The sequence below is a fragment of the Meles meles genome, chromosome 19 (assembly GCF_922984935.1).
Source record: "Meles meles chromosome 19, mMelMel3.1 paternal haplotype, whole genome shotgun sequence".
Classification (NCBI taxonomy): Eukaryota; Metazoa; Chordata; class Mammalia; order Carnivora; family Mustelidae; genus Meles; species Meles meles.
In genome coordinates, this window is record NC_060084.1 from 47048084 (window position 1) to 47186642 (window position 138559).

At 55.4% G+C, this 138559-nt stretch overlaps 3 protein-coding genes across 13 annotated transcripts; 2 read left to right on the forward strand and 1 right to left on the reverse strand.

Annotated features, from left to right (window-relative positions):
* Positions 1–10434: 10434 nt before the first annotated feature.
* On the forward strand, positions 10435–70661 carry POU2F2 (POU class 2 homeobox 2). Of its 10 annotated transcripts, none has more exons than XM_045989197.1 (16): positions 10435–10495; positions 42243–42308; positions 42411–42445; positions 42588–42644; positions 45665–45847; positions 46087–46365; positions 60583–60688; positions 60782–60873; positions 62387–62500; positions 62741–62882; positions 62971–63119; positions 63199–63375; positions 64630–64696; positions 65879–66080; positions 66219–66292; positions 66546–70661. In XM_045989197.1, the coding sequence occupies exons 2-16, from the start codon at positions 42251–42253 to the stop codon at positions 66875–66877; spliced, it is 2067 nt and encodes a 688-aa protein (XP_045845153.1). In that variant the 5' UTR covers positions 10435–10495; positions 42243–42250; the 3' UTR covers positions 66878–70661. The 10 variants fall into 10 exon arrangements, with proteins under 10 accessions (XP_045845153.1, XP_045845151.1, XP_045845154.1 ...); XM_045989195.1 differs by lacking the exon at positions 10435–10495 and adding an exon at positions 34874–34943; XM_045989198.1 differs by lacking the exons at positions 10435–10495; positions 46087–46365 and adding an exon at positions 34874–34943 and having other exon boundaries at positions 62339–62500.
* Positions 70662–76441: 5780 nt separating this feature from the next.
* On the reverse strand, positions 76442–81983 carry ZNF574 (zinc finger protein 574). Its single transcript, XM_045987611.1, has 2 exons — positions 81823–81983; positions 76442–79425 (listed from the first exon to the last, which is right to left on the reverse strand). Exon 2 carries the CDS (start codon positions 79403–79405, stop codon positions 76715–76717), a length of 2691 nt encoding a protein of 896 aa, XP_045843567.1. The 5' UTR covers positions 79406–79425; positions 81823–81983; the 3' UTR covers positions 76442–76714.
* Positions 81984–86593: 4610 nt separating this feature from the next.
* Positions 86594–137064, forward strand: GRIK5 (glutamate ionotropic receptor kainate type subunit 5). 2 transcript variants are annotated; one of them, XM_045987609.1, is made up of 20 exons: positions 86594–86856; positions 90217–90345; positions 90669–90833; positions 93108–93205; positions 93308–93473; positions 95313–95491; positions 96807–96860; positions 96962–97123; positions 98641–98793; positions 99156–99260; positions 99368–99475; positions 105841–106044; positions 118066–118182; positions 118377–118486; positions 118837–119010; positions 129152–129317; positions 130089–130314; positions 132162–132290; positions 132386–132507; positions 135855–137064. In XM_045987609.1, the coding sequence occupies exons 2-20, from the start codon at positions 90267–90269 to the stop codon at positions 136281–136283; spliced, it is 2946 nt and encodes a 981-aa protein (XP_045843565.1). In that variant the 5' UTR covers positions 86594–86856; positions 90217–90266; the 3' UTR covers positions 136284–137064. The 2 variants fall into 2 exon arrangements, with proteins under 2 accessions (XP_045843565.1, XP_045843566.1); XM_045987610.1 differs by having other exon boundaries at positions 118069–118182; positions 135855–137063.
* The last annotated feature ends 1495 nt before the right edge of the window (positions 137065–138559 follow it).

The window sequence follows — 138559 nt, forward strand, 5'->3', positions numbered from 1 at the left end:
CTCGCCTCGGTGGGGAAAGGGCCGGGGCGGGCTCTGCCGCAGCAGGGTGGCTTTCCCAGCCTGACTTCGCCTTGCATCCTGCCTGGCCTGTGGCTTTTGGGGTCTTTGTACATGTGTGCACACTTGCTGGCTCGTGGATGTGTGTCTGTACATGCGCGCGCTTCTCTGAGACGGTCAGGGCGCGTCTACCTCCGTGGGACTTTGTGTCTCCGGAACTCATGGTGTGCGCCTGTGTCTGCACCTCTGTGTGTACACCCACTCGCACGTGTACGTGCGCACCCACAAAGTGTCCGGGCCCCTTTCTCGTTGGGCCCCGTGCGCCTTTGTGTTCAAGGGCGCGTGCGTTGGTTGAGTGCGTCGGGACCTCGCATTGTGCGATGCTCTGCACTCTTGTGGGCTTGTATTTTTTTGGCTTTGGGATGAAGGGTAGGTGAGGAAGAGAGGCTGTGGGTCTGGCTCTGGGCTTCCTGCTCTCTGTGCATCTGGTGGCTCACGAGGCCGTCTTTGTGCATCCGTTTGAGCCTCTGTCTGGGTCTGGGCGGGCGTGGGCTCGTGTGCTTGCCTGCTTCAGAGTTGGAATATCTGTGTCCACGACAGCATCTCCCACTGAGCATGGCTGTGGGTGGGGTGGGCCAGACCAGGGTGAGGGGGGCATCTCCCTGAATCTCATCCTCCCTCTGGAGGTGATCACGCACAACCCACCCTGGGCCTGGACTGGGACCCAGCAGCACGGCACAGTGCGGACCACCCCTCCTCCTCCTTCTCCCCCCCATGACCTTTGAGCACAGCAGCCCCAAATACATATTTATCAGAGGGGCTGTGGGGACCAGCCCCTCCCCCACCACTCCCCTCAGGGCCCAGCCTGCCTGGCTGCGGAGAAATTAACCTTGTGACACAGGAGCTCGCCGACACCCCGGCCCCCTCCCCATCCGCACCGCACACATGAGCGTGGATGGGTGTGAGGGAGAGAGATAGAGAATAGGTACTCGTCCAGACTGGGGAGGCAGCAGCTGCCAGGGGAAGAGAGACACACAGGTATTCAAACGTCCATGTCAACCCTGACACACACACACACAACACGCATACACACACATTCTCTCTCTCTCTCCAAACCACAGAGGCTACAGAAGTCTTGAATGGACACACACGCAAATTTCGAAGTCGCTGCACATGCAGACAGAGGCGGTGGTGCTGAGACAGCACATGCTTAGATTCTCAGACACGTGCTGGCCGTGTACACCTGTGGGTCCCGGGACTCCAGGTGTGGAGACCCTTGGCCAGAGATTCTCTTAGAAAACGCATAGGTACTAAAGCCCGCAGATCCACGCAGACATCTGTGCGACTCTCTCCGGAGACACTGAAATGGACACGCTAGATTGGAAAAGAGGAGGCGCACACACACAGGTAGGAGAGCCCAGACGTCCGTGCAGGCACGTATGTACCAAGACACCACAGGGCAAGACATACCCAAACACCAGGGTGCCTCCCCCACAGAGGGTTGTTTTTTTTTTTCCCCCAACGTGAATACCAGAACATGGCGGCATCCTGGCCCTCATGCCCGTGGGTGCCTGTAGGCCATGTTCAGAGGTCCCACGGGGAAGCCAGTCATGGTGAGTGGAAGGGTCATGTTCTTCTGAGTTCTAGGAATAAACATCCCCCACTTTAGTCTCATCCCCTTCGAGCTAAATGAAAATGGGTAGAGGCTGAGGTCCGAAAATATTCATGGAGTGGATCCTCTCATCGAGCAGGAACTGAGCCCTCCATGGGCCAGTCCCTGTCTTAGGAGCTGGGAAACAATGATTTACAAGACAGACATGGGCCTTGCTCTCCAAGAGCTCTGAGCCAACAGGATGGGCACTGATCGGACCTCAGTGTATAGTTAGTTATAAACGGTGATGACATCTGGGAAGGAAAGAAACAAGAGGCTATGGGAGGGGTCATGGGAGAGCCTGGTTTAGATTGGTGGGTCAGGGGGAACACCTCTGAGGAAGTGACATTTAAGCTGAGCATTGGACACAACACACAGATTCTAAACGTACCCATGCATCCCTTCTGAAACTCGCCAAGACCACACAGGCATAAACAATGCAGGACACAGATCCTGCCCCGCCTCCCCCCCCACACTCCACTGTGCCTCATTCCCCCTCTAGAAAACTTCTCTGGTGGGAAATGGGCTCTGCCCTAGTGGTTAGGGCCCCAGATGTCTGGGCTCAGAGAGAGGCACACAGAACATGCTGGCGCCATGCTGAGCGGGAGGCCAAGTTCTCTGGGAGGGTCTGGAGACTTTGCAGGAAGAGGTGACATGGGGAAGGGTTTCCTCTAGGGTCTAGAGGAAAAGGGGAGGCGGAAGGCTTTCCAAATGGAGGCATTCCCTGGCACTAACACAGAGGCATGAGCCAGTGTGGGGATTAGCAGTGTGGGGATTAGCAGGGGTGTGCAGAGAGGGGGCAGCAACCAGGCTTGGTTTTACTAGGAAGATCTGTAGGAAAGACCGCAGGATGTGAGCGGGGAACTAAGTCAGGGATCCCTAGGAGGATCCCCCGGTGTGGAGGAGGGATGGGAGAAGGATAACAAGACCTGGAAGGAGGGACCTCCGGCCCTTCCTAGCCACTCTGGGATCCCTGGACAAGGGTTGGCCAGGGAAGGGACACAGACCATCTTCCCCTTGCTCCCAGCCCCATCTTTTGACCTCTGGGCAGAGTTGAACGGCCTACAACTTCTCCCACATGGAGATCGGAGATCGGCTGGGGGCTGGAGGTCAGGGGTTGCAGTCCCCTTTAGTGACTGCCCGTAGGCTGCTGTTTTCTGAGGTCTCCTGTGGCCAGGCCTGAGCTGCATGCCAGGACACGTGGCTGAGCCAGACCCTTCCCTGCTCCAGGGGAGTCCCCAGTCCCCTGACAAAGTCCTGTCAGGACGCCACAGGTTTATTGAAAGCTTCTTGAGCTGTTCTTAGAGAGTGAATGGGTCAGAAGGCCCCAAAGGGTATATGGCCAAAGGGTGAGGATGGAGCTTGGTCTTTGAAAATGAGACCAACTCTCACCTGCCACAGCGAGAAAGCTTGGCATCCCCTTTCCCCACTTGGAACATCTTCCTAGATGTTTCTAGCCTAGAAGTCCCATACGAGCTGGTGCCCGCCTGCCTATTCAATTTCCACTCCTTTCTTTTTTCTTTTTACCCCCCACATTATTATCATTCTTTTTATTCATTTGCTCATTTATTTGAGATGGCAAGAGTGAGAGAGGAAGAGAGAGCACAAGCGGGGGATGGGGGAAAAGGAAGAGGAAGAGAGAAAAGCAAGCTCTCCAGTGAGCAGGGAGCCTGACACAGGTCTTGATTCCAAGACCCTGGGATCATGACCTGAGCTGAAGGCAGATGCTTAACTGGCTGAGCCACCCAGGTGCCCCTCTACTTCTTTCTTCTTGCCTTGGGGAGCTCAGGCCACTCTGGCGTTCTTGGTGTTCCTCAAACATACCAACACTGGTCCTGCCTCAGGGCCTTTACCCCTGCTATTTCCCTTGCCAGGAGAGCTCTGATACCACACTTTATTTGGGCTGTTTCTCAAAACCTGCCTTCCTGCACAGGCCTTTCTTGACCTCTCAGTCCACAGAAACATTCTCTTGTAATCTGCGCCTTCACCTGCTTTATTTTCCTTCTTAGCTCTTAGGGATGAATTCTTGTCTGTTGTGTCTCCCCCTCCACTAGAAGGTCAGTGCTGTGAGGGCGGGACTTTGTCTTGTTCGAAAGTGTATCCCCAGTCCTAGAATGGTGCCTAGCTCAGTGGATGCTTGTTGGAAGATAAGGAGCAAGTCCCCTGTCATCCTAGTCACCTGGTATTATGCATGGTAGAGGTGGACGTCTGCTGTGCTGGGGAAGGGTGGAAGGAACTCACCTTCCCGGGGTGGGGGTGGAGTGGGTAGGTGCTGCCCCTGACTGCCTGAACCCCAAAGCAGCCAGGCTCTAGACCTGCCCCCCTCCCCGGGGCCTGTACTCTCAACTCTCTCCCTCCCCATGTTCTGCACACCCCAGCCAACTCATCCTTGTCCGCATCTTCTCATCTGCTCACCCCCACCCTCCAGCTGCCTCCCTTCTTCCTCTCCATCCAGCACTCACCCGGGGGCCCCCCTCATAGCCATGGGGGAGGGGACTCCAGACTGGGGGTGGGTGTCCACACACCCTGCTTCCAGCCCCATCCCGGCTGGGCCAGGCCGAGGGCAAATCACATCACGCTTTTTAAGCCTCAACTTTCCTCCTCGGCAAAATAAGGTTTTTGTAGGGATGAAGAGTGAGCGCGCGCGTGTGATGATGGTACTAATAATAGCTGCTATTTATCGAGTACCTGCCAGGTGTTAGGCATTGTGCTAGGTGCTTTGAACTCTTTTTTCATTAGAAAAAACGGAGGGGGAAAAAAAAAACCCTGAGCGTGGCGTGTCCCCAGAGTGTCAGGCCCTGTGCACGGTGCTGGGATTCACAAAGGTGAACAGAACCCAGTGTGCACCCACATACACACACATGCCCGAAGTGCCACACTGGTCAGGCGGCGGGGGCTTGTGCTCCTGGAACTCGGGCCCCTCGAAGCATAAGCCCCCCCAGGGATAATCCGGAGGCCACTGAGGCAGCAAGTCTCAGAAGAGAGACCAGCCCCAGCCATCCCTAATTCCCCTTTCCTAACCTCGCGGGAGCTCCCATTGTTCCAATCTGGACTGCAGGGCCTCGAATGGGGTCTGGCCTGGAACTGGCCTCGAGAAACGCTTACTGAATGAATGAGTGAACGAACAAAGGAACGTATTTAAGCAGGTGCCTTCACTGAATTTGCTCACCCCAAGAGACGGTGCCAGGACACACCTTTTCCCTTCCCCTCCTCCCTCCCATCCCCTTCCACCCCCTGCACCCCGCTCACACATGTCAGTTGTGGCTGGTCATCCCATTGTCATTTCCACCACTCCCTTGCCCCCTGCTGAGTTGGATATAAGCCTGGTCTTGTTGACTTCTCATACTAACATTGTGAGACAGATGTCATTGTTACTGTTATTGTATGTTGGAGGGAACCAAGGCTCAGAGAGGTGAAGTGACTTGCCCAGGGTCACACAGCGAGGCAGGGGCCGAGCTCTTCTGCCGCATAGAAGACAATGGTCTCTTGAGAGCCCTCTGGTCTCCATGAACATTTGCTCTTTGGTCCCAGCTCCGTGACTTTGGGAAAGTTCTTTACCCGCTCTGGGCTGCAGCTTCCCCTCTAGCTGGCCCTCCTGTCTATAAGCCCTTGACCAGTTTCTGAAGAGGGCACAGGGCACAGAATTTGGCTTGGGCCTACCCTGCCTTCTTTGATAGAGGAGAAAGTTAGAAGAACAAGTGCTTCTCTGCTCAGGAGGCTGTAGATTCTTTCACCTTTCGGGGGACGCTGGACTCTGTTGGGCCTGGAGACTGTGGGGACATAAGACCAGCCTGGCCAGGAGAGGGAAGAAGGCCAGAGAAACAGTGCTCACTGGGAACCCACTGAGCACCGGGCCTCAGTTCTGCCAATGCAGCATTCATTAGCCCCACTTTTTTTTTTTTTTAAGATTTTATTTATTTGACAGAGATCACAAGTAGGCAGAGAGGCAGGCAGAGAGAGAGAGGGAAGCAGGCTCCCCACTGAGCAGAGAGCCCAATGCGGGGCTCGATCCCAGGATCCTGGGATCATGACCTGAGCCGAAGGCAGAGGCTTTAACTCACTGAGCCACCCAGGCGCCACCCCCAATTTTAAAAAAATAAATCTTTTTCTTTTTTTTTCTTTAAAGATCTTATTTTATTTATTTATTTGACAGAGAGAGATAGCGAGAGAAGGAACACAAGCAGGGGGAGTGTGAGAGGGAGAAGCAGGCTTCCCACTGAGCAGGGAGCCTGATGCGGGGTCCTATCCTAGGACCCTGGGATCACGACCTGAGCAGAAGGCAGACACTTAACCGACTGAGCCACCCAGGCACCCAGCCCCACTTTTTGCAATTACAGATGTTAACTGGTGTGATACATGCTCATTGTGGAAAAAAGAGAAAATGCAGATATTTAGAGAGTGGAGGGGAAAATCCACCATGATAATCAAGTCATAAGAGAAAAAATTAACTTCTCGGTACCTGTCTTTCTGGATTGCTTTTTCCTCAAACAGGAGTATCCCTATGAGTTTACCCAAAGAACTTATTAAAATTCAGGTGCCTGGGCTCAAACTCAGAATTCTGACTTCTAAACCTTTTACTTTGGGGGAGGGGGAGAGCGTATGTGTGTTTGTTTCATACACATGAGATCGCAGGCAACCTACCAGTTTATAACTTGCCTTTCTCTTCCTAACAATGGGCTATGAGCCTCGATCCCTTATCAATGGATTTATTTTGAGCATGTTTTCTACAAGCCTAGGGTCCTCTGCTCTGTGGCAGCTGTATTGGGGTTTATCGTTCCGGTCCCCAATCATAGGACATCTGGGTTGTTTCCTGGCATTCCCTATTATAATTATCCCCAGTTAACAGGTGGGGACATTGAGGCTTGGAGAAATCCCTCCCATGGATGAAAAGCTAAGGCACCATCCAAGGGGAGCTGAGGGTGGCCTGGGTGCTGGGGCTGGTTTCCAGCCTCACTCTGGGTGGGGCTGAGGGGCCATGAGTGAAGGGAGAAGCTTGGGTGGAAGCCCCCAGACTGAAGACATGGGAGCCATCAGAGGGGAGGTGGTGGGGGCGGTTGGGGAGGAGACCACCCTCTTCCAGGCCCGTAGACCCAGCACGCTGCCGCCTCGGGCTCCCCCCAGCCCTTGCACTCCTCCCGCCCTGAGCCCACTTGCTGTCTGCTCCATCTTTGCCGGCTTATCAATAGGTTAAGTGGTCAGGTCAGCGATATTGACCATTTGATTAGGACCTTGTCAGATCAATCCCTGGCTCATCTCATGGGCCTCCTCCCCTGCCCACACGCCCCCGCCCTGTTCCTCCACGCCAGGGAGCAGGTGGCGGCAGAAGCTTCTGCCCTCCCCTATGCAGCGCCCCAGGACCCGGAGCCCTTTTGCAAGTTCAGAGAAGGTGAGAGCCAGCCTTGGCCTTGCCACCTCCCATTGTGGTCCTGCCAGGTCCGGAGCCCAGAGTGCCATCTCCGGTTCTGCCTCTGCCTTGCTTCCCCCACCCTGTGGGAGCCCCTCCAGGTCCTCAGTCTCGGTGCTTGGCTCCTGCGCCCTCTGCTTACATCAAATTCTCTTGTCGACCATCACGAGATCTTGTTTGCTTTGTGCCCCGTGTCTCTCAGAGTCCAGGCAGATGGAGCTGCTCCTTCCTGGCTGTGTGACCTTGGGCAAGGCACTTCACCTCTCTGAGCCTCCACCTCCTCGTGTGTTATCTTGGGGATGATCATCACCCAACGGGTCGTGAGGATTCTGTGAGATCACGTCCACAGAGCAGCTAAGCATGCCCAGAGGCCTGGCCTGTAGCTAGCGCTCTGGGAACACCAGCCGTCCTCCCTGAGGGCCACCCAGCTGAGCCCATGCGTGTTTGTGGGGGGCAGTGGCCCTGCCCGTCGGTCCCTTGGTGGGAGTGTAGGTAGGGCAGTGTGTGTGGGGGGCCACACCCTGTACTGGGTGATGCTGGGGAGCCCCGAGGAGCCAGGCCCAAGCCTACCCTTCCAGAACTCACCCTCAGGCAGGAGGGTGGCAGCCCACCCCGGCACCAGGACACACAAACTTTGATGCTGTTTCTGAGGAGAGCTGGGCACTTTCTCTCCTTCTCTGGGCCAATAGCAGAACTCTCCCCTTCTCTGTGGCCTGGCTAGCTACAAGGAATACAGGAGTCAGAGAATTCGGGATTCAAGGCCCAGTTCCTCCGCAAGGCAGGCCAGCTGCTTCCCCTCCCTGCCCCTCAGAGTCCCCATCTGTGAAATGGGGAGAAGGCATCCTTTAAAGAGCTCCTGCCATCTTCCAGTCCCCAGGCACTGCTGGGCAGGCGGCTGCCAGCTCCCACAAGGCCATCCGCCTGCTGCATAGGGGAGATGGTATTTACTGGGGAGAGACATCTGTCAGAGGACATATGGGGGTATGGGGGCTGGGAGATGAGATGAGGAGGATGGGACAGGGCTAGTGCTCCCCACAGGCCTTGGGGATTGCTGCTGAGGGTGGCAGTGTGCGGAGGGGAGAGCCGGCGGGGGGCGCTGCCCCGGGGAAGACCCCAGCCCTCGGGCACTGTCTGACTCGGGGCTCCTCAGAGGCCCAGGGATTCCCCCGCCCGCCCGCCATCACTTACACCAATATTGACGGTTAATGCCGTGTCGCCACCGTGTTCAACACTCAGCGCGGCTAATTGTTTTGACTGGGAATCGGCAAGGCGATTAAACGCCATCGATTTTGCCCTGCGCGCTGCATCGATTTTTAAATTTCCTATTGATCCCGGCCCTAAATCTCCTTAACCAAGACCTCACCGTGGAGATGACAGCCGCTGATTAGCTCTGGGCAGGGGTGGGGGGGTGGGGGGGTAGGGGGGAGCAGCTCTTGAATGGGGAGAAACTCCAGCTCCTCCCCCCACCCCAGCAGGGAACAGGGGTACTGGTCCCCTCCCAGCCCTGAAGATGGAGGCCCCGGTAGAGAGAAGGGGAGTGAGGGGGTGTAGTGGGGTGGACCCCTTTTTTTCTTTCTCCTTTGGGCTTTTCTCTGGTCTCTGCCTGTGGCTCCCTCCACTCCTGTCTGTCTACGTCTCCCCATTTGTTCTCTTCTCTTTCCTATCCATCTCTCCGTCTGTCCATCCGTCCATCATCCATCTACTGTCTCAGTCCATTTTTTCTCTTTCTCTTCTGTCCTTCTCAACTCCTATCCAGCCTCCTCCACTAATTCTTTGTGTCCTTGGCTGGTCCTGGGCCTCAGTCTCCCCATCTGTGCCAACATATGGCCACGAGATAGGAAAGTCATGTGCCAAACTTCCAGGTCTGTGGCCATCCTGCCTGTCGCCCTGTGGTCTCCCCTCTTGGGAGAGCACCCTCAGTGCAACGAAGGTGTGAGACAGCTGTGGGCTCCCCAGCTTCGTTAGCTCCTTTCACGGGGGTGCTTGTCACTGTGAACTTATCAGCACCCTCCCGGTGGGAGGGGTCTCCCTGACATCCTGTCTCCTCTGGGAAGTCTCTCCCTAGCCTACCGTCCCTGCTCCTTCTGCAAGCAGGGGCAAAGGTGATCTCTGTGTGGGTTCCTTTTCCAGGAAGACCATATTCCCAGAAGGCAGGAAGCCAGGTTTCAGGAGGAGGCACACGACCTTAACTCTCTAACCAGCTCCACAGGTCCCCAGGAAAGTCAGATCTCCTCTGAGCCTTGTCTGCTGCATCTGTAAAGTGGGGCTGATACCAGCTGTCACTCTGCCTCCCTGCAGGGCTGCAGGGAGGCTCAGCAAACACTCTCTGGGGACAGGTCTCCCCATGTCCTCCCTGTCCTCTCCATCTTCTGCACAGCACGCAGAGAGACCTCCCCAAAGACGAAGAGGAGTGTGTCCCCCCCAGCTGCTTGGCCCAGAGCCTGTGGGGTATGGTTCCTGCTGTCTCATCTTTCCCGCTTCCTCCTTGTCCCCTGGGCAGGTGGAGGCCGGACATGCTCTTCCTTTCCACCCTCTGCCTGACTAAAGTTTATTTGTCAGCTGGGCTTGGCTTGGGGGTGGCACCCTCCTTAGGTCTTCCCTGACCTCCCCTGAGAGTTCCGCAGCACCCTCTGCTCACCCCAGCGTGTTGACGTTGGGTCTTTATTTTGCTTCCCCCCACAAATTGGCTGTGAGTCCTTGGGCAGAGAGGGCAGGGGCCTTGTCCAATGCACCTCTGTACCTCCATACTTGGTCCAGAGCTCAGGTCAGACACGCCTCAATATCTGCTGATTAACCCAGCGAATAAATGAATGAACAAATATACAAGTCAAAAAAATATCATCTTTTCTGGACATTTATCTTCATCTCTTGCAGCACACAGGTACCCAATAATGAGTAACTCTTTCAGACGTCTTTCTCATCTGCTCCTCCCAGCCGTCCTTTGAGATACAGAGTTTGTGAGTTAGTTAATCCCTCCGTCCATCCACCCATTCACTCCTCACCCATCATTGACTGTGGAGCTCCCTGTGTTTTGCAGGGCCATCTGCCAAGGGCTAACGCTATAAAAGACACAGTCCCTGCCCTTCAAGGAGACACTGTAAGACACAGTCCCTGCCCTCCACCTGATTGGAGAAACAGATGTTCAACAAGGCAGGCAGTGGGATGCCCATTTATGAGATGGGTACACTGAGGCTCAGAGCCCAGAAATGACCACTGAGGGCAACAAGTGGCTGGCAGGTCCTGAGTCCACATTTGCCGATTTGTGCCTCCTGATGGTGTGACAGGAGCAGAGACCCTCTTCTGGAAGACTGCCTCATCCTGCCCGAGTAGAGACGCTTTGCAGATTCCCTGGGAGGCTGACTCTCTTCTCCTCTCTTTCCAGGTTCTCGACTGGACCGGGTTGGTGGCCTGAATGTATTAGCTTCGCTGCGTTTGCCCAAGAGGTAAGGGCCACGGCCTCAGAGCTCTGTTTACTGCTGCGCTCCGGGTCCTGTTCCCTCTCCGAAGCCCCTGCTTTCCCATCCTCTTCCCGGGGCCGCACCCCAGGAGAGCTGCCCTCCCTTGCTCTACTCTGTCCTCCACGGGGTTAGTCTGCTTTTCGTCTTCAGCCTCTGTGTGCCCTGTGGCTTTCTGGCCACACTGGTGGTTCTGGGTGCAGGTGACCGTGAGGGTTTCCACCAACAAGTGTCATGCTCAGTCAGAGAGAGGTGGGTGACTTGGTGGCTCAGATCACAGGCCGGGGGCAGACACACCTGTGTCTGAACCACTTTCCTTTCCCTTCTTCGCTCTCAGTGACTTGGGAGACTCGGAGCCTCTGTTTACAATGACAGAACCTGCCTAAGCACCATCCTGAGGCCGGAAGGCTAGTGAGGCAGTTGGTAACAGCTCCAGAGCCGGATGGCATGAGCTCTGCCTTGTGCCAGCGGTGTGATCCTCAGTTTCCCCACTTATCAAAGGAGGGTGATAACAGCACCCACCACACAGGATGGGAGGATGAAAGAAGTTACTCCACGGGAGCATGTGCCTCTAGAAGCAGGAGCTTGACAGACAGATGGAAGACCCCCCCTGAGCGAGTGAGGATTGGTGAGGCCCCCTCCTCGGAGCCCACTGAGACTCCTGAATGGAAGCAGGAGTTCTCCAGCTGCTCAGCTCAGAAGGAAACAAGGGCTCCGGGCACGGGCTCCGATGTTTGCTGCACTCAGCTCGTTGAGGCCCTGGCGGTGAGCATCTGGAGAGGGCTGCTCCGGGGCGGGGCCCCCCACCCCCACTCTGTGATGCCACCTCTGGTCCTCTCAGACCAGCTTAACCCACAGACCTCAGGACTGTTGGGGTTCAGGACAATTCTGGCTCCCCGGAGAAGGCACACGTCCTGGATGCAGATCCCTCCATTCCTTATGAGTTAGAACAGGGTCCCCAGATGGGTGTCAGGGGGTCTGAGGAGGCCCCTGGCTGCCCTCATAGGCATCCCACCTGGGCATCCTCGCTGTAGCGGGGGTCCCAGACTCACTTTAAGACACAGATGGAAGTCGTAGCTCAGGCTTTACAACCTGCTGGAGCGGGGACCGCGGTGGGCTCCACGATGCTTTGGGGCGGAAGCCTGCTCTTCAGCCCCACTCGCTGTCTCCCGCAGAGATGCAGACGCCCCTTGCCAGATTTTCCAGTTTTCCAAAAGAAACCAGAAAGCCAGAATTTCGTGTGAAGTCTCCCAATCTTTAAACTTCGGCTACTTAACAAAATTTCAAAAATGTCCTCGTGGCCCAAACCACAGAGTTTTGAGTAATCTTTGGCCCACAGATTTCTAGTCGTGCAGGAATTAGTACAGACTTCGTCCTGGGAAAACACATCCCCACATCTCCGCAGTTGTGCTTCAACTCCGGATCTCCACGGACTCCTGCTGCCCATCCATGGACCTGGTTCTGACTGGAAAGGAAGGGAAGGGTCTGAGTACAGGCTCTGTGCCTTCTCCGGGGAGCCAGAATTGCAGCTTTCCCAGGAACACTCGCGTCCCCTGATGCTCTTGACGTTGAAAAGAGGGTCAAGGAGGGGCTGAGTCGCTAGAACACGTGACCCTTAATCTCAGGGTCACGAGTGCAAGTCCCACATTGGGCCTGGAGCCTACTTAGAATAAAATGAAAATAAAAACAAGAGGGTCAAGGAGCTTCCTGGTTGCAGAATTTGTTTGGGGGCTAGAGGCTGGCTTTTTGAGGAATGCCTGAAAGTCCGGCTAAAATAAGAGGCTGTTAAAGGAATTACATTTCAGAGTTGGTGGAGGTTGCAGTCAAGCCTCTGGTATTAGCTCTTTGTGTTCAAACAGGTATTTGTTAAGTATCCAAGGTCTCACGGACATATGCCTGACAGATTTGGTGACAGGTGCCAAGGGCTGTTGCAACCTCATGAGGAAACTGAGACTTACTGGGCCATCTCTGTGCCAGGGCTTACCTAGTCTGGGCATTTGGCAATAATCCTCAGTGCAAGCCTGTGGGGCAGACGGTAGTCCCCTGCTGCCAGAAAAGAACATTGAGGCGCAGAGAGCGGTGGCGGCAAGTGACCTCAGGCGAGTAAGCGGTAGAGGTAGATTTTGTGTTCGGGTCTGCCTGACCTGTGGACCCTCTGTCTGACCTCACAGAATACACCACAGTGACTGGAATCTCCTCAGGGTGGCCAATCCTGGGATCCTTGTTGCTTGGTTGGGCAGGTGGGGAGGGACGTGCTTTGGGGAAAACCTCTGAAGTCTTCCTGGGTGCCCGCTCTGATAAATTTAGCAACGGCGGGGCTGGATAACACTGGGGCTACTTGTGGTTTTTTTCGATAGCACCTAGAGACAAATGTAATAACAGGAGATGTTTGGCTGATGGGAGTCTGTGAGTGGGCCCTGAAGGCCGTCACCAAAATATCTGTGTGGTTCACATGAAAGTTCGCCAGCCCCGCCCCCTGCCAGGGAGACATGTTTGAAGGAGGCCACGCTCTCTTAGGTATATAATTTCGTCACAAAACAACAACTACAACAAACATTGGCCCCACCCCCCACTGTCTTTCCCTTGGAGCTGCACTTGGAAGTGAGTGTTTCTGCGTGGCCTCCTCAGTGCCGGGACCTCCTCCAGCCCTGGAGGTGCTGGTCATCCTCTGTGCCCACGGGGCTCCCTCCCCTCCTCTTTGCCTCCCTCAGCTCTCCATCTAAGGCTCCCTGACCACCCCCTCCCCACTGCAAGGCTGCATTGGCCCCCATTCCTGCTCCCTGAGTGCTGTTACCTCTGTTACCATATCTGATCATATATTGTGTGTGTAACTCCCCCCTCCCCCGGCCATAAGCTGTGGACACCCAGTCCCTGGCATAGTGTAAATGCTCAATAAGGATTTGCTGAAAGAATAAATAAGTGAGCACACGGACACATAAACCCACATCCATCCATTTATTCCATTTTTTGGAGGTTTCTAGTGTGCCAGGCCTTGTGACTCGGGGCGGCAGACCCCTGTAGCCTTTGAGGGGCCCCAGGCTGGTGGGCAGTCGGGCATAAACACTACCACCTCGGACCCACAGGTCTGCCAGGCGCTGGGTCGGGAGAGAGCGCCATGTGACTGACCTGCCTCGGGGGCCTCAGGCAGTCTTTGAGAGGAGGAGGCGGTGAGTGGGCTCCTGAAGGATTAGGAGAAGCCGAGGTGTAAGTTACTGGTCCAGGATGGGTCAGTACTGGGGACCGTGGATTCTGGCCTGGCCAGCTACTGTTCATTGGGCATCCGAGGCCCTCCCAGTGCTGGGCAGGAAGCAGGTGTATTCCTACCTTGTCTCCTTCCATCCTTCCACAGAGCGACGTGGTGGCCTTGAGTGTGGAGGCCCTGGAGTCTCACAGGTGGCTCAGACACCAGCACTCAGGCGTGCCTGGGGCCCCCCTGCACACCCCAAGGGGGAGTCTGGATTGCCTCAGACACACGAGATCAGCCGGGGATGACAGGCTTCTCTTGCCGGGTCTGGTGAGGGGGCTCGAGAGAACCCAGGGCTGCTTAAGAGGCAGGGACATGGAGCCACAAGGTGGTTGCCTCCTCCAGGATGTGACAGTATGGGTGCGGCAGCAGGATGCCGCAGGATGCCCCAGGAGCCGAAATGCAGGCCTGGGTGGCATTGCAGATGTTCTGCAGACCAGAACCAAGAAGTCAGTAGGTGGGGTCGGGAGTTTGTTTGGATGCTCCAGGCCCAGTTAGCCACTGTGTCCTTGTGGAGGGGTCTTGCCAGCTCACAGGCTGCAGGAATTGGGTGGGTGCTGGGTGGGGCGGAAGGAGGTGCAGTATGGGGGCGGCTCCCTGGCCATGGGCGGGGCCCCATGGTGGGGGCGGGGCGAGTGGTCCAGAGGGCAGCTTCACATCTCAGCTCCTCAGCGTGTGTATGCCTTAGGCCCCTAGGCGTACTGGTAGGATGCTCCGAGGTGTTACAAGATCGCTTAATCCCTTTGGCTGCCTTTGCTGTCAGTAGGTGGGTGGAGAGAGCTGTCACCCACCCAGGACTGGGAGTGTTTGTCAGCCTCGGGGTGGGGCGAACGGATGTGGAGGAGGTGCAAATGGCCATTGACTGGCGGCAGCTTCAGGGACTGCTGGGTTCCAAGCATCCCAGTCCCCGAGCAAGTGAAGGCCCAAGTCCCCACCGTCCTGGTGGGCTTGGAGCCCCAGGGGCCGAGGGCAGGCACTAGGCTCTAACTCCACATAGGGGGCTGGTAGACAGAGGGCAGGCCACAGTCTGACCCTACGTAGCTTTAGCAAAGTTCCTGCGAGTCATGATGAGCGCTCCCAGCCCACCCCCTGGCATTGTCCAGCTCACATTGTCTCTGCTTCTGGCTTCCTTCCTCTCATCTTCCTCATCCTGGGGCTCCACCCCTGTCCCCTTCTTTTTTTCTTTGCTTGGTTTCATCCGGGTAGCTGCTTCTCCACGGTGCCCCGCTCCCTCCTTGATCTGAGCCTGGGTCTCTTTCCAGTCCTGTGAGTAGGGTTTGTACAGGTCCACATCTAGCTTTCTGTCTCCAGAGAGAGCCACACAGAGTTGTAGACCTGGCAGGGATGGCGGGGGGGGGGGGGGGGGCGCGGGGGGGGGGGCGGTGAGGAAGAGAGAAGGAAAAACGGTGCTTGAGGGAAAAACAAGAAAGGAGGTGCCCTCCTCTCGCCCAGCCTCACACCCCAGGACAGCTTCTGAGAACTGGCATACGGCATCTGCCCACCTCTGGGGGCATGTGTGGACAGGAGGGCCAGAGGGGTCACCTGAGAAAGGGAGAGAGAGACCGGGAGACTCAGGGAGCACCTGCAACAGAGAAATGCCTGGAGAGGGGGAGCAGCTGAGGAGAGCAGACAAAGAGACCAGGAAATAGCAAAAAGTCAGCCAGGAGAGCAGAGCAAGGGGCTCAGAGACAGTCAGAAAGAGTGTGCAGATGAGGGCGCAAAAGTAAGCTGCTAGGGGTGAGGGCCCCTGGCCTGGGGGCACATCGGGGGATAGTGGGAGGCACATCCTACACCTGGTGCCTGGGGTCCCACCCCTCACCAGGCTGAGGTGGGACAGAGTATAAGCAACTTGCACTTGGCCAGGGTCCCTCGTGGCCCCTGGTGTGCATGTCTTGTAGGTGGAAGGAGAGACTGCAGGGACTGTAGGAGGGAGGTACTTCACCCCACCACCAACCACCCCCCCACCCACCCTGCCTCGTGATCAGGAGCCCAGTCTGCTCCCACCACTCCCTATCTGTCCGTCCAGCCCCCTGCCTTGGCTCACAGGGGCCTGGAGGACCATGGGCCCCTAAGGCTTGGGCACCCCTGATGGGGCCGGGCCAGGGTCGGGGGTGGGCGCAGAGCCCGGGAAGAAAACTGCAATAGTGTGTGTGTGTGCACGCGCACACGTGTGTGTGTGTGTGTTTGTGTGAGAGCGGAAGCGCACACGCACGCAAGAGGAGAAACCACTTTGCACTAGGCCTCCCTTAGCTCCTCTCTAGCATCAAGGCCTCAGTGTCTCCCGTGTTCCCAACTTCCCTCCACCTCCAGCTGCCCGGCTCTCCGTCTCTCCTCTCTCGGTAGCTGTCTCTGCCTTTCTGTCTCACTCTCCCAGTCTGTCCCGCTCTCCTATGGCAATCTTTCTGTGTCCCTCTGTGCATCGCTCCTGTCTCCCCCGCCCCTCAGTCCTCTGCGTCTCTGGCCCCCATCCTCGCTTAAACAGCACGGTTCCATCTGTGCCGTGCCCGTGCTCTCTCTGTCTGTCTGGTCCCTGTGTCTGTGTGTCTCCCCACCGCCCCATTCGCCCTTCCTCTGCTCCTTTTCTCCTCCGTCGCCTCCTGTGTCTGGGTCTCTTCCAGTCTCTTTCATCCTCGGTCTCTCCCGTCCCTGTCTCTCTGGGTCTCTGGCTGTCCATCCCTGCCTCTGTGTGTGTGTCTCTCACTCCCCCTCCCTCCCCCCTTTTTTCTGTTTCTAACACCCACACTCACATCCTACCTCAGGAGTAATTGCTTTTGTCTGGGTTGGACTGGACTTGTGGTGGGGGGAAGGCGGGGGGAGCGGGTGGCGCTGGGGGGGTTGGGAGGGACGGAGGTCGCTTGGTGGAGTCGAGGTGGCGTCCACCAGAGCAGGGGGTGCTGAGGAGCAGAGGTCCGGTGCCCAAGTGGGGAGGGGGCGGGGGCCCTGGGCCCGTCCTGGCAGGGATCGGGGGCCTCCAGCAGGGAAGGGGAGGCAGCTGGCCCTCACATGTGGATTTGGAGGCGAGGTAGCTGTAGCGATAGATGGGCCAGTCAGCCGTCTCTGCTGCCTCGCCACCCTCCTCCACTCGGAGACCCCCCCCCCAACACTGTCAGATGCACCAAGTCACCATGACACACACAGGACACACCCAGAGCCTCCAGCCCACTCGTGGAAAAACACCCGGCCCTCGGCACACGGGGACACGTGGCATCACGTAGACACACAGAAGGCACACCGGGTCCCCGGCTCTCAGGAAGAAAGAGGCTCTGATCCCACGCGGAGGTGACCACACCTACCACTACCCACAGACACAGGCACAGGAGCCACACACACGTGGACACCGGGGGACTCGCTCCACGATCCCCCCGCTCTCACAGAAACATCCCCGCTCGGACACACGCGGGCGGCGGCTCGCACACGCAGATTTCCAGGAACGTCAGAACACACGACCAGCACGTTCCATGGGCGCAGGAGGTCACTGAGGGGCTCCTGGGGATACACGCACAGCCCCCCGAGGGTTCAGACAGTTCTGCGTGCACACATTCAGACCTTCGAGGATGCACAGGGTTACAGAAGCGCACACATGTACGCAGAGCCCCGCGTCTGCAGGGACACACCGACACACTCGTGGTCACACAGACATGACTCAGTAGCTGAGACACGCGGGGACACACAGTCCTGGAGTTCCACAGCAGAGCTTCAGGACTCAAAGACACACGGCCACCCAGGTTCATAGGAGACACACGCACACCCTAGGCATATGGCAACTCGGACACCGCAGCGTGTCCCTGGAGCCTCCTGCTGGAAGCCTTGCAACACCATCCCCCACCACCCCTGCTACACACACACACACACACACACACACACACACACACACACACACGTGCGGGCCAGGCCCTGGGGCGAGGCCAGGGCAACGTCTGCCCACAGACACCCAAGGATGGGGCGGCCAGGGGCTCTGTGGTTGGGCAGCAGGCTGCCTGGGGGTGGCCCCAGTGCTCTGGGCACCCACTCACCGTACCTTACTCTGCACATCCCCGGGCCTTCCCCTGCTCCCCTCCAGGTACCCCTTCCCACCTCCCAGAGGCCCATCCCTCTCATACCCTCAAAGGGCCCCATTTCCCTGAGCTGCTCCCAACTGAGGGGATGCCTGCTTTCTTCCAGGGGGACTGTCCCTCAGTTTGTCGTACCCCCCTTACCTTATCAGTGTGACCCCCATCCCCATCTGCTTCCCTGCCCACTCCCATACTCACCCCTCTCCTGGCTGTCCAAGCTCTCAGCCTCCCTAAGCTCTCCTGCTGTGTGTGTGGGGGTGGTTGGTGGCCGGTGGGGGGGCTTGGCCCTCAGAGGCCTGGGTAAGGGGGACATGGGGGGTGGGGGACCTGGGTGCGGCTCTGAGAAAGGGAAGGAAGGCAAGCGGGGAGAGAGGGAGAGGCAGAGGCAGAGGCAGGCAGCCAGCCAGCCGGCTTTATATCCCTGCCGTATTGATCTACCATGTCACAGCCCCGGTCGATAGCCAGCCGAGAAAGAGAGGGAGAGAAGGGAGGGGAGGTTTGGGGGAGGGCAGCGGGACCCCTATAGTCCTTGGCCCATCTGGGGCCTCCTTGGCGGGCTGTGGGGCCATGTTCCAGCCAGCCCACCCCCCCAAAAAGAGGCCTGCCATATCCTTCCCCACCTCCCCTTGGCTGCGGCCCTCTCCCTGAGAACCACCTTGATAGAAGAATTTAAGCACTAAGAATTTAAGCTCTAATCTTTCTGCCTGGGGCAGCTCTTCCTCTCTTGTGGGCATGGGGTTTGGGGGGAGTGGAGGGGTGGGTGGGGGTGCTCAGAGGTGTTCACTGCCTTGGCGTCCCTCTGCCCTCCACAGTCGGGCTGGGCAGCCGGGAGGCTTTGAGGCAGTGTTGGGTTGGGCCAGGGATGGACAGGAATTTGAATCAACCTCCTTTGCTGTGTGTTGGTGGGCAGGAGAAAGAACCTCTCTGAATGTCCTCTTCCCCAGCCACTGATAGCTGGGCACTCAGGAAGGCCCCATCCATGTTGGTTTCCTGCCCTTTCTGACTTGAAGTTCCACCCCAAAGTTGTGTCAGGCCAGTGCTGGAAACACGCCACGCTTAAAATTTCTTTCTCCTCATCCCCCTTCTTTCTCAGACAAGAGAGAAGAAAACTCAGCCTCTTCCCCTTCTCCCTCTTTCCTCTTGGTAGAACTTTCTACTACCTGCCCCCAACCTACGTCTCCCCAGAACTGGGCAGGGAAGGGAGGGATGTCTCCTTAGGTAGGTCCAGAGAAAATGGAGAGGCTCCAGACAGCACTGAGAGCCCTGGGGCTGTGCGTCCATCCTCCATCCCAGCCCTGCCTCGATCTCCCCTCTCTGGGCCTCAGTTTCCCCCCTGTCCCCATCTAACCCTGCCCAAGCTTGAGGGTGGCTCTGGCATCTGCAGGGATTCATACAGAAGGGAGGCAGGGCCATGCGGAGGGTGAGACCAAGGCCAGAGGGGTGCCTGCCTCCCCTCCCTCCTCAGGGGCTGCCTGGGTCCCAGGTGCGTCCCCCCAGCCCCCAACTCCCCGGAGCTCCGGTTCTTTGTCTGTCCAGATCCTCCTCCCCTCCCAGCCCAGCCCAGCCTCCCCGAGAGGTTGAGGAATCACCTTAGCCTTGACCCGAGGGGGAGGGCAGAGGAGGGGCAGGGAAGCCCCACCCCCACCTCCTGCCCGTGGCCATCCCCACAGTCCTTCTCCTCCCTGCTTCCCTGAGTACCAGGCCACCCCCACCCAGCGTAGGCCGCTGTTCCCTTTGTTAGGAAGGGGGAGGGGAAAGAGCTGAGCTGAGGGGACGTGGCCTGACCCCCGACCTCTCCCCTTCCCTCCTCCCATCTAGGTCCCCAGGGGCTCAGAGCCCCCTTGACGGACAGTTCTGACCATCAGCCAAATGGCTCTGGGAGTGAGCAGGGGGCCAGGTAGGGGGGAGGGGAGGAAGGCCCAGCCAGGGCCCTGAGCCCACCAGAGGGGGGGGTGTTTCAATGGGTGGAGGGAGACCCTTTAGATGAATGGCAGGGGAGATAGGCACCCACGGAGGCAGGCTCTGGGGGGAGACTGATTGAACTGGGGGATGTGGAGGCAAAGTGGGCCTCAGCCCAGAGCCAACAGCTCTGGGTGCCCTGTGGGTAGGGGCCTGGCCTGGGCAGACACCCCCACCCTGCCCCCACGCGGCCTTCGGCATTGGGAGTACAGCGAGTTTTTAAAAAAAATTAAAAGAAAAAAAATAACAGGAGCAGGAGAAGCTGGGGGAAAAATATATATAAGAAAAAATATAATAAGAACTAAGCGGTGGCTGCAGGAGAGAGAAAGGGCAGGAGGCGGGGAGGGGGGTACAGGGGGGAGGGCAGCTCGGGCCCTGGTCGCTGCGGAGGCCCGGCCGCCGGCCTCTGCGCTGAGCCCTCCGCGTCCCCCCTGCCGGCCCCCTCCAGCCCCGATCGATCCAGTTTCTTGGCAATAAAGCATTTTTATTGTCAGCTGCCCTGAATGCCAAATGTGAGCCTGGTCCTGCTCCCCCTTCAACCCACTTCCTTACCACCCCTCCCCCAGCCCTTCTCCACCCCCACCCCGCTGCCCCCCACCGCAGAACCAGCATCGTCCATCACCAAGACCCCCTCCTCTTCCTCCTCATCTGTGTCAGCCGCAGTCCAGTACATCCTTGATAATCCGCCCGCCCCCTCCCCATCTAGGCTGCCGGGCTCCCCGCCTGAACCCCAAACCTGCTGGGGAGCAGAAAGGTGGGCTGTGGATGAGTTGTCTGGGGGGGCACGGGGACGGACAGGACAGTGTCAGGGTGGGCAGGCAGGGAGATGATGGCCACAGGTTGAGGGAGGTGTGGACTGAAGTCAGGAGAGCAGCGCAGGGGATAAGAACAGGTGGGGAAAGGCAGACTCCAGCCCCTGCGCTGGCCACAGTCCTCCAGGGGCTGCACCTCCCCCTCCATGTAGCACTTGGGCCCCTGCTGGGGGAACAGGGGCTTGGACACCCCTCCCAGCCCCATTATGTGCGGGTGTCGGGGAAGCACTTTACAGAAGGCCCCAGAGCCCCACCCTGGCTTGCTCTTGCTCCCCGCTTTCTGTTCTCCCTTCCTCTTTGTCTCTCTTTGCTTCTTTCTGTCTCTGTCTCTGTGTGACTCTGACTGTACCGGGGATGCCTGCACCCCCATACCCTTGTCCGTTTTCCTTGCAGCGTTCCTGGTCGTTCTTTCCCTGCGCCCTGTTTCTGCGTCCTACTACCTGTCTTTCCCTCCCCTCTCTCCTACCCTGCCTGCCCCCACATCCCTCATCTCGCTACCCATCTTCCTTGGTTTGTCCCCTCCACCCTCTCTGTTCCCTCAAAGTGAAAAACAGAGGCCCAGGCCCTTGCAACGTCAGGTCAGCAGGAAGTACAGAGAGAAGATCCCAAACCTCACTTCTCTTTTCCTGGGGTGTCAGGGTCTAGACCCTGCGGCAATAGAGCCGGAGAACTGGGGGTTGGGTCCCACAGATGTGCCATGGGGCTTTGCTCCTGTCATTGCCTGCCCTGCCCCTCGTTTTTCCGGTTTTCCCCTTCCTGTGGGGACGGGCATGACTGGGGCCTTGAGAATCTGGAGTTCTCACAGGTTCCCGGGGAGGCTGTGGGGCAGGGTCGTACTGACGACGGGCATGGTCACCTCTCCATCCAGATGTCCTAATCCATGCTGCCGACCTGTCCTCTCCCCTTCTCCTGGCGGCTGGGAAGGGGAAGCCGGAGAAAAGCCCAGGATGCCAAGACTTCTCCCTTGGGTTGTGTGAACTGATCAGAGTCATGCTTTAGGGAGTCGTGTAGGGCATGGGTTCGGGACCCCAGATCCCACTCCCATCGTCAGCCCCGAGGACCATGTCACTTGTTCCGAGCTCAGTGTCTGCCATATGCACGGGGTTCAAGAGGTATGTGTGGAGTGGGTAAGCAACCAAGGAAGGAAGGAGGAGCCTGAGCAATGGTTGGGGGTGGGGAGCGGGAAGAGAAAGAGTGGGGGCTGGAGCTGGGTGATGGAGCTGGGCTGGGGCAAGGGCTGGTGATGGAGCAGGGAAGAGCAGAGGGATTCCGACATCTCTAGGTTGGACTGACGGGAAGTTGACAGATAGTGGGGTACTCGGGAAAGGGAGGATTCCAGGATGAACCCCAGTCTTCTTTCCAAGCTGCCGTCCTTCCTCTAGGGACTCAGTGACCCTGCAGGCAACAAATCCATGCATTGGTGCAGCATTCCCGTCTCCTCCCCCTCAGGCCTCACGCTCCCTGGCTTGTGAAGGGGAGGAAGGAGCTGTGTATCTGTGACCCGCCCCCCCCCCCCCCCCCCGGCAGGTGGGAAGAGACAGTTTGTATTAGAAATGTGGTGCATAGACACATGTACTGACCCCATGTCCCATGCTAGCTTGCTCCTAAAACACCCCTTACTTTTCACCGTTGGGAAATGTTTCGTATGGTCTTCAGATGATAAATTTCTAATTGGTAAAAGGCCTTCCGAGCAAAAGAAAGATCCCTGTGGGCTCTGTGTGTGTGTGTGTGGCCAGGGGCAGGGAGCGGCCTGAGGTGGGGCTGGGCTGGACCCTGGCGTGGAGATGAGGTTGGCGGGTGAGATTCTGGTGGGGGCCCTGGAGACCTGGAAGAAGGTGAGGGGTGTGGAAGCAGGGGGGTGGAGAGAAGGGCCGGAGATGGAGGATCCCTCTCTCCCCGCCCCCAGCTGGTTGGAGACGATCCCCCCACCCCCCCGGACAGGGGTCACTCTTCGGATCCCAAGATGTGTCAAGGCTTTCCACTGCCCCCCTTGACAGCTGGGTGCAGACCTGGGAGTCCCTGTTCTCTCTGGCTTCGGGGGCCCCTCCTTTAAGAGGTCCTCTCTGATGGGGCCTCTTCCCACGGCTTTCTCATCATTCCCCCAACCTGCCCCCAAGACTTCACTCATGTTTCTCCCTCGTGTCCGAGAATAACGTCCTACAGCTGCTCATAGCTCCTTACTTTGGGCTAAGTGGTCAACTTTAGCACAGGCTAAGGCTCTGGTGGCGGGCACACTCATCATTCCTGCTTTGCAGATGGGATACTGAGACTTAGGGGAGGGGAGTGGCTTGCCCAAGGTCACCAGCCAGCGAGTGGCAGAACTGGGGTGAGACAGCCATTCAGGCCCAAGCGACTGTGGTTGGCCCTTTCCACTGCAGAGCCCACTGCAAGAGGTCAAGTTCTGCGGGAGATGCGCGGGAGACGAGACTGCCTCTGTGTGCTGGATTCAAATCCCGGCTCTTCCACACACTTACTGAATGGGCAGGTGGTTTCCCCTCTCTGAGTCTCAGCTTCCTCCTCTGGGCCCTAACCACCATCTCATAGAAGTCAATGAACGAGGAAATGTAAAATGTCTGGCAGTTAAGGTTACTTGACAAATGGCCGTGCCCTTCTCTCTTGCTCTTCTCTGAATGTGGCCAGTCTAGGTCCCAGCTCTTTCAAGCTTTTATATTTGAAGAACATCTTTTTTTCCCCAAAGCACCGCCAATATTCATTTCTGTTTGGAGCCTCCCCACTGTCCTAGAAGGGAGGAATTATGATCTGGATTTTATAGAGCTGGAAACTGAGGCTCAGAAGACTCAAGTCCTAGCTCAGCTGCTTGTCCCCATAAAGGATCCGTGTGACTGACTCTCAAGCCCTTTCTAGGTGTTAGGCCCTGTGTTGGGCATCGGAGATAAAGCAGTGAACAAAACCGACACAGTCTACTTTCATGGAGTTGACAGACCAAAGTGGATGTGGATCTTTAAGCATAAATATCAATGAAATGCAAAATCGGAAATTGTAATAAATTACTCCAAAGAAGAGACAATTATAGGGAGCCAGCAGAGACCAGGCAAGACATTTAAGCAGAACCTTGAAAGAAGAATAGGACTTAACTAGACAAAGAATCTTCCAGGCAGAGGGAATAGCGCATGCAAAGGGCCTGGGGTGCAAAAAGTTTGGTTTGAGGAACAGAAAGGAGGCAGTGTGATTGGAGTGGGGTGGGTAAAGGGGAGAATGGTAGAGGAAGAGATGAGAGGTGCAGGCAGGAACCAGATCACATAGGACCTTGTGGCCTGGGTTAAGAGGTTTGGGTTCCAATGCGGGAAAGTCCCTAAAGTCTTAAGCAAGGGAGAGATGGCCTGATTAAGTTTTAGAAAGAACTTCTTGGGGTGCCAGGGCAAGAGACTATGGGGGTCATGCATGGCAGCAGGAAGACTTGTAGGGAGGAAGCTGGAGGTGGTGCCAGGCTGCGGTTGTAGAGGAATCCGAGGGGGCTTTGGGGATAGTGCTCATAACGAGGCTTCAAGTAGCGCAGCTGACAATCCAAGGTCACATGGCTGGCCAGGCGGAGTGAGGGTCTGACCCTGCACACACCCAAGCCTTTCCTCTCACCAGGACAGAGGCTGCTTTTTCTCTAGGAGGCCAGGGGCAAGCTCTGGGAGGCAGAATCCTGGGTTGCATATTTAGTAATGTTTTCTACACAAACCTCAAAGTGCCTGCTGTTTTTGGTATGGAGGAGAAGTTCACTGCAGGACAGAGGTCCTGCATGGAGGTGTATCCTTGAAGTATCCTTAGGATACTTCATGGAGGAGGCGAGCTCTGACCAAGCGGGTCCACGGGGCGAGTCGGTCTGCAGGTGTTTGCTCTCCTCACAGCTGGCCTTGCTGTGTGAACTTGGAGAATGTACCAGGGCCCCCGGGACACTGTTCAGTGTGCACGCCAGCTTCGCTGTGATTCGGGGAGGCAACCGACACAAAAGCTCTTAGCGAATGGCTCCTATTGGCAGGAGGCCATAGCTGGGACAGGGACAGGAGGCCTGTGGATGTCTCAGATGGCACGCCTAGGCCCAAGCCAAAGGGAAGAGGTGGGCAAGGGCCTGGGGAGAGAACCCTGGGGAGAAGAAGAGCAGGTGGATGGCGACATGGACTTTAGAGTCCAACTGCCTGGACGCCAACCCTGGTTCCATCTGTGTCAGCCCAGGCAAATGATTCAACCTTGCAGAGCATCAGTTTCATCATCTGTTAAAATGGGCATGTTCATAATGGTTCTCTTATAGAAACACTCAGTGAGAATATTCAGTGAGAAAATGCGTGGAAAATGTTTCTCACCAGTGGGTGCAGGGTGCTTCCTTTAACCATCTGAAGCAGAGCTCTGGATTCCTTGTCTCTGAGCTTCTCTAGGAACTCGTCCCATCTCAGTAAATGGTTGTCACACCAAAACCCTACACATGTACCTTGATCCTTCACTTTCCTTCAAGTGTCCAGAGCTCATGGTTTGTTTCCACTGTGGCAGGGACTGTCCCATGTGATGGTGGCCAACCTCATTCCATCAGGCTAAATGCCTCTGAATAAATGTCTACGGGCACCTCCTGCAGGCAGGGCCCTCTGTGGTTGCTGTTCAGAGGCCACACAGTTCCGGGAGAGGCTCAGAGAGGTTGGGTGGCTTGCTTGAAGTCACACAGCAAGGAAGCAAGGACTCAGCAAGCTTCATAGAGGCTGAGAAAACCCTGGGACCACTTCTACTTTTTGAGCTTCCCAGTATGCTGAGAATAAAGAAACACCAAAATGGACTTATCAGCTTGTGCTCTCAACAACAACAAAATGCCAAATAACTAACATTTGCCAGGTCATGTATTACATTATCTGATTTAGTAAAACGGAACTCTTAGTGTCCCCCAGGTGGTGTGGTCTGGCAGGGGCACCCAACTGTAAAGTCAAAAAAGGGAGTTCTTGTTCAATGAGACCCTTCGTGACTGGTATTGCTGGGCCAAGGGACACCCCTGCCCGTGCTTCACTGAACACCGCCACTGGGACCTGACCTTACCACCTATTATGTGACTCCAAAGTGGACACCTTTTCCGCTATGCTAGTTGCTTTGACAGAAATGCAGGGAGCATGCCTCAGGGTAAGGCGAGCTGGGCTTTCAAATCGCCCTGCCCCTTCCTGGTCTGGGCAAGTCCCTGTCCAACTGTGGCTCACTTCAGCCTGCTCCTCTGGAAAGAGGGGAAAGGAACAGCACCTGCTTTATTGGCTCACTGGGAAGATGCCAAGAAATGATGCAAGGAGAACACAGAGCACATGCCTGCACGAGCAGGTGCTGGCTGGCTGCTCTTACTGCTCAGGGTAGCAGCGGACAGCCAGGGGGCCCGGGTCATGGCGGTTTGAGAACCACTGAGGACGTGCTCTGTATCCTCAGCTCCTGGCACAGGGTCTGGCACTGTGGGTCCTCCGTGAAGGTGTAGATTTGAATTGCACAGAAGAGACTTTGGGCCAGGCAGAGCAGAGCCTGGGGGCACTAGGGACGACAGGGGAGATCAGTGGAGGACCTGGCCTTTGATTTCTTCTCCACCCCCATCTGCTTCCTTGGGGGGCCAGCCAGGCACTCCCATTAGCTCCCTTTTGCATGTGTGGTGGTCAGCGTCCCTTAGCTTATTCTAAGTAAATAGCTACCGAGTGCCTCCTATGTAGCAGACACTGGGGACATAGCGTGAACAAGTCAGGCAGGAGTCAGAGCGATTATTTTCATGGTTTCAATCTGAATGTTGAGTGGTGGGTTCACGTGAACATATTATTTAAAATGAATAAAATAAGCAAATAAATAATGGCAGGGGGTTTGCCCAGGCAACAAAGGGAGTGTGTAGTGAACTGAGGCTTATGATTAATGCAATTTGGAGCAGCAGAGCCCCTTTTAAAAAGCAAGATAAAACCGAGCAGGACAGACAGGCTCCCTGTCCTCCTGGCATGGACATTCTGGTGTAGGGAAGCAGATTATAAACAAGCACATAACCTTTGAAAACTTGAACGTTAGGCAGTGAGAAGTGCTGGGAGAGGATAGAAAGGAGGAGAGGAAAGGCTTACATGAGGCGGGATGGCCAAGACCTCTCTGTGTCGAGGACATGTAAGTGGAATCCGGGAATGAGTGAGGGAAGGTACCACGGAACATCTGGGGAAAGGTGGCACCAGGCAGGGGGAGAGCACAAGCAAAGGTCCTGAGGCATGGCAGAGGCATGATGGGAGGTGATGTGGTAGAGGGATGCTGGGGTTGGGTCACATGGCAGGGTTGAACAGTAGCTGGTTAAGATAAGGAGGCTCGAAGCTTGCATAGTTATCTGGTCAGCTCCCAGGCTTGGGCCGTTAGTACCCTGGACAGCGGCTGGTCCCTGGGAGCACTGGCAGCTATGGGGCGCACCCTACTGAACAAGGACTTGTGTGAATGTCTGCTTCTGTGCAGTGAATTAGGGCTGGGTGGGGAGCAGATGATACTACGTTGTATATGAGCTGGCCCTGCCCACAGGAAGCACAGTCATGTGGATGCGTCATAAACGTACAGCTTAATCAGTCTTTATTAACCGAACATCTGCGCAGTCACCACTTGTTCGGGATCAAGAAGCTCCCCCCCTGCCCAGCTTTCAGCAGCCTCCACCCCCACGTGGCCCTTCTCCAACAACACCCCCCACCCCTCCTGGAAGCAACCACTGTCCTCACTTTTGGAATAACCGTTTCTTCACTATTCCTTTGTAGTTAGCCACCCATGTCTCATTTAATGTATTCTTAATTTTTAAAAAATATTTTATTTATTTGACAGACTTGCAGAGGGAGCACAAGTAGGCAGGGAGGCAGGCAGAGGGAGAGGGAGAAGCAGGCTCTCTGCTGAGCAGGGAGCCCAATGTGGGGTTCGAACCCAGGACCCTGGGATCATGACCCAAGCCAAAGGCAGCCATTTAACTGAGCGACCCAGGCGCCCCTAATGTATTCTGATTTTAATTTTAAAAATGAATATAGTCAGATTATAAAGACCAAAACCATAACAGAAAAGGTTGAAAACCCTCTGCTTCCCCAGTCTGGTCCCCTCACCAAAGGTAGCTGTCACTAGTCAGTGACCCTCAGACCTTTCTCTCTGCATTTGTGGCTACCTGTGCACCCACAGAAAATGTATGGCAATGTTTGTAGATGTTTAACGTAAATGATATTAAATTGGATAAGTCTTTCTGCAGCTTGCTTTCTCACTCAGCAGCGGCTTGGAGAACTTTCCGGGTCCACATCTAGGTCTGTCTCATTGTCTTTCACAACCACATGCCGAGGAGGAATATACTACAATTTACTCAGCCTCTGTCCTGTTGGTGGCGTCCGGGTTGTTGCCGATTTTCCTCTTTTAAACCTTGATGTGACGAACACTTTATGAATTTGCTGAAGTTCTCGTGCATGGTTGCTAGTATTACATTTAAGATTGATGATGTTCCTGTCAGCCCATGATAGTGCCCCCATTTCACAGAGGTGGAGCCTGAGGCTCAGAGAGATGAATTCACTTGCCCAGGGTCACACAACAAGTGAATGGAGGAACCAGTTTGCAAATCCTCATACGGCTGACTCCTAACCCAGTGCTTATCTACACTGTACAGATAATTACGGTCTGCAGGGCTGGCGCCCTAATACAACGAACATTCCTGGAGTCCTGCCTGCCTGCCTGCAGGCCCAGTGCTGGGCTCTGAAGCTACAGTAACAGATCGGATCAGGCTCTGCCCTGCCCTCAAGCCCTGCCCTGTGGGGCAGCCTCAATGGGGAACAACTGCAATACAGGGCCATTGGTACTAAAGCCCAGAATGCTGCCTGGACATGGGAAGACGAGGTCATTTACTATTCATCGGGCCTCTGGCGGAGGAGTCAGGGAAGGCTTCCAGGGAGGGGAGATTTGAGCCGAGACTGACAAAGGAAGGCCAGGCACATAGGGGAATCCAAAGTGTTGACCAGTGGAAGCAGGGAAGCTCTGAGGGCAAAATGGCTGCACAGGTCGGCAGAGGTCCACACCCACTTGGGCTTGGAGAGCCAGCCTTGGACTTCATTCTGTGGGCTCTGGGAGCCCAGAAGGGTTTATTCATTCAACAGAGAGGGCTGGAACACTTGCTGTGTGCCAGGTACTATTTTAGGGGCTGGGAACACCACAGTGAACAAAATGAAAAAAAAAAAAGACACCTGCTTTCAGAGAGCTTCCATTTCAGAGGGGAAACCAGATAAACAAGCTGCCAATAGTTGAATTCCAGAGAGCACTACAAGGAAAATGAAACCGGGTGATGGTGTGGAGAGGGTCTAAGGGAGGGCCTCTTGGAGGAGGCAGCCTTTGACATGAGTTCTCAAGGAAAAGAGGAATGTGAAGAGATGGGAACAGCATTCTAAGGGAGGGCTCAGCAAGGACAAAGGCCCCGTGGTGAGAACGACTTCCTCCAGTGTGGCTGATGTGTAGTGCTCTCCGTGGGGAGAGATGAAGCCCTGCAGGGCCCAGGCTGTGATGGTGCAGGGACTGAGATTGTCCCAGAGGCCGAGCAGGGTTACTGGAGAGCCTCTGGACCAAGGACGGTGGCCCTTGTGCTTCAGCCTTTGGACAGCTCCCTACCCGCCTCTGGGAGGCAGCCTCGAGCCAACAGTCTTGCTTGAGAAGTGGGAAGTCTGGCCTGGGTTGGTGTGGACAGTATAGGGCTGAGTGCCGGCTCCTGGGCCAAGGGCGGTGCCTTGTCAGGGGAAGGCCCATGGCCAGGCACCTGCTGCTTTTGCTTCCTTGGAGGCCCTGGTGGGTTTGGGTTGATAGATACCAAGAGGACCTACAATGGGAGAGGCGCATACAAGCCAGGAGGAGGAACAGTGAGCTCAGCATGACAGTTTGGGCACAGGCTTTGGGGTCAGAGAGCCTGTGGGTGTGCCCCAGATTAGCTGTGACCTTGTCCCTCACTTTCCCTCATTTCTTTAAAATGGGGATAACAAAAGTCCTTAATAAAAGGTGAGGAGTCAGTGGAGCCCTGAGTACCCACAGCCAGGTCCTCCTGAGTGTAGGTCTGCTATACAGGTCTCTCTCTCCCTGTGTTTGTCCTATAGCTCGTGGATCCCTCAGACTGTCTTGCCCATTCTTGTTTCATTCAAGCACAGACTGTTAGAGTTGGAAGAAGCTCTAACTTCCTAGAGGCAGGGAAACTGAGGCCCAGAGCAGGCAAGGGGCTGCCCTAGGTCACCAAATGGCCAGATCAGAATGGGGATCTGCTTGGTCTCGTGACTTTTGTCTTCTTGAAGTCCTATCACAGTGCTTCTCGATCTCTTCTTACTTGAGGTGAACTCTTGGGGGATTCTGGCAGGTTTTGGGGAAATGGTGTCACGGGCTTGAGGGTGGAACAGCAAGGAGTGCTATGTTCATGTGAATTTATTAAGCATCTGCTGGCTTCCTGGTCCATAGATCTCGCTGCTTCTGGCACACTTCTTCCTGATCTTGCCCCCAGCACTGACCTGGGCGTCTGCTTTCCTTCCCACTGTCCATCGGTAATGGTCTCGGTATTTACCCAGTCATGTGCCCAGTCGTCCACCTGCAGGCCCACTAGCGTCCTGTAGAATCTGGCGTGAACACGGACTCTCATGGCCCCAACCTCCCTGTCATCTCAGCCATTGTCCCAGTCTTCTCTATGCTCATCCTGCCTCCAGATTCCGCGCACCAGCCTGTCCTCACACCATGGATCTCTCTTACACACACTGTCCAAGCTCAAGAGTCTTCCACCTGAAACGTCAAATCCAGCCTCAAGGCATGTATGGTGCCCTGCCCAGATCTTTCTCATCCCAGCCTGAGGCCTCCCTTATCTTCAACCTTTCAAAGGCAGAAAAGGTACTTCTGCCTTCCTGGGCTTCATTCTTGACTCGTCCCCCAACCCACCCCACCTCCAGCAAATCACGCAATCCTATTGGGTCTACTCTGGAAATTGCTTCTAGGGACACCACCACTGCCAGCACTCTGGTCCCAGCCATCATCCCCTTCATCTCACGTGGACACCACCCATTTCCTCCTGACTGACCTCCCTCACACTCTGGCCCTTCAGTCTGGCCTCCCACAGCAGCCCGAATCGTCCACAGAAACGTTCACAGAAACATGTCACTTCTCTGCTGAAGACCCTCTGGGTGGCATCCCACTGTGCTTACATTAAAATCCAAAATGTTTGCCAGGCCTGCAAGACCCTGGGGCCTGGCTCGGCTTCTCCACCTTGTCTCCTCTATCTGCCTTGACTGCCCTGTACCAAGCCACACGTGCCTCCCTTCCCACCTCTTCCGTTCCCATTGTTGGCAGTGGGCTTCCCCACATTCTCTGCCTCATGAAGGCCAGACTTCTTTGTAAATACCACCTCTTCACAAGCCTTCCATACCGCACCGGTCTCTGTCTTCCATCAGATTCTCAGGCACATTTCAGCCCAGCTCATCTCTAGGTCCTCAGTCTCCAGCCCAGGGTTTGGCACCAAGGGACATGGAGGAAACACTTGAATTGAAGGACATAGAAGGGTTGGCCTACCTTTAGCCAGGAGCTGATGAGTCAGAGGGAGTCGACTGCATTGTTGAAAATCAGGACTAAGGGCTGTACGAGTGGGGTTGCGGGCCATGAAGGGACTTGGTGTTCCTGGGCGGGCTTCCTGCTGTCCACTGGAGGATGGGGAACATTCCAAAGCTCGAAGGAGGCCCATGGTGCAGGAGAGAGAGCAAGCTATGCGGAGGACAGGTCTGGGTTTGAATCCTGACTCCACCATTCACATGCTGTGTGACGTGGGGCAAGTGACTTCACCTCTCTGAGCTCCAATTCATCAGTAAAATGGGCGATGATCATAGACCTTGCTTTCTCAGATTGTCATGAGAACTAGAAATACTGTATTGGCTCAACTAGCACAGAGCAGACAGTGCTGCTCCTGCTGCTTTTGGTGGTGTTGGTGGTGATGATGATGATGGTGAAGAAGAAATATATTTTTATTTGGATGCTGGGTGCGCCGAAGCAGATCATGGGGTGGTTGCAGTTTAACCTTGACTTAGGGCCACTGGAGAAGTGTTTTGAGGGCAGGGCGGAGGGTGAAGCAGGTGTGTAAACAGGAAATGAAGGCTCAAGCCCAGAAACTGGGCAGGTGGGGGAAGAGGTGGGCAAGCAGTCCCCAGAGTAGGCCGAGGCTAGCTTTGGTTTGAGAGTATCTGAGGCCCACAGGAGGACCACCTTGCAGCAGGACTAGCCAGACCGCTCTCTGTCTCTGTGTCTGTCTGCCACTTCTCATCCTGTTTTCCTATGTGTTTGGGTCCCTCGGCCCATTTTCCCTGACCCCCTCTCCCCTCCAGAGCCTGCCCAGTCTATTCTCTTCTAAAGGCCCATGAGTTGAGATGAAGAGGAAGGTTGGTATCGGTGAATCACCAGTTCTCCTCCTGGGCCGGCTGTTGACTCAGTGTGGCCTGTATCCCTGACTCTGGCCAAGCTGGGGGTCTGAGGGGCCTCTCTGAGCTCACACACGCACAGCCCTACAGATGAGGAAGCACTTGCGGAGAAAGACCCCTTGGGTCCCCACGCAGAGCAGGGACATGTTGGGGGGCTGAGTGGAGAGATTGCCAGAGACAGTGGGAATCCCGAGAGAAGTCAGGGAACCAAGCCACAGAGAGGGTCCCCAGGGGCAACAGAGAGGAAGAGGCCATGGCTGGGGGCCCCGAGGGGTGAAGAATCCCGCTCTGCTATCCCCGGTGGGCTGGCTGCTCCCCCCCCCCACTCCCCGCCGGGCCCCCGGGGGACCTCGCTCTAATAATGTATTTGATCGACTCGCCGGCCGCGTACAAGCGATTATTGTCTTGTCGGGAGTCAAACGTATCGATCCGGTGAGAAATATGAGCAGAGCAATGGGGCCCGCGTGTCAGTTACCAGCCCCGCTGGCCCTGGGGAGCCCCCTACGTCTCCTTTAATTACCGCTCAGCCCTGAGCCCAGCCTGGCCTCCCCTGTACTGCCTCCCTCCCAGGCTCCCCACACCTGAGCGGCCCCCCACTGCTCCCCAGCTCCCATGTCCTACCTGCCTTGCTCAACATGGCTTGAGACCTCTTCTCTGGCTGAGAGGGCACTATCCGCCCTGCCTGGGCCTCCCATTCCTGGCTGCCAGGCCTTCCCCACCCAGCGGCCCCAAAGTCTGGCCCTCTGTTCTTTCCCAGCAGGAAGACATCTCAGGCCCATTCTTCTTCTGCTCCCTGACTCCAGCTCAGGGACTCTGTCAGCCTGGGAGGCAAGAGGTATGGGGTGATTTTATCCCTTGGGGGAGCGCTTGAGGCCCTCCCTGGCTCCCCCACTCAGCTACAGGCCTGGGAGGGCAGCGCCAGAAATGGGTGGCGCTTCCCTTCGTTCTCATCCTAAGGGGCTGACACCCAGTCATGTGCAAAAGCAGGAACCTGACATGGATGACATTGACTATGTCCACAGTGGATCATGACGGTGGCTTGGTAGGGTTCTGGCCCCCCGTGATGTCCTTATGACCCTCATTTCCATGCCTCTCAAGATGTAAATCCGAAATCAGAACAGACCCTACAGCATCAAGACAAGACTCCAGTACTCATGGCCACCAGCCAGACTGCCATCCGGAAGGCCCTCATGTACAGAAACCCTGCATCTGAAAGAGACGGGGTTGGGCCAGGAGCGGGGAGGTCTGAGTTGAAGGTGTGGTGGGTGGCTTGATGCTGTGTGGTCTCTGGATCTCCTGGGTGAAACAGCTGTTGGGATATGGGATGCTGTGGAGTGTAGGTGGCTGGGAACTGTCCCCTCTGTGTGCAGATGTAAAAGCCCTTGGCCATCCCCAGTGAGTGGGCGGGCTGGCCTGCCTGCCTGGGTGTGTCTGGGTGCACTGGGTCCAGAAGGAAGGGCACTCATGAAGGGTCTGCCTGTGTGTTCTGTCCTGCCCGAGTGTGCACGGGTGTGAGCGTGGGCACACATGGCCAGGAGGTGTGCCTGGGCACACACGTGTAGATGTGCTCTTGGGCCCACGTGAGGGAGCAGAGGGATTTCTGTACACAGGAGTCACGGATGGTGGGTAGGGAGGGCTGATATTGGACCCTGGGCTCATAGACGAGGGTTCTCTTGTGTCTGAGTGTGCACACGTGTGTGTGTGTGAAGTGTTGGGGCCCATGTGTGTAAATGCTTGAGTGTATGTGTCTGTTTGGGTGAGTCCAGACGTCTGTGTGCGCGCGTGTGGTTTGGGGGGGTCCCTCAGCGTGGGCGCGGCGAGTCCTGCGGGACCTAGGAAGGGCGGCGGACTGTGTGGAGGCGCCAGGTGGCCTGGCAGCCTCGGACCGAGCGCGGGCAGGAGGAAGAGGGCAGTGGACTCCGCCGCGCCTTTGTCTACACCGCGGTGCGCTGGGAGTCCTGCGCCTTTGTGTGACCCTCGCAGGTGTGCGCGCGGGGGCGGGGGGGGGGGCGGGGAGGGGAGCGGAGGGAGGGGCTTCCTCCTCCGCAGACGGCCCCGCCCTCCGGCCTTTTGGCTGATCGCTGCCGCCCTCTGGCGGGCGCGGTGGGAAATGCTGGGCCGGGAGCGCAATTCTGAGAATGACCGGCGGGCAGTCAGGGGACGCTGGGCTCCCCTCACCTGAACCGGCTCGGCCGTCCGCATTTGCCCCCTGGCAGACGTCTTGCCATTCTGGGCCAAGGCCCTGCCCCGTCGCCCTCACTGCCACTGCCCCCGGGCACTGATTCTTCTCAATGGATGGATGCCTCACCTGCAAACAGGTGCATGGCTGGGTACCTCCCCTCTCACAGCCTTGCAGGATACCCAGCACAAACGTCTTCCCCCGCTGTGCTTCTTGGCTTCATCGCTTCTTGGCTCTGGGCCTTCAGGAAGGCACCTCAGCTGTCTTGGCCCTCAGTCTTTTGGTCTATAAAATGGCACAAATAGTGATCAGTATAAGAGTTGGTGCCTGTCAAGTGCGCCTGTCAAGCCTGACATTGGGAAAGCTCCCCCAAAATTTCCAGCCAGTGTTTAGTGTTGTTGTTGTTAGGGGCCCACCCTCTTTCCCAGGCCCACATGCCCTGTTCCAGATGTGTTGGCCTTGGAGGAGGCAGCTGGAGGGAGGGCTCGGGTAGCTGGGGCAGGCGTGTCCCAGACACTCAGCTGGAGGACTCAGCCCCTCCAGCCTGGTGATCCTGCGCCCCCATTTCCCCAACACACACATGATTGGGGTCCGCAGCCTCCTGAGGTGGGCCTTTGGGCCAGAGTATTTTCCCTTCTGAAGGGGGCGGACCCTGTGGTTTCCTCCCTGGGTGACTTCCGGCTGAGAGGGCTTGGCCCCCAGAGAGGGCGGGGAGATGACACAGTTGTTCCCCCAGCCCTGCGGGGCGGGCAGCATGGTTCACTCCAGCATGGGGGCTCCAGGTAAGGGGCCTGGGGCCAGCGCCTGCTGCCTGCCCTGCCCTTCCTCCTTAGTCGTCTCTTCTTATTTTCTTTCACTCTGTACCTCACCAGCAACCCCTTTCCCACCCTGGGTCCCCACCCTTAGCTTCTCTTTCCCCTTCCCTTCCACTCCAAACACCTGGGGGCTTCTGATCTCCCTCCTCATCTGTGCTGCCATGTTCTGAGGGCTGTGTTGGGGGGGAGGACGATGGAGCCCCGTGTTGGTAGCAGGCTCTTATATGGAGGATCAGCGAGTGGACTTCTTGGTGGGGGGGCTGCTAAGGGGTGGGAACATTAAGTTGCAGGACTTTTCAGTGCGTGTGAGTTTCTGTGCGTGTGTAGGTGACTTGTAGTTCTGAGTCCCCCGAGTATGCCTGTCATGGGTCTGTGCATGCGGGGCTCTTGTGTGTGGCATTGTGGGCTCGCCTTGGCAATGATCTCTTGGCGCACTGCCACACTTCATTTGTCTCCAATGTCACCTCCTCAGGGAGGCCTTCCCTCACCTCCTTGTCTGAACTGGCAACCAGTCCCACCATTCTCAGTCCCCTTGCCCCTGCTTTGTCTTTCCTTTACGGCATTTATCACCGCCTGGAAATTTATTATATGTCAGCGGACCAAGTGGATGTTGGGTGCCAGGCACCGTACAACATGATTTGTTATTTGTTGGCTCATTTGATAAAATGTGTCTCTCTCTGCATAATGGTAGTCATCTCCCAGCAGTGCTGATGGGACAGTTAAATAAGGTAATGTGTGTAGATGCTTAACACAGTGCCTGGAACACAGCAAGCATCAGCACTGCGTGATTGTTTCGTTTGTGGCTGTATAGGCACGAGTGTCGGTGTGTGTCCCATTTGTGAGCATCTGCGGGATGAGTCCTGGTTTGGCGTGTGCCAACCTTTCTGCACCTGTGTGTGTGGGCATCCCTGGGATCCTTCAACCACATATATTTATTGAGCAGTTGTATTCTGGGTGATGGAAATATAACTGAAAAAGGGAACTTTGGGCCCATCCTCCCGGAGTTCCCAGTTGGGACACACAGACCTGTTGGCTAGACAGCAAAGGAGGCATGGGCAGAGGAGTCAGGGCTGGGATGCCGGAGACACAGGGAGCCGTGGGAGCCCAGAAGACTGGCCTGGTTGAGCCAGTGGGGTGTCAGAGAGGGCTTCCTGGAGGAGGGGACGTGTGGGCTGAGATGTGAAGGATGAGTGGGTATGAGCAAGACAAAGGAGGTGAAGGAGGGGGTTGAGATTCAGGGAAGAGCACTTACAGGATGGCACATGGTTATTTATTGAGGTGACTGTCTGTGCAACTATGTATGTGTGTGCGCACATACAGTATAGACCCAGAGATCCGGGGCATTGCACACGCGTGCCCTCTGCTCCACCCCGGACTCATGCCCATCTGGGGTTGAATGGGGGCCTCATATGTGCTGGAAGTACTGAGTTAGACCCCTGACTGGGGATTTCTCACAGAGCTGCCCTGCCCGGGAAGCCCACCTGGCTGCCCTGCCTGGACGTGAATGAATACACTGCATGGTCTCGGGGAGATCACTTGTCCCACCTGGGCTAGAGCTCCGCACCTGCGAACTGGGTTCAGGGGTCCACCCTGGCCGTCTCCCTGGATGAGCTGATTCTGGATGTGTGAGTGTGCACTCGTGTGTGTGTGTGTGTATGTTCGTCTGGGGGGCCTGGGTATGTGTGCGTCTATCTGGATGTGTCAGTCCGTGTGTCTGTCTGTGAGTGGCTCTGAGTATGTATGCACATTTGTGTGTATCCAATAACTGTGTGTGTGCGCGTGCATGCGCCTGTCTCCGTGTGTATCTGTCTGTGTGGCTCTGGGCATATGTGTGCGTCTATCTGAGCGACCAGAGTGCATGTGTGTATGCACGTCTGTCTGTCTGTCTGTCTGTGAGTGACTCAGGTCTGAGTGTGTGTGTGTGTCTGAGTGACCTCTGTGTGTGTGTGTGTGCATATACACATGCATATCTATTTGTATGTCTCTTCGTGACTCCAGGGTGCGATTCGGTGTATGTGGGCATATGTGTGTGTTGTCTGTCTGTCTGTCTGAGTGACCTGGGTGTGTGTGAGTGTGTGTGTAAGTGCAGGTGTGCTTGCACATGTCTAGGTGTGGGTTTTGCATATGTACCCATGTCATTTTGTCTGGGTGTGTGTCTTCTCCTGCCAGGGCTCTGTGCGCACCTGTCCCTGTGTGTGTTTGCATGGTCTGTCCTCGTCTGGGCCCTGCCCGGCTGAGGCTGTGGTGTGTGCGCGACGTAGCAGCTCTAGCCTGTTGTCGCACAGCTGCGGGGCCACCCTCTCTTGTTGTGTCTGCTGCCTCTCTCCCCATCCCTCCCTCCTGACAGCTCAGAAGTGTTCACTCCCTTGAGGCCACCCAGGGACAGATGTGGGGTGGTGGGGGTGTGAGGTGCTGCTCCTAGGGAGGCAAGGACCAGGCCAGCTGGCCCCGCAGAGGTTCCCGGCAGTGCGAACCCTGCCCACAGGGGCTCCCAAGCCGCAGCCTTGATTGAAGCCGGCTCTGAAGGCAGGAGACCCAGGGGACAGGCCAAGAGGGGCCAGGAGGGGTGAGGGGCAGCCCTTGGGCCCTCTATATTTAGCCCCATTTTCGGTAAGTGCTAACGAGAAGCTGGCCGAAGTCTGCTAAAACCGGCTGGGGGAAATGCAGAGGAGAAGTGAAAGTCCGGGGAGGGAGGGGCGAGGGAGGAGTGGGGAGGGCGGAGGGGACCCAGAGTCCCAGGCCTGAGGCAGTGGGGCAAGCGAGTGTGACCCCAAGGGTGTGGGTAGCCCTGGGTGTGTCTGACTCCAGGACGGTGGGATTCAAGAGGCCCGGCAGAATTCTGCATTGCTTTTTCCTGCCTGGCCCTCTAAAGAGTTATACACTGCCTGGGACGGGAGAAGGGAGTGATGACTACAGTCACATGACCAAGCAGCCTTTCTGTGTGAACGAGGCCTTGAGATGAGCTTCGGAAGGCACCAGGGAGCCGGAGCATATTAGATCGCCTGGTGGGGGTGGGGGGTGGGGGATTTTTCAAAGTCCAGATGTCCAGGTCTCCCCTTGGCCCTGTGAAAGCAGAGAGTCTGGGTGGGAATAGGTGTCAGTATTTCTCTAGAGTCAAGAGACCGGGGCCTGGGCCGACAGCCTGCAGGACGGATGCCTCAGCAGGCCTCTTAAGGGGATTGCCAGTGCCCTCCAGTGTTAAGGCATCATTTGGCTTTGGGTCTGGGTGGAAATGGAGTCCCCTCTTCATCCTTGGTGGGGATGATTCGATGACTCCCTTTTCGTGGATTGTGGGAAGGAGGAAAGAAAAGAAAGATGGGCTTGGCAAAGGGCAACACTGGCCATTTTGCCGGCAGCCCAGCCAAATGCTGCAGGGTGCCTGGGCTGTGTGCGAATTGGGGTGGGGGAAGAATTAGGGAGAACAAGGGAAACGGAGTGGTGGAGGTTTCCTCTCATGCCACCTTTGCCTCCACGGCCACTCCCCCTGCAGAGGTTACTTCAAAGGTTTAGGTTGGAGTTGCTTGGGGATAGGCTCAAGGTCAAGGTGGCAGGTGGCAGCAGGAAGAGAGGCTTGTCTGGGACAAGATTGGGTCCTGGTCTGTCAGAGATTCTTGCACGCATTCATTCATTCCAAAGACACAGTCCCAGCCAGGGCTGCTGGGCTCTAAGGAGCTCATAGTCTGGGGCCGGGGGAGCCCATTGCCCAGGGGGTCAGAGTGTGTTAGGGAGAGGGAGGCAGGGGGTTTCCAGATAAGAAAGACACTAACCACCTGAGGAGTCAGGGAGGACCTCACAGAGGAGGTAATGTGTGAGCTGAGGCCTTAAAGAGGAGCCCGAGTTTGCTAGTAGAGAAGAAAAGGTCACCAGCTAGGGGGAAGAGAGAGATCAGGGCCTCGGGGCACCCATGTGCACTTGACCCAGATGTCCTGGGCTGGGCAGTGTTGTGGACCCCAAGATGAGTCAGACCTGCCCTCAAGGGGGTCCTAGTCTGACGGGGGAGACATACTGGGGCCCAGATGGCTACAGCCTCTAGGACAGTCACCAGGGGAGGAGGTGGAGGGAGCCACCATCATAAGGGACAGAGCCTGTGCTGGGGCCTGAAGGATGAGTAGGAGCTTGCCAGGAGGACAGAGTGGGGGGCAGCCTTCCAGGTGGGGGGAACAGCCCATACCAAGGCCTCAGGAAACATGTGTTAAATGGCAGAGAGACAGCAGGACAGAGGCAGGAACAAGTAGAGAGAGAGCCAACACTTAGCACCCACTCTTCTGAGCTGGGGGTGCCGGGGAGCCAGCAGTGAGTCAGAGCAGGCCTGCCCCAGGTCTGGTGGGAGAGGATGGGGACACAGAAGGCCACGGCCCTGTGGGCTCAGGGCTAGGACAGAGGGAGGGCACTGCCGTGGAGGCTGTATTATTTTCCCAGGGTTGTCATCTTGAAGTACTGTATGCTGGCTGGCCTAAACAACAGAAATTAACTTCCCTGCAATCTGGAAGCTAGAAGTCCAAGGTCAAGGTGGCAGTGGGTTGGTTCCTTCCGAGGCCTCTCTCCTTGGCTTGGGAGGACCGACTTCTCCCTGAGTCTTCACACAGGCTTCTTTCTGTGTGTCTGTGTCCCAATTTCCTCCTCATATGAGGACACTAGTCGTATTGGATTAAGGCCCACCGTAATGGTCTCATTTAACTTGATTACCTCTTTAAAAACCCTATCTGGGCTTTTCTTGGGGAAACAGGGAGCTGTGGGGAGGTCCTCCCTGGGGCCTGATGGACACTGTGGAAAGGTTCACAGCCAGGTGGTGGGGAGATCCTCCCTGGGCCCTGATGGACACTGGCTGGGAGGAGGGGCCAGGGAGGAGGTTGGAGCAGGGGTCTCAGGGATGCTAGGAGGGCTGGGATGCAGGACTGTACTAGCATCAGCCGTCACTGGGAGCTGGACCAAGTTCTGGGTCATGTAGAGGCAGGATTAGGCCATTGGTGTCCCAGAGTCAGGAGTGGGGTCTCTCACCTGGGACCAGCACCTGGGTCCTGCTCCCATGTCTCTCAAGATCATGAGCCACTCACCACCACCCACGGCCTAGAAGCAGGGCCTGAGCTCCCGTGCCGTCCTGGGCACCTGCTCCCCACACCGCCCTCGCCAGCCTCTGCCTTAGTAGTGCTGTTTACTGGCTCTTTTTTTTTTCTTTTCTTTTAGCTTTTAACTTTTTTCTTTTTTTTTTTTTTAAAGTGAAAACATACTTATAGTAAAGTGCTTGAATTTTAAGGGTGCAGCTTGATGCATTTTCCCTATGTATGTATGGAACCACGTAACCACCCAACAGATGACGGTACAGAACATTTCCAACCCCCTGCAGGCCTCCTCATGCCTATTCCCCGTCAGCAAGCCCCAAATGGTACCCAGAGTCTGACCTTGGCCATCTTGGATCATCTTGCCTGTTTGTGAGCTTCCTGTAATTGGAATCCTACCGTCTGTCTGCTTGTGTGTCTGACGTCTTTCCCTTGGTGTCGGGCCGGCAAGATTCAGGGTGTGTGTGTGATGCAGGAGTTTGGTCCTTTTCTTATAGTGGGGCATTTCACTGCATGGACAAACCACATTGTGTCCATCTGCTGAGAGGTCCTTGACTTGTTTCCGGTCTGGGGCCATTTGGAAGGGGATGCTGTGTGCTTGCGGGCTTAGGGGTCCGGGCGTTTCTCTGTCTCAGGAGGTTGCCCAGGAGTGGATGTGCGGGGTCCTAGGGAGGGGGCACCTCTTCAGTTTTCCTGAATTGTGCTTATATCGATTTACACTCCCACGAGCAGTATGTGACCTGGCTTTTTAATCAGTAATTTTAAACCCAAGCAGCGTTTCATGGCGAGTAACCCTCAATTGCAGAATTCCTGGATATTTTTTTTTTCCCAGTTGCTGAGAACGTCCTAGCTCTCGTTAGTGCGCCTTCTTTAAATATCTTGGACATGGAACACGCTTGGGTTGGACACCCCCTTTGATAGGGCATCATGGTATAGACAGGGATGTGGAGTGAGTGGTGGGTCAGAGTCAGGGTCACGAGTGAGGTCTGGGGCCACACTGGGAGTCAAGGTCAGATGAAGGACTTGTACCACCTGGATGGGAGTTGGGATTCAGGTTGGGTAAGGGGACTGAGAATGGGTAGGTCAGAAGCCTAGATTTGTGTGGGGTCTAGGACGAGAAAGGGTTGGATTTGAGACGGCATCAGTCAGGGTGAACTCCAGTAGGGGTGACAGCTGGAGATGAGGCCAGCAGAAATCACAGCCGGGATTCACTAGACCACAGCAGTCCTGATTAAAAGTGGGAACTCTGGAGTCATGAAGACTGGTGTCCAATTGGGGCACCTCTACTGTCTCACTATGCTCTTGGGCCCTCAGTTTCCTCCTCTGTAAAATGGGGGTAATATTAGTACCAACTGCTACTGTGAGCTCTGAATCATACTTAAGGCTGTGCTCAGCACTGGTAAGCACTTGCCTTTCCATTCTCAGCACCGGGGTGTTGTGAGGGCAAAGCATTGCTTTGTGTCCCCGGTGCCAGCTGGCTGTTTGCCCCCTCCCCTCATGTCCTAGGTTTACGGGACGATCGCGTGGCACTGCATTTGTATGCTGGGGTACCCGGCTTGGATCTGGGGTGCAGTCGGGATTCAAGGCTGAAGTCCTGGGGAAGCCTAGGAGTAAGGCTGAGGACCTGGTCAGGGATGGTGTTGGAGTCAGGGTTCCGAGTTCCCGTGGGGACTGCCGGGCCTGTGTGCTGAACATGAGAAGGGAGGCCAGTGGACAGGAACATTGTGGGCTGAGGGAGGGGCAGAGGGTGCCGAATCCCACGCAGAGATCAGAAGACTCACTCCTTTGGGGATGCTACAGCCCTTCACACCCCCAGGCCCCACTCAGAGTGGAAAACATGTCTCACCCGAAACCTGGTGAGGCAGGACGGGCGTGCCTCGGGAGGAGGCCCAAGGCTGACTCGCTCCTGTGGAACATCACCCACATTCTCCCGGGCACCAAAGCCTTCCTGCGACCACCAACCGCCTCCCACCCTGACCCAGGGCCTCACAGGAGCTGGTCCTCCCCATGCCACCTTCTGCAGGGGTGAAAAGGATCCCGTTCTTGTCCTGCCGGAGGAGGGCAGAGGCCCAGTAAGGAGGGCATGTCTCCTGGAAAGAGGCACCTGCAAGGTGGCAGGGGGTGTGGGGGCTTTGGAGAGAGGCTGGGGTGGTGCCCAAGGGCCCTCCTGGCTTCCCTCACCCCACTTACATCCCTCTTCTGTCCTCAGAAATAAGAATGTCTAAGCCCCTGGAGGCCGAGAAGCAAGGTCTGGACTCCCCGTCAGAGCACACAGGTGGGTGGGGAGGGGAGCAGGGAAGGCAGGGGGCCTGTGGGGTGGGGGAGCTGCAGGGCTGTGGGGGGCACAGGTGACAACTCACTTTCCCTCTCATTGCAGACACTGAAAGAAATGGACCAGACACTAACCATCAGGTCAGGAGGGAGTGGATGAGCAGGAGGGGTGGGAAGGGGGAGAAGGGAACAGAGGGGGCCCCTGTGGGGGAGGGGCAGGGTGTTGGAGCTGAGCTGCTTCACCTCACTCTTCCGATTCCGCACCCCAATTTTTTCTTCCTAGAACCCCCAGAGTAAAACCTCCCCGTTCTCCGTGTCCCCAACTGGCCCCAGCACCAAGGTAAGCACCTATCCGAACAGCCACGGCAGAGGAAAGAGGAGGGTGTCCTGTGATGGGTTGGTGTCTGGGAGAGGGTCCCGCACACCTCTGTGGGCCCAGGGCCTGAAGGGGGGCGACATGGAGCCCTGATACCTTGGTGACAAGGCTCCTCCCGCCCCTTCTCACACTTGGGCTCCCGCCCCAGGCCTGTGACTCACCCAGGCTCCTTCCCCTTCCCTGGGGGGTGGGGGTGGCCAGGGAAATCCCCCCCAGAGCCCCAGGGCGATGAACAACAGGAAGCTGAGGGCCCCGCCCCCATCCCAACTTCCCTGACAGGGGCCTGCCCTACCCCCCAGCCCCCCAACACACACACTCAGGGGCCAGCCAATAGAGGGAGGTAAGGTCTGGGGGACAGATCCAGTAAGGATGGCTGAGGTTGATGGGGAGGCTGGAAGTGGCCAGACAGAACAAATCCCTGATCCAGATGGGGCCCAGGCCTCCACGCTTCAGTCTGTCAGGGTTGCAGAGGGCATGGAGGGCAGGGACAGAGGGGTCCTTGGCAAGGCATGGGGTTGGGAGCCAGGAACTACTCTGTGACCTTGGGAAAATCACTGCCCCGCCCCGTCCCCTACCGCTGCTGGGCTTTTCGGTTTCCTCTTTAACATGGGGGGCTGTCAGATCCCATGGCCTCTGAGGTGCCCTGACGCAGGTTAGCGGGTGGGCATCTTGTGCTGAGTGAGTTGGCCGGGGCCCAGGGGAGAAGGGCTCTGGCTCTGGCCTCCCTCCCTCTCATCTCAGGCGCCGTTCTGGCCTGAGCCCTTGGAGCGGAGCGCATATGCGTTGCCCTGACCCTCTCCCTCCTCAGCTCTATCTTTGCAGCCTCTCCCGGCCCCACAGCAGCCTTGCTTCTGTGTGGGGAAGCCGGGGGACCCTGGGAAAGAAGGGTTCTCGCTGCCCTTCCCTCGCCTGGACCCTGGTTCCTCGGGAAAGCCCGAGGCAGAGAGGGCATTGACCTCTGACTCTGGGCCTCTGTCCACACCTCGTCCTGTTCGCTGGCGGCCTCTGTTTTCCCCAACTACAGTGATTCATGTGCTCCCGTCATGATTTCAGACACATCCACACACTGCCGTGTACAACTGTGTACATTACAATCGCGTTAATTGGCTTCAATTTTAAAAAACATTTTATTATGGAAAATGTGAAGCAGATACAAAAGGAGAAAAAAAGAGTATCATGAAAATAAGCCCCCAGGTACCCATCAGTCAGCTTCAGCAATTTTCAGCTTATGAACTGGCTTGCTTTTTTAACAGCTCAAATAAATGTTTTTTAAGTGGAAATTTCATGAATGGAAAACCAGAATCTCTTGCCATGGAAATAAATGCAATGATTTTTTTTTTTATATAAGTAATCTCCATGCTCAACGTGGGGCTCGATCTCGTGACCCCAAGATCAAGGGTCAGTGCTATACCGACGGAGCCAGCCAGGCGTCCCAACACAATGATTACTAAAATGTTCCCAGAGACTCCTGCCTGCCGATGGGTCTAAGCCAGAGACCTTCCCTTCATTTGTTAGGAAGGGAGGTGAGCAGTGCTGGGGGTGAGGCGCTAGACCCATCCCAGCCCCTAAGGGAGGCTTTCTCAAGAGAACCAGAAAGAATGAAAGAAATCCGAAAGAGGACTAGTACTCTCACCATGTTAGTTGTTTTTATTTATATATTTTTTTAACTTTTAATTGAAATGTGACAATACAGAGATCCTCGGTGGATTTTCACAAACTGAACACCCATGTTGCCTGCACCAGGTTAAGAGGCAGAACGCAGCCAGACTTCCGGAGGCCCCCGCTTTCCCACCAGGGGATGCGGCATCCCCGGACCCTTCAGACTTTCTGACATTTGTCTCCATCCCCTGGGGCACGCCACTCACGCTCTGGGATTTGGCCTTGGCCAGGCCTCTGTTCATCTCACGCTGCATTCCAGATACCACACCCCCTGCCAAGCTGGGGTGTCACCTTGCACAAGTTGCTTGCCCTCTCTGGAACCCCTCTTGTAAAACGGAGCTGGGACATTGGGCTGAGGGATTAGGGATCGTCCTTCAGCCCAGCGTCCCCTCTGGGCCCGAGAGTGTGATTCTCCAAACCCACTCTCCAAACCGTGCCCGCCCCACCCACATACGTCCTTTACCAGCCGACGTCAGGCAAGCCTACCGTGGCCTGGCCTTTCTGCCTAGGAGAGGAGGAAGACCACGACTGCTCTATGCCGGTCTGTCCTATGTGTTTGATGCAAGGCACGTCTATATACTGTGCCGAGAGACAAGACGGGGTTTGGCGGACTTCTGGGGTGGGGGCTAAAAGCTGGCAGCATCTGGGCCACATCTGGCCTACGTATGTGCTTGGCTGGCCCTGCCAGCGGTTTTTTTTTTTTTTTTTTTTTTTTTTAGGTTGTTTTTGGGTTTTGCTTTAGATTTTGAAATGAGTGGTTGGTGGGAGCAGAGGGGGAGCCGAGTAAGCTTCCCCTCCAGGAGGCCCACATGCACCAGCAGCCCACCCCTCCTCACCTGCCCACGCCACCCGTTTGCACTGTCTGCCTCTTTCTATACTTACTCGAATTCCAGATCCATGTTCCAAGGGGGTGATTTTTTTTCATTCTTCCAATGAAGTTCACTTCATTAATGAGAGATGCTTCTCTGGCTAAAGCCTATGAGGGCTTGGTGCCTGGAACCCTATTCTTTGATGCCCCGAGCCCCCTGCTGGTACATTCCTCATTTTACAGATGGAGAAACCGACCCCCACCCCCCAGAGGGGAAAACTGCTCTCCAAAGGTGCCCCTTCCTGTTTGGTGCAGGGGGTGTGTTAGCCCTACTGACCTCCTGTTTGGTGCAGGGGGTGTGTTAGCCCTACTGAATGATGAGCAGCCCGAGGCCAGAGGGGTGGTCTGAGATCACTGGCCAGTCGGCACAGGGCCCTGCCTCCATGCCCCAACGCACCCCTCCTTTACCAGCCCGAAGCTGCTGTTGCCACACACGTGCCCTCTCTTTGGTTCACAGGTGGGCATTCTCTCTGGCCTCCACTTAACATTCTGGGGTCCCGGACCCTGCCTCTCTCCCCCCCAGATCAAGGCTGAAGACCCCAGTGGCGACTCAGCCCCAGCAGCACCCCCGCCCCCCCAGCCGGCTCAGCCACATCTGCCCCAGGCCCAACTCATGTTGACGGGCAGCCAGCTAGCCGGGGTAAGTACTTGGGGAAGGATGGGGAACGTGGAAGCACCCATCTGTTACAGGACCCGTGGCAGGGGCTGTCCTACCAGGGCCACGGCCACGCTCTCACGCCCGCCTCCTGCCCTCCTCAGGCCTCCTGGAAGACTTGCTCCCTAACCTGCTTGGCTCGGGCACTAACCCCTCTCTGCCTTCTCTGCTCCTCCCGCCCCCCGTCCTGCCCCTCCTTTGGCCCTGCCGCCCATGCCCCACAGCTCACGGCGCTGATGCCAACTCAGCAGCAGCTCCTCCTGCAGCAAGCCCAGGCCCAGCTCCTGGCCGCCGCCGTGCAGCAATCCAGTGCCGCCGCCGCCGCTGCTGCTGCCTCCTCCACCTCCTCCTCCTCTTCCTCCTCCTCCTCCTCTGCCTCCTCCTCGACCTCACAGCCCCCAGCCTCCTCTGGGGGGGGCGACCTGCCACCACCACAGCCTGCCAGCCAGCCCCCCGGGACCCCGCAGCTCACCCTCTCCCAGCCCATCCAGCTCACAGCACAGGTAAGGGCAGCCCTGGGGGGCAGGTGCCCTCCAGCGGAGGGCCTGCAGAAGCCCGGTGTGTAGGCAGCTGACCGGTCCATGTGCACGCTTCTGACCGCCGGTCACGTGCCGGGCAGCTCCCAGCAACCCAAGGAAGCCTTTGGGGAAGCTGACCCCCGCCCCCGTGTCTCAGTGGGGTACAGCGAGGCTCAGGGGGAGGGCCTCCTCCATGTGGTGGTAGCCCTGGCTAAGCGCTTTCTGTGTATCTCACCGAGGTCTCCCAGACACCTGGGAGGTTGGCCCATTATCCTCAGTTTACGGCTGCGGAAACGAGGAGTCACCTCCGTGGAATGGTGCCCACGTGGGCTCAAAAGGAAAGGTCGAGGCTCTGAGCCAGCGCCCTGTAATGTGTGCTGGGGCATATCCAGTGAGAGACGCTCTTTCAGAAAAGAGGCTTGTGGCCGCTGGGTCAGGGAATGCCGCAGCTGCTCTGGCCATTCTGGACACTTCCAGCTACACTGAATCATGAGTCAGTAGCTGTATTCATTTCCCAGGGCTGCCGTGACACAGCCCCGCAAACTGGGTAGCTCTAGGGAGAATCTCTTTCTGATTCCTCTAGCTTCTTCTAGCTTCTGGTAGTGCCAGAAATCCTTGGCATTCTTGTAGTTGCATCGCTCCAATCTCTGCCTCTTTGGTCTTAAAGCCGTCTTCTCTCTGTGCGTGTCTGTCTCTGCATTCACCTTTCCCCTTCTTAGTGTAAGGACACCAGTCATTGCATTAGGGCCCACCCTAATGACCTCATTTAACTTGATTACATCTGCAAAGACCATGTTTCCAAATACAGTCATATTTATAGGCACCAGGGGTTAAGACTTCCAACAAATCTTTTTGGGAGACCCAATTCAACCCAAGATAGTGGCCCACAAATTTCCTATGAGGATAGTTAGTGGAACAGAGTAGGTAGAACAGAGCCTTCCCTCCTGATGGACCTGCTCTCTCCATCCACACTTGTCCCTATTACCCATTGGTGCTATCTGCCTGGGTTCTCTAAGCATTTCAGTCTGTGGCCCGTGTTCCAGGGCAGTGAAGGTCCCGAGAAGTCCTGCAGCAAGGAGCCTTGTTTAACTTCCCTTCGCCCCGAGTTTCCCACAATGACTGTTCTTTGGATCGCTTTTCTTTCTCTCTATCCACTGCCTTTTGTGGAACCCTGGGGGCCAGACACTGTCTACACAGAGAAGGTGTCTGGTGCCCACAAGGTTGTCCCTTGACAGAGTTTAGCTTCTGATGGGCCCATTCCACTACTGACCAGCGCTTTCATTGAGACAGTCTTTAATGCTGAGCTGGTATCTGCCTCCTTAGAGCTTCCTGCTTCTGGGCCTCGTTCTGCGGAGATGCGTAGAGCAATCTGGACCACTGCTCTGTGACAGCTCTTCCAGACTTAGCCCCATGGTGCCTGGCTCGCCACGGCAACTGTAACTGGAGTCTGGCAGTTACTCTGTGCTAACCATGACCTCCTTGAATCCACAGATCCTCATCCCGGGCAAGAGCACCCCAAGGGGCAGAGCAGCCTGGGAGTCCAGGGCTCAAATCACATGATCTTGGGCTGCTGCCTGTAGCCATCCTTCCCACCTCCCCCCTCCCCATACCAGAGATCCCAGCAGCTGGTGGGGGGATTCCTCTTAGCCCACTCAGCTCTTCACAGAGTGTCCCCAATACTCAGGGCTCCTCCCTCCCCCAGGTCTCAAGTGTCCGTGCCCTGGCTCCCGTTCTCCTGTCTGCCTGGAAGTCGGCTCCCTCCCTTTACCTGGACGGCTTCTCTGCAGCCTTTAAACCTCAGCTTGGGAGTCCACACCTCCAGGAAGTCTTCCAAGACTTCACTCCCTCCAGCTGCTTTGATTTCCTGCCTCCTGCTTTCTCCGGAGGCCCCCAGCCCCTTTCCTTTGCTTCTGGTCCTAATCACCAGTGCTGGGTCCGAATATGCCCGAGGAAGCATCTGTGGAAGGGACAAAGACTCCAGTGAGGGAAGAGGGACGGAGCAGCCTCGTATAGGTCAGCCAGGCATCCTCCCTTGGGAGCAGCCGGCAATCCTTCTGTGCATACACTCCTAAAACCACCTCCTCCAAGCTCCCTGCCACCTGCTGTCAGGCCCAGACTGATTCTCAATGCCTCCTCCAACCCTTTCCTCTCGCTCCTCCCTCCCCAGCCCCGATCTGCTGGGGTCTGCCTTCTGCAACTACGAAGCTGGGCCAAGTTTATTTCCCGGGAGTTCTGTCACCCTGCGACCTCATTTCCCTAACAGACAAATGTTTATCCCATACCACCAAGGGCTCCAGGCACCGTGCCAAGCAGCTGCAGTGGGTACCACAGTCCTCCCCCCTTAGCTGCCCCCTGCGAGCCCCAGTTGTCTCACTGCTGGGCTTGACCGCTCTTCCTCAGCCTGTGTCCCATGCCTGCCCATTCTGCATCCTGTGCCCGCTCTGCTCTGTCCTGTGGTCATTTCACAGACATTTCCCGGCCTCCCATGTGTCAGGCCCTGGCGGGAAGCTAAAGGCTTAGGAATGACTCAGACCCTTCCTTGCCCCCTCAGGGCTCCCAGTCTTCTAGAGAAACAGACACACCAATGAACCACTAAGAAATGCTTTACTTGAACAATACTAAGAAAGTAAAAAACACCCTTAGCTCTATCATTTTAAAATTACATGAAGTACTAAGGGAAAGTCCCCCATCTGTCCCTCAAATGCCAGCTTCCAAAGTAATGTCAATTCAGCCATTTGGCAGGAAACTTCCCTGCATTTTCCCTGGTCGCACAGAGAAAGGGACGATTATAACACACTTCTATAATCTCTGTGTCCGGCTCTCAGCACAATGCTTTCCACCAAGGGGGACATGTGGATGTTTACTGAATCAATGAGGGATGTTTTGCTGCAACTTTTCAATCAAGGTTAGGGAAGACATCTCTCCAGGGGAGTAATTCAGAATGTCTGGGGTAGGGGTAAGCATTGATTGAAAATTTACATTAACCATTAAAACATCATCTTGTATTTGGAGAGGGAAAAAAATCCCTATTTTCGTAATATGACTGTGGCAAATAAAGCTTAACAAAATCTTTTAGGGCGGGCAGGACCTAGTGGGTACAGGTTTCCCAGAGAAACCCGGTGGATATGGTGGGAGTGTGAGAGAAGACAGGTGAACTGTGTCTGAGAGAATCAGAGAAGGCTTCTTGGAGGAGGTGGAATCTGGCCTGAGCGGAGACAAATAGGAGTTTACCAGGTATATGGAGGGGAGAAAGCTGTCCCAGGCCTGGAGCGTAATGTAAGAGAGGGCAGTGGGCTCTGGGAGTGGAAGACTGCACAGGATGGGCTAGCAGGGGTGGCGGCAGGACCAAACACCATGCCAGGTGGCTGAGGAAGGAAAGGGGATATTTGGCTCAGGTCACCGAAGAGGCCCAACCTGGAACGTGGGGCCCAGCCCCAGGGATCTGTCTCTGTTTTCATTCTGAGCCAGGCAAAATGGGCACCTGCACCAGGGCCTCATTGCCTAGAGAGATAAAACAGCTGGCCAGGGTTGAGTTAGTGTCCTTAACCCCTGCGGAGGTAGGGTCAACCCACCTGGACCGTGTGACCTGAGAATGGGGGAGGGCAAGTCCCCAAGAGGAAGAGATGGATCCTGTTGCTTGAGGAAGGGGGGGTGGGTGCTGGCTCATCCATACCTGGAGACATGGGGTCAGTGTACCTTGGAGTCCAGGAGCCGGGCCAGGGTGTATCAGTCGCCCCACAACTGCGGGGTTGGGGTCTGCTGTTACTCACCTATCCTGGCATTTTTACATGAGGGAGTAGCATGGGGTATAACACAGAATGTGCAGAGGGCGTTTTTGGTCCCTGTTGGGTGGGTTGCTGCTTGGCTGTGTTCTGCCCCAGTCGCTGGGACTTCCTGGGCTCTGTGCGGCAGGGCCACCTCTGGGGGAGGGGGCACAGAGAAGAGCCCTTGCTAGAGACAGGCCGCCTCTGCCCACACCACCGCCCCCCTCCCCCAAACTTCAGGGCTTCTTCTAGTGAAGTGACTAGAATAACATAGTTGCTTATTCATTCATCCAGGACTTCGGAGTACCTTGTACGTGCCAGGCGCTCATTCATGGCCCCGAGGGAACAGCTATGAACAAGGTGGAGGTAGCTGCCCTTGAGGGCATTATGGTCTAGTGGGGAGACAGACAGTAAACAAGTCAACAAACAAACAAAACAAGAATGTTTTAAAGTGGGCGTCCTGAAGAAAATGAAACAGGCTGGTGTCTTCGAGGGTGGTGGTCAGGAGAAGTTTCACTGAGGAGGTGGCCTTTGAATGCTGAGGCCTGAATGAGTCAGTCATGAAGAAGTGAGGAAAAGGTGACGGCAAGTGCAAAGGTCCTGAGGTGGAAGGCAGCTTGACATCAGGGCACAGAGGAGAGTGGTTATGTCTGAAGCAGAGCAAGTGAGCGGGACACAAGTCAGAGATGAGGGGTCTTCTAGGCCAGATAAGTGGGTTTGGAATGTCTGCCAGGTATGATGGGAAGCTGTTGCGGTTTGTTAAACAGGCAAGTGGCATGAGCCAATTGACCCTTTACAAAGCTCCCTCCAGCTGCCATGGGGAGAATGGACTGTGGGGGCCCGGAACAGAAGTAAGGGGCCCAGTGGGAAATGCTGGCAGGCATCCAGGTGGGAGGTGAGGGTGATGGTGGGGGTCTGGGGTGCAGTTTTGTACAGATAGGGTAGATCAAGGATGACTCCTAGAATTTTGACTTCAGCAACTGGAGGGTAGTGAGGTGATTTCCTGAGTTGGGGAAGACGGGGAGTGGGCACAGGGTGTTTTGGAGGGCAGGAGTAGGGAACCAGGAGTTTCCCTTTGGACATGGCAGGGGATAAAGAGTGTATTCATCATCCAAGTGGAGACATCAAAGAGGCAGAGGGGCATTTGAGGGTGGAGCTCAGTGGAGAGGCTGGCGGGGGGAGGGGACTGACAGTTATGAGTTGTCAGGCAGAGGACAGGGCTCCTGCCCTTGAGAGCTTATGGTCGAGGGGGGTGACAGCAGGGGAGTGACAGGGGGTACAGGGGTAGCAGATGCTTGTGCTAGGGGAGTCTGTTGTGATTTCCCAAACACCTTGCAGATACTAATATTACTCAGGCCTCAGTACAATCTAATAAAGAGTCAGACATTCTTATCCCCATTTTGTAGATGAGAACACCAAGGCCCCGAGAGAGCTATGACTCAGTGGTAATGACTACCATTTATGCAGGACCACTCGAGTGAACAGAGACCAGACTAAACATGCTACGTGTGTTGTTGCATTTAATTCCTGTACTAGCCCCAGGAGGTAAGAATTATTGTGGCATCACTGGAAGAAATGGGAGTGTAAACAGGGTAAGGGATGCTCACATTCCCCCACTGTGTGGAGGACAGCCGGGTGTCTGGCCGTCTCCAGGACACCGTGCACTGTCACCCTATAGAACTGGGGAGGCTAAGGCCCGGAAGCGAGCTGGCTTCCCCCGAGTCACACAGAGAGAGGCAAGCAACAGAGCCCAGGCTTAGACCCCCAAGGCTCCCAGCAGGCAGGGGCTTTTGCACTCCTCCGACCGCCCTCCCACCTAACTCCTGGGCAAGTCAGGGTGCCGTTTCTCCCAGGTGGCTCTCAGGACAGGTGCTCGCTGCCTTCCCAGGCAGGCCTCTCCACCAACAGGGTGACCTGACACGGCTCAGAGGGTCAGGAAGCCCATCCTCGTTCTGAACGCAACTGATGGCAGTGTCGTTTACATGGTCCTCCAGACACCCCCTTGCTGCCCTCCCCGCTCTGGACTTAATTCTAAACTGTCCATATCTTGGAATGGGGTGTCCAGAACTGGCTATAGATTGCCATATTAGGGATGGCCGGTGAGTGTCACGTGGACACCAGCTCAGTCTGTGTGGCTGCCGGAGCATGTGTGGGGGCCTGCAGTGTGGGGGGGGGGTGGTGTCTGCCCTGTGCGCTGGAGTGAGGCGCTGCACCTGGGCCAGAGCGGCCACCGCAGGGGCCAGGCCTCCTTTAGTTCCTTTTAAAGGCTTTTTTCCACCCCACCCCCCACCCCCAGGTGGAACCAAGCCCAGATGGGAAAATGGACATTTATACTCCGATTCACCAGTGTGTCACATAAATCGAGTGGCAGTCTTTCTGTCCAGCTGTGGCCAAGATCCCAGTTGTGGCAAAGAACAGCCTTAAACACCACCAGTCAGTCCTAGGTTTTACTCATTCATTCACTGGAAATTCATTGATCGCCTGCTGGGTGCCCACTCTGGGGTGGGGGTGATCAGAATACAGCGATGAATGAGAACCTGAGAACCGGTCTCTTCTCTTTTCACCTTCCCTTGAGAGCTTATGGTCTTAAGTGGGGTGTGCTAAGCCCTCTGTGCTCGTTTTTCTCACAGGTCAGGAACAGAGCAGATGATCCACTAATATCCTGGCCAGGGGACCTTCCCCAGTGTCTCCACTTCCTCTAACTTCCCCACCATCTTGACTTGGTCTTAACACGCCCCCAAGTGGCTTCAAATTGCCCGCGGTCTGTAGATTATGGAGAAATGGGGCCTCCTACTGGTTAACCCCAGTCCTGAGCCAACACAGCACCCAGAATCTTCTTTTTCTCATGCTGTAATTTCTTTAGTCATTTCGTGAACATCCAGCATACCCCAGCACCTTTTGCAGGAATAAGGCAGACAAGTCTGTACCCTCCCAGAGCTGGCATCTACCCATAGCGGACAACTGCCATGCAGAAAGGAAAAGAGTATAATGTAATAGAGAGAGATTGAGGAGAGGAAGACTCCTGATCAGAGTGGGTAGCCAGGGGAGGCCTCTTTGTGGGGTGTCATTTTAGAGAGACTTGCATGATGGGGTGGGGCCAGTTGTGTACAGATCAAGAAGAGGGAGGGCAACAGCATGTGCAAAGGCCCTGAGGTGGGCACCTTTTCTGGGTTCAGTAACAGTCAGGAGACCAGTGTGACTGGCTCTGAGTCAGGGAGTGAGAGTCCTTGTTGATGAGGAAGGCCAGGTCAGCCACAGCTATGGCAAGGAGTTGAATTGTCTTACAAGTGTGATGAAAACCAGTGGAAGCTTTATGGTCAGATTAACATTTCAGAACAGGAACCCTCTGGAGGGGTCTGTGGATAGAATTCAGGGGAGTCCATGAACGTGGATGGGAAAAAATTATGTCTCAACTTTTACTATCCTCTAACTGAAAATGTTGCGTTTCCTTCTATTATGAATATAGGGAACATTAGCATTAGCGGGACTCTGTTACCCATGGAATCACAGATAATTCTATACGATACACACAGACCTCAAAATATTTTTACTCATCATTGCTTTGAAATTACAGTAGTCTTCAGATGTATTACTTGATCTTATTATTTAACAGGCTAATAAAGAAACCCATAGATTATTATCACAATTCAAGATGTTGGATGATTTTTTTCATATGTAGTTGATTTCATATGAAATCCTGCACATTTTATTTTATACATTTTTTAACTGTATATTTTAAAAAAGATTTTATTTATTTATTTGACAGACAGAGGTCACAAGTAGGCAAAGAAGCAGGCAGAGAGAGAGGAGGAAGCAGGCTCCCTGCTGAGCAGAGAGCCCGATGCTGGGCTTGATCCCAAGACTCTGGGGTCATGACCCGAGCCAAAGGCAGTGGCTTTAACCTACTGAGCCACCCAGGTGCCCCTACACATTTTTTTTTTTAAACTCTGAGAAGGGGGCAGTAAGTTTTGTCAGACACTAAGTAATTCTGAGCCCAGAAAAAATTTAAAACTTTTTTTATTACGGTTTGTCGATGTGTTGGATGGAGGAGAGGAAGGGATCGAGAGTATCAGGACTGATCTCTAAGTTTCTGGTCTGAGTGGCAGTGCATGGGGTGTGGTTGGGTTTCTCATTTGGACTTCTCCCCATGACGCCCCCTGCAAATTGGGATGCATTTTCCCACCCTTTTCCTCTCCCTGCTGATTCAGAAAGAAATCTGTGGACACTCCTCTTTTAGGCTTCTGGGGAGAAAGGTGGGTTTTCACTGAGAGTCACACTTGGGTAGAGACAGTAGCTAACAAATATTTTAATCAACAAGCTAGTCAGAAAAACACTGGTGATAAGTCTTTATTTCTGGCTTTATTCTTTGATTCAGCTCAGTGGGCATTTAATGGGGGCTGACCAGACTGTGTTGAGGAGTAGGGATATAAGAAGAGTAAAACCGGGCCTCTGACTTCTGGAGTTACAGGACAGCAGAGGAAAACTGTACATAAGCAAATGCGTTGCATTGTGAGAAATACAGTGTAGAGCAGGGTGGGTTCCGTTTTGTGGGGTCTCATCTTTATGCAATGTGCAGATCTTTTTAGAGAAAAGAAAGACAAAATTATGAGACCAAAATTAGGTCCGGAGACTTGGAAGGGTCTCTTGTAAAGGGGTGGGGGGCCTGAATTCCAGGCTTCACTCATATCAGGCTAGGCCTCACATGGAAGGGACGCCACCCTGTGAGTGACCAGGAGGAGAGACTCAGAAGACAAGGCAGAATGGAGTGTTGGGACTTCAAACCCCTTAAACTTTGTTTTAGATGAGTAGCTAGAGGGAAGAAGTGAGAGGCCAGGAGCAGCTGGGGACTCCGTCCACTTTCTGAGGCACAGAGAGGAAGCAGAAGCCTTTTTAGTGGACAGAAAATAAACAGTTGGGAAACAGGGATGTCGGGCAGAAGAGAGTGTTCAGTTGGGTAGGGCGGGGTGGGACCCCTTTATTTCTTTATTCGGGCTAGGTAAATGTTCAGAACTCAAGAGAGATGGGAAGACTTACAGCGTTGCTAGTTTCTGGTATAGTCTTCCAGGTATAGTCTATGCATACCCAGGAAATACCTAGATATACTTAAAAAAACAAAAACAAAAACAAACGCCACAAACAGAAGCACCTCATACCCACTGTTCTGTCTCTTGAGCTCTTCACTCAACAGGACATCTTGGCGATTGTTCAATATCAGGACGCGAAGAGGGTCCTTGTTCTTTTTGACGGATGTATAGTATTCCGTCAGAAAGATCCGCTCTCGCTCATTACCTGCTCCCCACTGCTGTGCGGTCAGCTTACTTCGCCTCTCGCTGAACATGGCGCGCCGCTAGGAATGCCCTTCTAGGGAGGGCATTTTGCACAAATGTGAACGTATCTCTAAGATAAATTCCTAGAAGTGAAATGGCCGAGTCAAAGGGTATAGGCCTTTGTCATTCTTTTTTCTTTTTTAAAATTTTATTTTATTTAAATTCAGTCAGTTAGCATATAATGTATTACCGGTTTCAGAGGTAGAGGTCAGTGATTCATCAGTCTTTTTTTTTTTTAAGATTTTATTTATTTATTTGAGAGAGGGAGTGTGAGAGAGAGAATGAGCATGAGAAGTAGAAGGGTCAGAGGGAGAAGCAGACTCCCTGCCGAGCAGGGAGCCCAATATGGGACTCGATCCCGGGACTCCAGGATCATGACCCGAGCCGAAGGCAGTCGCCCAACCAACTGAGCCACCCAGGCATCCTGTGATTCATCAGTCTTATATGGTACCCACTTCTCATTACATCACGTGCCCTCCTTAATGTCCACCACCCAGTTACCCCATCCTCCTCCCTCCTCCCCTCTAGCAACTCTGTTTCCTATGATGAAGAGTCTCTTATGCTTTTTCTCCCTCTCTGATTTCATCTTGTTTTATTTTTTCCTCTTTTCCCCTGTGATCCTCTGTTTTGTTCCTTAAATTCCACCTATGAGACCATATGATAATTGTCTTTCTCTGATCGACATAGCCCTTAGCATAATACTCGCTGGTTCCATCCGTGTCATTGCAAATGGCAAGATTTCATTTTTTTAAAAGATTTTATTTATTTATGTGACAGAGAGAGAGAGCACAAGTAGACAGAGAGGCAGGCAGGGTGGGGGAAGCAGGCTCCCTGCTGAGCAGAGAGCCTGATGCAGGGCTCGATCCCAGGACCCTGAGATCATGACCTGAGTCGAAGGCAGAGGCTTAACCCACTGAGCCACCCAGGTGCCCCAATATTTCAGCTTTGATGGCTGCACAATATTCAATATATATATATATATGCCACATCTTCTTTATCCATTCATCTCTCGATGGACATGTGGGCTCTTTCTATAGTTTGGCTGTTGTGAGCATTGCTGCTATAAATATTGGGGTGCTGTGCCCCTTCAGATCACTACATTTATATCTTTGGGGTAAATACCCAGTAGTGCAATTGCTGGGTCATAGGGTAGCTAGGCAGAGAGGCAGGCAGAGAGAGAGAGGGGGAAACAGGTTCCCTGCCAAGCAGAGAGCCCGATGTGGGGCTTGATCCCAGGGTCCTGAGACCATGACCTGAGCCAAAGTCAAAGGCTTTAACCCACTGAGACACCCAGGCGCCCCTATTTTCAGATTTTTTGAGGAACCTCCATACTGTTCTCCGGAGTGGCTGCACCAGCTTGCATTCCCACTAACAGTGTAGGAGGGTTCCCCTTCCTCCGCATCCTCACCAACATTTGTTGTTTCCTGACTTGTTAATTTTAGCCATTCTGACTGGTGCGAGGTGGTATCTTATTGTGGTTTTGTTTTGTATTTCCCTGATGCCGAGTGATACTGAGCAGCATTTCATGTGTCTGTTGTCCATTTATACATCTTCTTTGGAGAAATGTGTGTTCTTCTGCCCTGCTTCTGACAGATGTTGCCAAATTATCTTCTCCCCAGTGATGTGCAAGAGTGTATGTTTCCCGATATGCCCCAACCCAGCGTGTTCTGCACTGCTGTTATCTTTGCCCATCAGATAGGTAAAAATAGTATCTCCGTGTAGTTGTGGCTGTGTTTATCTTACTGTGAATGAGTCTGAATGTTTTTTCATTCAGAGCTGTTTGTATTTCCTTTGCCGGGCAGTCACCAGATTACTACTGGATTGTTCGTTTTTCTCTTATTGATCTGTAATGACTCTTTATATGTTAAAGAAATGAACCCTTTGTTTCAACTTGCTTGTGTTTCCCCTAAGCTTGTTCACGTCCTAGGACATGAGATTGGTCTTTGGGATGACGATAGCACTGAGAAGAATTGAGGGGCATATATCATCCCCCTCAACTTCCCAGAAGGAAAAGGAATGTCACTCTAAGTAACATAACTTTCAACTGTATACATAAAAGTTGCTGGGTAAAAATCATGAAGCATCCATGTGGGTCCATTCACCAAATATATGTGGGGCACTTACTGGGTACCAGATCCTATTCTAGATGCTGGGATTATAATAATGACCAGAACCATCAAGACTGCACACTTGTGGGGCTGACATACCCGTGAGGGAGATGCACTGTGAAAGGCTAAACAGAATGAGAGATACCTTGAGATAGTAATAAGTCTTAAAGAGAAGGTGAAGCAAAAATAACAAAGGGAGGGGTAGGGGTGCCTGGGTGGCTCAGTTGTTGAGCATCTATCTTCAGCTCAGGTCGTGATCCCAGGGTCCTGAGATCGAGCCCCACATCGGGCTCCCTGCTCGGCGAGAAGCCTGTTTCTCCCTTTCCCACTCCCCCTGCTTGTGTTCCCTCTCTTGCTGTCTCTCTCTCTCTGTCAAATAAATTTAAAAAATAAAATATTTTAAAAAACAAAAGGAGTGGCTGCTTTAGATTAGATGGTCAAGGAGGGCATCTCTGAAGAGGTGATTTTTTTTTTTTTTCCTAGAGTGAGCATGAGTCCCTGAGGAGTGGGGATAAAGAGAGAGAGAATCTTTTTTAAAGGATTTATTTATTATTTATTTATTCTACATTTAAAAAAAATGTTTTACTTATTTATTTGAGAGAGAGAACACAGAGAGAAAGAAGGAGAGGGAGAAGCAGACTCCCCACGGAGCAGGGAAGCCGATGTGGGGCTCGATCTCAGGACCTTGAGATTGTGACCTGAGCTGAAAGCAGATGCTTAACCGGCTGAGTCACCCAGGCACTCCTATTCATTTATTTCAGAGAGAGAGAGTGTGAGAGCACAAGTGGAAGGGGCAGGAGAGGGAGAGAATCTTAAGCAGTTTCCATGCCTAGCCTGATGCAGGGCTCAATCTCATGACTCTGAGATCACCAACCTGAGATCATGACTTGACTGAAATCAAGAGTTGGACACTTGGGGTGCCTGTATGGCTCAGTTGTTGAGTGTCTGGCTCAGTTCCTGGGATCAAGCCCCACATCTGGTTCCCTGCTCAGTGGGAAGCCTGCTTCTCCCACTCCCTGTGCTTGTGTTCCCTCTCTCACTGTGTCTCTCTGTCAAATAAATAAAATTTTTAAAAATTAAAAAAAAAAAGAGTCAGACACTTAACTGACTGAGCCACCCAGGGGCCCCTGAAGAGGTGATTTTATGTGAAGACTTGAGTGATAAGATGGGATTAGGCAGGAGTATAAGAACTAGAACTGGTTTGCCTGAGGGAACAGCATGTGCAAAGGCCCTGAGGTAAGGCGTTGAGGTCAGGAAGACTAGCATGGGCTTTGGTATAAAGGACCTTAGAGACCAGGTGTGGAGTTTTGATTGTATTATTGTGGCCACAAGAAGCCACTGGAGTGTGTGTATGTGTGTGTGTTTACTTTTTTCTTTTGGAAATGTTCAAAGCTAAAAGTAGAGAGTATGATATAAGGAACCATACATGCCTTCACCCAGTTCAACAGATTCCAACCTTTTGCCAACCCTGTTTCATCCCATCCCTCATTTTTTGGTAGAGAGGCTAGATTTTTTTTTTTTTCTCTCCCTCTGTCCCGGCCTCATTTCCCTTAAAAAAAGAAAAATCTTTCGGGGCACCTGGGTGGCTCATTTGTTAAGCATCTGCCTTTGGCTCAGGTCCCAGGGTTCTGGGATCGAGCCCCACATCACGCTCCCTGCTCAGCAGGAAGCCCGCTTCTCCCTCTCCAACTCCCCCTGTTTGTGTTCCTCCCCTTGCTGTCTCTCTTTGTCAAATAAATAAATAAATTCTTTTTAAAAAAAAATCTTTTCATTGAAGTGTAACAAATAGTGAAAAGTGCACCAATCATAAATATACAGACCTTGCAAACTGAGCATACCCATGTAACTGGCAACCAGATCAAGAAGTGAATATGGCCAGCTCCCCAGGAGCCCCTGTGATGCCTTCTAGCCTCTCCCTCCCCACATGCGAATGGAACCAGATAGGATGCTCTCTACTGTGTCTAGCTCCTTCTATGTATCATGTCTGGGAAGTTTATTTTGCTGTGCGTCATTATAGGTTGTAGACTGCCCCTTCTCATTGCTGCAGTAGTCCAGTGAATCAGTTTACTCACCCATTTCGATGCTTGATGGGTACCTGGGTTATCTTTGGGTTTGGGCTATTACAAATGGTTCTGCCATGAGCATTCGGGTATGTGTCTTTTGGCGAACACAAAAACGCATTTACAGTGGCTTACCCCCAGGCGTGGAACTGCTGGGTCGTGAGGCAGGCATAAGTTCAGTTTTAGTAAATAGTGCTTCTACTTGTTTTCTAGAGCTGCTGTAATAACCAGCCACCAGTAGCTGTCTCAAACAACAGAAATGTCTTCTTTCACAGTTCTGGAGGCTCTAAGTCCAAAGCCAGGGTGTTGACAGGGTTGGGCATCTTCTCTCTGGTTTCTCTTCACAGTGCCTCCCCTCTGTACATGTCTGTCTCTGTGTCCAAATTCCCCCTTACTAAATGGACACCCATCATATTGGATTAGGACCCTGTCTCCAAATAAGGTCACCCTCTGGGGTTCTGGGGGGTTTAGGATTCCTACATATTTTTTGAGGGGCGGACACAATTCAAACCATAACAGTGCCAAAGAGTTTTCCAAAGTGGTTGAACCAATTTACTGTGCTGGAGTATTTTAAAGCTAATTCCAGACTTGGTATCGTTTGCCTCGAGTATTTTAAGAGAAGGGAAGACTTGGTCTGATTTACATTTTTAAACGATACTATTTGTTCTGTGGGAATGTAAGACAAGGCAAATATTTCTTTAAGAAAGAGCAGGTAAATCAAGAGCGAGCCCTCCTGGGATGGCCCAGATAGGATGCTCTGGTAGCCCCGGGTTGGGAGAAGCCTCCTGGGGGGCGCTTAGCTCCAGGACACCATGGGACACCATTCAGAGCCAGTGCTCTGTCCCTCCCCGCCCACCCTGTGGAGTCCCTCAGGGCTCAAGCAATGCAGAGGGAGCTGGGCCAGGACTCAGGCTGTCTTTCTGTCCGTCCCCCTCCCTGCCAGGACATACAGCAGCTCCTCCAGCTTCAGCAGCTGGTGCTTGTCCCCGGCCACCACCTCCAGCCACCTGCTCAGTTCCTGCTGCCACAGGCCCAGCAGAGTCAGCCAGGTAAGGCCCCACCCCGAAGGCCTCCCCTCCCCAGGATGCTTCCACAGAACTCTCCCTCCCCCCTCACCCCGTGCAATCCCCTTGTCTCCCCAGGCCTGCTACCGACGCCAAATCTCTTCCAGCTACCTCAGCAAACCCAGGGAGCTCTTCTGACCTCCCAGCCCCGGGCCGGGCTGCCCACACAGGTGAGAATGTCCACCGAGTGTGCCAGGCTGGGTGAATGGGGGTGGGAGGGTGAGGGTCTCCTCTCCCTTCGACCCTTCTCATGACCACAGAAGCCCAGACAGGAGTCGGGAGACCTGGGGACCAGCTGTGCTCTGCCACTGATTTGCTGTGGGACCTTAGGCCGTGCTCCGTGCTCTGTGTCTGGGTCAGCTTCTTCCTCTATAGAAGTAGGGGAATCAGCCATGCCAGCAGCTCTTAACCCTTTCAGACACATGGACTCCGTTGAGAATCCGATGAAAGATTTTGATCTGACCCCCGCTGCCCCAAAATGCACGGGTGCATAAGCATACCAAAAAACCTATAGATTGTGGCCTGGCCTTTCTTTCAGTGTGCTGACTGGGTTCTAGGCTTTAATAATAATCTTTCATGATTCTTTACAGATTTCAGTGTTCCCTCCTAGCCACTTTTTTTTTTTAAACAGCCCTTTCCAAAAATATGAACTATTTCAGAAAACCCCCAAAGTTTAGAGACTAACACAGGGCTGAGCTGAATTCTGAAACCCAAAATGCTTAGAAAATCGAGTTGTTTTTGTAATGTGAGACCAGAAGTCATCTGGCTGCAAAACCCATCTTGACCTAAGGCAAGGAGTCTGACTTCCCTTTCTCCCCCCTGTGTGATATTTGTGCTTTGCTAAGAGCTGTTAATGTGTTCGGTGATGGGGCGATGCCTTGACCCTGATGGGGAGGGGTTCACATTATTTATATGTGCCCTGTGTAGGCTTTCTAAAATCTGTAAAATTTCGGGGTTCCAAAACACATCTGGCTCCAGCGTTTGGATAATGGATGGAGGACTTGTGTGACCAACATGGTTGCACTTAATGCCTGTTTCAGATATTTTTAGGGAAATGAAGCAATCCAGAGAGAGCTATTGCTTCTTTGTAAATCTCCCAGTCACCCTCCCCATCTACTTTTTAAAACACTTTCACTTTATTTGCACCTTTAATGGGGTTCTCCCATCCCTCAACCCCATGGGGTCGGCAGAGCAGCCATGATTGTTTCCATTCTGCAGAGGAGAATGCTGAGGCCCAGGGAGATTAAGAAACTTGCCTGAGTTACCTGACAATTCCCTAACAGAGCCAGTCTTGATTCCCTGCCTGGGAGAAGGAAAAAACCATGGCCCCCAGCTCCAGGGAAAAAGCAGTTGGTTGAAAGGAGCTGGCTACTCCTTCTGGGAGTTTGCATGCTGGGAGGGAATGTGCAGAGAGAGGGTTGGGGCAGTGAGAGGTCCCTACGGAGCAGCAGAGTGTCCCCTCGGTGGGGATTGACAGTGAGTGCGCACCAGCCTCCTGGGGACCAGTAGAAGAGAGCCTGCAGGAAGAGGCGGGACGGCAGGGAGGGAAGGAGGGAGGGGATACTGTGCAGCCATCGCTGAGCCCCATCCTGGTCCTCGGTCCTGCACCCCACCCACCCCTGCCCACCCTACCAGGCCGTGACCCGCCCCACGCTGCCCGACCCGCACCTCTCGCACCCGCAGCCCCCCAAATGCTTGGAGCCACCATCCCACCCCGAGGAGCCCAGTGACCTGGAGGAGCTCGAGCAGTTCGCACGCACCTTCAAGCAACGCCGCATCAAGCTGGGCTTTACACAGGTCTGGGGCCACCCGGCAGCGGGGGGCGGTGGGCGTGAGGCTGAAGAGGCCTGGCCAGGTGGTGGGCGGGATGCGGACTTGCTCTCCTTGACTCTTGGGCAGTAGGCGTGGTCAGGTCGTAGGGCGGGGCGATGCCGCAGCAGGCTGGTGGGCGGGGCAGGGGGTTTGGCCAGCCTTGCCCGGGGTAAGCCCTAACCCGCCAGCCGGGGCCGTGACCACTGTCCCATCTCACTCGGCCAGGGTGACGTGGGCCTGGCCATGGGCAAGCTCTACGGCAACGACTTTAGCCAGACGACCATCTCCCGTTTCGAGGCCCTCAACCTGAGCTTCAAGAACATGTGCAAACTCAAGCCCCTTCTGGAGAAGTGGCTCAACGACGCAGGTGGGACTGGGTTGGGGCTCCCAGGGCGCACGGCGGATGCTGGGCCCAGGAGGCGCCCTCTCATGTCCCCGTTTCCGCCCGGGCACAGAGACTATGTCTGTGGACTCAAGCCTGCCCAGCCCCAACCAGCTGAGCAGCCCCAGCCTGGGCTTCGACGGGCTCCCCGGCCGGAGACGCAAGAAGAGGACCAGCATCGAGACAAACGTCCGCTTCGCCTTAGAGAAGAGTTTTCTAGCGGTGAGGCCTTCTGCGCGGCCCTGAGGGCTGGGGTGGGGGGTCGGGGTGGACCTGGGATTCACCAGCCCTCCGCCCGCAGAACCAGAAGCCTACCTCAGAGGAGATCCTGCTGATTGCAGAGCAGCTGCACATGGAGAAGGAAGTGATCCGCGTCTGGTTCTGCAACCGGCGCCAGAAGGAAAAACGCATCAACCCCTGCAGCGCAGCCCCCATGTTGCCCAGCCCGGGGAAACCGGCCAGCTACAGCCCCCATCTGGTACAAGGATCCCCCGGGGGGTGGGGGGCATAGAGCTCTGGCAACACCCCGCCCCGGGGCAGGTGCCTCTGTGAAGCACAGTCTACCTGCTTGTTCTCAGTGCCTGGCACAGGGGCAGGGAGACTCACTTTTAGGGACAGGCTGTCACATGGGTAGAGCACAGTCACCCAGGGACAGTTTCCAGGAAACTATGGTCTTATGTGGGGCTTACAAGCACCCACAGACACACACCAACAGAGCCAAAAAACAGAGCCCAGTTCTCACAGGGCATGGACACAAGGGGAGGGATCCCAGGTAAGGGATGGAGGTACCCCTCCCTCCACACACAGATTCGCAGCCACACACACAGACGCAGGCAGGGACAGCATTTTGTCCCTGGGTGTACATTCAGGCTCACAGCTGCACACAGACCCACTCGGGATCGGACACACTGGGACACCCTTTTATTGCATCTTATGTGGAAAGGGGCTGTGACGTGACAGAGAGGAAGAGGAGCCCCCCCCCCCCCGTATGGAGGAAGAAGAGATCACCTGAGCTGAGTTCTAAAGGACGGGGGGGGGGGGGGGGGGGGATGTTGCCAGCCACTTGAAGACTGCTGTGCACAAAGGCCTAGAAGCCAGAGTGTGCTGACCCCAACTGGAGGAACTCCAGCGCAATTTAATGTGGCTGGAGCAGGAATGTATATGAATGAGTGTGAGAATAGGGGCTGGGCAGGGGCCAGACTTTCAAGTAACATGCTGAGAAGCTCGAATGTGAACCACGGACAGCGAGGGGCTAAGGAGGACTTTTGAGTTGGGAAGGGAAGGGGTCACATTAAGAATGAGCCTATTGGAGATGATAGAAGGACAAGACTGGAGGCAGGGAGGCCAAGAAGGAAGCTGGTGGGTGGTCCCAGAAAATCAAACAGTAGGACACCCCAAAACTCTGATGCAGAGACACCCCTTATGATCATAACAGTCGTTCCCCCCCCCCATACACACGCTTTAGACTTGCAGCTGGATGGTGTTAGAGGAAACATGGGGGAACACTCTTAACTGGGAATGATTTCTTCCCACCTGTGGCTCAGGATCGTGTTGGGTAAATGTTAAGTTAGATACGATGGAAAGAACCTAGCTTAATGTAAGCATAGCATTGTGCCCAAAGGCCCTTCCCCCCAGCCTGAGGGCAGATGAATGGGGGTCTTCCCCACAGGGAGCATCATGGGGGCTGCTGGGAAACAGTGGCCTCACCATGCCTTCTTTTGTCTCTCCCCAGGTCACACCCCAGGGGGGCGCCGGGACCTTGCCATTGTCCCAAGCTTCCAGCAGTCTGAGCACAACAGGTCAGGGCAGGCAAGAGCCCCCACCCCCCCAACCCCGTGAGGGGGCATTGGGAGGACCCAGTGGAGGCCCGGGGTTCTCTAGTGGCTCTGGGTGTCTGTGGGCCTCAAGGTTGAGCCTGGGGATGAGGGAGGCAGGGGGCACGGAGGGGAAAGGGCAGCCTCACCCCTCCCTGCCAGAGCAGCTCGGCTCTCCTCTGCTCTGTGATTTCCTATGAGAAAAGCATGGGCTTTGCTAAAAGTTGATGTTCTCAGGTCTGTTCCTGCCTTTTATAAACTGTGTGAGCTCCAGAAGTGACTTTACCTCTCTGAGCCTCAGGTTTTATAAAATTATTGTGAATGTATACTACATACAGAAGCTATATACATGAATATGTACATACAAGAGTGTATGTCTGTGTACACACACACACACACACACACACACACACACACACTCTTTTGTACCCAAAGCCCTCCTTGCTCCCTTCCTGGGACAGGGCTTGTGTATATGAGAAGAATATATATAAAGATTTATAAGAATATATATATATAAGAATAATAAAACTGGAGCCTGGCTGGCACAGTCCGTGGATTATGCGGCTCCAGATCTTAGAGTTGTGAGTTCGAGCACTACATTGAGCGTGGAGATTACTTAAATAAATAAACTAAAAAAAAAAGAAAAAAAAAAATCATCCTCACACCCATTTTATGAGGTCGGTCCTGTTATTAACCGCATTTTCCAAGTTAGGGAACTGAAGGCCAGAGAGGTGAAGGCACTCTCCCAAGGGTACAGATGGGACGGAACAGCTCGGAAATTGCTGCCCTTGGCTGTCTGGCAGTGTGGCCCGAGCCGCTCCCAGCCCCGTCCACCTTGGGGTGCACAGCTGCAACCCCCGGCCTGGCCCCTAGAGGGAGCGTAGTCCTGGGGCGCCCGACACCGAGGCTCAGGGAGGGGTTCGCGCGGGGGGAGCGCTCCCGGGCACAGGGCTCGGCTCGGTGGGTGGCCGCTGCTCACACTGCGATTATTGTGACCGCTGTCACCGCGGCTGTGGGAAGAGCGGGCGGGAGGCCTAAATCTGTTCCTCCGGGGGAGATGCTGCAGGGCGCGCTCTGGGCGGGAAGGCGAGCAGGGATGGATCCCGGGTTCCCCGGTGGAGGACAAGTGGAAGCTGAAGTCTCCGTCTCTCTGTCTCTCTCTGACAGTTACTACCTTATCCTCAGCTGTGGGGACGCTCCACCCCAGCCGGACAGCCGGAGGGGGTGGGGGCGGGGGCGGGGCCGCGCCCCCCGTCAATTCCATCCCCTCTGTCACTCCCCCACCCCCGGCCACCACCAACAGCACAAATCCCAGCCCTCAAGGCAGCCACTCGGCTATCGGCTTGTCGGGCCTGAACCCCAGCACGGGGTAAGTGGACAGCAGCAGTTTGGGAGGCTGTGGGGAGAGAAGCAGGGTGGCTGCTGCTTCCCGGGGTGGGAGCTGCGTCCCAGTTCTGCCGCCGGCGGGTCCCTGCCCCTGCTAACGCCTCTGCTTTGCCTCTTGCAGAAGCACAATGGTGGGGTTGAGCTCCGGGCTGAGTCCAGCCCTCATGAGCAACAACCCTTTGGCCACTATCCAAGGTGCGTTCTGCCTCATGTCACTCCCATCGCCACCAGCCTGGCCCCCTGGGGCCTCGAGCCTCCCCCCATTGCTGCTCCAGCCATGCCATCCTGTCCCCGCTCACTGCATCGCTCGCCTCTTCATACCCATCTCACCTTTGGGGAAGGTGTGAGGGGTGCTGATGGGGGTCAGTGGGGCAGATGGGAAGACAGGGGGCACTGTGGAAAGGATGCTCGAAGGCGCCCTAGCCCAGCCTCTCTCTCTCCCCACCAGCCCTGGCCTCTGGTGGAACCCTGCCCCTTACCAGCCTTGACGGCAGCGGGAACCTGGTGCTGGGGGCGGCTGGCGCGGCCCCGGGGAGCCCCGGCCTGGTGACCTCGCCGCTCTTCTTGAACCACGCTGGGCTGCCCCTGCTCAGCGCCCCGCCTGGCGTGGGCCTGGTCTCGGCAGCCGCTGCGGCCGTGGCGGCCTCCATCTCCAGCAAGTCTCCGGGCCTCTCCTCATCCTCCTCCTCATCCTCGTCCTCGTCCTCCACTTGCAGTGAGGCGGCAGCACAGACCCCTGGAGGCCCTGGGGGGCCCGAGGCAGGATCCAAGCCTGAGTGAGGGCCCACCTTGCCTCCCCTCCTACTCCTCTGATCCCCACCTCAGTCCCCCCGCCTGGGAAGAGGGCGAGGAGGTCAGCGGTGGTGGCGCAGAGGGTCCTTGGAGCTGGAGTGACAAGGGAGGAAAGACCAAAAAAACCCCCAAAAAACAAAACAAAAAAACCCCAACTAACCAAAAACAAAACAAAACAAAACGAAAGAAAGAAAGAAAGAAGGAAAGAAAGAAAATGAAAGAAACCAACCAACAAAAAGAAACCAAAAATAATCGCAACAGAAACCAGCTGCCCCAAAGGAACCAGAGGTGAAAAACAAACCAAAACCAAAAACAAAAACAAAAATCCCCCACAAAACCAAACCAAAAACCAGTTGCGAGCCAGACCTCAGTGTGCTCACCCTCACCGCTACGACACCAAATAAGAACCCCAGCCAGGGGCAGAGAAGCCTCAGCAGGGCGGATCTCTTGCCGAGCCCCTGGCTGGGGGGCCACCCCCCAACCTTGCCTCCCTCGGTGGGAGCCAGAGAAGGCAAAAGAGAATGTGCCAGCCTCCAGCCCCAGCCCCCAGCCCTGGGCCAGCAAAGACAGGGCACAGCCTGGGGGCGACGGGTTGGGCTCAGAACCACCCGCCAAATGTTCTTTTCCAGAAGGTGAAAGAGAAGGGGCCTAAACAACCTTACACCAAATATTCAGTAGCTTCATCCAAAGGATGTACAGAATTTTTAGCGTTGCGCTCAACAGAATGTGTCCCTACCATGTGTTCCCCTCTCCCTTGGCCCCCAACTCTCCCTACCTGGGCAGGGGGTCTCGCTTTAACCTCCTCCCTCCCCCAGCCAGGGGAGAGCGCAGGGGCAGGCCTGGGATGACTTTTCACCCCTCGTACTTCCCCCTTTTCCCTTTGAAGGGTGGGCTAGGCCGTTTTGCGAAGTTCTAGCTCTCACACGTGCCCCCCTCAACCCCATCACTGTCCTCTGCTCTGGAATCCACCCACCGCCCTGGCCCAGGGGAAGGTGGATGTTTCGGGCAAGAGGGATGAGGTGAGGGCATTTGAGTTGTCTCTTTTCCCATCCTCGTCTGTCAGTTTCCCTGAAAAAAAAAAAAAATTCATATTCCAGTGCCTATCCGTGGGATCCTTCACGTTCTTTGACATTGACCAGAAACCAAAAAGAGAACTCACCTCGTTCTTCCCACCCTATGCCCCTCTGATACTGGCAGATGCCTCTTCCTCCCCCCTCCCCACACATGTATACACGCACGCACCCCAGTGGTGGGGTTCCTCAAGGTGGCATCCCCATCAGGGTCCATGTGGCGGGGACAGTGCCATGACCTGTGGTCCCCATCCGAGAGGGCGCTGTGGTGGCCACCACTCCCACGAGACCTCCCTCAAGTCTTGGCTGGACCCCATGTTTACCCAGCCCTGGACCTGTCTCAACGGACAGAGGAGAGATGCCGCTGGGAGCCACTTTGCCCTCCTGCTATGTGGAGGCCAACAAAGTTTTGAACCAAAAACAAAACACAAAAAAAAAAACAAAAAAACCAAACAAACAATAAATTAAAACTAGAAAAAAAGAATTTATAGATATATATATATTTAAGGGAAAGAAGACGAGGACTTTTCAAGAATAAGATGGAGCCGCGAGGTGGAGCCAAGCCCCTGCGCCAGTGGTCCAGGCCCTTGGTCCCCAAGGCGGATGGAAGGACAGACGCTTCTTTCTCTTCACAAATACCTCATGGACGTCGTCTTTGGGAAAGCCGGAGGGGGAGGCTGGGGCTGGGCCTGTCCCTCAGCCAGGGCAGATGGAAGCGGGCGGGCAGGGCTGGGAGGGGGTGGTCAGGGACAGGGGTGAAGAGCCCCAAGCTCCCTGCCCCCCAATCCATTGAAAAAGCTTTAAAAAAAAAAAAAAAAGAACGAAACAAGGAATAAGCAAGCAAAAAGAATGGACAAAGGAAAACGAACAAACTTTCGGGTGGTTTGATTCCTCCTCTGATTTCTTTTTCTGTTCTCTTCAGTCCGTTCTCTCTCTGCTTCTCTCTCCCCCTCATCCTTCACTCTTCTCTCGCCCCTCTCAGTCTCCCGTCTTTCTGTGTCTCTCCTCAAACCAAAGTGTTGCTGTGAAGGACGCGAGCCATTGAAATCAGAGGCCTGGACCCCGCTGGGCAGAGCAGCGGGGAGCCCAGAGCCCGGAGCCCCAGCGGTGCCGCTGGACACTCCAAGGAGAGGCGGCCGCTGCCCTGGGCCCCCCCCCCGAGGCCTCAGCGTTCTTTCTTTCTTGTCTCCTTTCTCCCACCTGGGAAATGAAACTGTTGGGCTGGGCCACGGAGACAGCAGAGACTCGGTTGTTCTGGGGGTCTCGGGGTGCCTTGTCTGGGCAGCAGCAGAGCGGCTGCCCCTCCCGCCCTGGCACCGATGGGACCTGGCATGCCGTCGACACATCCTCGCCGGAATGTAGGCATCTCCGCTGAACCGACTCCCTGCCCTTACCCTACCTCTGAGTTTGTCCATGTTTATTTCCTGAAGAGAAGGGACTGGCGAGAGGGCCTGGGCCCCAGCCCAAGGGTGGAGAGGGGGCCAAGGGCTCCTGAACAGATAGGAAGGACATTTGAGCAGAGCAAAGTGAATGGAATTACGACCAAATACCCCTCCGAGAAGACAGGCAGCATGGAAGGCATGGTGGAGATGACTCAAAAACTATGATTCTAGACCAAAAAAAACAAAACAAAACAAAAAAACAAAAAAACAAAAAAAACACAAAAAAACAAAAAACAAAAAAACAAACAAACAAAAAAACCACCAAAAAAACAACAAAACCCAAAAAAAAAAAAAAACCAAAAAAAAAAAAAAGGAAAAAAAGAAGAAAAAAAGGAAAGAAAATCCAGGACTCACCACCACCCACTTCATTCTGCTTCCTCCCCATCAAGTCCGGCCACCAGGACCTCTCCCACACCCCGCACCCCCTGGTGTGGGGGGAGTGGGGCAGAGAGGAGAGGAGGAAGCAGGGGCAGGGATGGGGCCAATGCCCTGACATTGGTGGAGGGACCCCCGTGCAGCCGGGGGTGGGGGGAACCCTCCCCATCCAACCCCCATAACTGGGAAAAGAAAAACAAGGAAAAAAAAGAAAATTCCTGGGAGGGGAAAAATAACCAAATCCCAAGCTTTAACTACAGCTGTGAAACCAAATATTGGGAAGGGGGTGGGAGGGAGGGAGGGGCAAGTGTGCCCCAGGTCTCCCCCCTGGGCCCCCCTCCCCCGAGGACTCGAGATAAGGCACCAAATACCTCATAGAACTTTAATGTTAAAAAAAGGAAACCAAATATCGTTGGCTGGGGGCCAGCCAGGGCAAGGGGCTGGGGGGCTGGAGGGAGCCAGGGTTGGGAAGGTGATGGGGGAATTCATGCCCCTCACCCCACTCTGCCCCTTCCACTCCAGTACCCCCTGTCTCGACTCCGGGAAACAAAACTATCTCATCGTTTTTATTTTGTGGTCTGTACAGAGCCTGTGTCCGTGTGTCTGTGTGTGAGCGAGAGAGTTGGGGGGCTGGGGGACTTTATGTGGGAGATGGGGAGGGAGACCCCAAGCTAGGCTCTGGGCTAGGTAAGATGTCTGAGGTGGGGCGCCAGCGGCCTGGGCTAGAAAGAGAGGAAGATGAGTGGATTGGAGGAAGGGAGGAAGGGGGAGCCTTCTGAAATTCTCTTCTCCCCAACCCTGACCTCCTACTTGAGGGAGGGACAGAGAATGGGTCTACCCTAATGGTGGGCCTTTTGTGCCAAAAAAAAAAAAAAAAAAAAAAAAGCCAGTAACTAAAACATCTCTCTGTTCTCTTCTGGGAGGGTGGGGGCTGGAAGTGGGAGGGAGGGGGTGGGATATAAGTAGGGTTGGGTGGAGATGGGGAACCCAAGCCCTATAAGAGTTGGGGCTATGATCAGGGGGAGGGAAGGATATGAGTCTTGTTCTGCCCCCCACCCCGCACATCTCCTCCCTGGGGAAGGCCAAGAGAGGGTCTCCAAGTCCTGCACCCTGGGCAGACAGGCTAAGGGATTAGCCTCTTAGGTGATGACCTGACTAATTTCCTTGCCCACCCAAATCCTAGGGTGCCTCTCTCTCCCTTTAGCCCAGGGTAGGGGGAACTGAGTGAGAGAGAGAGTGAGACCGACTGAGCAAGACTGGGACACGCGGGCCCCCACTGGCCTCCAAGTGGGAAAGGCAAGTGAGAGAGATAAAGGCCTCCAAGAGAAAAAAAAAAAAAAAAAAAAAAACAAACCAAAGATTTAACCATTAAAAAAAAAAAAAAACCCACAGACAACTCCGCTACCTTTTTATACGTTGGAAAAAAAGTGAAAAAAATTAAAAAAGAAAAATTAAAAAAAATACATAAAAACTCCAAGCCGCAGTTCCTGCGTGCGGTTTGAACTTTGACCTCAGCAGTCTCCAAAGCAAGATGACGATGACAAAGGCGAAAAAGAAGAAAAAAAAAATGTATATTTTTAAGTATTTGTCCTTGAAGTGTTAGCTCCTTGTTAAACAAACACAAAAAGGAGAGAAAAATCTAGAGAGGAGTGTTGCTGGGATGGAGACAACTATTTACTATGTCTGTGACCCCTCCCTTCTGCCTCCCTTTCCTCTCCTCTATCCCTGCTGCCCCTTCCCCAGCCTGTCCTCCAAGTCCAGGGGCTCAGTATTTATTTATTTACATAACTGCAGGGTGACTGGGGCTTCTCTGCACTTGTAGAGAGGGCCTTTGGATCCTGGTGGGGTGGGAAAGGGGCAAGGAGTCTTTGGGGGGAAAAGCAGGGGCCTGATCTTGGATCAACTCCTCTCTGCTAGCTCCTTTCTGGCTTCCTGACCCACTGCTGCCACTCCCACCTCCCAAATCCAAGCCTGTGCTAGGGCAAGATGAGCACCCACCTTGTAAAGATCTCAGTGGCTCAGCCCTTTCTGGGGTGGGTGTCTCCCACCCATTCATTTAGATGACCAGGTTGGAATGGGGAGGGAGGAGGTGGCAAGTAGAGGGCAAGGGAGACCATGAAATGGTGTCTGGAAATTGAGTAGGCCTGGAGGAGACCTGCCTTTCATCTGTTCTCAGCAAGTCAGCCCCACTTTCAGTTCTGTCTGACCCCTGTGTTGGTAGCCCCTCCCTGCCCATCCTGTACCCCTCCCTGTCTCTTCTCGTGGTAGCGGGTTAGCGTTTCAGTGTTCTTAACTCCAATCTGCTTGTTCATTGTACAATGTGCTTCTTTTAAGGCCCCATTTTTGTAACTTGAGTGTGTCATTCATCTGAACAACATCAAAAAATAAAAAAGTAAAAACTGTACAGAGAGAAATGCTGCCTGCTCTCCTGTGGTCTCCTCTCTGTTCTGGTAAGGGTGGTGGGTACGTGTGTGCTGCGGAGGGGATTGGCTTTGCTTCTGTTCAAACAGTGTATGCTCAGAAGTGAGGCCTGAGCCATATTTTCACCCATCAGAACCAAGTTGCAGAATTTAGGATGAATTCAAATTTCTGAATTCACATCTTGGTTCTGCCATTTTATAACTGTGTGACTTTTGATAGCTGACCTTCAATGTCCTCATCCGTAATATATGGGCAATACCAACCCTATGGGGTTGAAGAATTAAAGGAGATGACGAGGTAAGTGCTTAGGACAGATCTCTAGCAACGCTGCCTTCAGTAAATGAGAATGGTGGGAAAGCCAGGAAGGCAGTGAGTCCTTCCCCACTTCCATGCCCAGAGGACTAACAAGACCCTTGAAAAACAGCTGACTTTGAAGTTGTCTGGTGGTACAAGGTACACTCTTTCTCAGAGTGACATTAACACTCACTCAAATTTTTGTGCCCAGTTTGACTAGGTCATTTGGCAAGAACAGTCGCTTTATAGGCCAGGCCATGGGCTGATCCCCAAGACCTCACGACTGAAAATCAGAAATGGTGTCAACAACTAGGTTTTCTCACTGGCATCATGTCTCCTTGTCACTGTTCCACCCCTCTGATGCATGCTTGGCACACAGATGCTGGGATTCTGCAAATTCAACAGGAGGGGGTGGGGAGGATAGGAGAAAGGAAAAGAACAGAAGAGGGGTTGGGTCACTTAGGGACGAAGTAGTAGCACTGCATCATTTTGGCAAAATTGAAAGAAAAAAAGCACCTTTTCTTCTCCTTATGCCTCCTGTATCCAACTAAAAATAGGCACTGCAAGGCTCCTTAGAGGGGTCAGCAAGTCACCTGCATCAGAACTGGTGTTTGTTTATTGACCTGGGGGGGTGGGCGGGGAGAGAGGCAGAGAGAATCTTTTTTTTTTTAATTTTTTTATAGATTTATTTATTTGACAGACAGAGACCACAAGCAGTCAGCGAGGCAGGCAGAGAGAGAGGAAGGGAAGCAGGCTCCCCGCTGAGCAGAGAGCCTGATGTGGGGTTCGATCCCAGGACCCTGGGATCATGACCTGAGCCGAAGGCAGAGGCTTTAACCCACTGAGCCACCCAGGCGCCCCGAGGCAGAGAGAATTTTTTTTTTTTTTAGAGAGAGAGAGAGATGACAAGTAGGCAGAGAGGCAGGCAGAGAGAGGTGGGGGTCGGGGAAGCAGGTGCTGAGCCTGATGTGGGGCTTGATCCCAGGACCCTGAGATCATGACCTGAGCCGAAGGCAGAGGCCTAACCCACTGAGTCACCCAGGTGCCCCAGGCAGAGGGAATCTTAAGCAGGTTCCACACCCAGCCTGGAACCTGACCTGGGGCTCAATCCCGCGACCCCAGCCTCCCATTTATCTCTAAATGTTTTATTTTTAAGTAATCTCTGCACCCAACGTGGGGCTTAAACTCACAATGCCAAGATCAAGAGTTGCACACTCTACTGACTGAACCGGCCGATGCCCCAGAATTGGTGTTTAAAATGCAGATTTCTGGGGGCACCTGGGTGGCTCAGTCAGTTAAACATCCAACTCTTGATTTCGGCTCAGGTCATGATCTCAGGGTCATGGGACTGAGCCTCAAGTCAGGCTCTGCACTGGGTATGGAACCTGGCTTGGGATTCTCTCTCTTAAAAAAAAAAAAAGAATGCAGATTCCTGGATTTCAGCTGGACACGTTTGCTGGATCTGAATCTCTGGGGGAATCTGCCTAACAAACATTAAAAAAAGTTCAGGGGCACCTGGGTGGCTCAAGGGGTTAAGCCTCTGCCTTCAGTTCAGGTCATGGTCTCAGGGTCCTGGGATCGAGCCCCACATCGGGCTCTCTGCTCTCTCTGCTCAGCAGGGAGCCTGCTTCCCTCTCTCTCTCTGCCTGCCTTTCTGGCTGCTTACGATCTCTCTCTGTTCAAATAAATAAAATCTTTAAAAAAAAAAAAGTTCAAGAGCTTTTGCTGTCCAAACCCCAGCATCCAATAAGGGCTTGATTTGTGCCATCTCTTTTTAGGACAGTGGTTCAACTGAGGACCATCGCGTTTCAGCGGGGTGATGGTGAACAATGAGTCTTGTTCAGCAGTGTTTGCACACGTCAGCTTTTCTCAGGGTGAGTCTGAAGTTTTCATTAGAGGCTCTAAAAAGGAACCTCTTTTTGAACAGTTGAGGAAGGGTGATCACCCCACTGTCACAGAGCCGTTCTCTGCTGAATCTGGGAGTCAACCAGCACCCTCAGCGTCCCCCCTTCCCCTATCCTCTTCCCTTTTCTTCATTCAACCTGTCTGGTTTGGCAGGGACAGACCCTCCAATTGTTCGAAGCACTTACTTGATAGGACTTTCAGGACATTGCTGCTCTTCTTGGGAACGGGCAGTTTGAGAATGACTCTGCCTGGGGACCAAAGGGGATGTGGCATGTGGTGCTGAGGAGGCCTGAGGCCTTTCTGCAGAGTATGAGGTTGTTGAAAGCTGGTGTCCATGCTCCACACACTCTGCTGGAGAAAAACTGCTCAACAGGTAACTGTTCTTCATGAGGGCAGTCAGGGTATCTTTTTATTTTTTTTTTTTTAAGATTTTACTTACTTGGGGCGCCTGGGTGGCTCAGCGGGTTGGACCTCTGCCTTCAGCTCAGGTCATGATCTCAGGGTCCTGGGATCGAGCCCCACATGGGACTCTCTGCTCAGCGGGGAGCCTGCTTCCTCCTGTCTCTCTGCCTGCCTCTCTGCCTACTTGTGATCTCTCTGTCAAGTAAATAAATAAAATCTTTAAAAAAAAAAATTTTTACTTACTTGACAGATCACAAGTAGGCAGAGGCAGACAGGGGGTTGCGGGGGGGGAGCAGGTTCTCCACTGAGCAGAGAGCCTGATGTGGGACTCGATCGCAGGACCCTGAGATCATAACCTGAGCCGAAGGCAGAGGCTTAACCCACGGAGCCACCCAGGCGCCCCAGAGGGCAGTCAGGTTATCAAACAGGTGACTTGTTTTAATAATAAGGCTTATGTAGTGAAGTTTCTGTTAACAGGTTAGGAAACTTGGCTTTTAGTCTGTGACCTTGGTAAATCTTCCCTTTTGAGCCCTCACTTTTCACCTGACATAAGGAGAACCAGTGTATGTCTCTGAGCCCAGGGCCCTGAAGCTTCAGGACTAGTGACAGGGCCAAGAGTAAGAGTCTGAGTGGGCAGCTCTCAGGCCTCCCTTTCCCTGGTTTCAATACAAACAGCTTCCCTTCACCTCTCAGTTATCAGGGTTCCAAATATGAATTTTCTCCTGCAGAAAGACTGGAGTGGGGAGTAACCTTGGTGAGGACTCTTTCTCTGGGGCTGGGGCCCTTAGAGACAATGCAAGCAGAGCAACTGAGCGTTCCCTCCAGTTGCCATCTTCTCGACTGCCCTCCCCCACATATGTAGAAGGCAGCAGACTGCGGGGGAAGCACATGGGTGATTAAACCAGATGAAACTAGGTTTCAATTCAAGCTCTGTCCCGTGTGGGTTGAATGACCATGGGCAAATCACCTCCCTGCTTCCCTCTTCAGACTCCTTCCCTGCAAGATGTTCTCTTCACAGATGACTCTGACGACTGTTATAAAAACCTAGGAAAGTTCTCGAGACAAACTAGGCAAATACCACTCCAACCAGCCCTCTCCCCGTCTGTTGGCTAAGTCAGAATTCAGTCCCAGGCGGGTGTCAAAGTAGCTCTCCTTATGAGGCTGCCTCTCCCCAGAATCTTTACTAACCCCGCCATTGGATCTGGTCCCAGGAGTCACCCTCTTCTACCGCCCTGGAGATCACACCTTTCCCAGACCTACATTTGCCCTCAGGGATCCACAGTGAGAAAACCAGATGGCCTTGGGGGAGATGGCTCACATCAGGCCAGGGGCTGGGGGCAGAAGTGGTGAGGAAAAAACAGGTTTTCTCAAACAACTTCTTGCAGACAACTGAAACAGCTTCAGGTTTTTCTATGGGGCTGTGGGGACCTCTAGTGGCAAGACAGCCACACTACTTCCCATGCCGCGCCAGGGTGAAGTCCCTGGTCTCTTGAGCCAGGCCCTGGGAGGCCAGGTCCTCTTCAATTCAGTAAATGTCTACTGAACTCCTCCTCCTCCTAACCAGACAGTTCTGGATGTCGACAAAGCCATTAAGGCAGCTCCCAAATTCCACCCCACACAGCTGGGCCAGACAAAAACACATAAAATGTCCAATTCAGTCTTTATTGACTGTTTCATCTTGGGGCCACCAGCACTAACAGGTGGAAGGTGGGGGTGGGGTGGGGCACCTTTTATGCATATCAAGGACCCCAGAGCGACCCCCTTGGAAAAGAGAATAAATCCAGTTACAGAACTTACACGGCGGTTAGGAAAGGTGGTGGAAGGGGCACAGTACCTACAGAGACTTAAGGGGACGCTGGAGGAGGTTCTTCGGCAACAGGGCCTGGTGCTGCTGAAGAGGGAAGGGGGGGGCAGGGTCAGCCACTGATCTGGACCCCCTCGGCCTCCGCCAGAGGGTAGATCTCAATGGCCTCCACCAGGGGCAGCGCCTCCACGGCAGTCTCCATGACAGCCAGACCGACGGCGGCCTCAGCCTCGGCCAGCTGCTGCCGCACGGCTGCCTGATGCTGCTGCTGGTGGGTCTTGCGGTGCTTCCAGAGGTTGGAGAAGGAACGGTAGCTCTTGCCACAGTCAGGGCAGGAGTAGGGCCGCTCCCCCGTGTGAATGCGGCGATGTTCTGCCAAGCGCATGGAGATGGCGAAGGCCTTGCCACACACTTCGCAGGCAAAGGGCCGCTCACCTGTGTGCAGGCGTCGGTGGTCCTTCAGGTGGGTACTCTGGCGGAAGGCCTTGCCGCAGTCCGGACACGGGTACGGCCGCTCACCTGTGTGGATGCGCCGGTGCACCTGCAGCGAGGTCTCTGTGCTGAACAGCTTCTTACACTCACTACATTCCAGGCCCCGGCGTCGGGCAGGGGCCGTGGGAGCTGCAGGGGCTGCACCCCCCAAGGTGGTTGGGGAGGTGACCGGTGTGCGAGTGGCCCGGGGGACCCGGGGGGCAGGGGGCTCCTTAGCCAGGACCTCACCCGGCCCAGCAGCTGCATGGGCCGCCTCGTGTGCCTGCAACCGGGCTGCCGAGCCCACTTTCTTGCCACAGGTGCCGCACTCGAAGCGCCGGGGGGCCTGGGCTGCAGCAGCGGCGCAGCGGTGCTCACGCAGCCGCAGGGAAGAAGGGAAGGCGGCCCCACAGGATGGGCAGCGGTGGGGCTGGCGCCCGGCATGGGCCACGAGCTGGTGCACCTCCAGCAGCCGGCGCAGCAGGAAGGAGCGGGGACACTCGCGACACTTGTAGGGGTACTCGCCCGTGTGGTGGTAGCGGTGCATGAGCAGGCGGTAGGGGCGGTGAAAGCGCACCCCGCACTCCTGGCAGCGGTAGGGGAAGTGCTGGGCATGTACCAGGCGATGCTGCCGCAACGTGGAGCTCTGCGTGAAGGCCTTGCCACAGTCCCCGCACCGGTAGGGCCGCTCCCCTGTGTGCGTGAGCCGGTGGCGGGCCAGGTTGGCAGGCGAGTTGAAGGGCTTGGAGCAGTCCGGACAGGGGAAGGGCCGCTCGCCGGTGTGCGTGCGCAGGTGGTTACGCACGTGAGACTTCTTCTTAAACATCTTGCCACAGATGCCACACTTGTGGCGCCGCTCCAGCCGATGCACGAAACGCTGGTGTCGGGTCAGCTGCAAGGCCTTGCCGAACTCCCGGCTGCACAGGAGGCAGCGGTAGGTGCCTGGGGCAGTCGGCCCTTCTGAGCTCTCTTCGGTCGCGGGAGGCTCTGGGGCCTCGGACTCTCCAGTCTCTGCCGGGGCTGGCTCGGGGAACCCAATGACGGGCTCCTCCGGGGGGACTGGTGTGGTAGGCAAAGGGACGCCCCCTGCCCCGTGTGTACGCCGGTGATACAGAAACTTGGTGAGGTTGACGAAGGTCTTTCCACACGGACACGAGTGCAGAGGATTCGGGGTATGGGCTCGCCGGTGGGCCAGGAGCAGGGCCTCTGTGCCAAAGGCCAGGCCACAGTCCACACACAGGAAGTGAGACTCACTGCTGTGGTCTCCGAGGTGCTGGTCTAGACTGGAAGGGCTGGGGAAGACACGACTGCACAGAGGGCACTTAAAGACGCCCTCCCGGTGACTCCGCAGATGCTGCTGTAGCTGGTGAGGGGAGAGAAAGAGCTGGTCACACGCAGAGCAGAAGAGCTCCTGGGTGGCTGTCCCACCTGGATCTCCACTGTTGTTCCTCCGGGCCTTGCGCCCCCGGCGATCCCGCCCAATGGCTTCACCATTGCGCAACTCATAACTGTGGTCAGAGGACGGCAGGGCGTCGGGCTGGGACACAGGCACCTCTGCAGGTGACGGAGTCAGAGTCTCTGGCTGCACAGCAGGCTCCTCTGACTCGGGGACTGGGGCAGGGAAGTGGGTGGCCTGGTGCTCCAGGAAGTCGGCTGGAAGCTGGAAGAGCTGGGAGCACTCTGAGCACTTGTAGAGGAGGAGCTCCACCTCAGTGACCACCTCGGTGGTGGCAGCGGCAGCAGAAGGGACAGCTGCCCCTTCCCCACCCTCCTCTGCCTTGCGGTAGGAGTGCTCCACAGCCACACGGGCCTGGCCCACAGGGGGGCCCAGGACCACCGGGGACCCCAGGACCACCGGGGCTGGAGGCTTGGTGGGAGTGCCCCGGAGATGCGTCTGCCGGTGGTTCAGCCAGAGCTCCTGGCTGGCGAAGAGAGCCTTGCAATCCACACACTCATAGTGGATGGTACTGGAGCTCAGCGTGGGGGCCTTGGGCGGAGGCTCCACCGGTACTGCCTCCGGGGGAGCCATCATCTTCAGGTGCAGCTCCTGGTGCTCCAGGAGCTGGCTGGGGGACATCAGCAGCTGCCCGCACTCCAGGCACTGGTACTGGCTCTCTTGCACCAGGGTCTGGTAGAGGCCCGTGCCCGAAGTTGCCTCCGCTGCCACTGTGACTCCGGGGTCAGCCACGCCCACCAGCTCGAAGTGCTGCTGGGGCACATGGGAGTTCTGGTGCACGAGCACCTCCTCCAGGGACCCATACAGCTGGTTGCACTCGGAGCAGACATAGCGGTGCTCGATGTACAGGACTGTCTCCTCGGATTCCTCAGTCATGGCGGCAGCAAGGCCCTGGGCTGTGAGGAGAGAGAGGTGGGGACAAAGCCCAGCTCAACTGCTGTTTCCTCGGTCCTTCTCAGGGACAATTCTTTCCCTTTAGCACTCCCTGCCACGACCCTGTCCGTATTTTACCCTCTAGCTTCCTGCTTCCATTTCCCACTCCTACCTCCCTCCCATCCTCTCCAGAACACACAAGACTACCAAGCACAGAACCTTCCCAGCAGTCCCTTCCCAGAATCTACCCGTGTCTCACCTCTGAATCAAAGTGCATCAAACTCCACCCACCAGATCCTTGTAACCTGTCCCACCCCTCACCTCCCATGCCTCTCAGCTGGTCCACAGCCACGCGCATCACACAAGAACCTGTGTCCTCTGCACTTGAGCTCCTTCTGCTGAATTCCTCTCCTTACCAACTCACTACCCCATTCCTGCTTCCCGGTGCTTGGGGGAGTCCTCAGGGGCCCTAACTGCTGCCACTTCTCCCAGCCTTGCTCCTCTTCTGTCCCCTCCCCCAGGTTCCTGACATCTTTTTCCACCTGACAACTCAAACCGCCCCAAGGCCTTGCCACTTTCCGCACCCTCACATGGTATGACCCCTCTCCTTTATGTATGCCTGTTTATACACTGTCTTTCCTCTGGTCCCCAGACCCCTCACATCAAACTCGCCCTTCCGTCAACCAACTTGTCTGTCTCATGTTGGCCTAAGCCATCACTATACCTACACTTTTCCCTCCTTGACCATTTCCCCATGATACCCAGATCCCTCTTCGAAGTACTTACACCTCTCTACAAAGTCCCCTCCCACAGCCCTAACTATCCCATCCAGAATACCCAGTCCCACTTCGCAAAACCCTAACCCTTTCTTCACACCTATATTCCACCTGTCAACCCAACTCATGTCTCAGACACTCTACATGTTAATTACTTCTTCTTTACATTGAGACCTCACCTACAATTCTAATCCCCCCCAGGGTACCCAGATCTCCTCTTCTACCCCAACCACTACAGGGATGCCCCGGGTGCTTCTTCATATCGACCTCATTCCCTCTTCTTTACAAGATGACCCAGTCTAACCCATTTCAGGGATGCCCAGATACGGTCTTCAAAACAACATAAACCCTTCTTTACAAATCCATGTGCCTAACCCATGCCAAAACACCCCGATCCCCTTTCACATTATTAAAATACCTAAGCTTTTCTACTTTGCAAAAAGACCCTTTCCCACCCTGGCCCATTCTAGGGATGCCCAGATCCCCTCTTCATATCATCATAAACCCCTCTTCTTTGCAAAAAGACCCAACCCTGCTCGAACCCATTCCAGGGATGCTCAGACCCCCTCTTCATAACAACTTAGTCTCTCTCCTCTGCAAAAAAATCCCAGCACATGCTGCAACCCAATCCAGGGACATCCAGACGACCCTTCACAAAGGCTTAAAGTTTCATACATACCACCCCCCACCCCCCAATTCCCTTTAATAATACCCAGACCCTACCTTCTTCCTACGCTGAACCCCCCCGCCCCCCCCAAGCTAGACAAAGGATACCCAGACCCCCAACTTCTTGTCAGACTAACAGTTCATTCTCATTCCAGCGATACCGAGACCTTCCCCCACTTAGCACAGGGACCTCTCCATGACCCTAACCTCCAGGGACACCAATTCCCACTCTTCACCTTGACCTAATTCCCTCTACTTTTCAAAAACATTACCTCTACCCAATCTATCCTAGGGACACCCAGACACCCTTTTCACATAACCCTTTGCACTGACACTCCTCTCAACCCATTCCGACGGTACCCGCTCCCCCGCCGCCTAACTCTTCACATAATGTAACCTCATTCTCAATACCCCGACCTCGGTCTCAGCTCCAAATCCTCCCTCCAGGGATATTCATTTGCTAATATCTTTTCACACCAAGCCCCTCTCACTGGTCGAATTCCTTCCAGGCATAACAAGGTTCGTGTCTTTACGTTAACTTAATTACCTCTTCTCTCACGCCCTAACCCCCCTCCCCGGGCACTCAAACCCCCTCTAACCGTCCACCCCGCTTCGGTCCTAGACGGCCCCACCACCAGCCTTTGGCCCCGATACCCCCTGGAGCCTTGGAGCCTCTCCCCGGGGGCAGCTCTAACGCCTCCCTTCCTACCCGGGTCTCTCCCAGCCCCCCGCCCGGGGCCCCGCCCCTCCTCACTCAGCCCAGCACGCACGACTCTACCCCCTTCCCCACCCGCCGCCCCGGCCCGGCCCCCCAGCCCGGCCGCCCGCGCGCCCCGCGGGCCGTTAGAGCCGCTCCGCCCTCCCCTCCCGGAGCGCGCCCCCTCCGGCCCTGAGTGCGCAGGCGGGGTGGCGTGGGGAGGCCGTGAGCGGGGGTGGAGGGGAGCCGGGCCGGCCTGCAGCGCGCCCGCCCGCACTCACCCGCCTCTGCCGTCTCGCACGCCCCGGGCCCAGGCCCGGGCCGCCGCTCCCCGCGCGCGGCCACCCTAGCGCTGCGCCCTCTCTAGCTCCCGCCGTCGCCTCTCGTCTGCTCCGCAGCCTCGCTCTCGCCCCCAATCGCCCTCAGCAACGCCCCGCCTACCTTCCTTCTCGGCTGCTCCGGGAACGGCCGAACGTGCCCAATCAGCGTCCGTCTGGCTCCGGCCGTTCGACCAATCAACGCTCATGTCTCTGACTCTTGGGCCAATAGTGTGGAGCGTCAGGATCCGCCGCAGCGCCCAACCAATCCTCCGGCGATGTCCCCACACCGGCCGGCCCCCAGGTTGATAGTGTCCGCCCCCTTAAGCGCCATGGAGGATGCGCCTCCTCCAGCTGCTCCTGGACTCTGCCTGACGCCTGAAGAAGGGAGGGCAGCGCGGTGACGTCAGGCGGCGGAGCGAGGCTGTGGGCGCCATCTTGGGGACGCTGGGTGGCAGTCGCGTCCCTTCGAGGGGGAAAGTCGGAGAAACTGAGGCACACGATACCCAGAGGGTGGGGGCGGGGGCACGGTGCGCAGGAACCCCCGAGGAGCGAAGCGAGAAAGTGAAGCCCCTGTCAGCGCGAAGCGGGGAGGGGAAACAGCAACACCAAGCACATGGAGGGAGTAAAAAAGGAAACTGAGGCTCCAGACCCCTTTTATTAGAAAGAGGAACGAAGGCAGAAGAAGGAAGGGGAGAAAAACTGAGGGACTCTTGAGGAAGGGGAAAGGAGAAATGTCAAAGGGGAAGCAAGAAGCGCGGGGATCTGAGGGAACGAGGAAAACCTAAAGAAAGGAGGAAATAGGAAATGGAGGGGATAAAGAAAAAGCAAGGACAGCTGCATTGGAAGAAATGGGGAGTGTGTGTGTGGGGGGGGGGGTGGGTAGAAGACCTGAAGGACAACTAGGGTGAGAACCTGCAGGAGGTGACCCTGTAGCAGATGGAATTCTGCTCTGCTGCCTTCCAAGCTGCCGGCTTTCTAAGCTGACCCAGGGCGACTCAGACGGTGGAGTTTGCATGTGTCCATGGGGCCCTGCCCGTCCTTACTCATCTGCTCTTCCGGACGTTGGCAAAAGGAGTTACATTTCCAGAGCTACTCGCTGAACGCAGGGACTGGGGAGATGCAAGAGATTCACTTGTTCTAACTAGCCGTCCCACATCCCACCATTTCTCATATGCGTAAACTGAGTCTCAGGGGAGTTGGTTACCTTCCTGAAGCTAAAAGCTGCTGAGGGACCCCAAATACAGAGTAGGACCTAGGCCTGACTCTTCGGTCGTCACCTTTGCTGTGTCCTTCAGTTGGTTTCTCACTGGGTGTCCTAACTTTCCACTGTATTAAAATCCCTAACACCAAGCCAGTGTAACTGAACTAGGCTGTCTGGATGAATATCCTGACCTGGCCACTTCCTAGCTAATGTCTTGGACAAGTTCACTCCCCTGGAGTTAGCCTCAGTTTCCTCATCTGTGAAATGAGGATTAATAGCCTGTGTCATAGTTGTAAGGCACAGAGTAAACACTGTTGGGAATTATTTTTATTAGGACCTCAAGGAGCCCGGTGACAATAGCTAATGTATCCTGAAGGTGTTATGATGTGCCAAGCATTGTGCTTAGTGCTTTGTACGCTGTAACAGTTGAATCACCGCAACAACCCTACAAGGGAGGAATTACTGTTCTCACTTTACAAAGAGACTGGGGCCCAGAGAAGTTAAGTAGCTTGCCTGTCTTTAGGAGGAGGCAGAGCCAGGGTTTCAACCCAGGAGTCGACTCCAGGGTCTATGCTCTTGGCCCCCAGGCACTGCCGCCTGACTGGTGGATGTCTTATCCTTTATGGCGTGTTGAATGGATGAATGCAAGAAGTAGAGAAAAGAGGGGCGCCTGGGTGGCTCAGTGGGTTAAAGCCTCTGCCTTCAGCTCATGGTCCCAGGGTCCTGGGATAGAGCCCCGCATCAGGCTCTCTGCACCATGGGGAGCCTGCTTCCTCCTCTCTCTGCCTGCCTCTCTGCCTACTTGTGATATCTGTCTGTCAAACAAATAAATAAATAATCTTTAAAAAAAAAAAAGTAAAGAAAAGAACTTGGTGGGAATGCATGAGCTCTAAAGCTGGTAATCTGGGTTTGCCCTCAGTGGAATCAACTGAGGTGGGAGCCAGAGGACCTGGAAGCTAGACTCAGCCTTTGATAGGCTCCATGCTCTTGGGCATGTTCTCACTCCTGCTGAAGCCCCCTTTTCCACCTGAAAACCCAAGGGTCCAGCATGGCATGTCAGGCCCCTTTTTACTCAGACGTTCTGCTTGGAGTTCCCAGTTTATCTGGGTCGATTAGCTCAGTTCCTTCTCTTCTGATGATACAGGAGTAAGCTGAGGCCTGGATCAGTCTTTGTGGAGGTGGTGGCATGGGCTAGATTTCTGGGGTAGGTTTATTTTAGAGAGGATAGGCATTCTTTGCTGGGGTCCCTGCATTAGCAAAGGCCTAGAGGCTGAGAAGACTCTAGGCTTTCAGCCTTAGTGCGAGGTGAGGGTGGGTGTTAAGAGACCATAGTTGTTGTCCACATAGGGTGAGGAGGTATATGCAAAGCTGGTGGTCCTTCAGGGTCCATTGTATGTGTCAGACATATGTCAGGGATGCTCCATGTGGGATGAGGGCTTTCTGTGCCAGGCTGGTGTAAGGATTGCCATGTGCTGTGTGTGTGTGTGTGTGTGTGTGTGTGTGTGTGTGAAAGGCATATGGTCACGTGGGCTGGGGGGCTGCACGTGAGTGTGTCAGTGTCTCCTCCCCATCACGAGCATTGGGGGTGGTGGTGAGTCACGGGCTCAGCCTTCAGCGCCAACTGTCATGTTCCTTCCCCCCAAATTTCACCCCCCACCCAGCCATGCACCACCCACCCCCACTCCAAGATCTGTGTCACTGCTGCTGTCTTCCATCCCCCTGTCCTGCTCCGTTCCCTCTGAGAAGCTGCAGTGGGCTCCCTGGGAGGGAGTCTCCCACTTCTGCGGGCTCTGCCCTCCAGCTTCCTGCCCTCTCCCACTGCCTTTTTGCTCAGGTGGTGGCTTGAGCAGGAGGACCTCTTCACGCCACCTACTCATGTCTGTGGGGCCCAAGGATTTCTCTGTGCATTATAGACAATCCCCATACTCCCCACCCATCCCTTCCTCTCAGGGCTATTTCTCCTTCTGGGGGCTTCTCCCTTATCTCCAGGGACTGGCTGCTCCTGCCTTAGTGGACCTCTTGTGTTCACACATCCTTATTTTCATGGGTTCCTGGTATCTGTTCCCCCATCCCCATTTCTGTGACCTTCTCCCACTTTATTTGGCCCACCTCCCTGTCTGTGATATGCGTCCTTGTTCCCATTTCTGTGGCCTTTCTCCTATCCCCATGCACCACTCCCCATATCCGAGGAGTGCTTTCTGTTCCCATGGACCTCTCCCCATCTTCCTGGGGGTGCTCTCTGTGTCCACCGCTGCTGCCCTCGCTCTGAGGTCCTTTGCTGTCTCTGGTCTGCTCCCATGTTTCCATGGGCTTTTCTGTCTTTTCTCTGGGCTTTTCCCTGCCCTTGTCCTTGTGGGGTTTGTGGACCTTGGCCCACCTCTGTGAGTTTTGATGGTCTTGCTATTCCTCTCCATTTTACTTCATCTCTGTAGCCCTCCTCCGCCCCCCCAGCTCCATGGCCTTCTCCTCAGGTCTCCCTGCTCTCATCTCCATGGGCTCCTGGGCAGGGCGGTGGCATGGTGGTGGAGGGGGTGGCCCAGGGGTGGGCCCTCTGTCCAATGCAGCGCCTTCCCCTCATCAGCATTCTCCTCGCGGGGGCCCCCCAGCCCCGACCAATACGGGCTCCCCCTCCCCCCTGACTCCCCTCCCTCCTCTTTCTCCGCCTGCTGCCCTCCCTTCCTCCTGCCCGCCCTCCTCCCTGCCTCCCTCCCTCCCTCCCTCAGCTCTCTCCCCCCCGCCCCCTGCGCTCCAGGACCCAGCGCGGGCGGGCGGCGGGCAGCAGGCGGGCGGGCAGGCAGGCGGCGGCCTCGGAGGGGAGAAGGAGAGGTGGCGGCAGTGGAGGTGGTGGTGGTGGTGGTGTTGGCAGCAGCGGCGGTGGCGGCAGTGTTGGTGGCAGCGGTGGCCAGCAGCAGGGAGGCAGGCCCAGCTGGGGACCCAGAGCCGGCGGCTGCGCCTCGCAGGGGACCCGGAGTCCGTGGCCAGGCCCTCCCACGGAGGCCCTGCACCGGGCGCCCCCGGGACACCCCACCCTCCTCCGCCTTCCTCTTCCACCTGCTCCTCTCCATCCTTCCCTCCCTCCTCCTCTCCCTCCTCCCTACCCTTCCACCTCTCCTGCCCCGCTCTCTGCTCTGGGTCTCCCAGCACCCCATCCTTTCCAGCCCCTCCACCCCTCTGCTTCTCCCCACCCCTAGCATGCTTTTCCCTTGGGGGCTGAGGGCTTGAGGACTCCAGGCCCTTGCCTCATCCAGGGCAGGGCCAAAGCTCCGGGGGGAGGGGGGAAGGGGTGGCCCCCTCCCCCCAATCCAGTCCTCCCCTCCCCCACTCCTCCTGATGGCCGGCTTCCTGGTCTCCAGCCAGTCCTCGCCCCCCGTGGCCCCCCCAGGCCGGCCCGGCTAGGGGAGGGGGCGGGGGCCCTTTCCTGGGCCGGCTTCCCCCTCCCCCGGCTTTGCCTGTGCCCCCCTCCCTTCCGTTTTCACCTTCCTCTCCTCCTTTCCTCCCTCCTTCCCCTCCATTTGCTCCTTCCCCCTCTCCTCTCTCCCCTTCTCTCCTCCATTTTCTCCTTTCCCCTTCCTCCCTGCCCCGGCCCGCCCTCTCCGCTTCCACCTGTCCTTCCTCCTTGCTCCCGGGGAGCCCCGTTTTGGACTAGTTGGGGGCCACTGTTGGTGGCGGGGGAGGGGGCCCTGTGGACTGCCCTCTCCCCCCGCCCCAGCCACACCACCACCCAGCGCCAGAGCATCTCCCCGCTGTCTTTCTCGGGCCTCGAGGGAGCCCAGCCCTCCGTCCCACCAGGATCCGTGAGTGTCTGCGGAGCGGGGGTTGGGCTGGGGCCAGCCTGGGTCTTGGAAGGCTGGGCTCATGGCCGCCTGGTGGGGCCCCCACTTCCCCCTGTTCCTCCCTGAGTAGGGGCCTGCCTCGTGTCCCCCATCTCCCAACTGCCGTTCCCCTCAGCCTCTTCTCACCGTTCTTCTGGGTGCATAGCTCAGCCTCACCCCCAGCCCCCAGCCTTTGGGGTCCTGAGGGGCTGCCTCGCTCTTACTTGTGGGCGCTCTCCTTGTCCGGGACTCTCAGCCAGTCTCCGCCCCTGCTTTCTCCAGCCCTGGTCCTGTGGTGACCGGCTCTGCTCTCTCTCTCTTTCCATCTCTCTTCTTTCCTCCGAGGTTCGTCCTCTCCGCCTGCCACGGGCCCATCCCTATCCCATCCGCTCTCCGTCTCCTGGAATGTCTATGTTTTACAATCTCCATTTCGTGTTCTCTCGGGCCTCTCTCTGACTCTGTCCAACTTCTCTCTTCTTTGCTGCTAGCCTAACTCTTTCTTGGTGTCTCTCTGTTGATCTCTCTCTCTCTCTCAAAACTCCCCTGTCTCTTGTCTGGCTCTTCTGGTGGTGCCCACACCACCAGGTGTGGCTCGCTCTCCACTTCTCTCCGTCCACTCTGTGCTCTGCCTGTGGTCCTGCTCCCCTGTCCTCCTCCTCTGCCCTTGCACTTGGAGGCTATCTTCCTGTTCACTTTTCCGCCCTCTTCCCCGAAATCTACTCTTCTCTCCTTAGCCACTCTGGGGTCCACTTTGCCTTTTCCTTGGTGGTCCAACCCCCAACCCTGCTCATTTCTGCGTCCTGAGCTGGCCTGTGGGTCCTCATCCCTCCCCATGCCTTGGGGTTTGTGGGCTCTGGGGATTGACCACCCCTCCTCCAGACCCCCTGGGTAGATGCACCTCAGTGTGAACCAGGCCCCCTTCCGCTGGTAACCCCTCCAGGTTACTTGTTCTCCCTCCCCACCTCATTTCCCTCCCTGGCCTTCACTGTCCCTCCCCTAGTTTGTGCCTGTCCCCCTGGTCCCTTCCTCTTTCCACCTGGCCCTCTTCCTTTTCAGAGTTTAGTGATTTTTCTCCTCCCTGTAATCCTTTGCACCTGTGGTCTGTTGGTTTTTTGTTTGTTTGTTTTTTTCCTCTTCCTCACCCCATTTGTCTCACCAATTTCCCTTCTCACCTTGGCCATGTCTCCTGCTTGCCCGCTTGTCTGTCTCCCTCCCCTGGCAGGGGCCCTCCCTCGGCTCCTTCTGCCCACTTGGCTACTATGCTTCCACCTTTATTTGGCTTTGCCTGAGTGTCTGGGCCTGTGGGGCTCAGGCCTGCCTGCTTCCCTGCCTCACGCAGGCCATCTTGTCTCTGTTTCTTTTGGTGTCTCATTCCTGGGTAACATGTGTGTGTCCTTCTCTCTTACTTCCTTTTGGTCTGTCTGTCTTTCTGTCTGTGCCTTCCCGTTAGGTCTTTGTCCATCTGCTCCCCTGCACTCTTTCTGCTCCCACCCCTGTCTGCCACCTGTGGGACCCTGCCCACCTGGCCCCGGGCTCTCCCTCAGGCTTCCCTCCCCTCCAGTGTCTGTTCCCCTATTTGCCCCCAGAAGCCCTTGGTGTCTCGGGATGACCCCCCTGGGCTCCTGCCTCTCTCCGAGCCCCCCCTCTACAGCCCTCCCCTGGAGACTTTCTCCTGGTCTCCAACTTGCCTTGCTCCTCTGCCCTTGAAGCCTTCACCTCAGATCCAGGTGACCATCTGAGGCCCCCAGCCTGTCTGAGAGGCTCTCCCACCCCCAGCCTGCCTTTTGCAGAGGCCCCGAGAGAGGGACCTGCTCAAGGTCAGGGGGGAGTCAGGGCATAGCAGGGACTGACAGGGCCTCCTGCTGCCCTGGCCTAGGTTTCCCTGGCTGCAGGGATGGTCTGAAGCATTGCATTGTGCCTCCACACTCCGCTGGCAGGTTTCATTCTGTTCTCTCACTAGCTCAAGCCCCCCTTCTATGGGGATTGGGGAGGGGTGCAAGGAGACCCCCCCACCGGCTCATCTCATAGCACTATGGGCCTCACAGTAACCCTCTCCCCTGGATACCCAATATTCCTTCCACCGGGGTATGGTTCTTGGCCAGGAGAAGCTGTGCATCCAGCCCAACTCATCCCTTCCCTGGGTGGGGGGCAGGTGCTCAGAAGGCTGTCCCCATCCCAGACTCCAACTGCATGGGGATGGAGCTGTTATGGGGAGCAAAGATGCAGTGTCTCCCTCTCCTCCTCAACTCCCCGGAGCAGGGTTGGGGGCTGCAGCGTGGCACCTGCTTTGGCAGACAGCTCCCTCCCTGCCTTCCTCACTCTTCCCTTCCAGCTGCTTCTGGTGGCATCTCAAGTAGGATTGTGTTCTCTCTCCATTCTGTCTTCCTGTTCTATTCTGTGTCTCTCTTGTGCCTTGATTTCCCTCTCTGCTGCCTGTCCTGTGCTCCTCTCCCCATCCTGCCCTTTCTCCACCCCGATGGCTCCCTGCCTTCCTGCCTCTTCCCTAGGCCTGTCCTTACCTCCCAGAAACTCCTCTCTCCTCTCCATCTCTATCCTCCCTTTTCCTGTCTTCCGATCTTCTTGTTCTTGTACTTCTGCCGTTTTTCTCTTTCCCCTTTTCTGAGTCTCTGTATTTTCTCTGCCTCAGCCTCTCTTCCTATTTTTGTCTCTGTTTCTTCCTTCTCTCTCTCTACTTTTTTTTTTTTTTAGCCCCTTGGCTGCCTTGGGTCCATCCATCTGCCTCTGCCTCCATCTGTGTGTCTCTGTATGTGTCTCCATCTTTCTCCATCATTCCCTCTCTTTCCAAGTTTCCTTAACTCCCGGATACTCTCCCTCCAGACCCCGGATGTCCAGGCCTCTCTCCCCGTGGGATTGTGGGAGCCAGGGACGTCAGGAAAGTGGCAAGTGAGGCCTGGGATGGGGTTGCCTAGCAACCACCGCATCCTCTCCAGCCAGTTTCTGTTGCCTAGTAACAACTGCCTGCCCAGAGACAGGGGCGGAACTGGGTGGGGGGGTGGCACTTCCTGGTTTTCCGTTGCAGTGGGGATGGTCCTTGGAATTTGCTCTTACCTGAGATCCCTCCCATTTTGGTAGCTGTGAATGTCCTCCTGCAGGGCCTGTCCCACTCAGCGCTGGGAGCTCTTCACTGGTAGTGCTCTCAGAGGCTGAATTTCCTTCGTAGCAATGCCCTCTGTATTGTCAGCTTCTGACAAGGGCAGGGCCCTTCAGAGCTCACCCACAATGTCCCAGGGTCTGTGGTCACCACTCCGTCTCGCAGTCTTCCAAAGGGCTCTGAGGCCCCCCCATGTCAGCAGTCTCCCCATGGGCGGGGGCTCCCTGCAGGTGGCAAGTGGGGGCCGCGGCAGCTGCGTCCCCATGAGGAGGGGAGGAAGATGCCGGCTGAGCTGCTGCTGCTGCTGATTGTTGCCTTCGCCAGCCCCAGCTGCCAGGTGCTCTCATCACTGCGCATGGGTGAGGCCCTACAGCCCCTGCCCCGCCCCCGCAGAGACCCTCCCGCAGCAGTGCAGAGACCCTCCCGAGCAGTCCAGTCCCTCAGGACCCAGGAATCTGGGCTTTAGGTCTCAGCTTCCCTCAGCAACAAGGAACAACAGCCCCCAGCTTCTTCCTCCTGGACCCAGCAGTCCAGAACCCCAGCTCTGTCCAACCCTAGATCCAGGAGCCTAGACCCCTCTGTCTGCATCCCCACCCCCATCTCAGAGCCCAGGGGTGTAGGACCCCACCCTCTCCTTTCTCAGGACCCAGGAGTCTGGTCCCCATCCCCTGTGTCCCCTCAGCTGCAATCCTGGACGACCAGACAGTGTGTGGCCGCGGTGAGCGTCTGGCCTTGGCTCTGGCCCGGGAGCAGATCAACGGGATCATCGAGGTCCCAGCCAAGGCCCGGGTGGAAGTAGACATCTTTGAGCTTCAGCGGGACAGCCAGTACGAGACCACGGACACCAGTGAGCAGGGCCACAGGGGGCGTGGGGTGAGGCAGGGCAGGCTGGTAGCCCTCAGTCTGTTTCTCAGCTTGCTTGCTTGCTTTCTAGCTCCACCTGCTCCTTCCTTCCTTGTCTGCTCTGCCTTCCCCTTCCCAGAGATGGTGCTTCCGGGCATGGGGAGGTGGGGAGAACACCAGCCCCACCCCCACCCTATAGGAGCGGAAGACCTCATTTGAAAGATAAGCTGGCCAGGGACATAGTCCCCAGAACTGAGTAGTGATGGGCATGGCCGCTGAGGCCAGGGGACCTCAGGGGCAGGGACAGTAAAAGGTCTGAGCTCTGAAAGTTGAGCAGGATATAGAAGGAGTGGGATTGCTTGAAGTATGCCCTGTAGCCACATAGTAGGGGTGCATAAGTATTTGTCAGATCCTAACGGATCAAGTGAATGTTAATAGGTATCTCTTGAACAGACATGCTGGGTTTGTACACCTTCAGGAGATGCTGTCTTCAGTGTGTTTTAGAGTGGCTGATTTCTTACAGGCCTTATCAGAGCCTTTGTTATATTCATGCGTGTTTCAAATCAGTGAGAGGAAATACGGGGTACAGTGTTTCCTGTACTTTTCCGACTGGTGCGGCACAGAACACAAACTGGGAGAAGCTGGGATGGAGAGTAAGGAAGCAGATGGTGTTCTAGGCATTTGCTTATACTCAGAAGCTGGAGCGGAGGAGGTGGGTATATGGAGCTGAGGAATAGGGTGTGGGGTTGCACCTGTCCCGACTACCTGGACTTAGGACATGTTTGGAGGGATCGTGAGAGACTCTTGGGCTGAAGTGTGACGGAGCAATAGGAGATGAGGCTGGGCTGTTGGGCGGATCAGTTCAAGGAGGCCTACAGTGGCAGGCTGAAAGGCGCCATCCTCACCTCTAGGCAGATGGGAGCCATTGATGAGTTTAGGCTAGGGAGCTGGGCTTCTGGAAGGTGAATCTGGAGGCTAGATTTGGGTGATTAGTGCGTAGGCTATTGCATGCCTAAGTTGAGAGCCCTAAGGTAGGGCAGGGGAGGAGGGGGTCAAAGAGAAGGAGACAGATGTGAGAAAATATGAGGACAAAAAAGAGACAGGACTTGGTGACTAATTTGCCTATTGAGAGAAGGATTGAAGGCAAGGACTGTTCTAAGCATTTGCTTTGTGCAAATGTGGCCTTACCAATATGGAATGCACAGAAGAATCCAGTTTGGAAGAAGGTAAGGGATTTAGTTATGAGGCTTTTAGTTGGATGTGGCGGAGACCCCACTCGAGCTGTTTTAAGGGAAAAAGAGAACTTATCAGCTCATGACACTAGAAGACCTAGGGACTAATTTCAGGCATGGCTTGATCTAGGTACTGAAATGATATCCCAGGATTGTTTCAGGCATAATTAGATCCAGGTACTCAAATGATGTCCCAAGGTTGTTTCAGGCATGGCTTGATCCAGGAACTTTAATGATGTCCCAGGAATCTCTGTGTCTTCATCTGTGGGCCCTAATCTCTTCTAAGTTGGTTTCATTTTCAGGAACACTTTCACTAATATCCTGGCCCAACAGCTCAAAACTTCTATCTTATCAGGATAGCACACTTAGTCATAATTGTAACAGAAACCTGGGGAAGGCTCTCGATGGCCTGGTTTGAGCCTGTCCCTGTCTCTGCCCTAATCACTGTGGCGAGGACAGCATGGTTCTGCTACTGGACTGGGTGCTGGCCAATCCTGGGAAACCTACGGTTCCCTGAGGAATATTAGGGTTCTGCCATGGGAAGGGGCACCAGGCAGACAAAAAGAACAACTCCTACTTCCCAGTGTTGAGAAGCATATGTATTTAAGGGGAGAGAAATCAGAAGAAAGAGGAGTGAATGAATGCAAGAGAAGAATCATGTTTGGGATGTAGGGCAGAGAAGGGGCCTTGGCTGTGGGTTTGGGGTAGAGGGGCTGTGGGACGTACCACAGGTTGCAGCATGGTTAGAAAGGAGGAGTAAGAGAGAGGCTGGGGAAGCAGACACCAGCTTTGCAGCCAGGAGGCCTCTGCTCTTTCCTCTTTGTCCTTCCGTTTTTTTTTCTCTCTTGGTCTGACCCACTGCTCTTGCCATTTCTCCCCATCTCTCTATCTTATCCAATGCAGTGGGTGGGGTCAGGGATTGGGCCTCTGGGTCTGGGGTGGCCAAGGGGAATCAGGCCGCTCCAAGCATCAGAGGTGCTTCTGCGCCAGGTGAGGACGGGGAGGAGGGCCCCTGACCGCCATCTGTCTCTCCCCACCACTCACAGTGTGTCAGATCCTTCCCAAGGGAGTCGTGTCTGTCCTGGGGCCCTCCTCCAGCCCTGCGTCTGCCTCCACTGTGAGCCATATCTGTGGGGAGAAGGAGGTAAGCTCAGTGTGGGGCAGGGCAGGGGTGGGTCCCTGGGAGGCGAGGCCGGACGGGGGCAGGGGGCAATAGGGCAGAAGCAAAGGCTCCTTCTTTGTCCAGATCCCCCACATCAAAGTGGGTCCTGAGGAGACGCCCCGCCTGCAGTACCTGCGCTTCGCGTCCGTCAGCCTGTACCCCAGTAACGAGGACGTCAGCCTGGCGGTCTCCCGTATCCTCAAGTCCTTCAACTACCCCTCGGCCAGCCTCATCTGCGCCAAGGCCGAGTGTGAGGGAGAGCTGGGTGTTTTGCTTTTATTCCTCCCAGTTCCCCTGCCCAAGAGCACTGGTTTCCCACACGGCACAAGCTCCACTAGTCCCCTAACATCCTTCCCCTTCAGGGACCCAGACACCCCCCCACCGCCCTAAAGAGATCATCTGGTCCTCAGCTACTGACAGACACCCACGTGCAAGACCCCTGCTAGGCCCTGGTGGGTGCACACTGGGTGTGGTCCCTGAGGTCACTCCAGGACCAGCAGGGGACATGGCAGCCGAGCACCATCAGTGGTCCTATGAGGTGCTGTCGGAGCACAAAGAAGGGAATCCCACCCAGGTCTAGAAGGCTCAGAGCCTGGGTCACCAAGAAAGGGGCCTCTCAGCGGGACCTGAAGGTTGGGGAGGTGTTGGGGGTCAGGGAGAGGTGGGGTGTGTGGCAGGCAGAGGCCGAGGGCCCAGGGGCATGTGGCCCCTGTGAGAGGCTCGAGGAGCTCCCAGTGAGCCTGGTGCCCGTGTGTGGGAGCCATGGAGCAGCATATGCAGGAGGCATGATCACGCAGGGCCCTGTGTCAGCCTGGAAGGTTCCCACATGGGGCGGGGCTGGGAACACACTGACACTGTGTCACAGAAAGAGCTCTGGCCGCAGATGGAGATGGCTGCGGGCTGTGGCCGGCAGATCAGGGACAGGCAGGGTCTAGCGGTGCTGGTTAGGTCTCTGGTGTGGCTGCGGGCTGGAGCGGCCTGGAGGGGTTTGAGGAGAGTCCTGAGGGGAAAGGGAGAGGGTGCCGGCACCGGTGGTGACCGCGTTCTGCCCAAGAAAGAGGGCGCAGTCAGGTTGAGGTGTCTCTGCGGCCATGAAGGAGAGATGTCCAGTGGGCTGGTGGGTTTGCAGGCGTGCAGGCGGAGAGAGAGGGAGCCATGCTCAGCAACCTCCAGGAGAAATTCGTCTTTCCAAAGGCATTTACTGAATGCCTGCCACGACCCTGACATTGTTCTTGGTGCTGGAGACAGAGCAGTGCATGCGCTGGCCAGGCCGGGTCCCCTGGCTTCTTCATGGGAGGAACTAGGAAGTAGTAAGTCCTACTGACAAGCAGAAGAGGGTGACGGATTGGGGGTGCGATGTGAAGTGGAATAGTGACCCCCACTTTGAGGAGGTGACATGGGGGTAAAGATCTGTGGGAGGTGAAGGAGAGAGCTGTGCGGCCATCCGGGAGAAGAGGGAGCAGCTGGCATGGAGGCCACAGGTTGGGGGCCACAGGGTGGGGGCGTGTGTGCCAGACAGGGAGAGGGTGGGCAGGGGGAGTGGGGCCCAGAGGCTAAGGACCTCTGGAAGGACCAGAAACCATGAGAGGGTTTGTGCAGGAGGAGGCACTCCTTGGCTTCGCTCGCTTGTGGCTGCCCTTCAGGAATAGCCTTGGGGACAGATGTGGCTGCCGGAAGGGCTGAGAGAAAGCTGTGGTTCAGGTGTCCCTTCCCTCCACCCCTGCACCATGGGCTCTGCCTTGTTCTGCAGGTGGAGCCTGGCATGTTGGGTGTGGGTGAGAGAGAGCGGGAGCAGGGAGGCTGGGTTGCCATCAGGGTTCGGGCCTGAGCCCCAGGCAGGCTGGTGGTGGCTTGCATGACAGGAATGGAATGTGGCTTGCACAAGCGAACTGTGAAATCCCTGTCACACATCCCAGGAGGCAGAAAGGTGGCAGGAGACAGTTGCCTGGAGGTTGAGCACGGGGTCCTGGGGCCCAGTACCCCCAAGAAAGCCACCATGCTCTGGGCAGTGCAGCCCTCGTCCTCTCCTAGGCTCCCTTACTCTGGGCACTTGCCGTGGACTCTCACCCAGGCCCTCTGGCTTCCCCAGGCCTGTTGCGGTTGGAGGAGCTGGTGCGTGGCTTCCTCATCTCCAAGGAGACGCTGTCAGTGAGGATGCTGGACGACAGCCGGGACCCCACACCGCTGCTCAAGGAGATCCGTGACGACAAGGTGTCCACCATCATCATTGACGCCAACGCGTCCATCTCCCACCTCATCCTCCGTAAGGTGGGTCCCCCCGTCCCTGATTCCCTGCAGAATCGGGGCAGAAACGTGGCGTCACAGAGCAAGTCACCCCATGCCCACGTGACTCAGTGGTCCCATGGGGCGTGGAGACCCACTTCCGACGCACAGATGATTAGCTTGCTGCTTCCCGGTTGCACCCCTAGTCGGGCCCTGGAGAGTCCCCTCCCCTCTCTCTGCACACTGGCTGCCTCGGGAGCTCCCCATGATCTTCACTAAGTGCTTGTCCTACCGCGTGGAGGCACTTGAATTTGGCTCCCACCCACCCTGCGGGGTGGGTGTGATAATCATTTTGTGGCCAAAGGAGCTGGGGTTCCGGGGCGGGGAGAGGAAATGGACTGGCTCAGGGGTACCCAGGCCCGGTATAGTGCTGGGACCTGCCCCCGCAGGTCCCGCCATGCCCGCCAGCAGTGACCTATATTCATTCATCACCCATTGCTTCCCTGCTCTTAATTCAAACTCATAATCCAATCTGTATTATTTATTTTTCTCTAGTTTTTTTTTTTTTTTTTAATTAAAACCATATGTCACTGCTGATCATAGCATACAGGAAGACGTGTGGACAGAATCCATAGGGCCCTTGAGGCAGGAAGGCTTAGAGAAAGGATTTCGGGCTTGGGAGGGAGGCAGGCAGGCCTGGGCTGGGGTCCCATGAGTTGAGTGACCAGTGGTCACTTTCCTCTCGAGCCTGCACGTCCCCAACCCTCATGATGACAGTACCTGCCATTCAGGCAATGCAGGCTGACGCCATTTCCTGTTCTAATGACCATAGCAGGGACAGGATTCCCACCCCTGGTAGGGAGAGGCCTTCTCGTTTTGTTCTTCTTGAGGACTGTGAAGAAGGGGGTGACTTATCTGGCCTGTGACCAGGCTGAGCCCCACACGGGAGCAGCCCATACCCAGCTTTGGGGCAGTGCGGGGAGAAGGTTAAGGTTCAGGGTACCCTCCCGGCGTGCCCTGTTTCTAAGGCATCCCTCTGCCTGCCTGTCTCCAGAAGGCAGCCTTGTAAGTGCCCTAAAGAGGGGTGCGGGCATCTGCGTGCGCCTTTCTCTCCTCTGCGGAGACCTCCATCTCACCTGGGGCACCAGTCCACACAGCATGACAGCAGGGACCGAGGTCTTCCTCTGCCCCACGCGTCTCCTTCTCCCTGTCTCTGTCTCGGGGTGTCTCTTACTGCGTCTCCCACGGGTGTCTTCACTAGGCCTGTCTCTAAATCTCTCTCCCTCTCTCGGCGTCTCCTCGGCTCGGCCCGTGGGTCTTCGCCTCTTCCACTGCGTCTGCACCACCCTGTGTTCTCCAGGCCTCAGAGCTGGGAATGACCTCAGCGTTTTACAAGTACATCCTCACCACCATGGTGCGTACCCCATCGAGCTTCTCTGGGCCCCCGGCCTCTCCCGTGGTGTCTGGCCTGCCTAGGGCCCGGCCCCAGGCCTCACGCCTTCCTCTGGGTCCCAGGACTTCCCCATCCTGCACCTGGACGGGATTGTGGAGGACACCTCCAACATCCTGGGCTTCTCCATGTTCAACACCTCACATCCCTTCTACCCCGAGTTTGTGCGCAGCCTCAACATGTCCTGGAGGGAGAACTGTGAAGCCAGCACCTACCCGGGTCCTGCGGTGAGCACTCGCCTTCCCCGCACGCACACAGGCACTTCTGTGGGTCCCTTCAGACCTCGAGCAGATGGTGCTCAGAACCCTCTGGCACCCCACTCACTTTCTGAGTACATGCTACTAGACTCCCATGCCATCTCCTATGCTCCCCAGCCACACAGGCCTCCTCCAGGTGCCTGTGTGGCCCCAGCACACACCCACCTCAGGGCCTTTGCACTCGCTCCTCCCGCTACTTTGTGTGTACTTCCCCAGAGAACTAGCGACTCTCCCTCATTGCCAAGTCAGCACTCCAATGTTCCCTTAGTGATAAGACCTTCCTTGGTCCCCCATCTAAAAAAAAAAACTCCCCAGTGTTTTAGTTCCCCTTCCTACTGAATTTTTCTCCCTAGCTCCTGTCGTCCTTGCATATCTAATCACCGCAGGAGTCGTTCTATATTTTGCTTAGGCATAGATACAAGTAAATAGACTGTCCCAGGATGGCAGGGGTTTCTTTCTTTGTTCACTATTGTATTCCCAGCACCGAAATCAGCCTGGTTTAGGGTAGGCGTCCAATAATATATGTTGAATAAATGCAAGCATACGAAAGACGCATACCTACATGTGTTTGTTCCCAGACACATAGTTACCTGCCAAGGCCCCAAGACGCTGTTCCTGCATACACACACACACACACACACACACACACACACACACACACACGGAGCCAGGCCATCGGACATCATGGACCTACCTGAGCAGAGGCGCATTTGTGTGCACCTGTCTCCACAACACAACCGTTCAGACCCTCCCACCGACCCGGCAGAGACACACTCTCTTGCACACACACACGCACACACCACGGGTCGTGAGCCACAGCGCGGCACCCGGTGGGTGTCACTCACCAGGCACCGGGCGGTATTGAGCCCGTGTGCATTTATCCTGTTTGATCCCCATGCTAGAACGTGGTGGGGGCAGAGAGTACAATCATCCCCATTTTACAGAGAAGGAAACTGAGGTGGAAATAGGAGAGCCAGGCCTCCAGCTCAGAGCTTTCTGCTGTGCAGGCCCAGGCTCCCAACCATGCCTGCCTCCTAGAGGCCACACCCACGCTATGTGTAGACAGACAGGCGTGTGTGTCCCACCTGCATACATGAGCATCAGGCTGTGGCCCTCTTCCCGTGCCTGCATCAGCCATATGGGCACAAATGGCAGGACGTGCCCTGAGGCCCACGGACATCTCCCTATGGAGGTGACCCGGCTGGCCATCCAGGTCAACCCTCTCTGACTTCCCCTTCCCCCAAACAGGCGCGTGGCCGCATGACTCGGGGAGAGCCACTCCCGCAGACGTGTGGGCAGCACGCGCATTTTCCCCGTAGCCATCTGATTCCCTGAGAAAGACACCCCCTGCCACCGCCCGGAGACCCGTCCTCACTGCCTGCCTGCCTGGTTCCACGTTCCTGGAGAGACGGGCATTGTCTGAGGGCTGCGGGGTGCCCTGGCTGAGCTGCCTCTCTGCCATCCTGCCCCCCCCGCCCTCCCCCCAGCTGTCGGCAGCCCTGATGTTTGACGCCGTGCACGTGGTGGTGAGCGCCGTCCGGGAGCTGAACCGCAGCCAGGAGATCGGCGTGAAACCGCTGGCCTGTACGTCGGCCAACATTTGGCCCCACGGGACCAGCCTCATGAACTACCTGCGCATGGTGAGGCGGGAGCAGGGAGGGCCAAGGGGGCAGGGCCGTCCGCCTCAGGCTGGGACGCTCACTGTGTCCACCCTGTGGCCCCTCTGCCCTCCCCACCCACCGCCTGCTTTCTCTGGGCCTCTTCCTCCTCCTTTCTGTGGCTTCTCTCTTCCTGGCCTTCCTCTGCCCGTCTGCGCGGCCCTCTCCTGGCTTCTTTGTCCCACCTTCTTTCTTTTACTGGGAGTTGTCTTTCTCTTTTAACTGTGGTCTTCCCTGGTCCCTCTCCCTCTCTTGTCTGTCTCCATCTCCTCCCCTCTGGGCCTCTCCCGCCTGTACCTCCGGGCCCCTGCCACCCCCCCTCTGCCCGCCTCCCGCCCTGCTAGGTAGAGTATGACGGGCTGACTGGGCGGGTCGAGTTCAACAGCAAAGGGCAGAGGACCAACTATACCCTGCGCATCCTCGAGAAGTCCCGGCAGGGCCACCGCGAGGTGAGCAGGCCAGGGGGACCTCCAGAGTCCCGGTGGGGTGGGGGCGGCCCAGGGGGCTGAGGCGTCTTCAGGCCGGCCTCATGCTCATGGCAGCTTCTCTGCCCCAGATCGGGGTATGGTACTCTAACCGGACCCTGGCCATGAACGCCACCACCCTGGACATCAACCTGTCGCAGACGCTGGCCAACAAGACACTGGTGGTCACAACCATTCTGGTGAGTGGCCCTCGGCAGGGATGGCCCTTTCCTGAGTCATGCCCCAACCCAGTCCCAGCGAGGGGGGTGCCTCGGCACAGGCAGCACGCAGACCAGCAGGGAATGTGACCCACGCACCCAGCAACTCCTGACTGTGGCCAGGGTGTCACCAGCTTCGTTGCCCCTGCAAGAGGGGAGGGCACAGGCTTTAGCAGCTGGCTGTCACATGGTGGGTGTCATGGGGAGTCTATGGGGCCACACAGTGTGTGGCTGGGTGCCGCCCCCAGTGTCTGGCCCCGAAAATCACCATCACTGGCATGGTCATTTTGCCACACTGGCCGCTTGAGGGTGTTGACATGTGACAACTTCGTGTCCATCTTAAAGTTGTGGAAAGCAGGGCTCTGAGAGGCGAGGTGTCTTGCCAGCGGTCCCACAGCGAGGACATGGCAGAGCCAGGGCAGGGGTCATGTCCCTGAGGCTCCAGAGCCTGAGCTGGAGCTGCTGGGCCCTGCACCTGCAGTCCTTTGTACTTGAACTTGAGCACCAGCCAGGGACGTGGTCCAGGAACCCCTGCGCATGCTGTTCCTGTGGTCAGCAGATCAGAGACCAAGGGGCCTTCGTGGGTCAGCAAGTGTGTACGGAGTGCCCCACCCTGCACCAGCCCCTGTGCCGGGCCCTTCCCAGGCGCTGCTTTACAGATCTGTCAGCCATTCCACGAACTTGTCTTACTTTCCTCATTTTGAAGGTGAGGAAACAGGTCACAAGGCGAATCCTGGTTGGAATCAGGGACGTGCTCAGAGACTGTGGCCTCTCCCCCTGCACACTGCTGCCTCGCGCCAGGCACAGCAGGCCACCAGGAGGTCAGGAAGGGGGGGGGTGACACACAGGCCCCAGGGAGCAGGAGGCGGCCCAGAGCCACCGGGCCTGGAGGCCGGAGTGCCAGGCAGCCGTGCCCTGTAGAGCAGCCAAGTGCCTGGCATGCTGGCCTCCGCTGTCTGTGCAAGGCCCTCAGCGAGCGTGTACGCTGCTCCCGGCTGCCAGGGCTGAGGTTGAGAGGGTTGCCACAGGTGCCACAGGATCCCAGCAGCCCCCTCGAGCCATGCGGCGCGGAGCTGTTCTCTCCGTCCCCAGGGAACTCCCAGTCTAACAAGGACCTCGTGTCCCTCTGGAGAAGGGCCAGTGAACCTGCTGGGGAGGCCCAGATGGCCTGCAGACGGGAAACCAGACGCCTCATAACAGCCTCCCCAGCGGGCCGGGCTGGGCTGGCTGGGAGAAGTCACGCCTCCGCGCCTGTGGCAGTGTGGCCAGACCCAGAAGCTTCCAGGGGCCAAGAGAGATGAGGTCCTCGGTGGGGAGCAGGGACAGAGGTCAGGGACGGGATGTCAGGAGAGTTGAGCCATGACCCTGGAGGCTTCATCCCCTGTTCATACCTGTCTCCCCTTTGCCCTAAAGCCCATAAGCCAGTGTGGTTCTCTTCCTGAGATTCATTGCTCTTTGGATGCGATGGATGGATGGATTCATTTATTCATTCATTCCACAAAATTTACTGAAGCCGCTGTGCACTCACACAAATGCTGGATGTACGTGGATAGTCAGACGGTCTTGTGGTCTCCTTACTCTTGAGTGGCACTGGGAGAGGAGATGCCATTCTGATGGAGGAAATCAACCTGGACACACCATTCCAACACAGGTAATGAGGGAACCCCTCCCCGCCTAGAAAGGAGGGACTGACTCAGCTTTAGAGGAGTTTGAAGAGGCCTTCACAAAGGACGTAGCATTAGACAGGGTTTTAGAAGCTGTGTAGGAGTTGGGTGCATGGAGGAGGAAGGGCTGGACATGCTGAGAAGCATGAGCTTTGAGAACAGGGGCTTAGGAGATGTTTGTCAGACCAGATGTGGAAGCAGTGGCTTCGTCTGCACAGCTGGACATACGCATTCATTCGCTGATGTTTTCTGACATGAGAAAACTGGGCTGGGCCCGCGTTGGGCATGGGGGGATTCTGGCGTGAGACTAACTGGGTGCCTGGGACAAGAGGCGGTCAGACTCTGACTCCCCCCACACCCCGCTCTGTTTCTGGGGCCTAGAACAGTGCCTGGCACCTAGCAAGCACAGGGGGGTTGTAAGTGCTGTGATGGGGGTGGCCCGGCGGCTGTGGGGCTGTTGGGGGCGGTGTCTGGAGGGTGCACTTATCCTTTCCCTGAGCCCTTGGAGGGCATTGAGCCAGAAGGGGCAGGGTCCTCTCTAGATGTGAGAAGAGCTCCAGAGAGTGCTCCAGGTCGGGAGGTGAGGCCTGAGCTTCCTGGGGCTGTAGGAGGAGGGAAGGGAAGCTCATGTGGGTGTTGAGGCTGGCAGAGAGGCTGGGAGTGAGGGCGCAGGGGGAGGCCCGAGATGGGGGAAGGGTGAGGCTGTCTCTGCAGTGGAGCTCACTGGTCTGGAGCCGAAAGCGTGGCTGGGCCCAAGATTGACAGAGGCCCCACAAGGAACCTAAGGTCCAAAAGAAGGCCCATGGAAGCAAGGCTGTTTGGGGCCTTCCCTCAACCTCCAGCCCTGCTCCCGCCTGTAAAGGCTTCCCAGAACGCTCCGTGGTCGGTCCCCGTGATTGTCTTTCCCATGCTGGGATGTCTCATCCTCCTCTTGGGTGAACCTGTGGCTGGTTGGACCTTGCTCTCCTGACTGCCCCCTGCCACTTCAGCTGGCCTACACCTTCATCTGTAAAATGGGTCTCCTAATCCCACCTCGAAGGGCTGTGGGAGGATCGCATGAGGTAGAAAAGCCACCTGGCCTCCCAGCACTGAAGGCATACCTTCCTGAGCTCGCATCCTGGATAAACCAGAACCCACGGTGGCCGGCGTCTCAGGGCCCAGCCAGGTCCTCTGCTCATGCCGTCCAGTCCTCCTGGCCACCCTGAGCTTGGGACCCAGATGACGCCCAGAGCAACCACATTGTGGTCCTCATTTGTATTTTCCTAACAGGGACATTGACCACCTTTTCCGCATTATTGGCCATTTGATACTCTTCTTTTGGAAGTCCCTGTTCGAGTCTTTTTTTTTTCTTTAATTAAACAAAAATTGGGACGTGGAATCTTTTTACCGATTTATGAGTTATTTATGTATTCTGGATATAAGTTCTCACTGGATGTTTGTCTTGCAAATACCTTGTGCCTTGTGGCTTGCTTCTGCACCCTCAGTCTTTCGATGAAAAGATTTCTAATTTCACTAAAATCCATTTTATCTGTGATTTTTTTCCTTTTTGATTAATGCTTTTAGAATTTAAGAATCCTTTGCCTACCCCAAGGTCGCAAAAACAGCCTTCGATTCGTTTTTTAAAAACTTAATCGTTGTACCTTTTACAGTGAGATCTACCATCCTCCTGATGTACCATGTGAGGTAGGGGGACAGGGCACATTTATGTCTCGGGTTTTGTTTTGTTTGAGATTTTACTTTTAATAATCTCTAGGCCCAGTGTGGGACTCGAACTCATGACCCTGAGATCAAGAGTCACAGGCTCTTCCCACTGAACCAGCCAGGCGCTCCCCCCCAAACACCCCCAAGCTCTCTCTTCTATTGTCGGTTTGTCTGTCTTTGCACTAACACCGCATTGTCTCAACTACCGTAGCTTTAAATTAAGTAGTAATACCCCAGAGGCTCAGTCCTCCAGTTTCTTCTTTAAGATTGCTCTGGCTCTTCCTGACCATTCACATTTCTATATACACTTAAATATCCTGCTTCAAATTTTAAAAATATTTTCATAACTAATATTAAAATTTTTAATTAAAAGAATTCATCACATCGGAGGAGGCACCGAAGTTAACACAAACCTACATAAAACAGATTTCAAAGAGCACATGGGGTGAGTGGAAAGCCAAGCTCCTTCCGCTCCACGCACCCCCTTTTTTCCTCGGAGACCACATCCTTCCAGAGACGTCAACGCACATACAATCTGTAGCTAGGTTTTTTTTCTTTTTTTTTTTCCTTTTCCTCTTAATATATCCGATAGAACTTGTTATTTTAGGAGTTGCCTAGGAGTCTTCGATGACATCAATAATCTTTTTAACCTGTCCCAAATTAGGCAGTTGCAGTCTTTGTTCCCACTGGGAGTGGTGCTGCCATGCTGCCGTTGGGCGTACATTTTGTGTACAGATGCACAGCCATTTGTGGGATGGATTCTTAGAATCAGACTTAGCACCAGCCCACTGTCTGTCTGCGGCGCTTCCACAGAAAACTGAATGAGTCGGAAAACCCTGCGTGAGAGGCTCTGTCAGACCCTTGGTTCCGGTGGTCTGGGCCTCTGTGTTGAGTCCTACATCATTGCTCTCTGATCTTGAGTTCTGTTCGTAGGCCCCAGTCCCTATTTCTGCCTTTATAAGTTCAGACCCCAATGTTGAGGCCTTGATCCCAAACCCACAACACAGGTGTCTCAGCCTTGGATCTGGGGATCAGTTGGGCCTTGGCGGCTTGAGGGCTTTACGGGGCAAAGCAACTGGGTTCGGAGGCTCAGCTTTGTCCCATCTCCCCTCCCCACTGCCCTGCTTCTGCTCTGTGGCCTCAGGTGAGACACTGGGCCTCCCTGAGCTTCGGTTCCCTGCTCCGTATGTCCAGAGAGCTTGGGGGTGGGGGGAGCCTTCCAGCTCTAACGTTGGTGCCTGCCTAGAGAAGTCTTGATTTCTGATTCTCCAGCTTTGACACCTGGCCCACGTCCCCGGTCTACCTGCTTCTCCTACGTCCCCCTCGGATTCTGTCCACTTGGCTTCCGTCTAGCACAGGGCCTCAGAGCCGAGCTTTGGAGTCAGCCTGGCTTGTCCATCTCAGCCACTTACAGCTTCACTTCTCGGGACCTTGGTGTCCTCATCTCTGAAACGGGGGTATTAATACCGACCTCCCACGCTGACGGAGTAGCTGTCACACAGCAAGCCTACAAGAAATTCTAGCTACTGATGCTATTATTAGCAGCATCTCACATTCCTACTCCCCGTTCCACAGTTTGGGGCTTGGAAAGGCGGCTTGGTGGAGAGAGCAGCCCTGACTTCCCTCCATCCCACTACCCCTCAGCTGTGGGGCTTGGTGTGGTCCTCAAACCCAGAGCCTATACTGAGACTTGGCCTCATTGTACCGGTTGCTGGGAAACAAATCACCTCGCTTGACCTCCGTGAGCCTCAGTTTTCCACATGTGTAAACTGAGTCTGATAATGACTCTGGTGTAAGGTCACTGCCAGGAGTTAAAGGGATCTGTTTGAGGGCCGGGGGTGGGGGGGCTGGCACTCAGCTGGTACTTGGTATGCGGCCACCATCCTGGATACTCTTGCCAGAGCTCTCCCCGCTGTGTCTGAAGCCCTAACTTCCTTTGTTCCTCCGTCCAGAGAGACACCATACACATACCCTTTCAGACAATAACTGTGTCAAGATTAAGATTCCCTTTGGTCGACATCATCTTCTTAATGCCTTGTCTTACTAGCCCTTGGCACATTTTCTCTGCTTTTGTGCTCATTTGGTGCATTGGGGGGTCAGGAAGTTTTGCTGGAACCCCTCAGAAATAAGCATCAGGGTAGCAAACCTGTGCAAAGTCTGAGGTGTTTCCTTAGCTTGCAGAGCATTACCAGAATCGGTATTAGAATGTGAATTGCTGTTAACCTTTATAATCAGGACATTTTGCAAAACAGCCGAGGATTCCAGAATTCTTGATGTCGGGCCATCTGGCATCTCAGGCCTGCTTCCCTCACAGTGATGTCGGCTGGCTCTTGATCCTGGTGGGGCAGACCCTGTGATCCCTTGCTAGCTCATCAAGTTAGTTCAGGGGGTCGGTACTGATCGTGTGGACAAGAGGGGCACCTGGCTGGCTCGGTCAGTAGAATATGTGACTCTCGATCCCAGGGTTGTGAGTTCAAGCCCCGCATTGGGCATATTGATCTCTTAAAAAAGAAAAAAAAAAAAAAGAAAAAAAAAGTGAAGTGGAGCAGAACGGAAAATAATCAGGGTCTGCTGCCTTTTGGGCCCTAAGGGTAAGAACTCTTTTGAGGAACAAAGTCTATTTAAGTACGTGTATGCGTGCGTAGGACTTGCGTAGGACTTGCGATGCAAAGTAAAATGTATCTCTTACTATGATCATGGTCAGAAATCTGAAAGCCCCTCTTCCAGTTTGGCGTAATCTCCTTCCAGTGTGATTCACTCCTAGGTTACTCGCCTCCCTGGTAAGCATCTGAGCATCAAGTTGGCCGGCAGAGCTGAACACCGCTCCCTGTGATCTGCAGGGACGGGGTGGCGTCCCGAGACCGCTGACTCCGTCCCTCTCGGAGGCGGATTCCTGATCTGGCAGCCCCGGCCAGGGCTCCAGGCTCTTCAAGCAGCCCCTAGCTGCCTAGTCTCTCACCTCTCTTTTCTGCTGCTTCCCAGGAGAACCCGTACGTCATGCGCCGGCCGAACTTCCAGGCCCTGTCTGGGAATGAGCGTTTCGAGGGCTTCTGCGTGGACATGCTGCGTGAGCTGGCTGAGCTCCTGCGCTTCCGTTACCGCCTGCGGCTGGTGGAGGATGGGCTGTACGGGGCGCCCGAGCCCAACGGCTCCTGGACAGGCATGGTCGGCGAGCTCATCAACCGGGTACGGCTGGGCCGGGTCTGGGCAGGCGTGGGGAGGCCGGCAGGCAAACAGCCAGTGGTGCGTCCACCAGCAGGGCCTAGGACAGCAGGTGCTCTGTGTTCCTCTGCCCGGTGAATGCCACGGGGCCAGCATGGCCAGGCGGAGGGAGGCGAGGCCTCACCTCCTGGGTCCTGCTTTGCCACATGCTCCCCTAGCATCCCTTGGCTCCACTGGTGCTCAGGGATTATTTGGGTGAAGGAAAAGACACGGAGTTAGAATCGGACAGAGACTGTAGAGGTGGAAAGAGGCTTCCTGCCAGAGGGAGGGCTGGACCAGGAAGACGGGAATGGCGCTCGCTTGTTCCCTGTGGCTGGTGCCCGCCAGTTGGGCCTGGCCTGTTGCAGATGCATCAAGGCTGCCTGTTGTACTCACAAGTTCACTCACTTAGAAAGTGTTTATTGAGCACCGCCTGTGTGCCTTGCACCACGCTGGGCCTAGGATAGAGTGGTGCTCTCGAAAGGTTAGGGTGTCTTTAGGAAGCCAGAGAGCAAATGACCACAAGGTAACCCTCAGGGCTGTGATGGGGGAAACTGCGAGGGGGCACCCAGAGGAGGCTCCTGACCCAGCCAGTCCAGGGAGGACTTCCCAGGAGAGGGGACCCCCAAACAGATTCCCAAAGGGTGTGAAGGAGTCAGCAGAGTGAGGGGGGTATGGGAGCAGGGGAATGTGTTCAGAGCAGAGGAAATGGCATTCACAGAAGGGGAGTCAGGGTGAGACAGAGTGGGGTGCCCTGGAAGGGCCCTGAGTGTGGGTGGGATTTGGATGAAGGGGAGGAGGGAGAGAGGCAGGGGTGTGGGAGGTGGGAGGTGAGCGTGGTGTGGACAAAGTATTTTGGAGTCAGACCAATCTGGGTTTGAATGCTCAGGTGAGTTGCTTCTCTTTCCTTCACTTGTCTTTTTCCCTTCGGTGGGTGGGGATAATGATGCCTCTCGGGTCTGTCCTGAGGGTTTCAGGGAATGAGGACAGCACCACCCATGCTGCTTGTCAGAGGTAGGAGATCTCAATATGTAGTCCCTCTTTTTATTCCAGGCAGGAGAAACCATGTGGGTGAGGGCCTGGAGCCAGGGCAGACACACTGGCCCCAGCCAGCCAGGGCAAGTGTGCAGAGTAGGGACGGGTGGCCACCAACAGTCAGGGAAGCCTTGACATTGGACTTGGCTGAGGGCACCTCATGTCTCTTCCATCCCAGAATTCAGTGCATCCAAGTCCCTGAATGTTACCGGGGTAGACTTGAGAAGGCCACTTTACGCGACAAGGGCATTTATTCCTTAGGGCACTGATTTTCAAGAGCTATTTTGACGGCAGAACCGTCTTTTTTTTCCCCCCCCTAGTTGAAAGCACCCTCAGAAGCCGGGACAAAGCAGAATAGCTGTGGCGGGGGCAGGGCTTGGTGGGTGTCCCTGGGGTCCTGGTGGCTAGGCCCTCTCCTACCCCACCCCACAAGCAGGCCTGAGGCACTGCCCTGCCGCTGCTGGCCTGTTTGAAAGCTTCTGTCCGGGGTGGGTTCTCGAAGGGCCCGCAGCCAGAATCCAAGAAGGCAGAGGGCATGCAGAGCCGGCGGCCCGGCACCCCCACCCCCCGACTTCCATTTCTACATCCTGGTCCTCAGCCACGTGGGCTCAGAGCATTCTTCAGGGTCCCTGGAAATAGGCAGGCAGCAAGAGAGTAGCCCCCAGCCCGAGTCCCTGTAAACTGGATGCAGCTTCTTCATCAACAAATAAGTAGGAATATTCCTCTTTGCAGCTGCATGACCTTGGGGAAGCGCCTCAGGCCTGCCCCGCAGCAGGGGTGGGGGATTTGGAAGATTCCAAGTGGTGTCTGGGGGTGGTGTCTGGGGCTAGGACAGCATAGAGGCCGGGAGCTTTCCGCTTGCTCGGGCTTGTCATCGTGATCCTGAGCCCTGTTGGTTGGTATCTTGGCTTCGCTGCCTACTAGCTGTGTGACCTTGGGCGGGTTCCTTAACCTCTCTGCGACTTTCTTCAACAGTAAAATTGGAGAGATAATGGTAGCTAGTACAGACCTTGGGTCTTGAGCGTGAAACCTGTTCTTCCCAGGGCTTAGAACAGGTGCCTGGCGGGTGGTGGGAGCTGTAAGCATGTGCTCCACTCACGTTCTTTTTTTTTTTTTTTTTTTAAGATTTATTTATTTGACAGAGAGAAATCACAAGAGAGGCAGGCAGAGAGAGAGGAAGGGAAGCAGGCTCTCCGCTGAGCAGAGAGCCCGATGTGGGACTCGATCCCAGGACCCCGAGATCATGACCTGAGCTGAAGGCAGTGGCTTAACCCACTGAGCCACCCAGGCGCCCTCCACTCACGTTCTTATTAATGTTATTCCGACTGGCTCAGCCAGCACCTGCCTCCATTCGTGGGTCTGTCTGTTCTCCAGCCGGCTAACATTCACGGAGGGCCTACTGTATACCAGGCGCTGTGCTACGCCCTGGGGGATACAATAGCCAGGACTGGCCTTGCTCTAAATGAGCCTGGCTGTCAGCAGGGGGCTCATGGTGAGCCCCCAAAGGTCTCAAGCTGGCTCAAGTGAGGAAACAGAATCACTCGGGGGTGGGGAGGCTGGTCAGGATGACCTGCAGGGAGGTAGAGGGATGACAAGGATGGAGACAGGGGCAGGCTCAGAGCGCCAGGGCTTGGTGACCGGGCGGGGAACTCTAGAGAAAGGACAGAGCCTCTCCGTTGCTCGGGCAGCTGGCTGATGGCAATGACATTTAGGAAGAGAACACTGGAGGAGGAGCGGGCTGGGAGCGCGAAGGATGGGTGGGGCTTGGCCCTGCGGAGGCTCAGCTGCTTGCCTGCCGTGGGATGGCCACAGACACGGAGCTTCATGTGGGTCCTCGCTGTGACCTCCTGGGTGGCTGCAGCAGCAGCTGCCTTTGTCGTCACCAACCCCCATGCCAGAGGCTTTTCAAGTGTTACTTAAAGGACCTCCCACTGCTGTTCTGGGGCTCAGAGGCAGAGGGACTTGCCCCGCTCACCGTGGGTCTGCAGCCAGGGGGTCTGACCCAGGGCCTTTCCCAGACCTCCAGCAGGGACTCGGGAAGCCTGGGGTAGATGGGAGGATGCGTTTACCCCTTGCCGGGGCCTTGCCCAAGCGTTTTGAACCATGTGAACGCGGCCCCACGAGGAGGGCCTGGTGTTAGCCCAGTTTTCTCTAATGGTGAGTGAGACACCAAGGCATCACGTCCAGGCCACACGGCTAGTGACCAGCAGAGCCAGGGCTGGCTCCGTCAGGCTGGCCGGGAGCTGACGAGCGACTCCAGATGGAAGCCAGCCCAGGGCGCCGGAGTCTCTCCAGTCACCCCACCCGTCCCCAGGCCAGTCTCGAATTATCGTCCATTTAGTCCACCCAGTGGCCACTGCAGGAATCGGACTGCCCCCTGTCCTCTCTGTGTGACTTCAGGCTCCCGCCCCTCTCCCAGCCTCCTCACCGGCCTCTTGGCCTCCCAGCTTTCTCCATTAGGCTGTGTCCTCCAGTAGGATCCTCTACAGTGCAAGTCTGACCTGTCATTCATGCGCTGTCGCCAGAGTGCCTCTCCCCCCACTCCCCGGGATAAAAATCTGTGCCCTCCGGCCCCGCCCTCAAGGACAAAGCAGCTATCTTAGGGTGTTCTGGGGAAGCAGACTCTGAGTGGAGATTAGCAGGCAGGAGGCCCCCTTGGAAACCAGCCCTGGGAGGGCAGGAAGGAGTGGGCCAGGCAGAGGAAGGAGCAGAGTTGCGATGCAGCTCTGACTGGGCCTCCGCTGTCCCCCAGGCATCTCTGGGGCTGAGGTTGGGGTGGGGGGGGCAGGCCTTTATACGCCCCACCGACCTGTGATTGGAGGGGGCTGTCCTTAGGGAGGCTCTTCCGCCCACCGAGCTGAAAGCTGAGAGCCCTGAGCCACCAGCACGCTCGGCAGCCGGGGCCACCAGTGCCGGATCCCGAGGGAGAGTCTGAGCAGCCTCTGCTGTGGCCTGACAGTCATGAGCTCATTCGGGGTCGGCAGGGCTGGCTTCAGCTGCCTGCATTCCCATATGGTCCCCGCAAGCCAGGTCCTCTCTCTGGACTCGATGTCCCCTCTTGAAATGGAGATGATATTACCTCCATCGCAGAGCTTTGGGGTGAGGGGTGGGTGAGGGAGAGTATGAGGTCCCAGAGTGGAGCCTGGATCACGGGGGACCTTGCGGGGTAAGGAGCTGGGACGTTATTTTCACTGTGTGTGAAGCCAGTGGAAGGGTTTAGGCAGGGAATGTGCCGTGAGCTAATTGGTTTTCTCTTTTTTTATTGAGGTCAAGTTCATATAACATAAAACGAATCATTTTAAAGTGTATAACTCAGGGTCAGGCAGCCTATTCACGGTCACCTCTACCTCATGCTAAAAATATTTTCGTGAGCCCCAGAGAAATCCCCACACCCGTGCAGCAGTCAGCTCCCATTCCCCTTTACCCCAGCCCCTGGCAACCACCAGACTCCTGTCTGCCACTGCCAGTCTCTCCATCTCCGTGGATTTACTTATTCTAGGGATTTCCCGTAAATGGCATGACCTGCTACGTGGCTGTCTACATGTGGCTGCTTTCACTCGGCATCACGTGTCCGTGTGGAAGCGTGGATCAGTTACCACCTTTTCTAGGGCTGAATAATGTTCTACGGTACGGAAGTATGACCTTGATTAATTTTTAAATCATTTAAAAGTGATTACTCTGGTTGCTCTCTTGAGAAATCACTGTAGTGGGGCAAAAGCAGAAAGAGGATTCTCCGTTTAGAAGTCTGTCGGAAGGTCCAGGAGACAGAAGACGGGCTGATACTCCGGCGGTGGCCATGTCAGGGGTGCTCAAGAGGGAGACAGGAATCAGGGGTGACTGCAGAGTGTGACCTGAGCAGCTGGGGGGGTGGCAAGGCCAGCTCCCGCCCTGGGGAGGATGTGGGAGGCGCAATTTGGGGGGCTTGGGGAAATAGGGGCTGTCTCTGGGCAGGGATCGCTTGAGATGATGATCCGAAACTCCAGAGGAAAAATATGAATTTCATCGTGCAGCTGAGGATGAATTATTTAACTCATCTCCTGTCTGGGTGGTTTCCTATATTTGCCGGTATAGACACAGCCACCGTCCACTGGGCCTGTGGATTGGTGGGCGTGTTCCTGAAGGAGAAACTCCTAACCGCAGAAGCACCGGGTCAGAGAGCGTGAATGTTTTTTTAAACAGAGAGAGACTGCCAAGTGGATGCTCAGAAAGGTTCCGCCAATTTATATTCCGACCAAAAGTGCACGAGAATGTCACATTTCCCACACTCTTGCCAACAAGAGGTATTATCAATCTTTAAAAAACAAAAACAAAAACAAAAAAAACCTCTGCCCAAAGGCCAAAAATAAGAGCTCATCGTTCCCACCTAAATAGAACGTTACCTGGCTGCCGATACTGATCCCTGAGCAGACAGACTGTAATTCACAGAAGCATGGTTTTGTACTCTGTTGTTTCCAGGCATTTTTTTTTGTTTGTGCCATTATAAACAACCATGAGCAGACATCTTTGTGCACAAAAGCCTTGCCAGCACTGCAGCTGATTAGGACCGATTGGGCAGATAGTGTGACGAGGTCGAGGAGGAGGACCCTCTATGGCTTTTGTTATAGGTCCTCAAACCACTTTCCAGAAAACCCGCGGTGGGTCCTATGCAGGCTCCTTCTCACACAGAAGGCTTTTGGTTGGCTTTTGTTTATTTAAAAAAAAATTTTTTTAAAGATTTTATTTGTTTATTTGACAGAGAGCGATCACAAGTAGGCAGAGAGGCAGGCAGAGAGAGGGGGCAGGAGAGAGTGGGGAGCAGGTTCCCTGCTGAGCAGAGAGCCCGATGTGGGGCTCGATCCCAGGACCCTGAGACTATGACCCGAGCCGAAGGCAGAGGCTTAACCCACTGAGCCACCCAGGTGCCCCTTGGTTGGCTTTTAGAAATTGAGACACCCGTCCCCCACCCACCCCGGTCATTTTTACAGATGGCAGAGCACTTTGATTTTTCCTGTTCTGCCTAGTGGACCACAGTGGGCCTGGTCAGGTGATGGACGGAGTCTGAGTCCAGGTTCAGCTTGGAATGGGCCTGACAGGTCCACAGACCCACCCTGAGTTTTCCCATGTCCCACTTGTATACTTGGAAGAGACCTGCGTGGCCCTCAAATCAGGGCCCTTATGGTAAAAGAACCAAGCGGAAGCTCCTAGAATTGCCCGTCTTTCTCAGGATAGGAACCCCAAAAGCAGTTCTACATCCTTGGAGGAATCGCAGAGATCGGTGTTGCCATGCATGGCTTGAAGGAAGCAGGGGTAATGACCTCATCCCCAGTCAGCTGGCCGGTTCGGCCCGTGCAGAAGGCAGATGGATCTTGGCCGATGACTGGGGATTATTGTCAACGGAATCCAGGCGGTGACTCCAACTGCAGTCGCTGGCCCAAATGAAGTGTCTTTCCTGGAGCAAGTCAACACAGCCCTTGGCAGCTGGCGTGAGCTGCTGACCTGGCAAACGCGGTTTTCTCCAGCCTGCTTTCTGAGGCCTACCAGAAGCCTTCCGTCTCGCCTCGAGGCGACATCCGTTCCCTCGCCTGCCTTCCGCCGTCACCTAGGCTGTGGAGGACTTGATCTGGACAGTGTCACCCATCGGATCTCGTGAGCAGGAAGTCACATTTAAGGGGGTTGGCAATAAAGCCGCCCAGTTTCCGCCGGTCAGGGTCCAAGTGGACACGAAAACGACACCAGCTACTGGAACGGAATCACATCAGCTGCTTGGACAGAGCGCATTTGATACAAAGAACTGCTACCTAGAGGTCGAGTGGTTAAACACAGGACTGAAAGCGCAGAAAGCAAAGGAAGGGACCCTGGAGTAAGGGGTGCAGGAAACAGCCACCTCCCTGAGGCCTCGGGACGGGGAAGGAGATGGAAAGGTGAAAACTCAGAAACCCAGACGAGAGGCCTCACGGAGCTGAAACTTGGGCGTCTGAGGAGGGGCCGCTGCGTGTCTGGTACCGGTGACCTGTGGTGGGGCTCTGGGATTTGGAAGTGAGTTGTGTGCCTGCTTTAGCCCTCTTACCAAACACCCCACACGGCTTTTCACTCTGAGGGAAGCCCGGAGCGCACGAAGGCGCTATGACAGATCACAGCCGATCTGCCTCCTGGGCCCGATGACCCAGCAGATCCGGGGATACGCAGAGTGCAGGTGACAAACAGGGACAGAGGCACCTGGGGGTGACTCACGGCGCAGACCTCTGGGGTTTGAGAGCAGAGCAGATAGTGCTGTCTTCTGAGGCTTACTGGTCTCCTGAGAAAATGCTCATTTCTAGGCCCTCCCGGAGACTGAGCAGTGAGGGCCGCGGTGGCCTGAGCGCTCCTGCGGCCTGGCTGTTGTCCTTTCTGTGTGAGTCAGGGTCCTGCCGGGAGACGAGGTGTGCAGAACGTTTGAATGAAGAAGAGCTGTTACCGTTACCATGGTAACGAAGAGGGTAAAAGTTGAACTCCAACTCAGGGATCAGCGAACTTTTTCTGGAAAGGGCCTGATAGTATTTTCGACCTTCCGGCCATACTGTCACCGCGTTCCAACTTTGTTGTTGGATGGAGAACAGTCGTGGGCGATACCTAAATAAGTAACCAAGGGTGTGTTCCAATAAAACTTCATTCACAAAATCAGGCATTGGACTTGGCCCAAGGGCCGCAGTTTACACACGCTCACTCTCAGCTGTCATGGAGGTGGCAAGGCAGGATCTGGCTGCTTCCGTTGTTCTGAAGGAACCGAGAGAGGAGCAGAAACTACTGGAAACTGGCTACTGGAAGCTGGCTGGCACTGGTTTCCCAGGGTGGGGTGGGGGTGGGGCTTGGTGAGGCCGGTTCTGCCAGTGCGGGGAAGCCACAAACTGGATTCATCTGCTGCCCCAGGACAAAAGGCTGCTGCAGGGCAAGCCTTCGCCTTCCTCCCGCCTTGCAGCGTCCCGCTGGCGCCCCCTACTGGCAGAATCTGACAGGGAGCTTGTGACAAAGCAGAACCACGGTTTGCACAGAGCTGGGATAGAGTTTGGGGCTGGCGGATGCTCACCAGCATGTTGGCTGGCTTTTCGGGATTGAGACAGCCTCCCTGCCCCACCGTTTCTACAGATGGCTCATCGTTTGGATTTTTCCTCATTTCATTCCAGAGATCAGATATCAGCGTCCCCTTGTGGAGGGAAATCTTCTGTAAGAAATAGGTGACTGCTAGGAAATTTAGGGCGAGGAGGAGGGGGAGGTGGAGGGAGAGTTCCAAAGGCTCTCAGAGGACCTTACCAGAGTTTGCAGGGCTTAAGGATGTGTCTGTCCTCTCTTTGGAACAAAGTCCAAATCTGACCACTTTTTTCCACCATTATCCAGCCGCCCGCCCCCCCAAGTATTTCCATGGACTTCATTTGGTCCCCAAGATCCCTGCTTTCACTCTTGCCCCTGTGGTGTTTTCTCACGGTGGTCAGATCACCTCACCCCCCTGCTCACACCTTCCGATGTGGCGTCCTGTGTTGTCCTGGGAGTAGAACCCAGCCCCCTTCCCTTCCTTCACATTTGTCCTCCAGACCTCCCTGCAGCAGGGAGTGTGTCCAAACTAGCGTCTCCCAGCAATCTCGAGCCCCTTGCCCTGCTTTATTTTTCTTCATAGTGCTTGTCGCCACCTGCCACGTCATGTTTATCCTCACTGCTGGGTCCCCAAAGCTAGAACCTTGCTTGGTCGGGGATGGGTATTCCCAAGTATTTGTTAAGTAGGTAAATGAGTGGATGGACAGGCAGAATGGGCAGAGGGACTGCAGCGGGGGGATGCAGGGCAAGGTGGTGGGTGTTTTCGCCTGTCTGTGCTTCTGTAACAGAATACCGCAGACTGGGGGGGATGATGAACCACAGAAATCTATTTCTCACCGTTCTGGAGACAGAGGAAGTCCAAGATCAAGGTGCTGGCAGATTTGGTGTCTGGTGAGGGGCCTTTTCCTGGTTCACAGCCAGCCATCTTGCTGTGCCGCATGTGGTGGAGGGGGTGAGGAAGCTTTCTGGATGGAATGGGACCAGGGCACTAAATCCGTTCATGAGCTTCCGTCCTCATGACCTCCTCACCTCCCAAGGCCCACCTCCTAACACCATCCTGTTGGGGGCTTACACGCGTTCAGTATGTGGCGGGGGGGGGGGGGTGGATGCTGGGTGGCACAGGGCCTCAGGGGGCTGGGTGAGGAGTACAGGACAGGGGACAGTGTAAGGAGAGGGAATTGTTGCCAGCTTTAAGCAGGGCTGCCGTGACCGGGCTGTAGTTTCTGAGGCCCCTGGGGCGGCTGGCTGAGCTTTCCAGTCCTGAGACATGGTGATAGGGGCAGGAGCAGGACAGTGAAGTTGGAGGAAGCGATTGATTCCAGACGTGTTTGGGGGCAGAATCAGGAGAGCTTGAGGATAGAAGCAGTGAGGGGTGGAGAGATGTCAAGGATGATATTGGGGAGAGGGTGGGGGCTTCTGCCTGGGATGACCCCGGGGACAGGGTGGGGGCTGAGTTTGCTGGCTGTGTGTTGACGAGAATTTCAAGGACCGAGAATTTCAAGGACCGGTTGTTCCCTCTAGTCACATGCAAAATACCCCATCTCCTGAGCTCCCTGGGACCTGGACCCTGACCTCCGATGTCGCTGGCCATGGAGGGTGGGGACAGTGGACTGGCGAAACCCTGAGAGAGGGACAAGTTCTGAACCATGGGGTCAGCTATAAGCCAGGAGCTCACCTCCACTCTGCTTCCGTTTCTTCATGTGCGAAATGGGAAGGATGGTTCCCTGACAGGGCTGCTCTGGGGACTCCATGAGCTACTCTGGGCGGGGGAGCCCTGAAACAGTGGCCACGAGGTATGTGCTGTGTGAGGGTGAGCCTCTGGGCCCTTGCTGCTGGAGGAGATGTAGAGAATTTGGGAAAGGGAAGAAGCGGGTTTGGCCTAGGTGTTGGCCTGAAGCGAGCCGTCCAGAGTGGGTGAGGAGGTCAGGGAGCAGAGCAAGGGATGGAGCAGAAGGGCACTGGGAGTGCTTTCGGGAGGAAGAGGGCTCCTGGAGCCTGGCCTAGGGACCCACAGCCCCCTCCTGAGCCCTGTCTGCAAAGCTGCTGCCTCTTGCTTTCTGAAGCGGAGACGCGGGCCCCTAGGAAGGGCCTTCCCGGGGTGCACCTCCTGTGGGTGCATCAAAGTCATAGGATTCCTGTATTAGCTGTTGTCATTCCTGGCAGCTCACATATTAGTCATAAGAGTGACGAGTGTGTAAGAAGAAGCAAGAAGCTCCTTACTCTCACCCTCTGGGAATTTCCAAGGGTATACCCCCTCCCCAGATCCAGCTGTGTTTTGGGCCCCTGCCACAGTTTGCTGCTTCTGGATTCTGCCCTGGGGCTGGGGCCACGTCCCTCGTCCCTTGGTAGCTGTTTGACCTGGGCCCCACTTGTGTGCTCTGAGTGTCAGCCGCTTCTGTGAGTGTGTGTCCCCCCTGGCCGGTGAGCCGGGCCCTCTACTCTTATTTCAGCCCTATGGGTGGTCTCTGCTTGAATTTGGAATCAATTCTGGGGTCCAGTGGAGGTGTGGGGGATAGTCTAGATGCCTGGAAGGGCTGTCCTGGGAGCCGGGTCCCGACGCCGGGACCGGGAGTGCTGTGTGAGACATCTCACCCAACCCCATCCCCATTTTGCAGATGAGCAAACTGAGGCCCAGAGACAGGGAAGCCCCTGCTGGAGGTCACCCAGGGAACCCAGGGAAGAGCCGGGGCTCCCCATTCCCACACCGGGCCCTGCCCACTCTGTCATGCATGTACTCATGTGAGGGTTGTGTGTGCCTTGAGGGAACGCCCCTCCCCTGTGTATCTCCACTGCTCCCTACGCTGTGTCGAGGGCACGAGTCTGTCTGCCTGCGCCTATGCTGCTGGTACGTTGCTGGGCCAGCCTTTGTCTCAGCCCATGTGTGTGGATGTGGCGTGGTGTGTACACATCAGTAGTGGCATATGCGTGACCCGACGCAGTGCTCACGTGTGCCGAGTGCAGTGGGAAGGGTGTGTGAAGTGCTGGCTTTTTCCCAGTCTTCTGTCCAGCCCACAGCTAAAGGCCGTCTAAGTCCTCTTGAGCTAGAGTGAAATGACCTTCTGGATGAGGGATTCTGGGTATGCCCACCAGACGCTAACGTGAGTCCTTCTCTCTGTCCCACCCCTCTGACTCCCCACCCTTGCCACCTCAGACCTGGACCCCAGGCACTGCTCCCCGCCTTAAGACCATTTGCAGCTCCCCCTGAGGTCATTCTGTCGGTTGAGCTGGGTGCCGGTCCTGTCTTGGGGGTGCCTTGATGCACACATGTAAGTCACTAGTGCCAGCCGATGGCCGGAGAGTCAAGGTCCCATCTCTGTGTTAAGGTCCCCCAGTTGCTGCCTTTACTGACGAGTGTCTTTGCCTCTCTGAGACTCAGTTGCTCCATCTGTAAAACGGGGCTAATAGTGGCCCTCCAGGAGATGTTGGAAGGAGGACTCAAGGTAATCCACAGAAAGTGTTACCTAGCATGGACCCTGTAGCAAAGTCAGCGTGTAGTGAATGTTCCATGTCGTGAGCTGTAGAGACAGAAGAGGAAACCAAGGCCTGAAGAGAGACCTGAGTGGGTCAGTGTCCTGGGATCTCAGTGCCCATGTCACATTCTCCCCAGGACCTGGTGATGGGGGATGTGGGAGCTAAGTGGGTCTGTGGCAGTTTTTTAAGGCAGGGCCTTCACAGTGAACTTGACAGGATGAAGAGGGGCGGCTGGGCAGGGAAGGGGCCGCAGGAGCCTGTCCCAGAGACGTGAGATGACAGGGGTCCAATTCTGAGCCCCAGATGCCATTCTGGAACGAGTGCGTGCTCCTGGCCCCTTTGGTCCCTCTCCTTTCTCTTTGCTGGCCTCTCGGGAACTTTCTCTGTGCGTATCTCCCTAACTGCCCATCTGTCTCCCCGGCCCACCCTGCGGCCCCCGCCTTGCTTCCCCTCCAGCAGAAGGCGGACCTGGCTGTGGCTGCATTCACCATCACAGCGGAGCGGGAGAAGGTCATTGACTTCTCCAAACCCTTCATGACCCTGGGGATCAGCATCCTCTACCGAGTGCACATGGTACGGCTCCCCGGACAGGTGGAGGCTGTGGGGCAGGGGGCTGGCGGTGGGGCCGACACCTGTGCCCCCAAGGGAAGCAGAGGCTGAGGGCTGGACCCTGAGGGGACACTTGGGCTCATGGGCACCTGGTGGGGCTGGGGCAGGGGACGCACGTGGGTCGGGGAGGCTCCAGGCCTCATGCCCTCTCCCCGCAGGGCCGCAAGCCTGGCTATTTCTCCTTCCTGGACCCCTTCTCCCCTGCTGTGTGGCTCTTCATGCTTCTTGCCTACCTGGCTGTCAGCTGCGTCCTGTTCCTGGCCGCCAGGTGAGTCCACCGCCTACTACCCGGGAAGGGCCCTGGGCTGGGGTGTCTCTGACTGACCCGAACATTTTGTGCTGGGCCTCAGACTCCCAGGCCCTCCTTTCTCCCTCTCTCTCTGTCTGTGTGCCCTGTCCCCCTTGTGGCTCTGATTTTGCTCTACTGTTCTCTCTCTGGGCCTGTCCCCTTCCCATTCTCTCTCTTTTTTCCTCTGTTTCTCTCTCTGCACCTCTCTGTGCATCTCTTGCTGCCTCTTCTGTGTGTCTGTGTGCCTCTGTGTTTCTTTCTACTTCTCCTCTTTGTATTTCCTTTCTACCTTGGCTCTATCCATCCCTCACTCCCATGTCTCTCCACAGGCTGAGTCCCTACGAATGGTATAACCCCCACCCGTGCCTGCGGGCGCGCCCTCACATCCTGGAGAACCAGTACACACTGGGCAACAGCCTCTGGTTCCCCGTGGGGGGCTTCATGCAGCAGGGCTCGGAGATCATGCCTCGGGCTCTGTCCACACGCTGCGTCAGTGGAGTCTGGTGAGCAGCCCTCTGTCTGTCCTGCCCTGGGTGGGGAGGGTCCCTTCTGAGGCCTGGGTGCATTCCGGTCCCTCTCCACCAGCTGCGTGACAGGGAATGGGGTGCGGAGAGCTGAGTCCCAGCTCTGCCCCCTGCTAGCTGTGTGACCTTAGGATGTGAGGCCACATCCCCTCTCCACATCTCAGTGTCCTCATCTGAAAAATGGGGATAGAAATGCCTACACGTCAGGTTGTAAGGACTCAGCTGGGATGCCACGCAGAAGTGCTTCTTCCGACATGAGGTAACTGGAACCTCATAAGCCCGGTTGTCGCTGGCCCAGCTGTCGCTGGCTCACCCGTGCCCTGATGGTCACGGAGATTGGGGCAGCCTTCACTATCCAGGGGTGCTTGTGTCCTCAAAGTCCCTTGGGGACCCCAGTAACGTGGACAGAGCGTACTTTATCTCCGTGATGAGCTCCAAGAAGTCACATGTTGGAGAGCAGACATGGTCAACTCATGTCAGTGTGGCCCACCACTTCTTAAATATTTGAATTAGCATTTAAAAATGGGGCAGATTGACTCAGGAATCCACATTTCTCCCTCTTGTTGAAAATTCAGGGGCTGTGGTCGCGCTAGATGAGCTGGCATTCTCCCAGGTCCATGCGTCCGAGTCCTGAGACCAGGCACTCCCCAGGGCCACTCGCTCCAGCACCGCCCATGTCCTGCCCTGCTCCCCAGGCCCCTTCTTGCTGAGCATTTCTTCCTCGTCTCCTCCCCATCCCCGAGAATTCATGCCTCGACAGCCAGGCAGCAGATGCTTTAAGAGGCCCTCCTGGTGCCAGGCACTCAGGTGAAGAATCCGGCCTCAGAGGCAGAGGAGCCGAGAAGAAGGAGCTAAACAAATAAGCCCAGGAACGTCCTGTTTGATCCCAGGACTAAACAAAGCCCCAAGACAGCGTCTCATTCAAAGCTCACTCAAGGCTAACGCTGAGTGGGTGCCAGGCTGTGCCCTCCCCACTAGGACTTACTGCCGTAGAGCAAGTCGTTGGCAGGTCGCTTGGCCCACTGGGTTTGCACCTTTGGAGTCTCGATGACATTTCTTTTTTAACGTTTCGGGACTGGCATCCTTCCAAGCGCCGTCATGGACCCTGTGCTAGTTTCCTATTGCTACTGCAACAAGTAAGACAGGTTTCGTGGCATAAAGCCATATAAATGTATTCTCTTACGGGTCTGGAGGTCAGAAAGCCGAAATCTCGCTGGGCTCGAGTCCAGGTGTGGGCAGGGCTCGCTCCTCCTGGAGGCTCTAGGGGAGGCTCTGTTTGCCTGACTCTTCTAGCATCCAGAAGCCACCCGCATTCCTCAGCTTGTAGCCACTTTCTCTGGCTCTCACCTCCTCCTTGCATTCATAAGGAGCCCTGAGATACCACCGGGCCCACCCAAATAATCCGGGATGATCACCCCATCTCAAATTCCCTAACTTCATCATATCTGCAAAGGCCCTTTTACCCCATAAGGGGACGTACTCACGAGTTGCAGCGCTTTGGATGGACACATCTCTGGGAGCGGGGGTCCTCCTGCTGCCCACCACCTACCACGGCCACAGCTTACTGAGGTCGTCAGTGTAACGATGTGTCAGGTGTCAGGTGCGACAGACCTTGCTGGTAAAGCAAAGGCACATGCGACAACAGTAGGGAATGTGGGTGCTCAGGGAAGCCGCCTTGAGGAGGTCCCATCTTGACTGAGTCCTAAAGGCGAGAACAGAGGCATCCACGCCCAGGAGAGGGAGGAGCGTTCTAGACAGGCTAGAGGAGGCACACGGCAGCTGGGACAAATCTGGCCGAGGCCTCGGGTCAGTGGCAGACCGGTGACCTCCTCTCTGCAGGGCGTTCCTTCTGCCCCCCTCTCCCGCTCAGGGGCCCCTTCCCCAGCCAGGCGTTCCCTGCCTGTACCATCACCATCACCCCTCCCCCTCCCCACTGGAGACCTGGACCCCGAGCTCACTCCCGTCTTCACCCGCAGTCCTTCTACACATTCGCTCGGTCACTGGGTCAGCGGATGTCTCAACAGATGTTTCTTAATCTCTGACTGGGACCCCAGCACCACGACGTGGCAGTCCAATGTCTAGGGGACTTGTCTGCCGGTGGGGCCCTAACCCGCCTCCCGGGCCCTCCATCTTCGGGGTCCGTTGGGGCCACAGCCTCCTACAGCCAGCCGCTTCATTCAGGATGGCCCCGCTCCAACTCCAAGTCAGCGCCTTCGAGGTTCTGCCTGACCAGCCGCAGCCCCGCCCTCCCTGGGCGCCCCCACTGCCAGTCTTGCAACGTAGCCCTTGCACCTCCCTCTTTCCTGCTCTGTGAGCCCTGCCTGCGCTCTGGTCCGTCCACCTCAGGTAGGCTCCTAGGCCACCACACTTTGACCATTGTCCTCAACTCCTCCTCAGGACGTCCTGTCCTCAGAGCCCTCCCAGCAACCTCAGATTTAGTCCGCAGCCTCGCCCCCTACCCCCGGCTCCACCAGGGCCACACAGAACCCCTTTATGGATGCGTCCAGTATACGTCATTAGCTACCCGCCTTCTAGAAACTCCTCACCTGCAGGCTCTTGTGGCCTTCTGGACCCTTTGTTTCATTGCACCAGGGGGTGACTGCCCTTTGCCCTCACTCACGTGAGCTCCTCCCTCCACACTGGTGATGTGGCAGCGCCCGCAGACCCAGCGCCTTCGTTTTATGACAAATATTTTCTAACATCTGCTTTCCCACGCTGATGAAATGCAAGAGTAATATCTGTACTTATGCACCTGCCTACACATGATTTTTTTTTAAGAGTTTATTTATTCACTTGACAGAGATCACAAGGAGGCAGAGAGGCCGGCAGAGAGAGAGAGGGGGAAGCAGGCTCCCCGCTGAGCAGAGAGCCCAATGCAGGGCCTGATCCCTGGACCCTGAGATCTTGACCTGAGCCGAAGGCAGAGGCTTTAACCCACTGAGCCACCCAGGTGCCCCCTATCCATGATTTAAACCAAATCCGTAACATGTCCTGACTGCAATACAAGGGGGAGAGAGGGACGTGATCTGTGGTAGGATAGCAGGACAGCAATGCATCAGTGTTGGGGCGGGGCCACCCCGGACAGAAAGCAGGAGTCAGGCGGCCACACCGACTTCTAACCGGTACCTCAGGAGTGACGAGAAGTGAGACCATTTAATAGAGTTGTGTCAACATCTGAGACTTGACACTTTAAAATAGTTGGTCAGTGAGTAGGTTTGTACTAATACAAACCACCCTGAGCGTGGCGATTTCCCAGTCCAGCTTCTCCAAGAACTCGGTCTGGTGCTGCAGAAACCGGAGCAGGGCCGCTGCCAGAGACCCGAGTTTCAAACGGTGAAGGGTTCTTGGCAAAATTTCAAACACAACATCCAGTTGTTCCTCAGTCAGAACAACAGATGCGTTTCTAGAAACTTTGGTTTCTGTTAGAACCATGCAAAAACATGGTTGGCTTGTATGTGCCAAGGAGATAGGCTCAGAGAGTGATGGACCGGATTTTCCCTGTTATTTGGACTGGGCTGTCGCCGGACACCTGCCCCTACCCACTGACACCAGGAGCAACCAGGGCGGCCCCCATCTGTGTCCCCTTGCTCTATCCCCGTGAGTGTCCTCATACCACTCCCATAGTCACCACCACCAATCAGCCACACTGTACCCTCAGGGTCGAGGTGGTCCCTGCTGTGTACCGGGCACTGAGTAGTTTTGTCTTGACTGAACAAGATGGGCCCTTGGGGTAGCTTTGAAGAGACTTGGTTTCCAGAGAGCTGTGTCAGACCCTGCGTCTTTGTGAGTAGGGTTTTGATTTTTCTTTCACTGGGGGGCTGTGTTAGTCATCCCTCTGTCCTCCACTCGACCCCCACCCCAGGGCCTAACTGGGCACCATGCTTGTGTGCTCAGCAAAGGGTAGCTGCCGTCTTCATGATTAAACGCTGGGGGAGGGGCTGGTCTGGGAGGTCCTCCCAGCACCCCCCCCCCGACCCCCGCAGGCAGGAGGACAGACAGGGTCAGGGTATGACAAGTGGGCTCTGTGGTGAGGTCAGCAGGTGCCTCTTCTCCCGAGTCCCCAAGGCCGTGAGTGCATCCCCTCCCACGGCTCCGTGCCCCATGCGGCCCATCCTCTGACAACAGCCCTGTTAGGGGCAGCCGGCTCTTGTCCTTGCTCGGCAGAGGAGTCCAAGGTCACATGGCGAGCCAGTGAGAGAGCCAGGATTTGGGGATTTTCCAGAGATCTTTGTATTATTGATTTCTTGTTTAGTTCCACTGTGGTCAGAACATTCTCCGTAGGATTTTCTTCCTTTGAAATGCATGGAGACTTGTTCTCTAGCTCAGCGTAGGGTCTGTCCTGGTAAACGCTGTCTGTGCCGTGGGTGGGTGCCGTGGGCCGGAAACAGCAATTAGGGCCTGGAGGCTGCTAGTGTTACTTTAGGCTTCTCTCTCCCCACCGACCTTCTGTCTGCTCGCTCTGTCAGTTATTGAGAGAGGGACGCTGAAATTGCCGCCTGTAATTGTGCAGAAATCTTTTCAGTTCTAACGGTTTTTGCTTCATGAATTTTGAAGCTCTATAATTAGAAGCATAAATGTTTAGGGTTTTTATGTTGTCTTGATGAATTGATCCCTTCGTCATTATATAATGCCTCTCTTTATTCCTGGTAACATGTCTGCTCTGAAGTTACCTTTATTTGATATTAATACAGCCATTTCAGCTTGCTTTCTTTCCTTTTTAAGACATTTATTTATTTGAGAGAGGAGAGGGGAAGAATGTGAGTCAGGATAGGGGCAGAGAGAGAATCTCAAGCAGACCCCGCACTGAATGCAGAGCCCGACTCGGGATTCAATCCCAGGACCCTGAGAACATGAGCCCAGCGGAAGCCAGACACTTAACCAACGGAGCCACCAAGGTCTCCTAACCACACTAGCCTTCTTACGCTTAGTGTCGGTATAGCATATCTTTCCTTATCCCTTTGCTTCTGACCTACCTGGACCATTATCTTTAAAGTGGGCTTCTTGGGGCACCTGGATGGCTCAGCGGGTTAAGCCTCTGCCTTTGGCTCAGGTCATGATCTCATGATCCTGGGATCGAGCCCCATGTCGGGATCTCTGCTCATCAGGGAACCTGTTTCCCCTCTCTCTCTCTGCCTGCCTCTCTGCCTACTATGATCTCTGTCTGTCAAATAAATAAATCTTTAAAAAAAAAAAAACCAAAGTGGGTTTCTTTCTTTCTTTTTTTTTTTTTTTTAAGATTTTATTTATTCATTTGACAGACAGAGATCACAGGCAGGCAGAGAGAGAGAGGAAGGGAAGCAGGCTCCCTGCTGAGCAGAGAGCCGGATACAGGACTCAGTCCCAGGACCCTGGGATCATGACCCAAGCCAAAGGCAGAGGCTTTAACCACTGAGCCACCCAGGCGCCCCCAAAGTGGGTTTCTTTTTTTTTTTTTTTTTTAAAGATTTTTATTTATTTATTTGACAGACAGAGATCACAAGCAGGCAGAGAGGCAGGCAGAGAGAGAGGAGGAAGCAGGCTCCCCGCTGAGCAGAGAGCCCAATGCGGGGCTCGATCCCAGGACTCCGGGATCATGACCTGAGCTGAAGGCAGAGGCTTTAACCCACTGAGCCACCCAGGCGCCCCCCAAAGTGGGTTTCTTATAGGCAGCATAGACTTAGGCCTTGGAGCAAGGGTTGGCAAACTTTTGATATTGGGCCAGATAGTAAACATTTTAGGCTGTGCTGGCCATCCGGTCTCTGTCACAGCTACTCTGCTCTGCCCTGTACTGTGAAAGGAGCCGGAGATGATACACTCATGAATGAGTGTGGCTGTGTTCCAATAAAACTTTATTTATGGACAGTGACACCGAAATTTGACTTTTGTATGTCATGTGTCATGAAGTGTATGGCTCTTCTTTCAATTTCTTTTTAGACCTTAGCTTGGGGGTTGTGCAAAAAGAGAAAGACAGATTTGCCCCGTGGGCCATCATTTGCCAACCCCTGGTTGAGATCACTTATGTTAAATGCAATTACTGTTACGGTTGGCCTTAAATCTGTCACCTTGCTACTTGTTTTTAATTTGTCCCATCTCTTTTGGCTCCCTTTTCCCTCTTTTCCTGCCTTCCTTTGGATTTATTGAGATTTTTAGAATTCTGTTTCATGTCCACTATTGACTTTATTAAGCATACTTTTTTTTTTTTTTAAGATTTTATTTGTTTGACAGAGAGAGACACAGTGAGAGAGGGAACACAAGCAGGGGGAGTGGGAGACAGAGAAGCAGGCTTCCTGCTGAGCAGGGAGCCTAATGCGGGTTTCGATCCCAGGACCCTGGGATTGTGACCTGAGCTGATGGCAGCCGCTTAACAACTGAACCATCCAGGTGCCCGTATGAAGTATATTTTTACAATTTTTTTTCTCAGTAGTTGCTTGCTTTGGGTTTACAATATGCCTTTTTAATCGATTACAAAATAATTTCAAGTAACATTCTCCCACTTCACATAGGATGGAGATTACGGCGGTATTCCCTCCCTCCCATATGTATTACTTCTGTTTATCTTATGAACCTTACAACATATGAGGTTTATCTGTGTGTGTGTTTAAACGGTAAATGTCTTTTATTTTATTTTTAAAAACATTTTCTTTATTTATTTGAGAGAGACAGCATGAGTTGGGGGTTGGTGGGTAGGAGAGGGAGAAACAGGCTCACCACTGAACAGGGAGCCCGATGCAGGATTTGATCCTAGGACCCTGGGATCATGACCTGAGCCAAAGGCAGATAGTTAACCGACTGAGCCACCCAGGCACCTGAAAGAGATTTTATTTTTAAGTAATCTCTACATCCAGTGTGAGGCTAGAACCTCTGCCTTTGGCTCAGGTCATGACACCAGGATCTTGGGATCGAGCCCCACATCAGTTCCCTGTTCAGCCAAGAGCCTGCTTCTCCCTCTCCTACTCTCCCTGCTTATGTTCCCGCTCTCCATCTCTCTCTGTCAAATAAATAAGTAAAATCTTTAAAAAAATATATTAATTCTCCTACTTTTTTGTTTGTATGAAAAATTTGCTAGTGTGTTTTCTTCTTTGAAGGATCTTTTTGACTGATACAGAATATAAGATTGACAGGTTGTTTTTCCCTTTCAGCACATTGTTGCATGGTCTCCTGACTCTGATAAGAAGTGTGTTGTCACTTTAATTTTGATTCTTCATGTATGTTTTCCTCCCTTCTGGCTGCTTTTAAAAAAATTCTTTTTAAGATTTTATTTATTTATTTGACAGATAGAGACACAAGTAGGCAGAGAGGCAGGCAGAGGGAGAGGGAGAAGCAGGGTCCCTGCCGAGCAGAGAGCCTGATATGGGGCTCGATCCCAGAACCTTGGGTTATGACCTGAGCTGAAGGTAGATGCTTAACTGACTGAGCCACTCAGGTATCCCACTTCTTTTCTTAAAGATTTCTTTATTTGAGGGGGACCTGGGTGGCTCAATCATTAAGCATCTGCCTTTGGCTCAGGTCATGATCTCAAGGTCCTGGGATGGAGCCCCGCATCGGGCTCCCTGCTCAGCGGGAAGCCTGCTTCTCCCTCTCCCACTCCCCCTGCTTTAATTCCCTCTCTTGCTGTCTCTCTCTGTGTCAAATAAATGACTAAAACCTTTTTTTAAAAAAAGATTTATTTATTTGAGTGAGAGAACAAGAAAGAGCACAGGAGGGAGTGGCAGAAGGAGAAAATAATCCTAAGCAGAGTCCGCACTGAGGAAGCCTGACATGGGGCTCGATCTCATGACCCTGAGATCACAACGTCAGCCAAAACCAAATCGGATGCTTACAAGACTAAGCCACCCGGGCGCCCACTGTACACTTTTTTTTTTTTTTTTTTTTTTTTAAGATTTCTGTGTTTGAGAGAGAAAGAGAGTTCTGGCTGCTTTTAAGATATTCTTTAGGGGCACCTGGGTGGCTCAGTTGGTTAAGCGTCTGACTCTTGATTTTGGCTCAGGTCACGATCTCAGGTGTGAGACGGCCCTGCGTCAGTCTCCGCGCAGAGTATAGAGCCTGCTTAATATTCTCTCTCTCCCTCAGCCCACCCAGCCCCCGGCACATAGGCTCTCTCTAAAAAAGAAAAAAAAAATATTCTCCTTATCACTGGTTTTCAGTGATTGATTGTACCGTGATTTGGTGGGTTTTATGTGTGTGTGTGTTTATCCTACTTTGGTTTCATTGAACTTTTTAGATCTGCCAGTTTATAATTTTTATCCGATTTGAAAATGCTTTGACCACTACTTCTTCAAATACTTTTTCCTCTTATCCCCTTCCTTTTCTCTCCTTATGGGATTCCAATCACATAGGTAAAGACCACTTGATACTATTCAACAGGCCACTCAAGCTTTGTGCTCATTGTCAGTCACTTTTCCCCCTCTCTGACGTCAATGTGAATAGATTCTATTGCTGTCTTCCAATTCTCTGGTCTTTTCTGCTGCAGTATCTGATCTATGTAATCCCTTCCAGTAAAATTTCCCACTCGGATGTCATCTATTTAATCTCTGGATGTTCCATTTGCTCCTTTTTAAATATTTCTCTCTAGTTACATTCCAGTTTTTCTTTATATCCTTGAGAATTCTGAATATATCCATAATAGCTATTTAATACCCTAATCTGCTAATTCCATCATTCTGCCAGTTCTGGGTCTGTTTCAATTGAGTGATTTTTTCTCTCACCATTTCCTGCACCTTTGTTTGTTTCCTTTTTTTAAAGATTGATTTATTTATTTGAGAGCGAGCGAGGAGGGTCAAAGGGAGAGGGTGAGAGATACTTTAGGAGACTCCGAGGTGAGCCCAGAGCCCGATGTGAGGCTTGATCTCACAACCCTGAGCTCAGACCTGAACTGAAACCGAGAGTCAGATGCTTAACCCACTGCACCACCCAGGGGCCCCCTTCCCTGCACATTTGCATATCTGGTAATTTTTTACTGAATGACAGACATTGTGCTGCTACTTCTCCGCCATCTTGACTCCTCCCCCCTGAATGACAGACATTGTGAATTTTACATTGTTTACATTGTTGAATATATTACTTTAGAGAGTCTCCAACTTCCTCTGGCAGGCAGTTAAGTTCCTTGTGGATAATTTTGATCCTTTTTAGGCCTATTTTTCAGCTCTTCGAGGGCAGTTCTGCATGGCCTTTATATTCTAGGGCTGACTTAACTCTGTTTGTAATGTGTTGTCCTTTGGGGTCTTTGCTGAATGTCTCATGTGTTCAGTGAGATCTCACTACTCTGACTGGAAAGAGCTCAAAGTTCACACCAGCCCTGTGTGAACCCTGGGAATTGTTGTATGTCTTTTTTTTTTTTAAGAATTTATTTATTTGGCAGAGAGAGAGTGAGAGCACAAGCAGGGGGTGTGGAAGAGGGAGAAGCAGGCTCACCGCTGAGCAGGGAGCCCTATGTGGGGCTCCATCCCAAGACTTGGAGATCATGACCTGAGCTGAAGCAGACACTTAACCGACTGAGCCACCCAGGCGCCCCTGATTGTTGTCTTTGAAAGCAGTTCTTCTCTGATTTCTTGGAGTTTTTCCCTAAGTGTACACAGATTGGTAATCAGCCAAAGATTCAAGGGGACTCTGAGCAGATTTCTGGAAGCTTCTCTCCCTGTGCATCTCCCTCTTCTTGGATTCTCTGTCCCACAAATTCTAGCCGTGTTGGCCTCTCTGATCCGCACTCTGCAACTCAGTGAGATTGCCAGACTGGGTTTCCCTTCCTGGCACCGCAGCCTGTAAATTAAATTCAGCCAGGCAGCCTGGGCAATGATACGTCTCACTTCATTCCCCACCCTGCCAGGGATTACAGTCCTGTGATGCCTATTGTCCTAGGTCTTTAAATAGTTTTCTATAGTCTGTCCAGTTTTCGAGTTACTCACAGTGGAAGGGTTTTTTCTGGGTACCTTATTCTCTTATTTCTGGAAATGGAACTCTCTGGAAGCAACATTAAACCCAGAGAGTCAGGCCCCAGCATCTGTGCTCCCAGCCTTCCCAAGAGTCAGCAGTTGCAGAGCCTTCTAGACGCCGAGGTCACTGAGGGGCACCGCCGACAGGGCGCACGGCCACAGTGGGAGGTTGGCAGGCACGGCTCCAGACTCTGGCTCATTTTACCCTTCAGGTGGGCTTTCACCTTGATCATCATCTCCTCCTACACGGCCAACCTGGCCGCCTTCCTCACCGTGCAGCGCATGGAGGTGCCCGTGGAATCAGCCGACGACCTGGCCGACCAGACCAACATTGAGTACGGCACGATCCATGCTGGGTCCACCATGACCTTCTTTCAGGTGGGGTCTTTGAGTCACCTGGGCCTGCTGTCCCTTCCACGCATAGCCACCCTGGGTGGGGCTGGGCAGGGCCTCCTGGGTCAGACAGACGGTTGCGACAGTTTGGGAGACTGGGGAGCAGCTGTGAGACCAGAGAAGTAGGTCTGGGAGATTGCTGAGCTCTCGGGAGAGCCTGTAGGGCACCAGGGTAGAGCAGTGTCTGGACCTCAGATCAAAGAAGGAGGACAGGTGTCGGGAGCCATAGCGGGATAGGCATCCCCAGCCTGGCCTCTGCATGCCCCCCACCCCAGGCTTGTGAAGCCTCAGGGCTGTAACTGGGGCAGGGCGAGGCATTTCCCAGGAGGTTCCTGCAGGGCCTGAAGGAAGTAAACTGTCCTGTTTGGCAGGGACACAGGTCTTTCCGGCTCAGGCTGGGCCCTGGGTAAATTTGGGATTGAGCTTCGGCACGTAAGGCCTGGGAATGCTGGGAAGATGGCTGGGTGTCAGGCCAAGTCAGACCCAGGAGTGAAAGAGAGAAGACGGGCTGGAGAATAGACTGTGGCCCCTTCTTCCCAAGCCTTTGGTGCTCGGGTCCTCACTGGACTGGTGGGCGTGTGGATGACTTGGACCTGGACTTGAACTGTCTCATCCCTCTGCTCTGCCTTTGGCTCTTTCTGTCTCCCTCTGGTCTCCTTGCTCACTCTCCGGTTGAGAGAAGCCTCCTAGAGGGCAGGGGGCAGGACTGAGGGGACAGACCCACCCCTGACGTCCCCTTGTACCCCCTATGGCCAGAACTCGCGGTACCAGACGTACCAGCGCATGTGGAACTACATGCAGTCCAAGCAGCCCAGTGTGTTTGTCAAGAGCACGGAGGAAGGCATTGCCCGCGTCCTCAACTCCCGCTACGCCTTCCTGCTTGAGTCCACCATGAACGAGTACCACCGGCGGCTCAACTGCAACCTCACCCAGATCGGGGGCCTCCTCGACACCAAGGGCTACGGCATCGGCATGCCGCTGGGTAGGGAGCTGTGGGGCCCGACGAGCAAGGGGTGCGGGGCAGGGGAGCATCCAGGGCCATGCCCTCCCTGCGGCAGGCTGGGTGTGTCGTGCATGTCTTGCATGGCATCCTGGCTGCGTGCCACCGTCCCGAACCTCCACACTTGGGCTGCAAACACGGGTCTAGCAGCAGTCAGTTCCGGCCTTGCACGGCCGCTGGGAGAGCCCGGTGAGACTGGGTGCAGACCCAGCGCCTATGGGCCGTGACACCTGCCACCTTCCCTTGTGGCCTGAGGATTCCTTGAGGGTGAAGACCTGGTTTTATGGGCCATGTTCTCTGCATGGAACCCACAGCCTGGCTCAGGGGGTGCTGAGAATACGGATGATGGATAGAGGAGGGAGGGAGGAAGGGAAGGTTGGGGAGGAAGAAGGGGTTCCTGAGGGAGGGATGGGTGGATCTGCCAAGGAGACTTGGACCTGCTTTTCCAGGGCCCAGTGCTGGAAACCCACCAATTTTGTCACCAAACCTTGACATCTTGGCTTTTAAATCCATCTCTCTGCCCCCGACTGCCGTTAGTTCTCTATTGCTATGTAACCAATGACCTTAAATCTTAGCCGCTCCGTGCTTCTCGCAGGGCTGGCCCAGGGAAGCAGGCTAGCCCAGTGCTGTGGGGGGCAGCCTGTGGAGTCACACTGACCTGGAGTCAAATCCTGGCTCCCTCCCTGACTCTGTGCATGACCTTGGGCAAGAATGTCACCTGCCCCATCCAGAAGAAGGGGCGGTAACACCTGATAATAACCAGGATCAGGAGGGCCTCGAATTAATGCCTCTAAACCAAGGATCTGGCACGTAGTGGGTGCATGATAAATAGTAATCCCTCCACTTGCCCACGGCTCTCGTTCCTGGCCCTTGGCAGGGGCTTGAGAGGTGCCATAGCGAATGAAGAAATGAGTTCGGGGTAGGACATGTGTGGGGTGTTTGGGACCTAAGGGTGGCTTAAGGCGAGGGTCTGAGGGTAGGGAGGAGAGAAGGGGTCCGTGGCTGAAGCCATGCAGCAGAGAATCATTCACGAGCAGACTGGCGGATGCCCTACTGTGTGCTGGGCACCTACTGCATGCTGGGATCCCAGACCAGGGAGCTGCCGAGCCCCCCACCTCCTGCCAGGGGTGCGCAGACAGCAGGCAGACAGTAAACACCTGGCTTTATAAAGCCATATAGGGTGGTCACAACTGCTCCAAAGTAAATTCAGGGGACGGGACTGACGGGGAGGAGGGTGCTTAGAAGTTGACCAGAGATCCCTTGAGGTACCATGTGAGTAGAGCCCTGGATGATGTGAAGGAAGGAACATTCCAGGCAGAAGTGTGAAGGTGGGATTGTGTCTAGAGGACTCAAGAACAGCCCGGAGGCTGGTGTGGCCAGAGCTGCAAGCCTGGGGTAGGGGGGCGGGGGGGGGGGCAGAAAGACCCCCAGAGGACGGGGGCGGGGGCAGGTTGAGTGAACCCAGAATCTCTAGGCTGAGAGGAGGATCGGGTTCTCTCTGCATCGGGAAGCCACTGGAGAATTTTGAGCACCAGAGAGACAAGATCTAGGACTCAGTTTCTGACTGTGTTAGGAAGAGCCTGGGTGGGAGGTGAGGAAAGCTGCAGGGAGGCGACCGTCACAAATGTGACCTGCGGTGTAGGGGGGCATGGCCCAGGGCGGTTGCAGGGGAGGTCAAGGCAAGCAGTAGTCAGACTCGAAGGTGGGCAGAGGACCTGGGGGTGTGGCGGAGGCCGGAGGAAGGGCCGTACTGAGGGCATGGTAGGGGTTTGGGTGGGAGGCGTTTCAGGGCCCCAATGGCCAGTCACCCCCTTGTGTGTCTGGTCCAGGCTCCCCATTCCGGGATGAGATCACCTTGGCCATCCTGCAGCTACAGGAGAACAACCGGCTGGAGATCCTGAAGCGCAAGTGGTGGGAGGGGGGCCGGTGCCCCAAGGAGGAGGATCATCGAGCTAAAGGTCAGCGGCCCCATGCACCGTGCCATTCCCCAAGCCCCCTGCGGCCCCCGTGCCCACACAGCCCCGACCCCCTGGCTTTCCCCCTCCACCCCCAGGTCTGGGCATGGAGAACATTGGTGGCATTTTTGTTGTGCTCATCTGTGGTCTCATCATTGCTGTCTTCGTGGCGGTCATGGAATTCATATGGTCCACGCGGAGGTCGGCAGAGTCTGAAGAGGTGAGGGGGTTTGCAAAGAGGGTGGGGGGGGGAGTGTTCCCCGGGGTGGAGGGGCGTGGAGATTGTGGCCTTCCTGGAGGAATGTCAGAGGCAGTAAGGGACTGGGAGTGTGTGGGGGGGCATGACCTGAGAGACCCCTGGGGCGGAGGGGGTTCAAAAGAAGTGGGTGCAGACAGAAGGGAGAGGGGAGCCAGGTGTGAGGAAGGCCAGAGAAGGGAAAGCTGCAGGGACAGAGCTGAGGATGAGGGGGAAAGGAGGGAGAAGGATACCCGAGGGGCAGGGGTGAAGCCAGGAGAAACGAGATGTGGGTGGGGCCGGAAGGTGGCAGGCTGGTCTCAGCTGCTGCCCAGTGACACTCCTCCATCTCCTGCCCCTGCCCCTGCATGCTCCTGTGGCCTTCCACCTCCCCTCCCAGCCCCTCCCCCTCCTCATCTGGGCTGACCACCTCACTTCCATTTCCCTGAGAAAAGCGGAGGAGCCCAAGGAAAGCATGCAGACTTCCCATCTGGGCACCTGCCTGCTTTCTCCACAACCTGGTTAGTTACTCCGAGGCAACGTACATACTCCCGCTAAGGTGCCCTCCCCAGTGCCCCCATCTCCTCTCTTGCAAAGGACATTCCTCTATGGTTCTCTGCACCCTCCCCCCAACATCAGTTTCCTCCTCTCTGTTGGATCAAGGCTACCTGCATACAAACATGCTGTCATCTCTCCCATGCTCCAGAAATTTCTCTTGACCCCACTTCCCCTCCCAGACACCACCCCACTTCTCCCCTAACCTTACAACCTTGAAAGAGCGTATCTGTCTGCTGCTTCAGTCCCCCTCCTGCATTCTCTCTTGAACATGCTCCCATCCAGCTGTTGTCCCCACGTCCGCACTGAAGCCACTCGTCACCACTCGTCATCCCACGGCCGGGATCTGCTGCCCGAGTTTCAGGCCTCACCATATGTGAGGTAGTGATAGGCTTCAGCATAACTGATCACGGTCCTAAAACCCTCTCCTCCAGGCTCATGCCTCATTTTTCTCCTTCTTCTGTAACCAGTCCTTTGTCAGGGCCCCTAGGGCTCCTTCCTGGACTCTTCTCTGGCTTTCTCCTGCCCCTTGGTGATCCCACCCAACAAAATGATTTGTGAGACCACCGCTGTGCTGATGACCCGTATTAGTTACTTATTACTGTAGATCACCCTAAGACATAGCAGCGTCGAGCAGCACACTTAGCATCAGTTTACAGTTTCCATGGGTCAGAAGTCTGGGAGCGGGTTGGCTCAGTGGTTCTAGCTGCCAGGGTCTCTAGTGAGGTCATGGTCATGCTGTTGGCCAAAGGCCTGCCTGGAGCCAGAGGGTGCACTTCCAAGGTGGCCTATTGTCTCCCTATGCACTTGTAGGATTTTGATTTAAGGAGGTGACTAAGTGATGACACGGAGAGGCCAATGCCATTGAAAGAAGATTCTTATTTACTTATATTTCCCAGGAGGAGTCATGCCACACCCCACTGGGCCACAGGGGTAGCACCAGGTTTGGTCAGGGGCTGGAGCTGGGGGACAGCCTGGGCCACAGGCTTCACTGGGGTTTCTGCATGAAAGGCAAGGCTGGCGGGGAAAGCAGCTTAGAATTGGCTGATGTCAATAATGTCAGTGGGCTCTGGGCTAGAGGGCTGGTCTCTAGTGGTGTGTACCTGGCCCTGGATGATTTAGGGGAGCTGGGTATGAGAGTTAGGTTAAGTGGGTGGGGGGCTGGGGTGGGGGCCACAGAGGTATTGGGATTGCTTGGTTTGCATATAAAAGGTGGGCTCCCAGCCCTTTGCTATCCCTAAGAATTGTCTAGCTCTGGGAGGGCCAGTCTCTCCCTGGCCAGCAAGGTTTTTAAGATGTCAGAACATTCTGAGACAGAGTAATGAACAGGAGGAACACACACTCGCCTGGCAGGGGCAGGAGGCCTCAGTTCCTCCCACGGGGACCTCTCCATAGGGCTGCTTGGGTGTCCTCACACCGTGGCAGCTGACTTCCCCCAGAGAGAGTGATCCAAGGGCAAACCCAGCAGAGGCCAACAGCTGACTAGCTTTCGTCTGTCGGTCACACAGCAGCCCCAATCCAAAGGCAGAGGGGATTCCGGAGGGTGGGAACACTGGGGGGCAGGACCCTGGAGGCTACCTGCCTTAAGCCCCCCATGTGCCTCCCTCCTGGGGGGCTCTCCCTGGACCCAGGCTTTGTACACTCAGCCCCATACTCCAGTCTCCCTGTGCACGTCTGACAGAGAGCCTACGGAGTGTCACGTGGCCAGTGCAGGGCTCCTGCCCATGCACCAGACACCGCCGACATTCCGCCTGCTCAGGCCATGGTGTGATTACCCTTCAGCCTCCTCTCCATCTCAGCCAGTTCTGTTGGCTCCACCTTTGAAATAGACCCAGAATCCAGCGCCTTCTCACCTCCTTGGCCACTACCCCTCGGCTTGCCCTTGGCCTTCCTAGTCTATTCTCAACATAGTGAAAGTATCACAGTCCTCAAAGCTCCCCAGTGCCTCCACCTCACTGGGAAAAAGCCAAACCCTCACAGCAGCCCAGGGACCCCATTGCTCCTCTGACCTCCTCTTCTCCCTCTGTCCCCCTGCATCCCCAGTCCAGCCACCCTGGTGGTTCTCCCCTGCACCCGCCCCCAGCACCTCTGTCCTTGCTGAGGTACCTGCTTGCCCTCCTCCCAGGCTCCAGGGCTCACCCCACACTGTCTTTCAGTCTCACTAAAGCTCCTCTTTGCCATTAGTGTTCCCCGACTTCCCTACTCCAGATGCAGCATGGCCTCCCACCTCTCTTCCCTTCTTTTATTTTTCCCCAAAGCACTCATCACCAGCTAACCTGCTACCTCCATTTACAGCTTTGTTGTTTTGCGGTTTTTTGGTTTTGGGTTTTTTTTCTTTTTTCTTTTTCTTTTTCTTTCTTTTTTACTTTTTTTCTTTTTTTTGTCTCTGCACGCTGGAAATCAACCTCCAGGAGGGCAGGGACTTCCCTCTGTTTTGTTCTCTGCATGCAGCCGGGGCTCAGTAAATGTCTTGCAATAATGGTAGCATGAACGAGAGGCAGATGATGGAAAACAAGCAGGAGGTGGTCCGAGACTCAGCAGTGATAAGAAAGGGAAAGCGAGGAGCCGAGATAGGAGGCGAGGGCGGACTCGGGGAGAAACCCTGAGAATGGAAGGGGCGAGGGAAGCGGAGAGACAGGCTGGAGAGGCGGAGAGGTGAGGGTAACGGTGAAGAGGGATGGAGCTGGGGGTGGTAGGGGCGGAGAGAAGACGGGGAGGCCGGTCGAGGGGTGGCGGTCGGACGGTGACCCCCGCGCCCCGCCCTGCGCCGCCCACAGGTGTCCGTGTGCCAGGAGATGCTGCAGGAGCTGCGGCACGCGGTGTCTTGCCGCAAGACTTCGCGTTCCCGCCGGCGCCGGCGCCCGGGCGGCCCTAGCCGGGCCCTGCTGTCGCTGCGCGCAGTCCGCGAGATGCGCCTCAGCAACGGCAAGCTCTACTCGGCCGGCGCGGGCGGGGATGGGGGCGGCGCGCACGGGGGCCCCCAGCGCCTCCTGGACGACCCGGGGCCGCCTGGCGGGGCCCGGCCCCTCGCCCCCACGCCCTGCACCCACGTGCGCGTCTGCCAGGAGTGTCGGCGCATCCAGGCGCTGCGGGCGTCCGGGGCCGGCGCGCCCCCGCGTGGCTTAGGTGCCCCTGCCGAAGCCACCAGTCCGCCCCGGCCGCGGCCGGGCCCCACCGGCCCCCGAGAGCTGACCGAGCACGAGTGACCACGGGCGGAGCCGGGCTGGCGGCCGGACTGATTGCAGGGACGAGGCCCGCCCCAGGCCCGGGCCGCCGCCGTTTCCCCAGTGGACAAGGGACGGGACTTGCGTCCCGTACGCCGGACGCGGCGATTTTGCCTTCGGCTCACGGTGAAGTCCGAGGCCCGGCTCCGGAGCCTGCCTGCGCCCCCTAGTGGACTCGCCAGAGGGTGCCGCGGACCCTGCACGCCGCCCCCGACTGCGGACATGAGCGCAGGAACCGAGGACTTCAGGGGCCAGGGACTGCAGGGCCATTCCAGAAGCGGAAAGCAGTCCGCGAGGAGAGCCCCAGCCTGGGACTGCTCAGGCTCCCCAAGACTTGACAGAGCCCTCCCTACTTCTGGAGGAGGGGAGGGCTTCTGGGCAGATGGGTGTCCCCTGGCGCCCCTCAACTCTTCTCTTTCTCTCTTTTTTTTGGGGAGAAACCTCAGAATTTCTATGAGACCCCCCCAGGGAGGAGGTCAGTTGGGCCCCCATCCCTCCCCCTGCCACACCCCTGGTCCCTGTTGGAATAAAAAAAAGAACAAAACCCCAAAACTGGGGATACCTGGGTCTCATTTCCTGGGGATGTGAGGACATTAAAGCCTTGGGCTCCCCAGGGAATCTGCTGAGAACCTCACACTGGATGGTCACTCCTGGACTCTCTTCACCCTTGGGCCCTGCCCTCAGGCAGCAGGTCAGCCCAGGTCCTGGCAGCTGGCCCCTCTCCACTGACCTTCTCTCAGGACAGAAGGAGGTTGTGACAGAGACCCTGAGACAGATGGAGAAAGATGCAGGGATCTGGAGAGGCGGAGACACCAGGAAACAGAGACACAGAAAGAAACCAGATGGGATTGGGGGGTGGGGAGGCTAGAGAACTGCTTAGTGTGGCAGTGCCTGGTGTGGTCACACAGTGACAAGTGTGTGCTGGGGCCAGGGTGATCTGGTGACTTTTTAATTGTGAACATGTGTGTGTACGCCCGTGAGGCCGTCTTCAACTGTCTATGGCTGTGACCCTGTGTTTCTGCTGAAAGTGTGCCTTCCCAACCCACAAGAGAGGAAGTGAGAAATCCCAGTGGTAGGGGTGGGGGGAGGGTGGCTGAAGGGCTGGTTGAGCAGGGAGAGGGGTGGGAATGCTTTCTGTCCCCGCCTCCCCCCCCCCCCCCCCACTCCGCTGGAGGTTTCCACTGGAAACTGCAGCTGAGAAAGGACGAGTGAAGGTCACACAGTGAGAGCCATAACGAGGCCGAGTAGAAGGGGGAGAGGTGGAGAGAGAGGAAGCCATGGGACAGGGGTGGGGGAGAGAGAGATGGGGAGAGACTAGGAGGGGGCCGAGAGGGAAGGGGAGAGGCAGAGGGAGACACTGTGATTAGGTGAGATAGAATGGAGAAGGGGACAAGAGACTGAGACAGGCAGGGAGACAGATGAAGCAGGGAAGTTAAACCCTGGGGAATTGGGGCTGAGAGAAGCAGAGCTTGAGGTGAGACAGAGGCTGGCTAGAGATGGGAAGCCAAAGAAAACTAGATGGAGAGGGGAGGGGGCTGGAGCGGTGAGGAAAGCCAGACGGAGTGAGACTGGGCAGGGAGTGGAGAGGCTGGGCCCTCCTCTCGGGCAGGCTGCCGGAATCCGGGAGCTGTCCGTTCAGCACCGGCATGGTGGGGACTGGTGCGCACTGCCCTGTCTCCTTCGCGGAGCTTAGGCAGGCCACATCCAGGAGATCTCACCTGGTACATAGCACCCCCAGTCTCCGCTCAGCCCCTTCTGGGTCTCCGGCCCTTACTGTGTGTGTGCCCCTCGGGGACAGGTGTGAGGGCGAGCTTGTCTCAGGGTCTCTTTGGCCCCACATCTATTGGTCAGACTTTAATCAATGTCTGCCCTTGGGATAGATGCTCAGTCTGTTGAGGTGACTAGAATACAATTGCAGACATTTTTGGTCTCTCCAGCTTTCTTTCCCCATACCGTGCTGCTGATCTATGAGGTCTCTCCCCATTTCCGAGTCTCCCCACCCCTCCCTGTTTCTGCTTCATGTATCTCCCTGGTCTTTATCTCTGAGTCTCCCCAGTTTGCCAAATGTGTCTCTTCCTGGCTCTCCATGTCCCTGTGGCTCTCTGTCACCTTCACGGAGTAATTCTGTTGCTCTTGTTGCGTTTGTTTTTTTATCTGTCTTTGCCGGTCTCCCTGCCTTTGTCAGTCTGTATCTGCTTCTATCTGGTTCTGAACTGTGTCCGTTTCTCCTCTTAAGTCTCTCCTTATGTCTCCCTCAC

Coding starts and splice junctions, on each gene's coding strand:
- POU2F2 (XM_045989195.1), top strand. CDS start 34,877: ATGACACAGTTGTTCCCCCAGCCCTGCGGGGCGGGCAGCATGGTTCAC. Junction 60,874..62,386: donor GGGCCGGGCTGCCCACACAG/GTGAGAATGTCC, acceptor TCGCACCCGCAG/CCCCCCAAATGCTTGGAGCC. Junction 66,081..66,218: donor GGCCTGAACCCCAGCACGGG/GTAAGTGGACAG, acceptor TGCCTCTTGCAG/AAGCACAATGGTGGGGTTGA.
- ZNF574 (XM_045987611.1), bottom strand. CDS start 79,405: ATGACTGAGGAATCCGAGGAGACAGTCCTGTACATCGAGCACCGCTAT.
- GRIK5 (XM_045987609.1), top strand. CDS start 90,267: ATGCCGGCTGAGCTGCTGCTGCTGCTGATTGTTGCCTTCGCCAGCCCC. Junction 97,124..98,640: donor GCACCTACCCGGGTCCTGCG/GTGAGCACTCGC, acceptor CCCTCCCCCCAG/CTGTCGGCAGCCCTGATGTT. Junction 99,261..99,367: donor CCCGGCAGGGCCACCGCGAG/GTGAGCAGGCCA, acceptor TCTCTGCCCCAG/ATCGGGGTATGGTACTCTAA.